At 56.7% G+C, this 139,051-nt stretch overlaps 2 protein-coding genes across 9 annotated transcripts; both read left to right on the top strand.

Annotated features, from left to right (window-relative positions):
* Nucleotides 1-45,673: 45,673 nt before the first annotated feature.
* On the top strand, nucleotides 45,674-77,574 carry ELN (elastin). 7 transcript variants are annotated; one of them, XM_045993822.1, is made up of 38 exons: nucleotides 45,674-46,005; nucleotides 51,952-52,002; nucleotides 53,122-53,151; nucleotides 53,638-53,670; nucleotides 55,798-55,827; nucleotides 57,014-57,049; nucleotides 57,405-57,497; nucleotides 57,743-57,820; nucleotides 57,906-57,974; nucleotides 58,689-58,736; nucleotides 59,595-59,666; nucleotides 59,987-60,016; nucleotides 60,544-60,615; nucleotides 61,165-61,206; nucleotides 61,586-61,645; nucleotides 61,914-61,961; nucleotides 63,941-64,030; nucleotides 64,115-64,168; nucleotides 64,707-64,868; nucleotides 64,899-64,928; nucleotides 66,183-66,236; nucleotides 66,798-66,908; nucleotides 67,155-67,214; nucleotides 67,582-67,668; nucleotides 68,515-68,571; nucleotides 69,427-69,522; nucleotides 69,616-69,675; nucleotides 70,041-70,172; nucleotides 70,861-70,899; nucleotides 72,253-72,306; nucleotides 72,404-72,463; nucleotides 72,716-72,793; nucleotides 73,409-73,447; nucleotides 73,654-73,707; nucleotides 74,094-74,138; nucleotides 74,540-74,569; nucleotides 75,128-75,178; nucleotides 76,383-77,574. In XM_045993822.1, exons 1-38 carry the CDS (start codon nucleotides 45,924-45,926, stop codon nucleotides 76,424-76,426), a joined length of 2,361 nt encoding a protein of 786 aa, XP_045849778.1. In that variant the 5' UTR covers nucleotides 45,674-45,923; the 3' UTR covers nucleotides 76,427-77,574. The 7 variants fall into 7 exon arrangements, with proteins under 7 accessions (XP_045849778.1, XP_045849777.1, XP_045849776.1 ...); XM_045993821.1 differs by having other exon boundaries at nucleotides 53,122-53,148; nucleotides 64,707-64,928; XM_045993820.1 differs by having other exon boundaries at nucleotides 64,707-64,928.
* Nucleotides 77,575-84,997: 7,423 nt separating this feature from the next.
* LIMK1 (LIM domain kinase 1) lies at nucleotides 84,998-110,218 on the top strand. 2 transcript variants are annotated; one of them, XM_045994007.1, is made up of 16 exons: nucleotides 84,998-85,204; nucleotides 86,943-87,039; nucleotides 93,537-93,675; nucleotides 93,963-94,072; nucleotides 95,164-95,370; nucleotides 99,923-100,028; nucleotides 100,126-100,292; nucleotides 101,151-101,334; nucleotides 102,102-102,188; nucleotides 102,489-102,620; nucleotides 104,008-104,067; nucleotides 104,332-104,397; nucleotides 106,810-106,966; nucleotides 108,364-108,419; nucleotides 108,644-108,801; nucleotides 108,896-110,218. In XM_045994007.1, exons 1-16 carry the CDS (start codon nucleotides 85,150-85,152, stop codon nucleotides 109,056-109,058), a joined length of 1,944 nt encoding a protein of 647 aa, XP_045849963.1. In that variant the 5' UTR covers nucleotides 84,998-85,149; the 3' UTR covers nucleotides 109,059-110,218. The 2 variants fall into 2 exon arrangements, with proteins under 2 accessions (XP_045849963.1, XP_045849965.1); XM_045994009.1 differs by lacking the exons at nucleotides 84,998-85,204; nucleotides 86,943-87,039 and adding an exon at nucleotides 90,372-90,533.
* Nucleotides 110,219-139,051: the final 28,833 nt, after the last annotated feature.

The following is a 139,051-nucleotide window of genomic DNA, read 5'->3' as shown; positions in this document are numbered from 1 at the left end:
CCCAAAGTTTCCGCCTCTTGGGCTTCCCTTGGCACCAGGCCCAGGGTTCTGGAGACTGGGGACCACCCAGGGACCTCTGGGGCTGGCCGAGGAGCTGATGGGTGTGGTTGTGACGGAGGCAGGGGTGGCTCAGGGATGGTCGGGGGAGGGAAAGGGTCATCCCACAGATATGGAACTCCCTATGGAAGCAGTCCTCTCCTGGGCCTTCTGACCCTGGTAACCCGTCTCCTCTAACCTGGTAACCCGCTTCCTCTAACCTGGTAACCCGTCTCCTCTAACCTGGGTGGGTTACCCCCACCCCCAGGACCCTCAGGCTGCCTTGGCTTTCTCCTGTCACTTGCCAGCCAACGGCATCTAAGCAACTGAGCCAGCGTCTTCCCCGGACTATTCTGGAAGATCCAGGGAGGCTCCGAGGCTCCTGAGAGTGTCAGGAAACCATCCCCCTCTTCAAAGCAGCTGATCCCCAAGAGACAGGCTGGGGGACCTGGGTGGGGTGTTGGTTCCGGACAGCCAAGCTCCTGGCTCCTCCCTATGGCAAAGTCTGGGCCTCAGGGGATCTCCATCCAGCGTGCACACACGTGTGTGCCCGCGTACTCACAGCCTCACGGACGGTCCGGAGTCTACAGCGGGAGTGAGACGCGCTCCATGACCTCAAGGCAGGTCAGGCAGCTACACTTGGGAGTCCACAGTCTCTGCCAAGGATGGGCCTGCAGCCCACCATCCACACACAGAGGCCAATATTCCTCTGTGATTGTGTGTCTTTCGGAGAACAGAGCACTGGGTGGGGATCTGGAGGCCTTGGGAGAGCCCACAGAAGTGCCCAGAGATGCATTTATGTTCCTCCAAATGACGCTGTAACAAAGCACCCCGGAGAACGAGGCAGAGTTTCACGCGTATTAAATCACGGTCCTGGGAACTGTGCGATTAATGCTCATTTATCATCGTTCCCGTGCACTAGAAACTTCAGTGTCTCAGACCGGCACCCACCCCAACCCCCACAGCTTGGGCTCAACCAGACACTCATAAATCTGTTTTGCTGTTCCCCACGAGCTGCCTGGGAAAAGGCCCCATTTTCTGCGTCTGCTCCTCTGTCCAAACTTTCAACGCCTTCGACATTTTATGGTTTCACGTTATTGACTTGGCCTCCTGGGTCCCCTGTGGTAGGCGGCTGTCAGAGAGAGCAGCGAGAGGCTTGGGGTGACCTCAGGTTCACCCCCTCGCCTGGCCAGAGCAGGGGGTACGGCCTGAAAGCCCTGCAGTTGCCTAGGGCCCGAGCTTCTGGGGGAACACAGACCCTCACCAGGCCTTCCCCTCTGTGCCCTGACTCGGGTCCTGAACCCCGCCTCGAACTGAGGTCCTGGACCCAGCTTCCTCCAGAAGCTGCCTTGCCCAAACCTGAGCTTCTGCTTCCTTCTCCTCCTTCCCTCTCCAACCCCATCTCTACCTTTTCCCAAGGGCCTCCTCCCCATCCCCAAGGGAACAGACACGAGGTCAGTGTGCCAAGAAGCAAAATGTCTGGGTGGAGGGGAGGGTGTGTAGATGTAATGCCTGGGGCCGTTCATTCCACGGCTGGACCAGGCCTCTTTGGTGCCACTGAGGACACAGAGAAAAGCCAGGCTGATTTTCAGCTGGTATGTCCTTAGGGAGGTGGTACAGGCTGTTAAATATTTTGACCAATGTCTTGAATGAATGTCTTTAACCTCAAGGAACCGAACAAGGAGGAAACAGGTAACTAGATCATTGTGACTCCAGTGGCCAGCAGTATTCAGCATGATGTGGGGGCTCAGAAGCATCATCTGTCCGGTCCAAGGCTCCTGGGGGATGGGGCAATGTCGAAGTTAATCCCTGAAAGTCCCACAAGAAACACCAGTAATTTATGGTGACAGAGGGTGTGGGGTAAGAGGGTCGGGGGCTGGTGTGCTTCCAGGCAGAAGGAACAGCATGTGCAAAACCCAGGAGAAAGAGAGAAGCATTTGATGGAGAAATGGCTTTTGGTGTTCATGGAATAAGGAGATAGGGGATGGAGGAGTCGGCTAGGGCCAGCTGTGAGCCAAGGCACCTACAAAGCTGGGATAGAAAAGTTGGTTTGCCTTGCGGGAGACAGTTCAGGCAGGGGAGTGACATGGTAAGATTTAAATATTGGCCAAACCATCCTAGGATGAGGAGAGTGGATTGGAGGACAAAGACCCCTACCTCACACCATACACAAAATGAACTCAAAAATCACAGACCTACCTGTAATTGCTAAAACCACAAAACTTCTGGAAGAAAATATAGGAGGAAAAATCCTAATTACTTTAGGTTGGCAACTATTTCTGAAATACAGTATAAAAAGCACAAATAATAAAAGAAAAAAATCAATAAACTAGACTTTGCTAAAAAAAACTTTAGCTTTTCTACTTTTCTAGCTTTTCTACACTACTAAGAAAATGATAAAGGCAATGCACAGACTGGAATGCTTGTAAAACCTATCCAACAAAGGACTTGAATCCAGAATGTCTGAAGACATTTTACAATTCAGTATTAAGAAGACAAACAACCCAACTTAAAAATGGCAAAAACTGGGACCCACAATCATGACTGGCGGAACGTAAGATGAAACAACTTAGGGAATCAATATGGCAGTTCCTTAAAATGCTAGACGTAACACGCATCACATGACCCAACCATCCCACTACTAGGTATTTCCCAAGAGAAATGAAAGCATCTATCCACAAACACAGAAATGATACGTGAATATTCAATGACCCAAATGTCCATCAATGGGTGAATGGATAAATGAATAGAAGTATAATCCTGTGGTAGGATACGGCCCGGCAACAAAAGGAATGAATTTTTGACACACGCTACAATAAGGATACATCTCAAAAGAATCATTCTGAATGGAAGGAGTCAGATCAAAAAAAGAGTATATGAAATTCTAGAAAATGCAAGCGAATCTATAGTGAGTTGTTTGGGGACATGGTGGGAGGCTGGAGGGGAGGTTTACTAAAAGACAGGAGGAAGCTTTTGGGGGTGATGAATGTGTTCATTATCTTAAATATGATGCTGATTCCATTTGTGTATATATAAATCAAAACATTAAATTATGCAGATTGATGTGCATGCTGTTAATGTCTGTCAATTGAACCTTAATAAGGCTGTAAAAAATAAACATGCAAATTACAGCAAGTGACCAGGGAGGCATGGGCAATGTTCAAGACTGTGTCAGGGAGATTAAATACATGATTATTGATTCACTCACTCACTCCCATTCCCACTCACCTTTTGCTAAATTGTAAGTCTTATAAAGGCAGAAATGAAGGCTGCCCTGCTCACCTCCGTGTTCAGCTTGTTGTAGGCACAGAGGCAGAAAAAGGTAGATTGTCTCAGGAGGAATGCAGACAGTATTTGGCCAGCCCTGAGGATGTCGGAGGTGAGGGAAGTTGAGGGACCAAAAATAACGCCTGTGTTTCTAGCCCAAGTAAATGCTGCTGGTGTGTGAGTTTGGAAAGGAGCGGAAGGTGACCTCAGACTTGTGAATGCTGAGTTTGTGGTGCCCAGTTGTGTAGAGACAGACACACTGGGGTAAAGGATTTGGGTATTACCAGTGGATCTCAATGTTTCTTTCTTTCTTTCTTTTTTTTAAAAGATTTTATTTATTTATTTGACTGAGAGAGATCACAAGTAGGCAGAGAGACAGGCAGAGAGAAAGGGGGAGGCAGGCTCCTTGCTGAGCAGAAAACCTGATGTGGGCTTGATCCCAGGACTCTGGGATCATGACCTGAACCAAAGGCAGAGGCTTAACCACTGAGCCACCGAGGCACCCCTCTTTCTTTCTTTTTTTAAAGAATTTATTTATTTTCCAGAGAGAGAAAGAGCACATGCAGGGGGAGCAGAAGGCAGAGGGAGAAGCAGACTCTCCACTGAGCAGGGATCCCAACATGGGACTCGATCCCAAGACCCTGGGATCATGACCCAAGCTGAAGGCAGACACTCAACCATCTGAGCCAACCAGGTGTCCTGATCTCAATGTTTCTTAATGGTTTAGAATGAAAACTGGAAAGTTTCAAAAGATACTCAATCCTGGGTCCCACCTTTAGACCAATAAACTCTCTGAGGATTCTGCCTGGCACTGGAATTTTCCTAAAGTTCTGAGGGGATTCTACTCTGCAGTCTGAATGGATAACTCTGACCATGGATGGTGGTTAAAGTCATGGGAGGAGACGAGCTTACCAGATGAGGATGTGGGGAATGAGACAGAAGAGGACCTGGGGCTGAACCTCAAGGAGTCCTGACTTCAAGGGATAGAAGAGGGAGAGTAGCAAGATATGGGAGTAGCTGGGGAAGGAGCAACTGGAGAAGGAACTGCAAGAGAGATAGGAAAATCAAGAATCCAAGTCACAGAACAGGGAAAGGGGTTCATGGAGTGGGAGGTTGAAACTTGTATCAGATACTGTGGCAACATGGAGCAAAAGGCATGAAGACAAGCGTCCATTATTTATCAACAAAAAGGTCATTGGTGAACCAGGAGAGAGCTATGTTGGTGGAATGTGTGTGGCAGAGTCAAACTGGAGAAGGGGATTATGGAAGACAGTGGGCGGAGAGAGTGAACTCTAAAATAGATTTACTTTGAGGTAGAGAGCTGGAAGGAGAATATGGAGTTAAGGGAAGGTCAGAGTGGAATAGGCAGGGGGAAACTTGAGCATATTCAATTGCTGGTAAAAAAGTATCAAATGGAATGGAATAGAATCTAGAAATACACCTTGCCTATATAGTCACTATATTTATGACAGAAGCACAGATGCAATTCAATGATAAAAGGAAGATTTCTCCAATAAATTCTGCTGGAACACCCAGATATAGGTATGGGGGTGGCGGGAAGAACCTTGATCCCTACCTCACACCACACACACACAAATTAGTTCAAGATATATTATAGACTTAAATATGAAAGTAAAAACAGTAAAGAAGTTGTAGGAGAATACCTTTATGATTCTGGGGCAGGCAAAAATGTATTAAACATGACATTAAAAGTGCTGATCATAAAAGAAAAAATTATATGTTGGCCTTCTTAAAATTTTAAAATTTCCATTCATCAAAAATCACCAGTAAAGGCAAAATCAATCCATGATGATGCAAAATAGATCAGGGGTTGCTGACTTATTGGAAAAGGGCATGAGGGAACTTTCTGGAATGATGGAAATGTTCTGCGTCCTGATGGAGTGAAGGTTATATGAGGGGGTTACATTTTTCCTTTTTTAATTTTAGATTATTTCTTTTATATTGAAATATATTTGATATAACATTGTGTAAATTTAAGATATACAACATGCTGATTTGATACACTTATATAGTGTAATACGATTGCCATTATTTTGATAGCTAACACCTCTATCATACCACATAATTAGCATTTCTTTTGTGGCTGGAATAATTAAATCTAGTCTGTTAGGAAGTTTGATGATTATAATACAATATTTCTGCCTGTATTCACTATACAGTCATTAAACTTCCAGGACTTGTCTACTAGCTGGAAGTTTGTAATGCATGCATTTTTCAAAACAAAGATTAAATTGTATACTTAAGTTCTGTACATTTAATTGTCCTTCAGTTATATCTTAATATAAGAAGATAGAAAAGAAGGAAAGTGAAAAGGCACGCTATAGACCAAGAGAAGATATTTATGATATATATATTTGATTAAGAACTTGTATCCAGGGGCGCCTGGGTGGCTCAGTGGTTTAAGCCTCTGCCTTCGGCTCAGGTCATTATCTCAGGGTCCTGGGATCGAGCCCCACATCAGGCTCTCTGCTCAGTGGGGAGCCTGTTTCTCTCTCTGCCTGCCTCTCTGCCTACTTGTGACCTCTCTCTCTGTCAAATAAATAAATAAAATATTTTTTAAAAAAAGAACTTGTATCCAAAATATATAAAGTATTCTCACAAATCAAAAAGGAGAAAAAGACCCTATTTCTAAAATGGGCAAAAAACTTGAACAGGCACTTCACAAAAATATCCCGGTGATTCATAAACACATGGGAAGGTGCTCAACATCATTACTTAGCCCAGAAATGCAAAGTAAAACCACAAGAAGACACCCTGCCCGCCCCCACACACCCAGAATGGCTAAAATGTAAAAGACTGACAATTCCAAGTGTTGGCAGGATGTGAAGAAATTTTGTACTTTCAGACACTACTGGAGGTAGACTTCCCATAGCAGGTGTGGGGAGTGGGGGGGGTCAGGGTTGACAAGGAGTCACTGAGTATGTTGCTGCTGCTGTCCTAGGCCTGGGTGTCCTCAGTTTCCCACAAGGCATAACTGGGGAACGGCTGCCTGAAACCACACTGTCCCCATTTGGCGGCTGCCTGAAACCACACTGTCCCCATTTGGCTTACATCCCTCCTGCCCACCCCTGTTTCTTTCCATTTCCACCCCATGGGCCCCTGGCACCTGAGGCCACAACACACTGCCCCGCACCATCTTTATCAAAACCCTGGCTCACAGGACAGAGAGCAGAGGCTCAGCCCTCCTCTGACAGTGTAGGTGGCTTTCTCTCTGGCAGCCTGGGCCTCCTCTCCACTAAGCCCATCTCCTCTCTACTGCTTGGTGCTGGAAAACCTCTCACCACCTTCTGGCCCACCTCCATCCCTCCGCTAGTCACCTGTGGTCTCGCGGGTCACTGCTGGTACCCTTCAGGAGCCCACTGCCTACAGGCTAAAACTTGAGCTGCTGGGCTCGGCGTTCAAGACCTCTGGGGCCCGCTCCATTTTTCAGCCCATTAGACCAGATGTGAACTTATGGGACCTTTCAGGCATGCCAGAGCAAGGCTACGGAAGGCCCACAGCCCTGTCCGGGGGTAAGACAGATCGGGCAAGGCTCGGACACAGTAGGGAGGGGAGGGGAAGTAGCTGCAGGGATGCCCCATCTGGCCCAAACGGTGACGCACATGGCCAGCAGCAGGTGGGGAGGGAATGGGGGGTTGCAGGAGGGGAGGGGGCAGGCCTGGCCAACCACCGGTAGGCACATCTGACTTCCCTGAGGAAGGCGGTGCCGACACGGTAGTGCCGGGCCAGGGAAGTGGGAGTTCAGCACGGACTTTTGTCCTGGTAGGGAGAGTGAGTCAGAAGCTTGGACCTGCAGACCAGGCTGTGCAGCCGGTGAAGGGAGAGGCAAAGCCTGGGCCCCTGGGAGTCATCGGCCCACTTGGTGTGGGAGGGGGACACTCAGGGCTAAAGGGCCAAGTTCCCGGCTTTGAGGGCGGGATGAGGGAGGTGTTGGGGGCGAACCTCATTCGTTAAGCAACTGCCAGGCACTGGGGACCTGCACGGTGCTGTGTAGTAGGAGGGGCTTGGACGGGAGTGGGACTGCACCTGAAGGGGCTAAAGAGGTACAGAAAGGGGTGGGGACGGGGGCAAGGAACCAAGGAGGGGTGCTGAGGCCCAGCATGGCAGATGTGGGGAGCCGTGATCTGCCCGCCCCAGGCCTGGAGGGGCCCCAGAAGGGGAGGTGTTACTGGGGTGCAGAGAGGGCTGGGACCAGGCAGTGGGACCCTCACCCCAGGAGCCAAGAGCCGAGAGACACGACTGCTAGCAGAGGTGCGACCAGGCCTGAAGAGAACCTGGGGACGATCGCCCCCACTTCCCTTTCCTCCCGCCCCCTCCCTGAGCGCCTCATATGCATTGCTCGTCTCATCATCCTTCACGTGGCGATTTTTTGGTCTATTTTATGGAGGAGGAAAGTGAAGGTCAGCAGTGGTCCCCCAGCCACTGCACAGTTAGTAAGTGGCCAAAGGAGAGGCCTGGGACCTTGACCTTAGCGCTCAGGGCAGGCTCCCTCTGTCCTCAGACAGACGACAGAGAAGGCAGCCCCGGGTGGTGGGAACCAAGCAAGGTGGCTCCCGCAGGATGGTGACTTTGGCGCGCTCCTGCCTCCGAGCCGGGGTCCTCGGCCATGTCTGGCCCCCTTCTGGTGGCTCCCCTCGAGGCCGGGCCCGGACGCCGGCCCGTTATGTGGCCGGTGCGGACAGACTGGGTGTCTCCCGTGAGCTCACAGCTGCGGCTAAGTGGCTTCCTGGCGCGGACTCAGGGGTCAGTTCATCGCCGCTCCGCTCGAGCAGTGCTGGCCTCTTCGAGGTTCCTGCCACGTACGGCTGCCGAGATCGGGTGTGTCTAGCACCAAATCTGAGACGTGGCCCCTGCTCAGTGACTCTTGGGGGAGCCCCAAGGCCCCTCGGGTCAGACGCAGTGCCAGCCAGGGGCGGGAGGTGGGTGCTCTGGGCCCTGGTGAAGGGAGCTGACAGGTCTCACCCCGCGTGTTCCTGGCGTGCCACACGTGCAGGGCCTCTCATTGTCCCGGGCGCCTGTGCTCCAGCCTCTCCTGCTCGGGACCCCCCACCCCTGGCTCCGGGACCCGGCTCCGGACAAGTCCCAGATCTCAGAATGTTTCTGCTTCTCCTTGCAGCGTGTTCCACCGATGCCCTTCAGGGACCCGCGACGGAGTGACCTTGGGTCTCAACCACTGCCCAAGGCTCTGGTCCTGGTCACCGTGGCCACCAGTGCGGGGAACGATCGCACGGGTCTGACCAGTACGGTTCCAGGACCAGAGCCACCTCCCAAGCTGAGTGATTCTGGGGAAGTCACTCTACCCTGCCCGGGGCTCAGTCTTCTTTGAGAAACGGGGAAAAGAGCTAAGTACACACGGGCACCTCCTTCGGGACCCCTACGATGTGTGGCCGTCGCGAGGCTGCTCTGCTCTTCCCCAGCTGTCCTCGGCTGGCCGCATGCTCCCCGCAGTTCTGTCAGAACGAAAGGCAAATGCAGACAAGGTGGAGATCGGGAAAGTCTCCTCGGAGCGACAACTGGAGCTCACAGTGAGGCCCGATCGGGGCGTCGCGCGTCCAAGGAGGTCGAGGCACAAGCATTCCAGACGGAGGGACCCGCGTGCGGAAGAGGGGAGGTGTGTTAGGCAAACAGACATCTTGGCTCTTAGTGGTCGGAGCAGAAGGGGCATGGAGTCAGGTGGCGGGAAGTCAGCTAGGAAAGTGGGGGCCCGAGGACCAGGGAGTCAGAGGCTGGGCGAGACTCAGTGGGCCGGGCAGATCACTCTGGAAGCCGGGAGCGGGCGGCTAGGCACGGAAGGGACCGGAAGCAGGGTCTCTCTGTGTGTGGCTGGGGACCATCTGCCTCGGGTCGCCTGGGTCCAGACCTATACCTGGGCAACTCCAGCTGCGTGGCTGGCAGAGAAGTCTGAGGGAAGAGGGAGACGCCCCTGTCTCAGCCTGGTCAGGGCCTGGGGCTGCTCGGGGGCCATGTGCAGAGGGCATCTGAGGCCCAGGGCGAGCCTGGTGGGCGGACCCTGTGGGGGATCACCCCGTGCCCCGTCCGCGTCAGTCTCCCAGCTCAGGGTGCCAATGGGCCCTCAGCCCGTTTCCCTCCACGTCTCCTCTCCGAGGCAAGGAGAGGCCAGGGCTGAGTCTTGGGGGTCGCCGGTCGGGGCTGCAAAGCTCAGGGTCCGTGCAGCGGGAAGCCGGGCCCCAGAGCCAGGGGGCGGGAGCCCCGTCCAGCGGACACTGGCTCTTTGTCTCCATCTCGGCAGGGGAAGGTGCCCGAGTGGGTGTCCAGCTTGGTTGGAGACACGCTGAGTCAGCAAGCGCCGGGCTCCCATCTGGTCCTGGAGATGCCCCCAGAGTTCCAGCGAGAGGGGGCAGGATGGCCGCAGGGATGCGGGCCCTGCCCCGGGGCCTGGGGAAGCCTGAGGAATAAACAGCTTCTCCACCCCTCGGGGGCAGAGGCCCAGCGCGTACCCAGCGACATGGAGGGGTGGTCTTGGGCCAAAGCTTAGACTCGGCGAGCCAAGGTGGCAAGGCCCATGCTGCTCCAGACAGCTCAAAGGCCTTGGTCTGTTTGCACACAGGAGGAGGCGTTCCCCAGCTCGCCGAGCCTCCAGATCTGAAATAATCCCAGCTCAGTGAGGGCTGGGGGCTGAGGAGGCCCGGGAGGAGGGTGGGGCCCAGGGACAGGGCCCGCAGAAGGTCCAGGAGCTCTGAGAGGGGCTTGTGTCCTGAGCCTGGGGATCAGCCGACGCTTGGCCCCGACTCAGCTCCCTGGTGCCTGGCTTCCTCCAAAGCCCTCCTTGTCGGGCAGCAGGCAGGGCGGGCCGGGGGCTGGGCGCGGCCGCTCATATCTTCCCCGTTACTTCATTCATTTTGCTCCCACTGATCCCTTGTTTATCTCACTGGGAATGCAGCCGCGGTGGAAGTTGGGGCCAAGGGAAAGGCCAGAGCCTGGGCCGCCTGCAGAGGAGCCCCAGCCTCGCTCGCCTGCCTGCCTCCCTCACCTGGGCCCCCCCCCCCCGGGCTGAACCGCACAGGAAGGGGCCATCTCTGAGAAGCCAACACAGAGGCCGGTGCCACCGACGGGCTGTGTGACCCTGCCGACAGCGGACGGTCTCTGGGCCTTGCTTTCTTTGTCTTAGCGGAAGGTTACTCTAAATGACCTTTGAGAACGCCCGTTGTCATGAATAAACCTACCATTTTATAAGCACCAGCCGTGTGCCCAGCCTGTCCCTGCTCTCACCCGAGGCTCACGCATTCCCAGGGATCACCGTGAGCCCATTTTAGAGAGGACGTGGGGGACAGGGGCTCGTCCCAGGTGGAGACAGGGGCGGAGACCAGGCTAGGAGAAGACCCCCCCCAACCAGGGCAGGGCCGCGGGGTAACAGTATCAGAAGTTGGGGCTGCCACGGGCAGGGACGTGTGCGCCTAGCAGGACCAGCATCTGAAAATGTCCTTTAAAAACCGGTCAGTAGGAAATGCCGGGCTCCTACGGTGCCTTTCTGTGGCGGGTTCCCTGGGGGAGCGTGGAGGGTGGGGTGCTGGCGTCCCCTGGGGGCTTGGGCTAAGTAGGTCCTAATTCCCATCCCCAAGCAGACCTGTCTGTGCTGGAAAATCACCCCCTTGGGTAGGGAGCAGGCTCTGTGGCTTTAAGCAGACGGGTCTGAATCCTTGTCCTTAGTCAGAGATCTCCAAGGACACCCCAACCCTGCCAGGAAGAGGCTGCCAGGCCCTTGGTCAGAGGCAGAAACTGAGGCCCAGAGAAGCTGATGGAGTGGCCCAGGGCACACAGCGGTGAATGGCATAGCCGGGGTCCGATCCAGCCTGTCTGACCTAGAAGCTTGCCCACTGTCTGTCCAACCCGTGGCTGCTTGGGGTCCCCAGCTGGGCTCCAAACCCGAGAGGGCAGGCATCCGGGCCTGGTACGAGGGCCAGAGCCTCTGTGGCCTCTTGCCTTCTTCTCCCCAGTGACTTGGTGTTCCCGTCTGTAAAATGGGGTGGGTGGGTCCAGCTCTGGGCTAGTGTCTGCCTGCATCCTGGAGCCTTCGGGAGGAATGAGGTCATATTTGTCTAGGGGCTGGAGCGTCTTGGAAGGAGAAAGCTCGGCAAAGACAAGGACCCATTGTCCCCCCTTCCCCGGTCCCCTGCCAGCTCCCGCCCTAGTCACCAGACAAGGCCAGCCCTGCCTGCAGGCCCCAGAGGCCACCACGTGCCAACAGGGGGTGACTCAGTGCCCCCTCCCTTCCCATTAATTGGCAGTGCCTGGAATCCCACCCCACTCCCAAAACCATGCTGGGGTGCCCCAGAAGGGAAGGCAGGAGAGGAAGGGACGGCTCTGGGGTCCCTGCCTGGGGAATGTCACAGTTGGGGCTTTATGAGTGGGCTTAGGTGATGTGTCCTGCGATAATAAGTAATAAAAACAGCAAAACGTATGTGTTTGCTTTTCAGCAGCCACGGTTTGAAGCTCTCACAAGCTTCGGTGAAGGCTCCCGCGTCCCTGAGGGGGGCACTGATGTCACTGTCCCCCTTGCACAGATGTGTGCTCGCTTCGGCAGCACATATACTAAAATTGGAACCCCTTGCACAGATGTGGAACCCTTGCCCTCGGCCACCCAGCTCATGACTGGTAGACGTAGATGGGAGAGGTGGAATTCGGATTGGAGTCTGAGTGGCTCTCGGGAATTCCGCAGAGATGCTCCGGGACGTGCCAGACCCAGGGAGACAGAGAAGGGACAGGTCCGGATCCTGGAGTTCACAGTAGACGGGGCGTCCCAACAGTGGTGTGGGTGCCTCGCCACTGAGCCCGTAGACCGGGCCTCGGTCCTTTGGGGCTGCGGAATGGAAAGTCCTTTGCTGCTAGGGACCGGGAGGGCTCCCCAGCCTCCGTCACTGCCAAAGGGGGATGAGAGATGCTCTAGCAATTTCAGCGCTTTGCAACACCTAATGGGGCCACACAGAAGCAGGGCTGTTTCTGGGCAGAAGACATCCCTCTTCCTGGCCTCCCTGCCGCTCTGAGGCCCACGGAGCCCTGTCAGCAAGGAGCCAGGCAAAGACAGATCACAGCTCAAGTTTAACGCGTCTGAAAGTAAACTCTCAATTTCCTCCCCAACCTGCTCCTCCTTGTGTCTTCCCCGTCTCAGGAAATGGCACCATCGTCCGCCCCGTTGCTGGGGCCAGAAAACTGGGAGGCATCCTTGGATCCTCTGGCTTCTCACCACCCACATGGCCCCATTGCCAAGACCCGTCAATTCTACCTCCAAAATAAATCCCAAAGCCACTTCCCTCTGGTCCCACCACCACCAGTGTGCCCAAGGCACTGCCCGCTCTCCCTGGACAACTCTGCCAGCCTCCTGTCTGTCCCCTCCAGCCCGCCGCCCCCTAGGAACCAGGGGAAGGGTTCCTTCCTATTGCGTTTGGATCCAAACTGACTCCTCTCGAGGACTGTGCGGTCCCTTGAGACCTGGCGTGACCTTGTCATCTCCCCTCCGTCTACCCCTCCTGTCCCTCCGGTCTCGGCTCGTACCTCACTTTCTCTGCCAACCCCCTAACGAGGTCTCCCCAAGTCCGTTCCCTCACAGCCCCTTTGTAGGAATTTTCCCTGACTTCTAAGTTTGTGGTTACGCTCTGTCTATCCAACCAGCTAAGACCCGTGAGAGCAGAGCCCTGCCGGCCTTGCCCACCGCCATCCCCATCCCACCACGGTCAGCGCTCGGATCTCGGGTGGGTGAGTTAGAAATTGGAACAGTAGCAGGGCCGCCCTGTTCAAGAACAGTACTCTCTCGTAATGAATGCAATCACATCACCACCCAAGGACGACTCAACGCCCAAGGCTCCCCGTTTTTCAGCTGCGGAAATGGGGGCTCAGAAGCTAGGATCAGTCCCCCGACATCTCACAACCTGAATAGGGCAGGGCCGGGTTCGGAGCCCAGGTGGGTCAGATCTGAGGTCTGACCTAAGCATTCTGCTGTCTCCGTCTCGCACTGTAATCAGCATCGTTCCTCTAGTCCCATCCAGTCTTGAGAAGTCCCCCTGGAAAGATCCGCCATTGTTCTATGGCCCCTTAAGACAGGTCACAACTGAGAATTAAACAATCCCAGTTTTCAAGATGCAAAACCACAGCCACAGGGGCGTTGGGGGGATTATTCATTTGAAAATACGTTGTTTTAGGGAACAAAACCCGTTCAGTCCTTTGCACCCAAGGGAAAATTAATAGACGGATTTCTCAGCAGTGCTGAGAATTGTTCTCTAACCACTGGGGAGAATGAAGGAGCCCTGCCTTTGGCCCCCGGAGACTTCAAGGTCAAGCAAGGACAATTCACGAACGAATGTGCTGGACGGTGTGGCCGAGGAGGCAGGGGGGAGACCCAGGTGGGACAGCCAGCCCCCACCGAAAGGAGGAGGGGCACCTAAGGCAGACACCAGAGGAGGGGCAGAGGGTCAGCGAGGCGAGAGGGGGTGGGCAGCGTCCCACACGAAGGGCTGGAGGACACCTATCCTTGTGGGAGGCAGCACGTGCCTTTGCGTGGCTGGAGCCGCCTCAGGACGAGTGGTTGGAGATGGTCCTCCCCGGGGCTGCTGGAAATGAGGCTTCAAATCCTGCAGGACAGGGAGCCCGTGAAGTCAGCAGACCGCGGGTCGACAACAGCATGTTCGCACATGAGAAGGATGGAGTGAGGGGCGATGGAGAGCTTGAAGGCAGCAGGGAGGCCTGGAACGGCTGGGGACGCGCCGTCCGGTCGCTCTCGGGTGGGACAGTGCCAAGGGCCCGACTCACACGTTCGCTCTGGGACCCCCCCTTGGCGTGGCCAGGCCCGCTGGTGAGGGGCACGGAGAGCCGGCGGCGGTGGGGGGGGGTGCGGGTGATGGGGGTGCTGCCCTCCCCGCAGGCCTGGGAATGTCGGGGCCGGCTGAGAGCCCGCCGGGGGCCGGTGAAAGGCCTACTTACCATGACAGATGGGGGCCCGTCAGCCATGCCAATTAGGCAGGATGGAGAGCCAGGGACGTGCTATAAATATCTTGGTCGCGGACCAGCCCAAGAATGTAAATGGTGGCGTTGAACAAGCGGGAGAAAATGTTCGGTTCAGACAGGATGGGGTTTCTGTGTGTTTTAAAAACACGCTCTCCCCTCCCCGAAGACCTCAGGTCGGGCAGCCATCAGGCCGGGTGCCCGGGAACCCGCTACTTGTCCAGTGGGGGGCTGGAGTGAGGGCTTGTGAAATCCCAGTCTCGGGGCAACTCCCTGGAAAAGTCAGTGCGTGCGAAGCCCAGAAAAAGCCTGAGCCCCTCTTGCAGCTTTGTCCCTGGTCAGAGGGGTCACTGGGGGAGGGAATGCGCTAACCATCCAGCTAAGGGACACACGGCCCAGACAGGTGGCGGGGGTGCCATGGGCGATCGGAGCCATCTCCCCAACACCAGGCTGCTCCCAGAGTCCTCTGTCCTCTTGCGGCATGCTGGACAGGTTGTCATGTGCTGGCATGGTGCCCGGGGAGCTTTGGGTCCCCCCCACCCAAACAACCTTTGTTAATTTCGAGCCACGTTGACCCTCCCCCTCATTCCCTTTTCATGGGGCAGCATGAGTTTGCAGGATGGCAAGCCCTTGGAGCAGCCCAGAAACCCTCCAGCCAGCCCTGGGGGTGATGTGCACGCACTGAGGTTCTGGCCGGGAGACCAGGGCTGGCAGGTGGGACCCAGTGACTACAGGTGAGCCAGGCCTGCAGAAAACCTCGGACAGCAGGAAGGGCACCTTTCTGAGGCCCTGCTCTGTGCGCCTGGGAGAAGGTGTACTGAATTGGGAAGGATGCACTGTCCCCGGGGTAGGGAGAGGCAAACCGCATACGTATGGGGCCGGGGGAGAGAGGGGACCCAGAGAGAGTCGAGTCAAGCACATTCTCGGCTCCTGGCCCAAAGCAGTCCATCTGAAGGGGCCAGGCTAAGGGGATGGGTCAGGGAGAGCATTGGGCTATTCAAGGTGATTGTGGAGGGATTGACTCATTTGGCAAATATTTGTTGAGGGCCTACTAGGTGCCAGGCGCTGTCCTCAGTTCTGTCTGGAGTCGCCAGGCACCGAGGCAGGGCTCGGGGGTCTGTCTGGCCTGCCAGAGAAGGGGGTCACACGGGCATGGAGACGGGACCAGAGCTCAGCCAAGCTCCAGGGAGAGCTACGGCCAGAACTCAAGTTCAAGGGCGGGCAGTTCTGGAGCTGGGAGGCAAGCCCATGCAGATGTTGGGAGTTGGGACTGACCAACTGGAGGGCAGTGAGGGGCAGTGCGGGGTTTGGTGGGTAAGCAGACCCTGGAAGTACAAAGTGGAGGTATGATGGGCCCTGGGCCCTTGCCTGGAACCTGTCACTCATCCTTCAGGGCCCGTGGATGGGGCTCAGAGCAGGTACAGATGCCGTGCACTGCTTGGGCTGGAGAGGGGTCCAGGCTGGGGGAAAGGGAGGGGGCAGAAGGAGCTGGAGCAGAGTCGTGGGGTAAGCAGTCTCCCACTGTGGGCCAATGGACTGGTCAGTGGGGTCTGGCAGGGCCCACAGCTGCCAAGTATGGAGTGAGGTGGCCACCCAGAGGGGCCCCGACAGATGGAGCTCTGCCTTGTGTCCCGGGATGGGCTCCATCTTCCCACTGGGTCTCCAAGGGCCTATGTGTATGAAGACATCTCAAAGCAATTCTCCAAGGGTGCACTTTTGTGGGAGATCAAGGGGGTGGCGAAGCCAAGAGAAGATACGTCTATGGAAAAAAGTCCAAGGGTATATGATTGGAAACAGGGCTCTGGTATAGAACCAGGTGTGCGAGTGTGCCTTGACATTGGGACCTCTGTGGGCATTCAAGGGCTGCCTGTGGATTCCAGACCCCTTCAACTTGACAGTAGAATGTTGGTGTATATTTCTAGGTCTTCAAAGATGATTTATACCTCTAGTCCCTGCAGCTCTGCCCCCGTGATCACGCCGGGGGGACGGCCCCTTCCCTCCACACCGCCCATCCCTGAGCCAAGAAGATTCATCTTTTTCCTCGTGATTTCTTCTATTGCTTGGAAATCTATAAACCACTTGGGAAGTTTAAGAAAAGTGAAGGACGTTAAGAAAAATTTATAAATGCTTTTCCAGAAGGTAAGAAAGACTGCAATGTTTCCTACCAGCTACTGTCGAATTTTATTACTTACTTATGTAAGTTTTAACTGTCATCTGCCTGGAGATCCTTTTAGTGCTGAATATATAACATGTTAGCTAATTTTCTCGGACCCCAAATTGCTATCCCTCCAATTCATTTTATAATTCGGTTTATAAATGCTTTACCAAGTCTTGCGGTTTTATATATAATCGGTTCTTATATAAAATTGCTGCTTTGTATTTTGTTCCAATAGTGCATATTTCTGACCTTAACCCCGTACTGTTCTTTTAGAACAGTATTGTTCTTTTAGAACATGTTTTATGGAAGGCTTTATAGCATAGTAGCTAAGACCACAGTCTTTGAAGTTGAACTTGCTGGGATATATATACAGGAGCTTTGCCACTTAATGAATGTGTGACCTTGGGCAAGCTACCTCATGCTTCCTCATCTGTAAAATGGGGTATTAGGAGTTCTGTAAGGAATGTCTCCCTCACACATTCAGAACAAACCAAGAGATAGCTACAGGAACCCATCAGACAGAGATTAAGCATTAACCTTATTACTGAGGACGGCTGTCCAATGCCACCACTGGACTCTCCTCTGGATTAGAGAGCCTAGCCATTGCAATAAGGCAAGAAAAATATATAAAAAGATAATGATTAGAAAATCAAGCCAAGGGCACCTGGGTGGCTCAGTTGGTAGAGTACCTGACTCTTGATTGCAGCTCGGGTCTTGATCTTGGGGTTGTGAGTTCAAGCCCTGTGTTGGGCTCCATGCTGGGTAGGGAGCCTACTTGAAAAAAAAAAAAAGGAAAAAATCAAGCTCAAAAGCAAAGCCTCAGTGGTATCCTCGCCCTTTATCCCTGACTTAGATACACTTGGACCCCACTCATTGGTGGCAGTGGACCCCCCAAGTCTTCCCTCTACCCAGCCAGACAGAACTTTCCCCTATAAAGTTACTACAGAGCACAGTAGAAAGGACAAGTCCTCGAGGAGGAGAAACAAGGGAGAAGAGAGAGGACAGAAATTGTTCTAGCTGCAGTCCCTTCATGTAGGAATTTGAGGTGGGGATGGTAGTGGAGAGTCCCCCAGGGGCTGTGGTCAGCGTGCCTGGGAGGCACTCAGCACAGTGCCCGACACACAGTGGACGGTAAGTGCTGTTCTTATTCTCAGCATACATAGGATCCTGTTCTGTTTCATTTCTCTTCCTGTCTTGGAGTTCTTAAAAAAACAAAAAAAAAAAAATTAACTTGTATTTTTCCAGATGAAAATAGGATCCTTTGGTGGTGGTGTAAGATCAAAGGCTCCTTCTTAACATTAGCCTGGCCCACCCCCACCATTTCAATACATGCTGCAGCAATGTGTAAATGACCCTGGGTGGGGGGATTGGGTCAGGTACAGGACTGAGGTAGGGCAGTAGGAAGAGGAAGGGTGGGAGGAGTGGGGAGGTTAGTGGGTTTGGGGAATGTGAGTCCAATGGAAGAATCAGGTCGAGAGAGTCCAAGGTGGGGGTTGTGAGCACGTGGTGGAGGAGGCTCTGAAGAGCCAGGTGGGCTCCCAGGTGCGGAGGGCCAGGTGGGCTCCCAGGTGCGGAGAGCCAGGTGAGCTCCCAGGTGGGGAGGGCCAAGTGGGCTACCAGGGGTGGGCTACCAGGGGTGAAGATGGGAGCCTGGGAAGTGAAGGTCAAAGCCAAGGGACTTGTAACCTTCTGGGAGCTGAGAACATATCCCAAGTTCAGAGTTCTGGTCCAGGGTTCAGCTCTGCCACTGGCCACTGTAGGCCTCAGAGCCCCTTTATCAAATGAAGGTCCTCTCCATGTCATGGTGCTGCACAGTTCTCCCGGATTAAGGGGCATCTCCCAGCCCCCCAACCTATTCTTTCTCTCCCCAGACATCCAGCCCTGCTTCCCCATTTCCCATTACCCACCTTGAGCCTTGATGTCTTCCTGGTCTCTGAGGGTCCTCTGGCCCTCTCTTTACCTCATTTATTCTAAAAATGGTTTGGAGGGGGACCACCATGTGCCTGGGCTCAGGAAAATCGGGAGGGGGTCACCCAGACATGGTCTCTGCTCCTGTTGGCAGGGGGACTTCCAAATTTGAGGTCAGAGAGCCAGGAAATGATAACTAACATGATCTGTGCTTCTCTGGTCCTCATGGCAGCCCAGCAGGGGACCCCAGACCAGCCCTGGGAAGGAGGGGAAGGCTTCCTGGTGGAGGTGAGTTCTGCGCCGAGCCGACAGTTGAGCAGACATTAACCAGTCACGCTGCCAGCTGCAGGGAGATGAGGCAGAGAGGACTCCAGGGAGAGGGACACACGGTACAACCACGTGGGTCCGGGATGGCTGGCACTGAGTTGGAACAAGAGAGCCCAAGGCGATGGCTGCAGGGGAGCGGAAAGTTAGTGGTGGGGTGTAGGCAAGTGACATTATAAGACTGGCATTTTTAACAGGTCAGGATGGATTAGAAGAGGCAGGAGTGGATGAGGGTAGAGTCAGAAAGCTGTTTTTGGAGATCGGATGGAAATCAGATGGCAGCTTGGAGGGGGAAGAGTGCAGGGGTAATGGGCGAGGGGTGAAATGAGGGTGGGGAGTGGTGGGTGAGGTGTGGGCATGGGTGGAGTTAGCTGGGGCGCCAATGGAGTAGAAATCCAGATGTGGCGAGATGCCCTGACGTGCGGGTGGGCCGGGCCTGGGACGGTGAGGAAGCGGGACGTGTGGAAGTGACTCGGGTTTGAGCAACAGGGACCGCTGAGCCAGAGCACTGCAGGGGGAGTCGTTTGGGGGGAAGAAGAGGCATCTGGGTTTGGACAGTGGAGACCAAGGTGTGAGAGGTGGACATCCAGGCAGAGATGACCCCGTCCATCTGGACCGAGGAGGGAAGAGTGGGGGTCCTAGAAGCCTGGTAGGACAGGGTGTGGCCGGTACGGCTGGGCTCCACAGGGTCTCCGCTGACCTGGGCGGGGACCACTTGGGCGCCTGGTGGGAATGGGAAGCCGATGACGTGGGCTGGTGAGTGAGGGAGGTGAGGAGTGGAGACAACTGTGCAAACAGCTTTCTGGAGAGTGGCCGGGACAGGGAGGCGAGAGATGAGGCGGCCAGAGGCATGAGTGGGGCTCTGGGAGGGTGCCCTTCTTTTGATGGCGAGACTTTTAAATGCCAATGATAGCTGGTGGTCAGAGGAGGAGAGGGGATGGCTGGCCAGAGGCTTGGAGAGGAGAGGTTGATGACAGTCCCATAGAACTCGTCCCAGGCTAGTTCTGAGGACGAAGGCTCTGAGTTTGGGGACAGACAGGGAGGCATGAAAGGTTTCTGCGGGAGAGCTCAGTGACAGAAGAAAGCCCAGTTGGCCCCGGGGCGCGGGTCAGAGGTCACTGGGCCAGGTCTGAGTCTGGAGTTAGGATCAAGATTCAATCTGGGGTCAGAGAGGGTTCTGTCCAGAGTGGGGAGCTGATGGTTAAAACAAGGTCAGAGCCTCACACCCCGAGCTCAGGGTGCAGGCTGAGAACGGCTGAGGTCAAAGGTAAGCTCTCCTAGGTGCTCAGATCCAGGTGTCTGACCGGGCCGGCTCCCATCCAAGAGTCCTCCACCCTTAAGGACAACACCAGCTCAGACCCCACACTTCCTCTGGGCCAGACAGGCCCCCAGCCCAGCCCACCCTCCCCACAGCTGGGCACGAGCCGAGTCGTGCCCCGCCCAGTCCAGGGTGAGAATTCCGGCCACACGTCTCTGTGATGTGGTCACGTTGGAAAAATGTTAATCAAATATTCTCCTCCGTGTTTCCTTTCTTTCCCAGGCTGGATTCCTAGAAGACAGGAATTTATGGTGTGAGAGCTCCAGCCCCCGCGAACCCACAGCCAAGGTCAACAGCACGAGGCGGGCAGCCCTGCCAAGCGAGGAGGGGAGCAGCGACTTTGGGAGCTGGTTGCACAGAAAACCAAAGTACATGCATTTAAAAAAAAAAAATCCCTTCTCTCCCTCACGTTCCCAAACCGGGGGCTTAAACAGTCCCCCAGACTGGCCCGGACAAGGCCCCTTGTCTGGGAAGAGCGAACCTTCTTGGAAACAAACTTCTGAAGCTAGCGGTGGGGGGTGGGGGAGTTCCCCAAGGGTCCGTGGAGGGCCTGAAAGGGGTCCTGTCGCTAGACCCATGGTGCCCCATCCTTCTAGCCAAACAAGGACAGCAGAGATGGACAGAGGAGCCCTGGACACTTCGCAAAGCCCCCCACCCCCCAACGTGGGAGCCTGATTTGCGCAGTGTCCCCTCTGCCTTCTGGAGGCTGGGGTCTTGATGACCGAGGCACAGTGAATGCCCAGCAGCCCAGGGGTCAGGGCTTCCTGTCACAAGCCTAGAACACTGAGTCTCTGGCAGGGGAGAATAAGCTTATCCCAGCCTCCCCGGGAGGAGAATAGGGGCCTGGAGAACACCTTGAGTCAAACCCAGTGACGTGGTGCTGGGATGAGAGCCCCCACCTTGACCATGAACTGGGCCAGGTGCAACCAAACGTCAACCGGTTATCCGTTCGTCTGACATTCTGAGCCCCATGGAGTGTCGGGCACCTGGGAAAGTAAAACAAGGCAGCCTCCTGCCCCGGAGAAGCACCTCCAAGTGGGGAGCACTGACATGGAGACAGATGGTGACCATCACTTGAGGAGCTGTGGGTCCCCCCAGGAGGGACGGAGCACCCCAGCATGCAGGGAAGGACATGGGTCAGAGAAAGTTCCTGAAGGAGGTGCCCCTAGGGGTGGCTGGAGTTCATCAGGCAGACACCCAGTGGGAGGGGGGCTTGGAGGGAACATTCCAGCTAAGTCCATGGCATGTGCAAAGGCCCAGAATGTTTATACCTTGGTAAGACTTTTCATATAAATAAATTCTCAAATCCAGAAAAACAACAAGGCTTCTGGCAAACCTCGTGTCTGGGTTTCTTGCTCAGAAAACGAAGCCCTGCTCTGCCCAGTCCAGGGACCAGCAGAGAGTGTCCGCTAACACAGCCCTCAGGTTCCCACCCTGTGTACCCCGCAAGGGGTCGACCTCTCAGTCCCCTCCTGACCCTGCCTGCTTCCTCCCCACTGTCCCCTTCCCAGGCCCAATTAATTACCACTTCACCCCGGGCTCCTGCCATGTGCCATGAGTCGAGACGGGATGGGAGATGCTCCCTGGGGGCCCAGGGTCTTGCCAGGGCCTCTGATCCCTGGGTGCCTGGAGCAGAGGGAATCGGAACCTCCAGTTTCCATGCTATTGTTAAATCTCTTTTTGGCCTTCAAGCACAGAGGATGGATGGATTGATCAATCGATTGATTTTTTTTAATTGAAGAATAATTGGCAAAAGGATATTGCATTAGTTCAGGTGTACAATGATGGGTACGTGCGTTACGGAACGGTCACCGTGGTAAGTCAGCGCTCAACGTCGTTACCCTTCTAGCAACCCTCTTCCCTGTGCCCCAGGGGCTTCACGGACCTGTTCCTTTCAGCCCAGCTTATTTATGGGTGTGGAATTGGGCTAGAGGCTACATGTTTCTTTCCTATTTTTTCCAACAGTGCTCTGTTTTTAGCTTCTGACAACCTAGTCTTATCCTCCACCGAGCTTGTGGCTTCACATGTGACCATCACGTGGCACCTCAGGGTGGGTGTAGCCATGCTTTGCACCCACGCCCCAGCGATGGACACCTGGAGAGGTGTTCCTGCCCACATCCTGCCTGCTCTGGCCAGTTCCTATCTCTACACAGCCAGACGGCCTGATGGGTGATAAGCAGTATCTATTATTGTTTTTTAATTTGCATTTCTCTTATTTTAAGTGAGTTTGAGTCACTCCTTTTGTACTCTGGTTGTTTCCATTTCCTCTTCTGCAAATCGCCAGTTCATACCCTTAGCCCATTTTTCTATAGGGGGTGCCGTCTTTCTCTCCTCACTCTGCGGGCATCCCATGTATGTACTAGGACCGCAGTCCCTCGTTGCTTCAAAGACACAAATCTCCTCTTCCTCCCATCTGTCCTTCGCTGAACCAAGATCCTGAATTCCAGCTGGATATTTTTGAGGAACTTGATAAGCTTACTCTACAATATATGGAAGAATAAAGATTTGTAAATGGCTAGCCGACTTCGAAAAATAGAACCAAGAGGGGAAGCCTTGCCCGGCCTGCTGTGAACACACACCACGAAGCCGTGGGAAGGAAGAAAAGCAATGGGGTCTGGGTTCAAGAACATCCAGATGGACGGCAGAGCCGATCAGCAAGTTCAAAGAGAGCCAAACGTGCCACGGGTCCACCGAGAAAGGTTGGAGTGGTTAGCGGGACAGAAGGAATGGGCTCACTCGATGGAGAAAAATTACCACTGGATCCCTGCCTACTGTCTCCTAAAAAGATGTCTCCAAAGGGATTAAAGTCAGACCAAAATATGAAAAGCAAATATGAAATTTGCTAGAATAAACTGTTGGAGAGTATCTTTGTCACGCAGGAGTGGAAGGACTTCTTGAAACAAAACCCCAAAGGCATACACCGTCAGGCAAATCTGGAGGGCCTGCAGCCTTATCCAGAGGAAGTGGCATTTCCTCCCGGATGCCAGCCTCGGCCCTGCCCACCTGGTGAGTCATGGGCGCTCTTGAGGCTGGCAGCCCGGCCCGCCCTTCCCGTCGGTCCCCGGGAGGGAGCAGCGTGCGACACCGGCCTTATCTCGCCCCGCCCGCAGCCCTGCAGACGTGAGGTCAGGGCTGGGATGCAAAGAGGGTGGGAAGCAGGAGACAGTGGAGGGGGCGTGGAGGGGTCAGGGAGAGGTCAGGGGTCGCTGGCCAAGTCGCCGCCACCCAGGCAATGCAGGCCCCTGGAAGGACACCAGCCAGCCACCAGGCCTGGGGGACCTGAAAGTCTCAGGTCCTCAGGAGGCGGCAAGGGTGAGGGGACAGGGACACGTGTGACATCCTTATGGAACAGAGGGTCCTCGCTTGAGATCTCCAGTGCGGGACTCTATCTGTACCCACCTACCCTGCTGCTCCTCCCAGAATCCTCTGGTTTTTCCAATGGTCCTTTGCAGCCAGACCTTCCAGCCAAGACACAGCCAGCCTGAGACGCCATTGAGAGAGCCGGCTGGGATGGGTCTGCCCTCCCCGGGGCATGTCTATACCTCACTGGTCTTTCTGGAGTGCGCTGGGTATCTGTGCCTCACCCCTTTGACCTAAGGTTGACCCTTTGACCAACCACAGGCCACCCAACACCGGCACCAGCCCTTGTCCCTAAGGCTCCCAAGTCTAGGGTGGGACGAGTGTTGCTCAACGGCAGGACAAGAGTGTGTCTGGATGCCTGGGGCCGAGCTGTGCATGTGTGCCCACGTGTATCTGTGACCGTGAATGTGCAAATGTCCAGCCACCTGTCCCCCTTGCCTGGTCCCTTGTCTATGCCAGCTGAGCCAAATGCTCTTTCCCAGAGGGTCCCCGATAACTGGGACAACTATCCTCCAGCCCGCCTTCGGGCATCCCAACCAGCGCTGGGCAACATTCTGCCAGTCAGGCCGCTAGGTGATCAATAATTCTCTGTTTGGGGGTGCACAGGGGGGCCCTGAGGGGCTTACAGCCTGGTCTGCCTCCTTTCGCCAGCTGGCAGCGATGGGAGGGGACGCCCGTCTGGGGGTCTCTGTCCAGGCTGAGTAGGGCAAGGGGTACCCACCGTGTCATCCATACCTCCCTCCACCCACCCCCAGCATTGAACCCAACAGCGCCAGAGAGAAAACATTAGTCAGGTTGTCCCAAATACACCGCTGCTTCCGTCAGAACGATCTGAAGACACACACACACATACGTACATGTATTGTAAAACACCGCGACTCGTTTTGAACAAATGTGTCCCATTTGTGAAAATTCACATTTGTGTCGGGGGCACCCCAGCAGCCTACAGAACTCAGCCAGCCCCCCCCCCACAAAAGCTGCCTGCTACCCCTTTCCAGTCCCTGCTTTCCCAGCCCAGAGAAGCCCTCTCTGGCTTCTCCCACCAGAGACGACTCTGGTTGTTTCTGAACTGGATGGAAATAGAATCTTCTAGAACACACGCTTTGATGTCTGAGATCCGGCAAAGCTCCTGCATGGAGTGGTCCACACACGGGTTTCTGACGTCCTCGTCTGAGGCGGGCACCAGCCTGCCCCTTCCTCCTTCCACCCTCACCCCAGCTGCGTCCTGGGAAGAAGAATCTAGAAGGAGATCATTCCAGAAAACAAATGCCTTGGGCCCACTGCAGCTGTGGTCCTCCCAGAGACCGTGGTGGCCTCAGGAGCATCTGCCGGGCTCCCAGACAGACGCCTTTGATGCTGGGTAACTGGGAAACAGAGACCAGAGGGAGGGGCCCCCAGCTGTGCTTGGCCCTTTCTAGAAACGGCCGGTGGGAAAGCAAGGTAGGTGCAGGTGCCGGGGACAAGCCGTCCCGTTCGGACCGGGTCAAGAGGAGCCTTCTGAGCCACGGTCCTGTCGGAGGCGGCCCTTCAGGCCTTGGGCCAGCCGAGCCGGTGTGGGTGGGGATCTCCCGGGCGCGGCAGGAGACCCAAACCGTCCGCTTTCCAAGAAGGGACACCTCTCCCTCTGCCTGCTCCCTTCTCAAGCCCTGAGTCCGTGTGGCGACACAGAGGTGGGCCAGATGCCCCGTGCAGATGTCCTTCTTCTCCTTCAAGGCCCAGATCGACTGACGTCTCCTTGGTGAAACCATCTGGACCCTCTTTCCAGACCCCTCCTGGACCCTCAAGCCCCTTTCTCAGTGTCGCTGGTGTGACGTTCTGCACATAGCGGGCAATGACCCAGGGGTCAATTCGGGATGCAGATCTGATCGTGCTGTACCCCCCACCCCTGCTATGACCCTTCCGTGGCTCCCACTGACCTCGGTGAAGACGATCGAACTCCTCCGTCTGGCATTCCGTGCCTGGCAGGACCCGGCCCCGCTGCTCTCAAGGTCCCCACTCCAAACTGAGCCTAGCCTGCTGTGTCTTGCTTCTCTGCTTTCCGAACTGTGGTCATCCCAATGACAATGCCCCCTCTCTCTCTTTGAACTAGCAAACTTCTCTTTGTCCTTGCAATCAGGGCTAGAAGGTCCTCTCCCCCAGGAAGCCTTCTCGGACTGCCAAGGCAGGGTCAGTGCCTCCTCTGGGCTCCCACAGCCCCGTGCTCACCCTGGAGGGCCCCATTCCTCCATGACAGGAGTCTCCTTGCTGGACTCGGACTGAGGCTCTGCTTGGTCCATCTCCGTACCTGGGACCCGGCACACAGTTGGTGTTTGTTGAATTAATGAGCCAATGTACCCAGTTTACGGAAGGGACGTGAGGCCTGGAAGAGCGGTAAACCAAGCTCTAATTCACGTGGAGTCTAGACACGGTCCTGTGAGTTTCTAAGAGGGCTGGTTTCCAGCCTCCTGAAAGGGGCAAGTAAGATCCCACCCTAGGTCAGGCCCCCTGCAGGAAGTGACAGGCTTGACCACCGCACCCCCCGGGAGCCGGGAAACAGGGCGGCCATGGGACCTGTCTTTGGCGATCTTTGGGGATGCTTCCTGAAAACCAGGTCACCCAGGACATCCTCCCTGCAAAGCCAGAGCTCCTGCGTAGGGCCGCTCGCCTCTGGGCCCCTCTCTGCCTCCCCGACTGGGTGGAACTGAGGGCAGGGCAGGCAGCACCAGGAGGGTGTGGTGGGAGCAGGGAGGCGTCGGGAGAGACAGGCCTGATTTATGAGGCAGGCAGAGATGGGGCCACTTGGCAAGGTGGGCCTGCACGACAGACCCTTATAGATAAGAGCCCAGAAGTATGTGAGCGATGTAAACCGCAGTGGGGGGGCACCCCAGTTTCCCTGTACCAGCCAGCGATGCCTAGACCGGGGCAGGACAGGGCAGCCATCTTGGATGGAAGGAAGCATCAGGACCTTCCCCAGCAGATGGCCTGAACCCCTCCTTCTTCCCCACTGCCGCCTCCACGCCACTGCTCAGACCTTCCCCAGGAGTCACACTTAGACTCTGTATCATCACTGAACCCTGCCCACCTCTGCATCCTCTCTCAAGGCAAACCTGCTCCAGAATTTTCCCTGACTTCAGGCTCTTCTTCCTCACTGCTCCCAGACCAGGTTAGTCTTTAGTCTCCCCTCCCTCATGGCTCTGCATAGCCCTTCTCAAGCCCAGCCTTCCCGACCTTCTGCACTTCTCGGGGTGTGCCCACACGTCTTGATGCCTTGGGGGCTTTGGCACCCATGATGACTTAGCTCTATAATCTTTCTCCGTGCTCAACTGCTGGTAAACTCCTATTCAACCTTCAAAACCCATCTCATAAGGTCCTCTCTTACAGAGTCATCACTGCCACTCAAAAGTAGAGCAATGGTGGCCCTCAGCTCCCACAGACCCCCAGCATCATCCCATGCACCAGAGTGCATCCCCATTGACAAGGCTTCTCTAGGGTAGGTGCCTCTCGTGTGCCCTCTCTGGCTCCCCAATGTCTACCTTGGGCTGTCCAGAACTCAGAATCTCCAAGGTCAAGGCCAGAGGCTCCCTCCTTTTGTGAAGAGGCCCTGCCCTGGGACTCAGAAAAGATGGGCCCTCCACCAAAAACCCCTCCCCTGCCCGCTCTCCATCAGCACCCCTCCAACCCAGTCCTGGCCCATTGGCCTCCATCCTGCACACAGTGGTCATGTGAAGGGAACCCCCGGGACCACTGAGACAGGGGAGCCTGAGGCTAGAAGCAGGGGCGGGGGTGCATAATATCCAAGCCCAACTCAAACAGTGGTCGAGCCCAAGCTAGTTGACTTCCTTAAATGGCTCTGTGTCCTGAACAGGTTGAGGACATGCCCAGTCTTCATATAGGGCACGGGACCTACCACTGGGGGCCTGGGCAGGACACAAGAACAAGGGAAAGTCACTGTGGGCAAGGTCAAGGGCTGCACCTGTTACTTGCTCTGAGCTGAAGGTACACACAGGCAGGGGTATACCAGATGTCCACATGGGGCAGGGAGGGGTGCCAGCTGCACGCCCCGGGGCGGGAAAGAGAAGCAGACTGTCAGCCGTACGCACGAGGCTGGTGTCTGCTGACTGACTGCACGCACGGCCGCTGCACGCGCGTGCCAACAGCACGGCCGCCCGCCAGTGCATGCAACCCAGATTCCCTTGGCCGTGGGCACAAGCTGGGGACCCATGTCTGCAGACAGGACTGCACTGTGCCGAGGCAGCCCCCACCCGCGCCGCTGCCCCTGCAGACAGCCACGACCCCTCCTCACTGCCCTCCCACAGGAATGCATGATTTTGGACGGAGACTGTGTCATCCAAGAAACATTCCATGTTTTCCTTGGTGCGTGCTCTGGGAACGTGGCGGGAATGCTGTCCACACTGCCGTCCACATACTTGGGCGGCTGCCAGAACGCTGGGCCGCCTGGGCCAGCCGTGTCCTCAGTCCAAAGGGGCCCCGGGCCCTGGAAGGCCACCCTCCTCCATCACCTGCCCGGAGGCCTGGTGGGAATGTCTCTGGGGTTGGGATCAGGCTCCAGTAGGGGGCATTTTGCACCTCCCACACCCAGGACTGGCTTGGCCAAGCACTGTCTTTGAGTCTGGGAGGCAGAGACAAGGACGCCAGTTTCCCTACTAGCCACGCGCATTGACTCTGGGCAAGCCATGCACCTCTGAGAGCCTCAGTTTTACCCTGCACACAATGGGCTTCCTTGGGGCTCTCCAACTCCAAAGCGTCTAGAGTTAGAAACTTTGGGTCTTGACCTGGACAGCTCATACCAACAGCATAGGAAGGGCCCCACCAGTATCCCGACGCCCACACCTCATGGCGGGGTCACAGCCTGTGTACCTGCCGGCTCCTTGCTTGCAAGAGCTTCCTCCTTCCTCCTGCTTTGAGCCCAGAAGTTAGCTACGGGGCCTGCGACGCCCCCTCTGTCCGCTCCCCAGCTTCTCCTTCCCCTTCGACCCTCTCTCATCTCACCTTGGTCCCTGGCCTCGTGCTGCAGGTGACCAATAGAGGTGGGGTTAGGAGGAGCACTGTCTGCATTCTTCCCCTCTCCTGTGGGGAACCCAGGTCTGGCCCTCCCGTGGTTCTGGAACATTCTGGGGTGAGGGGTGTGTTTCCCTGGTCCCCCAAAGTGGCTGGGGAGTCAGTGACCCAGCAGATGAGCAGCAGCCGACCCTCCCTCTGCAAGGCCTCCCACCAAGGCAGCCCGTTTTTTTGTCCCTGGGTCCAGGCGCGAGGTTGGCCGACACTGAGCCCCCAGTCCTGAACGTGCGGGCAACTGAGTCCCCAGAGCGGGCAGTACCGAGGGCCACCGGGGCCCCCCGGGTGCACCGCCAGGCTGGTCACCTGCTCCGCAGGAGTTAACAACAGAGCTTCAACTTCTTCTGCTTTCAATTTGGACGTGGTGGACAGAGCTTGAGGATTTTCATGTTTCCTTAGACATTTCTGGGCTAGGGCCCGCGGCCGGGGCTGAGGACGGATGACTTCAGGGAAAGAGGCACCAGCTGCCCCGTCTGGAAGGCCACATCAGAACAGCAGACCTGGGGTTGTCCTGGCCTGCCGCTTAACCGGGTGCAAGCGTCCAAAGTGTGGTGAAACCAAACCCCTCTTTCCACCAGCAGAACAGCTGAGGCCTACTGGGGGAAGGGGCTCGCCCAGCGCCCACAGGGCACCTGCCTCTCAGCTTTTGGCTTTCGTCCCGCCAACTTCTGAGATGACAATTCTGAAGTGGGGCGGCGGGAAGGGGCCCCTTCGGAGACCCAGGCTGCGATGGGCCCCCAGCCCCTGCCACGGGGGCACAGGTATATGTCTGTGTGGGGGGCATCAAGGCTGTGCCCTCGGAGGCCTCGCCCCTCTGACTGGCATCCTAGTTTGGAGGATTTCGAGACCATGAATCTGCCAGACGAGGACCTCTGAAGGCCCAGCGCACCTGTCCCCCAGCCCCGGGCCTCGGCTGGGACCCCTGGAGCTAAGAACAAGGCCGGAGGCGAGCAGGGCCTCAGTGAGCCTTTGGAGCCCTTGACCTGCCAAGCCTGTCCTTCCTGCCTCTCCCCCAGCCCTGTGCAGAACCCAGTGCCTGGAGCTGGTCACATCCGGCCTAGCCGTCTAAACAGGCCTGAGGCCCCAGAGCTTGCCGGGCCCAAGGGGAGCCCAAAATAACATCTGAGTCAGCGTCCATGCAGACACCCCCCGCCCCGGCCTGAGCCTACAGGGAGGGGCCGAGAGGAGGCCCAGACAGAGGACCAGGCCAGGTCGGGCGGCCACCTGCTCTGGTGGGGCCCAGCCAGAGACAGGCACAGCCCAGAGGACAATGAGAGCACTAAGGTCAAGAGAGAGGGGCTGGGGGGTGGAGACGGGAGGGGTGGCCTCAAAGGGGCTCCTGTGTAAGGGAGACACAGGGGTCTGCAGATGGTGGCCGTCCGGGGCATCGATGTCAACCACTAGGGCCCTGGGGAGTGGGCAGGAGGAAGACTTCGACACAGCCTAACGTCAAAGAAGGACCTTTCCCAGAGGCAGTAAGTCCTGAAGGATGGGTTGGATCTGGACAGGACAGGAAAGGGAGAAACACACAGATGGGAGGGAGAGGCAGGCATAGGAGCCCGGGCAAGGAGGAGAGCCCGAGTCCTTAGACTCATGCCTGAGCAAGGTGGGCACCTCCGCGGCCCACGGCAGCTGCTGGAGTCCGCCCCTCACCTCAGGATCCGCAGCGTGGCCAGGTTGTCCGTCCCATATTACCCAGGCTAGGCGCAGAGTTGGCCCCGCAGAAGGGACTCTCTGCCCAGAGCCATCCATACCCTCCTCCCCATTCCTTTGGGTGGCCCCCACCCCAGGAAACTCAGGGCTGCTGAGATACTAAGTCTGGGACAGGGCTCAGCCGGCAGCAGGGAGAGGAGCTAGGCAGCTTTCACCCAGGGCCCTGGGCTGGGGGAGAGAGCACTCCAGGCCCTGGGACCTAGGACTGTTGGAGTCAGGAGGCAGGAGGCACACGGCCGTGGCTTCTTCCCGAAGGTTGTCCTCGAGCAAGCAGGCCCAGGCAGTGCTGTGTCCCCATGTCCCCGGGTGGGTGGCTCGCACCCGTCCCCTCACATCACAGCCCCGGGCAGCTGGGAGGTCGCCGTGCCCCTCATCTCCAGGCTGGGGCGGGAGGCAGATACCTGAGTCCCCACTGGCCTGCGGCTTAATCCCCAGCTTTCCTGAGGACGGCTCTGCTGTTCTTGGCCAAGGGCCTCCCCTGAGCCTGGCACGGCCCCGGCTTGGCCCTCACCAGTGAGTGAGGGCTTGGCTGGGGCCCAGCCGGGGCAGTGGACATGATGGAAACACAGAATATGGGGCCCAGGAGGGCAGCGGAGACCCAGCTGGGCTCCAGTCAGCGGCCCCACAGCAGGTTGGGGCTCGCCTCCTGGGGCCCCTCTGGTCCAGCAGAGGCCACCGTGGCTTTCTCCCAGCTTAGCTGGTCCAGAAACAGCAGAATTTTGTGCCCCTTTATGCCTCTGAAACAAATTAAGGCTTTCCCGGAGGGAAAACCACCAGAAGATTGAGAGTGAAATCCGGGCCCTCCCTCCCGTCCTCCCTCCCACGACAGGCCTTGTCTCCACTATGTTCCCGGCTTGGCGCCGAGCTCTGGGCAGGGGGCACTGAGATGAATCTCCAGAGGAAACCCAGAGACCCCAGCTTCTTGTACTAGCCCTGAGCCAGTGATCCGCGGGGAAGCGGGGGCTACAGAGCAAGCGTGACCCCTGGCTCCTCACCCCAGGCCCCTCTGATGGGTGGGGAGGCTGAGGCTCGGAGGGTGGGAGGCTCACCCAGGGACAAACAGCTCAAAGTGGGACAGTGGGGACTTGAACCTGAAACCCGCAAGCCCAGAACCTTGGCTATTGGCTACTCTGTGAGCGGGGAAGAGAGAGAGAATGTTTGTGCCTATGTTCATATCTCCGTGTGTGTGTGTGTGTGTGTGTGTGTGTGTGTGTGTGTGTGTGTGTGTGAGACAGCTGGAGAAGGGTGGAAAATCCTGAGGCCCTCTCAGGGTGAGAAAGGCAGTGCAGCAGCAGGGCAGGACCAGCAGGCTTGCCATGGAACAGTGCCCAAGCAGTCCCCAAGGATGCTTCTAGACACCCCGGAGCCCCCCTGGTCTGTTTAAAGGGTTTTCACACCCTTCGGCTCATAGGTGTGAGCTCATAGGTCTTGCTTGCGGATCTCCTTCCTGAAAGTCACCTGCAGAGACATAGTTTAACTGGGGGGGCGTGGAACCCCAGTTAGCTGCCAAGTTCCATTCTTGAGAAGTTGTGCTGTGATCCCACCCCAAGGACCGGGGCTGGAGGAGGAAGAGGTAAGCACACGGCCGTCACGCAAAGTCCCCGACGGGCTCGTTCTCCGTACTGAATACTGGAGTCGACAAAAGCCCAAGGAACTCGGCCCACCCCAGGGTAGGTGGGCCATCATGCTCTCCATGCCCAGCGCAGGGTCTGGAACATAGCACGTGTTCTATCACTATTTGCTGATGGAAGAATCCGGGCCCCTCTGCTGAGCGGATCGGGCCAGCGCTTCCAACCCGGACCTCCGAATTAACCGCTGAATGCCCTCGAGGGCATCCTTGAAACTCTACTTTGGATTCGTCCTCATGGGGACTCAGACTAGATCAGAGACATTCAAGGCACGACCCCCCCCCCCACACACCCCCAGTGCTTCCTTCCAGGCAGATGTTTCCAAGCAACTGGATGGTTCTCATTAGCTAAACCAGGATGCTTCTTAATTTTCAGGCCACCGCCACCAGGCAGTCATCATGATTGCGGATGGAACGTATCTGCCATCCTGGGGACGGTGGGGAGACACAAGCTCCTCTAGCTTTGAATTTATGAACAAGGGGAGAGAAGTGACCTGGAAGTTTCCAGATGGTGACGTGGGTTTACAGAGGAGTGAGGAAAGATCTAGATCTTAGAGAGGAGTGGGGAATGATCTAGTAAGAAGGGTCCCTGGAGATTCCATCTGGGGACCCCCGGAACTATGTAAATGGGTGAGCTTGTCCCACACCCAATGGGAAAAGCAGTACATATGGAGAGGGGATGGGGGACCCCACTTGCTGTCTGAATCCTGACAGAAGTTGGAACAAGCTCTCATTCCAAAAACCACAGGCAGCTCAGAGTTTTTATTAATTCCAGTGCCTGGAGGAAGAGCTAGGGCCAGGGAAGGAGGCAGGGCAGCTGGTGACCCAGGAGAGAAGGAGTTTTCCCAGACGCCTGGGACACCAAGCTTGGGAGGGTGTGAAGAGGCAGGCTGAAGCCTTGGTCCTCTGAGATTTAAAATGCTCTTGGGTCAACGTTTAAAGTTAAAGGTAAAACTATAAAGCTTCTAAAAGACAACCTAGGAGAATAGCTTCGTGACCTTCAGGTAGGCAAAGATTTCCTAAATAGGATAGAAAAAAGCACTAACCACTAGAGAAAAGGTTGATAAATTTGCCTTCATCAAAATTCAAGAACTTCCGTTCACCAAAAGACCACATTAAAAGAAAGGCAAGCCACAGAGTGGGAGAAGGTCCTTCGAATACATGTAACCAACCATGGAATCGTATCAGCATCTATAAAGAACATCTAAAACTCAATAGGAAAAGAGTAAACAACCCAATTTTCAAAAATGGACAAGACTCGAACAGGCACTTCACAAACAAGGACGCTCAAATGGCCAAAATGCAAATGAGAAAGTGTTCACCATCATTACTCATCAGGGAAGTGAAAGCTAAGATCACAGTGAGATACCCTTATACACCCAACAAAATGGCTAAAATGTAAAGACTCGACAATTCTAAGTGTGGACAGGATAAAGGCCAATTGGAACTCAGACACTGCTGGTGGGAATATAAAAAGGTACAACCACTTTTTCTTCCCCTTTTTTTAGGTTTTTCTTTCTTTTTTTTTTTAGATTTCATTTTTAAGTAATCTCTATACTTTATATGAGGCTCAAACTCACAACCCTGAGATCAAGAGTCACATGCTAGCCAGACGCCCCGCACACAACCACTGTTTGGCTTTCTGGAAGTTCTAAAAAATTACCCATATAATTACCATGAAACTCAGCAATTACACTCCTAGCTCTAGAGCCATGAGAAATGAGGACATACACCCACAAAAAGACAGGAATAGCTCTAGCAACATTATTCATAATAGCAAAAAAAAAAAAAAAAGAAGAAGAAGAAGAAGAAAAGAAACAACCCAAGTGTTCATCAACATTACAACGGGTAAATAAATTGTGGTATATTCATATGACGAAACACAACCCGCAATGAAAAAGAATGCACTACGTCTACACAGAGCAAAACGGGTAAATCCGACAGACATGATATGAGCAAAGGAAACCAGACACCAAAGCACGGGCCGTGGCAATTCCATTCGTTTGTATGAGTTTCCTGGGGTTGTTATAACCAACGGGGAGTCTTCCAACAGAAGTACATTCTCTCACAGTGCTGGAGCCAGAAGGCCAAGGTCAAGCTGGTAAAAGGCTTACAACCCTCCTGAAGGCTCCAGGGAAGAACGCCTGGTCACCTCTCCCTAGCTTCTGGGGGTCGCTGGCCATCCTTGCTGCTCCTTGGCTTGTAGGCGATCCACTCTAATCTCTGCCTTGGTCTTCACATGTCTGTGTTCCTCCCTGTGTGTCCGCGCATCCCCGCGTCTTCACGTGGCCATCTCCTCCCTGCTTCTCTAGGCCCTATGTCTTCAGATGGCCTTCTTCTGAAAACACCACCGCACTAATCCAGTATGACCTCATCTAGATTATATCTGTGAAGGCTCTATTTCCAAATAAGGTCGCATTCATAGGCACCAGGGATTAGGACGTGAACATATCTTTTGGGGGACAAACTCAACCCATTGCCAAGTCCAAGAACAGGCAAAGCTGAGCGGTGATCTCCAGTGGGTACCGTCTGGAAGGGGCACAGAGTCCCCGCTGGGCTGGAAACGTTCTAGATGTGGATGAGGGGGTTGTTGGTCTGGTACGTAGACAGGTGAAAACCCTCAAGTTGCCCCCTTAAGTTTTGTGCACTTGTCGTGAGCTGTTCTCACTTGGAAATTCTCTTATGGAGGGGCGCCTGGGTGTCTCTGTCGGTTGAGCGTCTGCTTCAGCTCCGGGCATGATCCCGGGGTCCTAGAGTCGAGCCCCGCGTCAGGCTCTCTGCACAGGATACACTACTTAATGCAAACCTGGGGACTTTAAAGTCTTGGGCCCCACACAGGTGATGTCCCTGGAGGCAGAGAAAGACACAGGCAGGAACACGCAGCGACTGGCAGGAGACACAGAAACACACATGGAGAGACACAGACCGAGAGACAGAAAGGGACAGACAGCAGGAGACATCATCCATTTACTTACCCTCCTGCTCTAAGTATGAGTTCTCGTTCGGGTCACGATGGGTGCTAGGGACACAACGGGGTCGGGACATAGCCCCATCCCCCAAGAGTTCCTGGCTGTGATAAGAAATTCTAGACATCCAGAGGGAGTGGGGCCAGGCTTTAAGGCAGGTCAGCCCCCTCTTCCCCAAGGAGCTGGTGTCCCATCCCCTTCTCTCCCACCTCCCTCAAGAATCCAGAGAAGGGATGCAATGGGCCAGCCTGGAGAAAGCACGGACTGGGCAGGGGGTGGGAGCGATCCCAGTGCAAAGGGCCAACTCCAGGACAGGAGTTGGACAGGACAGGACAGGAGGTGCACTGGGCTCCTCTCAAACCCTGCGCTTCCTCCCCCCTGACTCCCGGGCCTCGCTCTGTCTGAGGACAGGGACTGCGGAGAGATGCTGGGCTTGGAATGAAGTTCAAATCCCGTCTGCGGGACCCTGGGCAACTCGCTTAACCTCTCTGGGCCTCTGTTTGCTCTTTCAAACATGGGAGGAGGGTGTTCCAAAATATAGGTCAGGTATGGTGAGGCCCACAGATTAGGAGATGATTGCCATTGAAAAGGCAGGTCTCCCCCGATCCCAGGAGAAAGGGGCATGCCTTACAGGGAGCCAGCAGGGCCGGCCAGGAGGCAGTGGGGAATGAATGAGGGCTGGAGGCTTTGCTGCGGTTGCCCTGGGAAGGAACGGGTGACGCTAGATGAGCAGGCTCAGGATTGGCTACTTTGAATAACTTGAGTGGGCTTTTGAGTGTAGAGAGTGTCCCTAACTGTCTGATGCCTGGCCAAGGGGTGATTAGGGCAGGTGGGTAAGGGCCTGAAGCAGGAGAGCCCCCTAAAGCTGGTGGTTGAGGTGCGGGCTCTGGACGGGTTCATTTTATCCATGAAAGCAGCCCCCGGAGAAGCTGTTTACCATCTGTAGGAATTAGCTAGCCCTGGGAGGGCTGGTCTTTCCAAAGCCAACAAGACCCAAGATATCAAGGCATCAAAAATACAAAATAAAAATATATATACATGATTAATACTAGGCAATAACAGCACCTTCTTCATTTATCTGGAGATTAAACCAGTTAGGGCATGGAACTCCCGCCAGGGTTCCTGATAGTTGTGCAGGAGCTGAGTACAGGCTAGACTCCAAAGCCATAGCTCACCTCCTCCAGGAAGCCTTCTTAGACTGGCACCACTTCCGCCTGACCTCCTCCTGCCGGGCCTCCCCTAATCACGCTCAGATGCCTTTTTCCTTTGTCATGAGCCCTCCCACACACGGTTCTGGGTGGCCAGAGGTCTCACCAGTCTGGGCTGGTGGGAGACGCGTGGGCAGCTCAGCCTGAATCAAAGAATTTTTTTTTAAAGACTTCATTTATTTATTTGAGAGAGCGAGAGCGAGAGGGTGAGTATGAGCGTGGGGGTGTGGGATGTGGTAGCAGAGGGAGAGGGAGAAGCAGACTCCCCGCTGAGCAGGGAGCCCAGCGCAGGGCTTGAGCCCCGGACCCTGAGATCATGACCTGAGCTGAAGGCAGAGGCTTAACCCACTGAGCCACCCAGGCGCCCACAAAGAAGATTTTTAAAAAAGTAAATGGAGGGTGCCTGAGCAGGGTGTCCCTGCTCAGCAGGGAGCCTGCTTCCCCCTCTCTCTCTGCCTGCCTCTCTGCCTACTTATGATCTCTGTCAAATAAATAAATAAAATCTTAAAAAAAAAAAAAAGAAGAAGAAGAAGAAGAAGAAGTGAATGGAAACAATCCTACTCGCCTCCTGGATACTCAGTCCATCTGGTGGCACATTGTGACTTGGAAAGATCCTTTGGAGAAAGAAATCGGAGCAGGTGAGGGGCACTGGGTCCTTATAGGGCGTCTCAAATATTGTTTCAAGTGGACACAGAGCTCCTCAAGCCCACCCCTCAAGCCCAGGCAAGAATCAGAACCGGAGGGTCTGCTTTTGGGAGTGAGGGAAGGAATCAGAGCGTCCAGAGGGTTTATGTTCCAGAATGTCCCCTCGCTGGAAAGAAGGAGGAGATGACGGTCTTGACAGAGGCAATGAGGTCAAAATGAAGTCATCGAAGGGAACTGGTGCCCTTAAAAGAAGCGGAGATGAGGACACACACATATACACGAGCGGAGACCACGAGAGGATGCAGGGAGAAGGCAGCCATCCCGTCTGCAAGCCGAGGAGGGGGTCCTTGAGAGAACCCAACCATTTAAGACGCAAGGCTGATGAGGCTACAGGCAGGACACTGAAGGCATTCGCCTCGGATTGGAAGGTTCCAGAACAATGAGACAATGAATTCCTATTGTTGGGCGCCCCCCACCCACCACCCCAATCTGTGGTCCTTTGCTGTGTCCGCCTGTGGCTGACTAGTACGCCCCCTGGAAACCTTCTTTCCGGAACCAGAAGCTGTGGTTGGAAGACACAGATGACCTTCACACAGAGGTGCTTACCCGTCCCCTGACGGGCTCACCATAGCACAAATCGCCGGTCCCACGCCAGTGTCCCGAGTCCGCCGATTTGGGGCGAGGCCCGGAATCTGCTAACAGGTCTGTTCTCCTGTGGTGTCGACGGTGCTGGGAGGGACCACACTTGGACAACCGGTGTTTTTCATGCTCATTAAACTTGGAGGACCACTGGCCCGACAGCAGGGGCCCCTGTGGGAGAGTCACCTGCAGCGATGAGCTGTCTGGCTCAGGATTTCTTAAGCAATTCGGTGCATCAGAAGCTCCTGGGAAGACCCCCTCCTTGGGTTCTACACCGGGGACTCTGGTCTGGAATGTGGCCAGGGCAGTGAGACTTAGACACCCCCGTGGCTTCTAAAGCACGGCCAGAGCGGACAAGAAGGCACGACAATCGAGTGCGCACGCGCAATCGCGTAACTCGGACCGAAGCTGTAAGACTTAAGGCTGATCGCGTGGCAAGTGGGACGTTTGCTTCTTTTCCATTCCGTCCTCTTCCCTCCGTTTTCCAATGCTGTCCCTGCCCCCAACAAACCAAGTTCACACCGATAGGTCACAGCCTGCAATTTGAAAGTTGCTGGGAGAGCGGGAAGGCTGAGCTGGAAGGGCCGACATCCTCCCAGGGGCAGTTACTGGCGGGCTTCACGCAGAGCAGGACAGCTGGGACTGTGTTTCCGGAAGCTTCCGGCCAGGCAGGCAGGCAAGCAGGCAGCCTGTGGGTGGGCCGAAGGGCAAAGGCCAGGGCCTTCCTTCAGCCTTCCTGCTTTTGCAACCACCACGCAGAATGCGTCTCCGTTTGAGAGAAGGTTCAAGCCTGGTATCACCTCCTCCGGGAAGCCTTCCTGATTACATCCCCTTTTCCCAGGATAGCAGGTGCTGATACCCTGCTGGTCCCCGCTCCCAAGCAAGGCCAATGCCCAGCCAAAGCCGGCAGCTCAGGAATGTGGAGACCAGAAGCAACGAGGGAATAGATAACCTAGGCCCAGCGGGAGCCCCTGGCCCGGCCTCACTTGCCTCCCACCCTGCATCCTGGCAGCTGCCCTGCCCGCCCTGTGGGACCCGCCTGGCGCCACAGGGATCAGGCCCGCTGAGGGTTCCGGGCATGGGTGGAGGGGGTCTGCCCAAGGCAGGGAGTGGCCAGACGTGGTGTAGGGATGGAGACCAGCAAAACCCAGGAGGAAGAGAGCTCCCCACCCAGCAGCGTTCCCAGCTCAGGCTCTTGGAAGGGCTCCTGGGCACGATGGGCTGGAGGAGGTGAGGCGATAAGGGCGTAAGAGGGAGCACGGCCACGAGCCAGGCAGAGGGAGCACGGACTGGGCAGGGGGAGCTCGGATAGCTCTGCTCACCGTTCCCAGAGCCAGCGTGGGATCACCTGGGGTGCCCAGCCCCAGGAAGAGAGGACCTTGCTTTGGGGAGCGTACCCCCCAGCTCGGTCCATCACCCTATCAGAGAGTGGGGTGACTGGCAGGGTGAAATGCCCCAGAGGCCTCCACTCTAGTCTGTAATGCTGGTGGGTGAGCTTGCGTACCCCCAAAACACTCACTCTGCTCCCCTGGGTAGCAGGATAATTAACAGAGCCATGAACACCTGTGTGGGTCCCTCCTGTATCCCGGCTCTCCCATGGCTCCCCAGGCTGCAAGCCAAACCAGGCAGAAAGCTGCCTTCTCTTTGAGTGCATGTGCAAGACGGGAAAGGTTCCCCCCCCCCGGGGAATGGGAGAGCTCCCTGTGGGTCCAGGAGATTACCGCTGGCCAGCATCCCCAGAGAGGGGGGGTCCCCAGCCTCATCACAGACCCAGGGTACACAAAGGCACGGAGGCTCCAATAAAAGTCGGCGAGGCCAGGGGCCCCCCGGGGTTTTGGTTAGGGACGGGACAGAGAGAGCTGGTGACTGGGCTGGAATGGACTGCCGCCTGCCCACGTGACAAAGCCTCCGCAGTCCAGTTACACAGATGGACATCAGATACAAAGAGAAGCTCTTTCTGGCCGTCCGAGTCTGTAGACAGGGGTCCTAACCCCTGTGTTTATACTTGGGATAATAATATCCCCAATCATAAATGGAGATGTGCTTTGTAAACTGTCAAGTGTCAAACAAATGAAAGGCGTGTTCTGGGTCCCTGGGGAGAGGGGGGCCTGCAGAGTCTGCCCGGCTAGCCATGTTCCCCCCCACCACCCCCCAGACGGCAGCAGACAGTTCGGGAGGAGATATGGAAACAGCAGGGAGCAGAACAGCACGGCCTGTCCGGGACACCTACCCCCCGGCTCGCACCGGCCAAGGACCCAGACTGACAAATGACTCAGACGCACAAACACCCAGGCCTGGGCAGAGGGGAGGCGTTGCGCGAAGGTTGCTGGATCTGGAGACGAGGAGCTGGAGAACTGGGGCATGCAGGGAGGGTGCTCGCGAGAAGGGGGCTTCCCCTGGCCCTCCCCTCTCTCCCTCTAGCCTCAGTCATCTGCTTTGGTCACCAAAACGGCGTCACAGACCCCATCTTGCATCGGCACACGGGCTGTCCACCTGGTGCTTACAGACACGAGTTTTCAATCTTAAAGGCTTAGGAAGCCCCCTGTCTCCGTGTTTCTGGGGCTTAATTACCGTTGATGTCACCGTTATTGGGTATTGCTAGGTGATCTGCCCAAGGTCATGATGACCGCCCCCACCCCCCCACCCCGGCACCCCCAAACTCCTCAGCTGGGATGTACAAAAACCGCCCTGGGATCCCAGCTGCCGCTCCTGCTCCCCCAAAACCGCCTCCAAGTACCGCCTGTTCCTCCCTCGGGTCGGTCCCGCGAGACGAAGCAGCCCAGACCCGCAGCCTCCCATCAACCGGCTTTTCACGGCAGACCCTTTACCTCCAGCGAAGTCTGACATCTGTCTGCTTGGCAAGTTCCTCTCCTTTCCTGGCCCGTGCTCAGAGAGGTCCCCAGCTGCCTCTGGGCAGGGACGAGCCACAGAAGGCCTCTCTCATTTTCCGGCCAAAGTGTTGGCTCTGGGCGCTGCCTGGTACGCCCCCACCCTACCCCCGGCCCCGCCACCCCACCCCTGCCATGGGCAGTCACCTGCTCTGGTTGGGTCACCAGCATGAGGCCTCTCCCCTGGGGCTGCCTGTCCTGGTTGTGCTCCAGGCCTCCCCCCTCCCCCACGTCTGGCCCCGACGGCCCTCAAGGACGTCCCTTCCTCCCTGCCCCTCTCCCTCACCCTCACGCTGTCCTACCTATAATCTTATTAGTGGGAGCTCCTTCTCACCAGTCCCCTCACGACCTTCCCCTGCGTTGTCCACTCCGGGGGCCACTGGCCACAAGTGTCTACTGAGCACACCAAAGGCCACCAGCCTAAATCGCAATGTGCCCAGCGGGTCGTTTTTGTTTATGTGGTTTTTTTGTTTTGTTTTGTTTTTTTTAGTGTAACTGACATGTATCACGGTATTAGCTTCAGGACCGCAACATGATAACTCGATATTGGCACATACTGCGATCGGATTAACATCCGCCACCAGATAGATACGGTGACAACCTTTTCTGTCCTGATGAGAACTTTCAAGATCCGCCCTCTTAGTAGCTTCCAAGTCCGCCGTCTGGCGTGGCTCACGGCCGTGACCGAGACATACGTGACGTCACCAGGGCTCGTCTATCTTAGAGCTGGAAGTTTGTACCTTCTGACCCCTTCCCCCATTCCCCCCCCTCTGGCAACTACCCATCCATCCCCCCAACACCGTAATCTTTGAGTTTGGTTTTTTTTTATTAATTTGGATTTCACATGGAAGTGAGATCATACCGTATTTGTCTCTCTCTGGGTGACTTAGTTCACTGGGCATAACAGGCTCAAGGTCCATCCACGTGATTGCGAATGACGGGAATTCCTTTCTTTTTTTATGGGTGAATAACACTCCATTATGACGCTTTCTTTGTCCGTTCCCCATTGGTGGCTACTTAACATGGCTTCTCCGTCTAGCAATTGTAAATCATCCTGCAATGAACACGCGGTGCGGATGTCTTTTCAAAGTAGCATTTTTGTTTCCTTCAGACCGATACCCAGAGGCGGAATTACCAGATCCTACAGTATCTGCTGCCCAGAGGCCAGTTTTAAGATTCAGCACAAAAAAAGGAATGTAGAACATCTCCATATCTTTTATATCAATTCCCTGTTCAAATGATAATATTTTAGGGGTGCCTGGGTGGCTCAGTGGGTTAAGCCTCTGTCTTCGGCTCAGGTCATGATCTCAGGGTCCTGGGATCGAGCCCCGCATCGGGCTCTCTGCTCAGCAGGGAGCCTGCTTCCTCCTCTCTCTCTGCCTGCCTCTCTGCCTACTTGTGATCTCTGTCAGATAAATAAATAAAAATGATAATATTTTAGATATAGTCAGATAAATATAGCATATGATTAAGATTCGTTTTACTGGGCGCCTGGGTGGCTCAGTGGGTTAGGCCTCTGCCTTCAGCTCGGGTCGTGATCTCAGGGTCCTGGGATCGAGTCCCGCATCTGGCTCTCTGCTCGGCGGGGAGCCTGCTTCCTCCTCTCTTTCTCTGCCTGCCTCTCTGCCTGCTTGTGATTTCTCTCTGTCAAATAAATAAATAAAATCTTTAAAAAAAAAAAAAAGATTTGGGGCGCCTGGGTGGCTCAGTGGATTAAGCCGCTGCCTTCGGCTCAGGTCATGATCTCAGGGTCCTGGGATCGAGCCCCGCATCGGGCTCTCTGCTCTGCAGGGAACCTGCTTCCTCTTCTCTCTCTGCCTACTTGTGATCTCTCTCTCTGTCAAATAAATAAATAAAATCTTTAAAAAAAAAAAAAAAGATTTGTTTTACTTACATTTTCTTTATTTTACAGAGCTATTGGAAAATGTTTAAAATCAGAGGAAGGGCAGGGTCCGGCTTTAATATCTGCCCCTGGGTCTCTCCGATGAGCCAGGGTGGGTCGGGGGAGGGAACGGGCACGTCACTCGGCCTTGCAGCTGATTCTCTCCAGAAGTGTCTACACCCGGACCCAAGCCCCCAACCAGCATTCTGTTCCTTCCGAAACCTCAGTTGGGGCCATCTGAAAAATTCACGCTCTCGCTACCAGTGTAACCGTGACTTTATTTCCTACTGGACTGTCTGAAAGGCCCTTACTCACGCGGAGGTGGAGATGACGGACAGCAGAGGGCCCCATGCACTAGGGACGGAGCCCAGCACGGGTCCCGGGTCCGACGGACAGCAGGCTCTTCCCAGTCTACCCCTAAAGCAAGTGTTTGTCTTTCTCCCCCTCTCTCTGGTTCCAGACCCCACGCAGAGAGCACATCCTGTACTCGACCAATACAAGGACCATGTGTAGGGGGGGGCAGAAACCACACCCAGACTCCGGGGGTCCGCTCACATCAGCAGCCCCTACCCCCCACCTCCCAGAAGGCACAAGTGTGCTGTCATCCTGTGTCACCCAGTGACGACACGGGAGACAGAACTGGGTCCATCCTCAAACTACCTACAGTGATGGCCAGGCCAGAGGGTCTAAGATAAAAACGCCAAGCCCAGCCACAAAGATTCCCACCAATGCCCCTCAGAGAGGGTCTGGGGACAGGGATGTCAAGGGCACAGGAATGCAGGGACAGAAGCTGAGACTAGGGACCCTTGCCAACGTGCAGCCTTCCAGGACAAGTCTGGGAGCTGGGGAGGAGCTCCACCAGCCAGAAGGGAGGCCAACCAAAAGGAAGGAGAGCGTCAGAGCCACTGAGCTGGGTCATACAGGGCCTTGAAGGCCATACCCACGAGGCTGGACTTTATCTGGAAGGCAAGGGAGGGCTTCCACACAAAGCAATAAGGCGCTCAGAGCCGTGCAGGGAGGGCAGCGCTGTCCTTTCTAAACAGATGCACCTGGAGGACTTGGGAGACGGAGACGGCCGGTCAGTGACACACCTGGATGCCCGGCAGCAAGCGGGCAGGGAGGCTCATCGGTTAGATAACGGAGAAGCCAGGCTCGCCCAGCCCACGATGCGCCCGGCAGCCATCCATGGGCGGATCCACCTTCCCGGCCTTATTTAACCTACGCAGCTATGCAGGGAGGTGGGCGTAGAGCAACTGAGGACGGCCGGGTTTCTGGAATGTACGAGGGAATGAATGATCGAATGTTGGCTAATATAACGCCCGGTCCTTAACTCTGTATTGAGGGCGCTGGGCTAAATGGCGCTGAAGCATCAGTTCAGTGGGTGGGTTCCGAACTACAGCCCCTCCCGCCGTGTGCAGACTCTAGGCTGAGCATCCCTGGAGCTGCTGCCGTGAGCTCAGGGCGCTAAGAAGAAGGGGGTCCTAAGAAGAACGGGGCCCCGGCCGTGCGGGGAGAGGTCTGGCCCCGCGGCCCCGAGTCTCTCCCTGCCAGTGCCCCCTCCACACCTCTCCTGGGTCCCCCGGGCAGCAAGAAAACTCTCCTTCTGGCTCCAGCCTCTCTCCCGGTCCTGGAATTAATAAAGACTCCGAGTAGACTGCGGTTTGCAAGTCTGAAAGCCGGTTCCTGCCCACGTCACTGCCCTGAGAGAAGTGGGGCCCACTCCTCCCCAGCACCCCCTCCGCTCCCCCTTCCCAGGAGGGGGCAGGCGCACAGACGCACCCCTACCCTGCCGGCCTCCCCTCCCCACATGCAGGCACGCCCTAGGCATTGAGCTGCCGGACCCCATCCCTGAGCAGCCCCTACCCCCACCAACAGAGACCAGCTCGGGCTCATAACCTCTATCCGCTGCCCCAAAGTCCCCCCAAAGAACACACGCTGGAAACAAGAGCTGTGCATGTCCTGGACGCCCGCTTCAAGCCTGTTCCCTTCACGTGCCCCCTCCCTCTTCCAAACCCCCGCTGCCTGAGACCAGAGGGAGAGGAAGGGATGGCCCCGGGCTCCCAGGGTGGTCCCGCAGAGAGCTGGCCTTACAGTTACACCGAACACGGGAGCAGTCCTTGCAGGCCGAGTGGTGGCCACCGCGTGACTGCTGGTACTGAGACCCAGCGAGAACGGAGCCCTTCGGGTCCGGCAGGCGCGGTGCGGGAACATATGACCACGTTTTATTTATCTCCGCAATCACCCCCTTGGCAGGGATATTTATCGGCCCCTGACGTGAGATGAAACGGAAGCTCTGTGAAGAGCTTACCCCAGTAGAAAGCGCTAGAGCTAGGATTTAATGCTACGTTCGCCGGAGCCCAATGCATGGCCTTGCCGCTAGACCTCCAGGTGGCCGCGGGGCTCCCGGCTGGAGGAGGGGTCCTGTAGCCTCCTTGATCAGAGCTGCGGTTGCGTCTCTCTCCATCTGGGGGCAGGGAAAAGCTCACAGAGCTTGTGGCCTCGACTTTTTCCCCCTCCGAGGCTCTGGTGAAGGCACGTATCCGTCTCCCTCGCCAGTCCTCTGGCTCCCGAATTTCTTCCCCCACTTTCGGGGTCTGGGGAGGCATGACCCTCTCCTATCCTGTCCGACCCCGGAAAAATCCCCAGTGTCCTCACGGTGTCTCAGGCAGGCTGGGACCTCCAGAGTCCTTCTGGAGATGCGGGTTCCCGCTGTTTCAGCCCAGGGCTGCCCCCTCCTGGCCACCAGCGGAATGTCAGGCCTGCGGGCGTCTCCTGGGCCGGGAGAGAACCAGCTGTCTGGGGACTGCCCGAGTCTGGTCTGGGCGCTGGTGGGGCTCGTCCGTGAGACGGACGGGGGCTGGGTGATAAAGGTGGCTGCCACTTCTCAGTCCAGGTGAGGTCCCCAACCCCTGGGTCCCCCATGGAGTACCTGGGATCCAGCCTGAACTTCACCAGAAACTGTGGTCTGCACAGGCCTGGTGTGGGACTGTGACCTTGATCCATGACAAATGGAATCCCTGTGGTGTGTCAGGGTATCCCACATGTCCCCCAGATGCCCCAGGGGACAACGCCAACATGGCCTCAATTCCCAGGCCATTCCCCTGGTGCAGCCCCTCTGCCTTTGCACTTAGGGACCCCGGACCTGCCCCACACTCGCTCCGCAACATCAGGCAGGAGACGGACCTTAGCCTATAAAGAATGGAGCCCTTTAGTGTGCCAGGGTCTCCCTTCCTTTCCCCGGATGCCCCACAGGGCAGCGCCAACATGATCTCACCTTCCAGGCCATTCTGCTCACAGCCCCTCAACCTCAGCAGACATTGGCCCCAGGCCCTGGACCCCAGACCTGCCCAACACCCCACCTCCTCAGCTTCGGGCAGGGACCGTCTCTGGCCAGACCTGAGGGTGTTGGGGGAGTCTGGAGGGCCGGGTGGGGGCAGAGGCGCGGGACAGCTGGCTCGTGTCCCCACGCTGGGCCCGGGGCCCAGCCGGAGGGGCGGGGGCCTGGCCACTCGGGCCTTGGCTGGGGCCGGATTTTTGGCCGGGCTGCAGGGCCCTCCCTCCTGCTTCCTCTCCCGAGGGCTGTCCTGGCAGAGGCCCCCCTCGCACTTTCTGGCGGGACCAGGGCCAACAGTGAGAGAACAGCTACAGAGGGAGAGCAGGAGAGAGATGGGGGGGACTCTGTGTGTGTGTGTGTGTGTGTGCGTGTGCACGCGTGAGTGTGTTTTAAGGAAAAAAGCTCACAGTCCAGTCCAGTCAGACCCAGCCTGGGAGGCTTGTGAGCCGGGCCTTTCGTAATTGCCCCCCTCCCCGCGGCCCCCTCCCCTAGGCCTCCCCCTTCTCCCGCCCTCCCGCCCGCCCTCTCTCCCTCCCTCCTTCCCTCTCCGCGACGAGGCAGCAATTACGCTTTGGGGATAAAACGAGGCGCAGAGAGCGGGCTGGGGCATTTCTCCCCGAGATGGCGGGTCTGAGAGCTGCAACCCTGCGGCCCGGAGTCCTCCTGCTCCTGCTGGCCATCGCCCACCCCTCGCAGCCTGGAGGTAGGCCTCACCCTGCTCCCGGGGATGCCGGCAGCCCGGGGAGCCGCCCGGCCAGGTGACCCGGCCGACAGACCAGAGGGCGCCCTTCACCCTGCCGTCCTCCAGGGGGTCCCAGGCGGGAGCCCCTCAGCCACTGGATCCTTGGAACCGCCCCTCCCGAGGGCCAGCCCGTGCTGACGAGGAACCTGTCACAAGACTCGGGATGGTCCCAACTGAGTCCTGGTTCTGCCGCCCCACAGGGCTGAGGACCCCTGCTCTGTCCGGGGTGCTGTCCCGGGGGGGGGCTCCCGAGCACGCTGGGGAGGGGCCGGTGGGGTCCCGTTGGGTCGTGGGGCACCAGCAGTTTGCACACTGTGGATCCAGTCGGCGTGCACATGTGCCCCGGGGGCGGGGGACCTGGGCTGGAGGCCAGCTCTGCCGCTGTGAGCTGTGTGACCTCAACAGGTTCCTTGACCCCCGGGGACGTCAGGACACCTGTCTGAGGAAGGTCAGAGTTCAGAGGATTACGGGGCTGTGGGTTGGAAAGCCGCTGCCGTGGTCTGTCCCTGGTGAGGAGGGGTGGGGCATCCGAGCATGTGTGTGAGTGGAGTGTGCGCGTGTGCGCACAGGAACGAGCGTGTTGCACGCGATCGCACAGGTCACGTGTGTATGTGCCCGAATGTGTCGTCAGACAGTAGCGGGGGAATGTCTGTTCACGGGCTCATCCCTGAGCAGGTGTACGTGTGCGTGCTTTGGGGCGGGAGTCGTAAGGTATGGGAAAGCGTCGTCAGCGTGCGCCCAAGCTTGCCACCCGACAGGCATGCGCACGTGGGAAACGCGCCCTCCAGGTGCGGATGGTCACTGCGCACGTGTGTGCGTGTGTGTGTGCGTGTGCGCGGCCCAGAGCACGAATGAGGATCTGGAAACCGGGGAAGGTATTCATCCCCTGGCAGAGAGAGAGGGTGGCCAGGGGCAGAGGCTAAAGTGGACCTCGGGGCAGTCCCAGACCGTCCGGCATGCTCTCTGCCGCAGGGGACAAGGGTGGCCACCGTGGGGCTGCTATGCACCTCAAGGGCCCCTGGGAGTGGCCAACCCCGGGCCCCCGAAGGTGTTCCTGGCCATGGAAAGAAAGGGGTGCAGATACCTGAGCCATTTGGTGGGGTAGCCTGGGTGGGGTCAGCTTTCTGGGGGCGTCCCCTTTGCCGTAAGAACCTTCAGTGGGGGGCCGGCATGGGGGGCCCAGCGGCAGCAGGGCCACGCCGGGGGGCTGGAGTAAGGGCCTGGGCAGCTGCACGGTTTCCGCGCGACGGCCTCGCTGAGCAGGACTGCTGGGAGCGGAGGGTTCCTGCACGGGGGTCAGCTCCCGGACCTGGAGGAGGGGCAGGGGACTCGCACACCATCCCATCAGGTGGGTCCAGGAAGGGGAGCGAGACAAACCCCAGAGGACGAGCCACCCCAGCGCCCCCCTCCAAAAGCAGCAGCTCTGGGTCTTCCTGAACCTCCTCTCCTCTCCCCCAGGCATGGCCCCTGAGCACCTGCCTCCCCAAAGCATGGCAATTAAGCCCTTCAAAAATCCCGGGAGTCGTGAATATTATCCTCTTTTGCAAATAGGGAAAAAGAGGCTGAGACGGGCCAAGGCAGCCAGGGGGTGGGGGATGAGCCCCAGCCAGTTCTCTGCCAAAAAATGAGGGGTGGGGGCCGGGTACCAGGCTGCCTCTGGGGAGGAGCACGCCCGGGGAGGAGTCTTCTAGAGTGGGCACGCCCTTGAGCAGAACGCACCCCTTCCTTGTGTCCTCGGTGACACGCTAACCTTCCCCTGTCCTTGTTTGGTTTTTTGCAAGCATAAATCTCAGCTCGGTCCCAGGTGGTAGAGCAACTGGGTCCCAGTCAGGGGTGTGGGAATCCATGACATCTGTTGGGGTTTTTGCCCAGAGCCTCCGAGAGAAGTTAGGGTTAGGTCGGGGGCGGGGGGAGTGGGAGGGGCTGTCTACCTACACACACACACACACACACACACACACACAGAGCACCGCCCAGCTCTCCTGGGGAGCCCAGCTCCCCTCACACCCGCCCCACCCTCCACCAAGAGGCTCCCATGGGTTCCCCACCTCCCAAAAACTCTACTGCCAGTGGAGGGGGCTCCCTAGGAAAGCTGGGATGGAAAGGGTTGTCTAGACCCTTTTAGGGTGGATACAAAGCAGCTTGAGGACCAGCCGCCCCCAAACCCCCATGCCATCTAAAAAGAGACAGAAAACAATTAAGTCGGGGAGAATTCCTTCCCCCGTGCCCCAGAAATGTTATCAGCCTTTTCTTTCCTGATTCCGGAACGAAGGATGATTTGGAACAGGGATTGTGGACCCCGGCTGCCGGCTGGAGTTAACTGGGGAGCTTTAAACAGCGCTGATACCAGGGTCCCACCCAAGAATTCCTGCTTTATTTGGTCTGAGGAGGACCCTGGATTGTAGAGATTTTGTAAACCCTGGCCAGGTAACTCAGATGAGCCTCCGGGGCGGATGACCTGTGGTTGGGGGGCTAATCCCGCTCTCCAAGTTTGCTGGGGCCCAAGGCTGAAAGGCAGACAGGCCCAGGGGGAGGGAGGAGACAAAGTCACCCACTAGAGGACAGATTGTTTTCGAAAAGCCCTTGGCAGCCTTTCTCCAGGCAAACAATAAACAGCTTCGTGAGGTCTTATCTGTTCCCCCGCCAGTCCCCTGGACTGGGGCTTGGCAGAGCCCCTTGCCAAGGCCTGCTGGTCCTATGCTCATTCCCAAACAGCCTTCTCCACGTCTTTGAACCTGAAGCCCAGGGCCCAGGCGGAAGGCCCTGCGTGCAACCGGGGTCCGCTGTGGGTCCCGGGCCAGGCGCCTCTTCTCACCGGCCATAAAATGAGGAGAAACATCCCTGCCCTACTTATCTCCTAGGCCCAGGGGGAGACTCCTGCCAAAGTCACATCAAATAAGGGGACTGTGGGAATGTGAATTTCTGAGACGATTCATCTTCTGATTCAGAATGTGTTTACTTGGACCAACTGACTCTTACAATTAGTGCATATTTTTATGGTTTAACTTTCCCTCTCGCTACTCACGCCATGTTTTGTCTCCTGGGTGGAGCGTGCATGGGTGATGGAGGAAGCAGATAGGACTGGGGGTCCGGGGGGTGCCCGGAAGAGACCCGGGAAATCCAGGAAGGCTTCAGAGCAGAAGCGACATTCGAGTTAGACCTTGAAAGAAAGGGCCATGAGAGGCTGTCTGTGGATGAGACATGAGCCTGGGGCTCTGGGGCTCTGGAGAGACGGAGGGGCTGCTTCTATCTCAGCAGAAAGAGGACGTCTCCGCTGGTGGAGACGGGAGGGGGTGACTTCCCCGTCACCCCGGGATGCAAGGAGGAGCACAGGGCGATGTTTGCGGAAGGAGTTTCTGCCCCGGCCAGAAGACTGTTGTGATCTTTGAGAGTCTAGGAGGCGAGAGACGAGTTCCACCATGGGCTAGCCTGCAAAACAAGCCAAACCCACATAAAACAAGACAAGCGTGCTCCAAGCCAACTGCTTTGGGCCCGCTGAGCGATGAGAACCACAAGCTCAGAGAAGGCAGGAGGGGAAGAATTTGAGATCAGTCTTGGAGGAAGGACAGGACTTGGGTCGCAGAGAGGCGCTCCTGGCGGGAGGCACGGCTCTGGCCAAGGAGGCGAGGAGGAGGATGACCAGCTGGAGCGTGGAGTCTGCCCTTCTGGAGGCCCTTGACAGACGACAGTCTTAATCTGTTCTCACCTCTCCTGCACTTGGCGAGAGGAGGGGGGGCTGGGATCCTTCGACACTGCCCCCCTTTTCCCTCAGCTCTGTGCAGAATGGGAAGCAAAACATCTCTAGCTCCCCAGGCTGGCATGGTTCAGGCGCGGAGTTTAGCAATCCCTGTTGGGATCTGAATCATGGGGGGCCGGGGGGGGCAGGGCAGGCCAGGAGGGCTGCAGAGAGAGGGACAGGTGCTAGGGAGAGAGCAGGTAGACCAGGAGCCGCCAATGGGGGTAGGGAGCAGAACCTCAACAGAGGAAGTCGGGGTTCAGCCAAGCCCAAGGTGGAGGGCCCCCCAGGCTGGTTGGGGACAGAACAGGTTGGACCCCGACCCGTAGGCAACATCCTTGACTCCCCTCAACCTCATTCACCGGCTGGTTTATTGACTATCTGCTGGGCACCTCCCCCAGGCCGTGCATTGCTTAGCAAAGCATGGACAAAGACTCACCTCCTTTTTTGGGGAGCGGTGATCACCGTATGCTACAGCAAGGGCGGGAGGTCTCTCCCTTGAACCCTTTGACAACTTGCGACAGCCTCGCAAGGCCAAGGTTATCAGTCCCCCATTGCTTACGAGGAAACTGGGGCTCTGAGGGGTTAAGTGACTTGTGCAAGGTCACGCAGATGCTTAGAAGTGGCACGGCCAGGATTAGAGGCCAGACGGGCGTGTCCCGAGCCCCTGGCTCCGAGCCCCCACACACAGCTCCTGCAGCAGCCAGCCTGCCCCGGAGCCAGAGAGCAGAGAGAGGTGGGGAGAGGGTACTGTTGTCCCCGGGTGGGGGGGGGGGAGAAAGGGGAGGAGGGTGAGAGCAGAAGCAGAGAGAGGCCCGGACTACAGTAGGGAAAGGCACGGAGGAGACAGCACTCAGAGCTGGAGGCCGGGGCCAAGGGAGGCATCAAAGGCCCAAGGCAGGCTTGTGTGCGAGGTCGGCAGCAGAGGACAGGGTCCAAGCGCTCCTTCCCAGCGGGCCCAGCCTCCGAAGGCTGCCACTCTGTGTCCGCCCAAGGCTCCGCCCTGATTGCTTGCACACTCCGGGTCTGGAAGACAGGCCCCGGGGGGCTGCAAGCCCTGGGGGGGGCCCGTGGCACCGGGCTTTGGCACGGGGTGACCATGACAGCTTGGCGTTCCCCGCCCTGCTGGGCTGTTGCTGCGGTTGATGGGGCCATGGGGCCAGCAGGCCCAGCTGCGGCAGGCCACAGAGACCAGACATCTGTCATGAGGTCTCCAGACACACCGCAGGGCTGCCCGACCCTGTCCCCCAACCCCACCCACGCCCCTGTCGGCGGGGCGGTCCCGGGGCCCCGGCCGGAGCCCTGGCAGCGCCGCTGGTCAAGGCTGGGGCCACTCTGGGGCGGGGGGTAGAGGGGGGGAAGCCAGGGCCTGGTCTGCCCTAGGATTGTCTGTTGCCATGACCACGGGGCCCAGCAGCACGGCGTTCCCCAGCGAGAGCCGTGCGGGTCCATGGGGAATGAACTCGTGATCTCGGCCGGGCAGACAGCCCCGGCCTGGCCAGTGAATTAGATTTTCCTTAGGAAACTATTCACTTTGGTCATTCATGGTGTCCCCCTCTGGGGCCCGGCAGGTCCTAAGACAGCGCTGTGTCCGACAGCCAGAACCCCACCCAGCCGTCGCTGCCCAGTGGCCGAGGACGCTGACCTCACGCCATCCTATCAGTGTGGGAATGGCTGCGTTTGTGTTCCCTGAAGCCACACTTCCTTACTGCTCGCTGTCAGAGCCCGGCCCGCCCTCCCACAGCTCGGGGCCGGGCTGGAGAGAACGGGCCACCCAGCAGAAGGTTCCCAGCCCCAGCCCCCTGCCAGGCCTTCTCCGGGGAACGGGGGGAGAAGCAGGTAACACAGTGCCCACCATCCCATTCAGAGCGGTGGCCTGGGTTTGAATCCAGACTCTGTCTCTTCCCACCTGTGTGCCGCCGGGCACCCCCCCTTGACCTCTCTGAGCCCAATTTTACATCCACTGAAACGAAGGTAGTAATCTCTGCCCTTCCGACCTCATGGGGCCATCTTGAGGAGCGTGAATGAGAAAAGGCTTTATGATCATCAGTTGCGTGGCCGACATTCTTTGCAGACACACAGCAGTCAACAGTCCTGTGCCCTCGGCTTCATTAGGGTTCCCCGTGATTTTCAGTTCTGGCTGATGGAGGGCTCTACTTACTTATTTCCAGGGGTCCCGGGGGCTGTTCCTGGTGGAGTTCCTGGAGGCGTGTTTTACCCAGGTAATGTACACAAAACTTCCACACGCCCAGGTAAGGCAGACTGTGATCTGATCCTAAGAGCTACGCTCCGTGGCAACGCAGACGGGAAGGACACGGGTGCGTCTCCCACAGCAGACCCGTGAGCCACTCTAAAAGCCGTCTGCGGGACGCTTCTACAAGGACTCGAGCATAAATTCTCTGAGAGATGACAGACAGCATTTGATTGCAAGGTTGTACGGAAGTGGGCGCCTTTATCCCGCACCACTCAAACCATGAACCCCACTCTTGAGAATCCGTTCAAAGAAAATAATTCAAAGGTAGAGAAAAAGAGAGATCCCGGACAAGGTTTATCAGAGGGTTATTTGCAAAGGCATAAACCAAAAATCCCCCCTGACTGGAAGGTGCAATTGAGTCAAATATGTCCTAATTATACACAGCTACTGAAAAATATAGCAGTGCCCTACCTGCTCAACTGGACAGCAAAGTGCTTTTCCGGCTGCTAACAATATAAAGGCAGGGACCACATGCAGCTGGAGACTGGGAACACCCCGGAAGATAAGGGGGCAGAATGGTGCAGCTCTGGCATGGGGTGGTGGGCGGCATGTTTTCTTTTAATTTAGAAAAAAAAAGCATCATGCTTTGAAGTAGACCAAAAAAATCAAAAGTAATATTTTCAATACTGAGAAAGTTTTGGGGGACACTTCCAGGGAGGGAGACCCCTGGAGGAGCAGGAGGAGGTGCCCGGAGAGGGCGTGGAAGCCCTGCCCCATCCTCCAAACCTTGCCTCTGCCGCCCCCCCCCCCGCCCCCTACCTGGCACCCTGTACCTCTTCCTTCTGGCCTTTCCTGGGTTACATCCTTTCATAATAAACAGATGATCTAGTAAGAAAAAAGAAAGAAAGAAGCATCTGAGGGTTCAGAACTGATATTGAAATGAGGGCAGCTGCCGGCTCACTCCCAGATACAAAGAGGCACCAGGCTGTTGGCCCAGTGGGGAAACGGAGACTCACAGACGTTAAGGGTTGCCCAAAGCCACGCAGCTAGGCAGTGAGGAACTTGACCGTGGATCCGTGGGCAGCTTTCTGGCAGAGACACTGACGGTTCTATCTCTCTCCCTCTCTCTCTCTCTCTCTCAACACAGGTGCTGGTCTCGGAGGTCTGGGAGGAGGAGGTAAGCTCAGAATCTGAACTTGGTTCCTCACTGATGGGGTCCGGCTGTCACTCGGGTCCACCCAGGTCCCCCGGGCTCAGAACCCCAGAAGGCCTAGACATCCCTCAGTCTGCAGACAGTGTCCAGTTGGGAGAGACTTGCCAGAACCCAATGGCCTCCCAAGTCCCTCCCCCAGCCTCTTTCCCTGGTGGCCTCCTTTCCCCTGGGTTTTGACCCTCCGCAACACCCCTGCAAGGTCTTCCGGGGCTGGGAAACGGAGTCTGAGACAGTAGAAACCGTTAAGTCCGGGCTGAGACTAGGCTTCCAGCCCACACATCCAGACCCCAGGCTCCCTGGCCAAAGGGGAGGGTCATCCCCATGAGCTCCTTCTAGGACCTGGGGAGTGAGACACCCCCCTCCCCCGCCCCCACATTGCCCCAGGGAGAGAAATAGTAGAAAAATCTCGGCCTGGGGCTCCTCATTCACTCCCCTCTCTCTGCTCTGCAGCTCTGGGGGCTGGAGTCAAACCGCCCAAGACTGGTAAGATCTGAGGCCCCAGGGGGAGGGGAGGGGAGGGCAGGGCCTCCAAAGTTGTGGACCTTCCCAGGGAGGGAAGCAACAGGCCGGAGGAGGGAGGGGGATGGTAAGCAGCAGCTATACTCCGGCTGGGGCTGGGCCCCAGGACCTCTAGGAGCAGGAGGCTGGATATCTTCCCCGGGTGGGGAGGGTCCGGGGTCTACCCTGCAAATACCCGTGGGCCCTGCTTCCTGGAGAGCCCCCTTGGCACAGGTTCTCAGAAAGAGCCCCCAATGCTGGGGGTGGGGGTCGGGGGAGGCAGGGCCCGATCTTCCAGTGACCACCAAGCCCATGAATGTCACTCTGGTGCTGACCCCGATGGTGGGCTCCAGACCCCGCCTGGATGGTCCCCTGATCCCAGATCAAGCTTTCCCCAACTTCTAGACATCTCTGACCTCCGTGACCATTGGAGCCCTTATCCCAGCCCCGGGCTGAACCCTGACCCAAGACCAAGGCCTGGGCTTAACCCCAGCCCAAACCCGGATGCGGGGCCCAGATGAGCTCCCCTCCCGACCAGGCAGGCCCCTTCCAGCTGTGTCTAGACCTTGGAGGTTTCCAGTAAGATCTGGCTCCATCTGTCCAGGCTCTGCCCATGGGGCCGGACCTGCCACTGAGGTCCCCCCCCCCCCCCCCCCCCCCCGTCAGCTCCAAAAACCACACCCCCCAGGAAAGGGGGAGGGCAGGTCCCTCCGGGAAACACTGGCGGATAAGGAGCAGGTGGAGGAAATGGTCCAGATTTATGGCCCATCGGCGTGAGATGCTGCACATGTAGGCTTGGCCAGCCCCCCACCCCACCCCCCGCTCCGCGTCTCTGAAGCCAGAGGCTCCAGGACACTTTGGACATGCGACGGCTCTTACGAAATTCCATCGTTCGATGATCCAAGTCCAGATGAGTCCACAAGACCCAGATCCCCCTTCCCTGCAAGCCCGTCTGGGTTGTGAAACTCCAGGGCTGGGCCAGGCGAGCGCGAGAGAGGAGAAGACAGCAGGAGTCCTGGGCCAGGGCTCTCCCGGGGTCTGTAGGGGTCTGCGAGGCCGGGGGCCTCGGGGCTTCACTGCTGGGTCTACCAACACCTGCACCCCATCTTCCTGGAGGGGCGAGTCGTCCTCACAGGGTCCCCGAGGGCAGGGAGGCGGCGGAGGCGAGGGCATAGGACTCTGCTTAGCCAGGAGAGCCCACTAAGGACTTTACTTCGTGGGGGTCGTGACTGCAAAGCTGGGGGGTGCAATGAGTGGATCCCACCGGCAGCAGGGGGACCCATGGTAGGTGGCGATAAAGCACCAGAGGGGAGACCGGCGCCGGGACACGTGCCCACAGAGGACAATCAGGGATGAGCTAAATGGAGGCGTTCGTGGGTGAAACGCTTAGTGTAGACACCCGAAGGAACTTCGGGCTCGGGGTGAAGGAGGAGACCATAAGGGAAGTCAGAACATCTCCTAATGGCGGCGAGGGCCCGAGATCGTCCCCTGTCAGCCTCGACACTCTGGGCCACAAAGGCCCAGCCCTGGCCACAGTGCCCACCTCCCCGCCCCTCCCGGAGCAGCTCCACACGGCCTGGCCTTGGGGGCCTCCGGGCCTGCCCAGGCAGGACGGAACGGGGCACAGACGGCGCGTGTCATGCTTGGGAACAATTAATCCCTTGACAAGTAGAGGGTGGGTGGGCTGGCAGCCGCTCCACGCGGGCGTCCGCGGGGTGCGCCTGCCTGGACTCTCGGTGGGGGCCCCGGGCAGCTGGGAGCGGCACCACCCACACCCGCCGGCCGGGCAGGACCAGAGGGAGCTGCGGGACACCCACTGGGTGCCCTGGCAGGTGGCACACACTAGGTGTATATTTCTGCTCCCCAGCCCACGGGTCCCGGGGAGGTCGGGGACCCGCTGGCCATTCCATAGGTGGGGAAACTGAGGCTCTGAGAGGGGGCGTGACCTGCTCCCCCCATACACCGAGTAGGGAGAAGCAGCCGGGTTCAAATCCAGGGCTCTGTGACTCTGGGAAGAGAGAGGTTTCCGGGGGCTGGGCCCCTGGACTCCCCCCCAGCTACAGCAAGCTCCTCACCTCTCTTCTCCTTTCTCACCTCTCTTCTCCTTTCCAGGGGCTGGACTCCTGGGGGCGTTTGGGCCAGGTGAGTCCCCGGGGAGGAGGGAGAGCAGAGATGGGACTGGTCATGCGGGAGGTGACCCCGGGATCAGACAGCTGGCAGGGGAGCATGGGAAAAGGGCAGAGCAGAGGGGTGGCCTGCCCACCCCACCAGCCCCAGCTTCTTCCCACTTCCTGTTGGGTCCCCGGCTTCTCTGCCCGGCCCTTCTGTGGGCAGGAAAGGCCCGAGCCTGTTGCCTGCCCTCTTGGAGCTCAGGAAATGGGCTTGGCTTGAAAGGAGCCCCAGGCAGCACGGAGGAAGGGCAGGGCCTTCGGTGTTAAGGAAACACAGACCCGGCTGGGCACATGCCGCACCTGCCTGATAGGGAGAGGGGCCGCGCTTAGAGACCCACCTTTCAGAGGGGCCGGCTGAGTTCCAGACCGGTCCGCTCAGACAAGGGAGAGATGGGATAGGAAGGGGGACCACACCCAGGGAAAGCCAGGGAGACCCTCTGGGGCTCAGCCGTTCCCCCGTGCCTGGGGTCTGTCCCCAGAGAAGTCTGCCCCTGGGCTCCGGACTGGAGCTCGCAGGAAAAGATTCTCACAGAATTGGAAACAAACCTGACTCGGTGGTGATCTCCAACCTGATTGCCCATCGGTCCTGGCCAAAGCCGTGGAATGTCTCCTGGAGGGGGAGAAGGAGCAATTGGGCCCAGATGTGGGAAGGAGAGAGCCAAAGGGACCCATTCGGCTTCTCATAAACATTTTAGCATCCGTCTGCAAGAGAGGAGGCTCCTGGACCGCGGGGCAGGCTGGACAGACATACAGATGGTGGGAGATGGAAGGGGCTTCCAGATAGAGGGGAGGAGGAGCGAGCTGAGCCAGGGGACCCCTACGAGGAAGCAGCCCAGGCCTGGGGGGAGGGGTGTTGATGGTAAGACCCCTGCTGGGCACCCCCTTTTGCTGACAGGCCTGGGGAAGCAAGGTTTGTCCTGGGGGTGTGAAGGACATGGGTCAGTGCTCTCACGCCTACATGGCGACTCGTGGCGTGTCCCTATTTTATCAGGATCAGACCCTCAGTCCACCTGCTGGAGTCCAGCTTGGCTGTGGGCACCGCACACGGTCCTGCTCGGTTCCTAATCCCCCTCCCCAAGACCCTTCCCAGGCCCAAGAATGACGCCCACACGCCAACCTCTCCTCTCCTCACTGGCTTGGTCTCCTTCTCCCCACAGGTGCTGGTGGGCTTGCAGGCGCTGGCCTGGGGGCAGGTTAGTGTGAACATCCAGGCAGCATGCCCGTCAAGCGGCCAGAGGCCAAGCCCAGGGCATCTGTTCGGTGGGGAGGGCAGCTGGGGTTCAGGGATGGTGCGCCGGCCCTGTCCTGGGCGCCAGCGTGGGCGTGATGTTGGAGCAGCTGCTCAGGGTCTGAGCAGGCCACGGCTGGGTCCGGGGCGAGAGCTGCAGAGAAGCCCCAGGGGCCATCTCACTGCTCTCCATCCCCAAACCTGGCCCTGGGAGCAGGGATAGCTGCTTGGCATGGAAGCCACCTGAAAGGTGCCTCCAGGGAGGGACAGGTCCTGGCGGGGCTGGGGCTCAGAGCCTCACCTGGTCCTCTGCTCCGCAGGGCTCGGGGCCTTTCCCGCAGGCACCTTCCCGGGGGCTCTGGTGCCCGGCGGAGCGGCGGGAGCTGCTGCGGCCTATAAGGCAGCCAAGGCTGGTGAGTGTTACCCCTGGGGACAGGCCGTAAGCCCGCTGGCCTCTGTGAGCTCCCAGTTTTGCCGAGACCCTTTCCTGGGAGGCAGGTGGGCGGGCAGAATTCTCAGCCCCAATCCACCGGGCCTCGGGGAGGCCACCAGCCGGGGCCAGACCTTCGTATGGGGCCTTCAGCTGGCGGCTCAGGGCCCTCCTGCCTCCCGCTGTTCCTTGTGTGACCCCTGGCCTCTCCCACTCCCCGTTCTGCAGGGGCTGGTCTGGGCGGTGTCGGCGGCCTTGGTGGTGTTGGTGGCGTGGGTGGTGTCGGCGGCTTAGGAGTGTCTACAGGTACGGCGGGGAGAGCGGGGGTTGCCCAGGGGAAGGCCACAGGCCCAGGCGGACCCCACTCTGATGCATCCGCATCCCATGCCAGGTGCGGTGGTGCCTGGGGCTGGAGCCGGGGTCGGAGTCGGAGCCGGCGCGAAGCCCGGGAAAGTGCCTGGTCAGTGTGCAGTCCCCGGGGAGGCTGGAGGGGGCTGGGTGGGGAGGGGAGAGGTCCCGCCTCTGCACCAGACCAACGGGAAGGGAGAGGTCAGACAGCAGCAGGCAGGGAAGCCAGCCAGGCCCCATGCATGGTAACCGGGCAGAAATGCCGGAAAGGGGCCCCGGCCTATCTTCCGGGCCCTTCTTCCAGATCTTGGACCAGAAAGGGACCTCAGAGGCTCACTCTGTGGCAGGCGCTCAAGCGCCAGATGAACGCAGGGTGGGGGACAGGCAGGGCAGAAAGGGGGAAAGGCAGGGATGTGGCCATCCGGGCAGAGCTGGGCTGAGCCCAGGCCACGCTGACCCCCCCCCCCCCAATCTGGCGCTTGCTCCCTGCACCCAAGCCCTTGAGGAAGTGACTTCAGGTTGAACAAAAGGCTGCCTGAGTCCACACAGCAGGGAGGGAACATCTGGAAGCCGTTAGCCCAGAGGTGGGCCGAGCCAGCCATGTAAACAGGCTCCAGGAGACAAGATAAATCCAAATCCACACAAGAACGAAGGGCTTGCAGATGACTTCCGGAACTCGCGGGAGACCTGGGCCGCTGCACTTGGGTCTCTGGCAACATCCCCTGGGCCCTGGGGCGGCGGGGGTCTGGGAGCCCTGGAGCCGCTCTGGAGAGACGGTCCCAGGAGGACCGCTGCTCACAGCTCAGACCTCCTCTCTCGGCCACAGGTGTGGGGCTGCCCGGCGTCTACCCAGGCGGAGTGCTCCCAGGCACAGGTGAGGGCCAGAAGAAGGAGCGGACCCTAGGGCAAAGAGAGAAGCCCCCGGCGGCCTCCTGGGTGGCCCGTGACCTCCCCAGCCCAGCCCTGACCGGCTCTGTCCCCCTAAGCATCAAAGCTCAGACCAACAGACAGAAGATGACCAGAGACATCTTTCCCCACAGAGGCTAGCCAGCTTCACCCCTGTCCCCAGCCCTGATCCTAGGCCCAAACCCAGACCTTGTCACAGCCCAAGAAGGTCCCCCTCCCCCCGCCCTGCCCAGGGACACGGCAAGTCCCAGGGTAGCCTGCTCTTTCCTAAAAGCTCTGAGTCACCAGGGGGCCCGCCCAGCACATCCGCCCTGCAGGAGACCCCCTCTGAGCTGCCCTCTCGCCCTCCTTCCCCTGCCAGGGCCTGGCCACCCCACCCGGCATGTGACCTCCTGAATTCCCCCAAAAGCCCAGATTCGGCCCACTCTGTGGGATTTGCTGACAGAGTGTCTGTCCCCACCCCCCACCCCACTGTCCCTCTGGCTGAGGTGGCCCAGCCCCGGGGAGACAGGAGTGGGGGGGAAGTACCGATTGTTCTGCCTTCTCCAGGGACCGTGGGCAGGGGGCTGCAAATTACCTCCAGTTTAGCGAGAAGGCCAACGGAGGCACGGGCTCGAGTGGCTAGGACGTGGGATTAAAACTCAGGGCTTCTGACCTTGGGTCAGACAGGGACCCACGGCCACACGGCCCCCCACCCCCACCCTGTGAGCCGTGCCCCTGGCTGATGGTCAGATCGGAAGCTCAGCTCTGTGACACGGGGCCAGTTGGGGGCCCACAAGGCCTGTCTTCTCACACGTCACTGCCAGTTCCCCCCTTTGCCCCACAGGAGCTCGGTTCCCGGGTGTAGGGGTGCTCCCTGGGGTTCCCACTGGAACTGGAGTCAAGGCCAAGGCCCCAGGTACATGGCCAGCGGGCTGGGAGCCCAGGGCGGGAATCTCAGCCTCCTTCAGGCCCCTGTGGCCCCGGGTAGGGGTGGGGATGGGGACTCAGGGCTCAGGGCCCTCCAGGTGTGTGCTTCTGGAGCTCCAGCCCGGGTGTAGCCGGCCGAGATGGGCAGCACCCCTCTCAGAAACCACCAGGTGTAGGCCGGGAGGTCCAGGCAGATGGGGCCATGCTCCGGTCGGCCTGTCCCCCACGGCTGCCTGGCACCATTTATGGGTCCCTTGTCGCCCTGGGCCCGTGGGGGCGGGGCTGAGCTGATGGCTCCTGTCCTTGCAGGTGGAGGCGGAGCTTTTGCTGGAATCCCAGGTGAGGCAGAGTGGGGTGTCCCCCCACCCCCTCCCACCTCGGGGGGGGGGGTGGGCAGGCCAATGGAGTAGCCAGCCAGGCAGGGAGGGGCCCTTGCCCTGGGAAGGGCTGGGCACCCGACATCCCAGCAAGGCCTCCCGGCTTCCCTCATGCCTACCGCCCCAGCCCTTGGACTGGCTTCAGCACAATGTGGCCTCGATCACAGGCCGCTTCCCCAACCCCAACCCCTCCGTCTGTGGCGCAGCCAAATGAGCCCAGAAATCCCACCCGTCCGTGCCAAATGCCGTGAGAGCTGCAGGCCCGGACGGTGGCCGAGCCCCAGGGCAGGGGAGAGAGTCCTGCAGTGTCCCGGAGGAAGTGACCTGGGGTACTGAGGAGGGCCAGGCTGACCAGTGACAAAGAGGCAGGAAGACAGGCTGGGTTCTGGAGCTCCCTCCGAGTGGAACGTGGAGCGTGAGGCCGACGGGCCCCGCGGGGCTGCTGGCCCCCTCGGCCGGGACCTGAGCTCACTCTCCTTGTTCCCACAGGAGTCGGACCCTTTGGAGGCCAGCAGCCTGGCGTCCCACTGGGGTACCCCATCAAGGCACCCAAGCTGCCAGGTGAGTCAGAAGGAGGACTCGGGACACACCACTCCCCGGGCCTCCCTGCTGAGAATCCAGCGTGTGGGGAACATCTTTGTCGCCCACCGGTGTCTCTGTGAGGCGGTGGGGAAGGGGGCGGGTAGGACACCTGAGTATGGACGCCCACGTCCGGTCGCCAGCAAGCGAGGCCGTCCTATAGGAGCCGGCCTCCTCGCAAGCCCAGGTGCAGAGAGCCGTAGCCCCCGTAGGAAACCACAGGTGTTGATGGAAAGACCCCTCTGAGGTCAGCCCCCTGTCCCCTCCACCAGTTCCCATCTATTGGGGGCTGATAAGAAAGAGACTCGGATTCTAGGGCCTGGATTTGTAGGGAGAGGGGCGTGCCCTCAGCCCCTGGAGCAGGGGTGCCCTCTCCCTCCTCCACCCAGGGCCTCTGCCCTCCTGAGAGCCTCTGAGAGCAGTTCGGGAAGGTTCTCAGGCCTCAGTACCTGGGAGGCAGGGCTGCCTACCCAGAATAGGGCCGTCTCTTGCCAAGGAGCAACCCCTAAGGCCACCCTGCCCTCTCTTCAGGTGGCTATGGACTGCCCTACAGCACTGGGAAACTGCCCTTTGGTGAGTGAGAACCCCCTGAAGGGATGGACTTTTCTAGCTCTTTCCAGCGTCAGGGGCCTGGCAACGGGAGCATCCAGCCAGGGATGGTTTGGAGGCTGGAAAGGGAATCCCATAGAACTTGGACTCAGACAGCCTGGTTCTCGACCCTGGCCCTCACGTTTAGTCCCAGGCCTTGGGCAAACCAGTTTCTTCGTCTGTAAAATGGGAACAAGTACCCCACACCCATTTGTATTTCTTTTCACGCTGGCTGGGAGTGAAAGGGTAGAGACTCTGGGCAGCCTGACCCCTGAAGGGCAGGGCCGGGGGGCCGGGGGGCTGGGGGGTGGACAGCTGCAGTGAGGTGGGCACAGAGGCCTCCTGAGCTTCTTCTATTTCACAGGCTACGGGCCTGGAGGTGTGGCTGGTGCTGCAGGCAAGGCTGGGTACCCGACGGGGACAGGTAAGGACACCCTCAGCCAACTCTCAGCCCAAGGGGCCCCAATCTCTCAGGCTCCAGAGCCCCGGGGCCCGGCCAGGATCTCTCCAGGATGCAGGCCAGCCCACCCTGCATCCAGAGCCCAATCTGAGCCTGGAGGACGGTCTGGGGCGAGGGCAGCTCCCTGAGCTCTGTTGCTAAGAAGCCTCTCACCCAGCGCCTTTTGCGGAAGGGTTGGCCCTGGAAGTGCATGAACACAGTTTTCAGCGCCCCTCTCCTTCCCCTGCCCTAGGAGTTGGCACCCAGGCTGCAGCGGCAGCAGCTAAAGCAGCAAAGTTCGGTGAGTGAGTGCACCTGCCAGCCCCGCCCCCAGCCCCCAGTCTCTCCATCCCTATTATCACTGAGAGCCTGCCCTGCGGAGGACTGCCCAAGGCAGCTCCTTCCCACCCCCATTTATCTAATGTTTTCAAGACCACCCACTCCTCCATCTGTCCATCTACTCATTATTTCTTCCATCCTTCTCTCCAACCATCCCTATCCATCCCTCATCCATCTGCCCATTCATCCATCCATCCATCCATCCATCTGCCCATCCATCATCCATCCATCCATCTGCCCATCCATCATCCATCCATCCATCCATCCATCTGCCCATCCATCATCCATCCATCCATCTGCCCATCCATCATCCATCCATCCATCTGCCCATCCATCATCCATCCATCCATCCATCTGCCCATCCATCATCCATCCATCCATCTGCCCATCCATCATCCATCCATCCATCTGCCCATCCATCATCCATCCATCCATCTATTCCTCCCTCCATCTCTTCATCCATCCATCCATCCATCCATCTGCCCATCCATCTACCCTCCATTCCTCCCTCACAGCTCCATGCCTCCCTCCTTCCTTCCATCCCTCCATCCTTCATCTATCCTTCCATCCACCCATCAACCCCTCCCTCCTTCCATCCTTCCATCCCACATCTATCCTTTCCTCCCTCCTTCCATCCATCTCTCCTCCATGAATCCCTCCTTCTTTCCATCCATCAATTCCTCCTTCCTTCTATCCACCCATTCTTCTATTCCTCCCTCCATCTCTTCATCCGTCCCTTCATCCACCCATCCCCCACTCCTTCCACCCATCCCTCCATCTATCCATTCCTCCTGCCAGCCCTTCATCCATCCACTCATCTACCCATCTCTCCATTTCTCCATTCATCCATGCAACCATCCATCCAACCATCCATCCATCCATCCATCCATCCATCCATCCAACCATCCATCCATCCATCTATTTCAGAAACCAGGGTCAAATAAGAGCCCTGCTGGAACCTGCAGTCACGGTGGTAGGAGTTGAGAAAAGGGAGACATTATTTCTACATGGGAGAAATCAAGACGGTTTCTCAGAGAAGATGACATTTGATTCTGGAGTTTGCCATGTGGTTAAAATAGGAAGGAAAAGTCCAGGCCGAGGGGATGGGTACTATGGCTGTTAGAAGGATAATTCTAGGTGGCACCTACATGAGTATTTAAACCATGTAATTGTTCAGTATCAATGTCATGTGTACCACAAAACTTCCATCCTGCTCCTCAAGCCCACGATCCCTTGGCCTGCAGATGTGGCGTGGCCTTCCCCATGCCTGTGTGGTGGGCAGAGCGAGCATCCGTGCCCCCCCCCCAGCTCGTCCCCCAGTTCAGAATCACATTACTGGGGCTGAGATCCTTGCCTTCACCTCCAGTCCCAGGGGAGCCCCTCCTGTACCCTGATGGGACAAAGGACATCTCCCCACCAGCCCAAGGCGGCAAGAGTGAAGGGAGAGCAGCAAGCTGGAGGCCCGCTCCATGCAGGCCCCGCAGGCCTTCCCTCTAGGCCCCCAAGGCTGGAGGGAAGGCTGGAATGTGGGAGCAGGAGAGTGGGGCGACAAGGGGCTGCCAGAGCCGGGCAGCCAGGCGCTTGGATTACACACTTGGCCGGGTGTTCGGAACACAGGGAGGGGAAGCCTTGAACATTCCTACAGGGGCCCCTCTGGCCCGGGGAGCGGCCGCTTGTGGTTTCTCAGTATGTGGCAGTGATTAGAATGGGATTTGTCTGAAAACATACAAGTCCCTTAATGAGCGTGTTGAAATGGACACTTTGGGGGTGAGTCAAGGAACAGTGGGGTGGGGGCCTCCTCAAGCAGGCCCAGCCGGAGATGCCTGGGCTGCATTCCCAGAGGAGATTGTGCTGGTTAAAATCCCAGCATCCAAGCTGCCTTCCTGCACGGCCTCCGGAAGGGCCCTGGGAGCCACATGTTCACAGTCCCCTTCCCACCAGGTGCCGGAGGAGCCGGGGTTCTCCCTGGTGTTGGAGGCGGCGGCATTCCCGGTGGGCCCGGTGCAATTCCTGGGATCGGAGGCATCGCAGGTGGGCATCTGTCCAGCTGGGGCTGGGGGCGTTCTGGAGAGGGCCCCAGGGAAAGGGCCTCACCCTCTGTGCCTGTGTCTCCAGGGGTGGGAACTCCAGCTGCTGCAGCCAAGGCCGCCGCGAAAGCAGCTAAGTACGGTGAGTGCCGCGTGAGGTAGCCAGCCCGGACCCCGGTGCCCTCAGCCCCCCAACCACAGGGGCCTTGGACAGCCCAGTCCTACAAGGCTGGGTGGACTTGGCCTTCGTCCATCTCTGGCAGCATCTATCCCCTATCTCCCCAAACATGCAATGTTTCTACCTCCCTGCCTTTGCCCATGCTGGCCACTCTTTCTGGAAGGCCATTGTTCTCCACAGATTGGCCCAGCTGGGGGGTGGGGATGTCCCATGAAGCACCTGGCTTCTCCTCTCCCACCCTAACCCCACCGCCGCTGCACCCACTGCCTGGGGGCCCAGCGGAGAGACTGGACTTTGCTTTAGACCTAGATGGTGGTCTTCCCATCCACAGATCCAAACCCTCAGAGCTCCGGGCAGGTTCCAGCAGGCCTCCCTGCCTCTCGGATGGGTGGGATCCTGCCCTGGGACCTGCCACTCCCACAGCTCCCAGACCTGTGCCCTTGGAGGCCCTCTGAGGTTCCCACAGGTTCCAGACCAGGAGAATAACCCTTTCCTTCCACAGGAGCTGCTGGAGGCGTGGTGCCTGGTGGGCCAGGCTTTGGCCAAGTAGGCGTCCCAGGAGTTGGAGTCCCAGGTGTTGGGGTCCCTGGTGTTGGAGTCCCTGGTGTTGGAGTCCCAGGTGTTGGAGTCCCAGGTGTTGGAGTCCCAGGTGTTGGAGTCCCAGGTGTTGGGCTCCCTGGTGTTGGAGTCCCAGGTGTTGGAGTCCCAGGTGTGGGTGTGCCAGGTGAGCTGGGCTGCGCGTGTGCATGCGTGGACACACACATGTAAGAGAGAACTATTGAAACCATTGATATGACTTTTGGATTGCCCCTAATACCTCACCCAGCTATCCTCTTCTCTTCACACCCTCAGCCATGCCTCGTCTTCTCTTCCTTGGGCTATAACGATCTCCTGATTAGCCTCCGCCAATGTCGAGTTTTCTAATTCATCTTTTGGCTGTCAGTGTGTGTTCCCAGCTCTTAGCTGAATAGGTGCTCAGTAATGGTGGGTGGATGGATGGATGGATGGATGGATGGATGGATGATGGAGAGATGGAAGGATGGATGGATAGATGGATGATGGCAAGATGGATGGATGGATGATGGTGAGATGGATGGATGATGGATGGATCATGGTGAGATGGATGGATGGATGGATGGATGGATGGATGGATGAATGAATGGATGATGGCGAGATGGATGGATGGATGGATGATGGCGAGATGGATGGATGGATGGATGGATGGATGATGGCGAGATGGATGGATGGATGGATGGATGGATGATGGCGAGATGGATGGATGGATGGATGAATGAATGGATGATGGTGAGATGGATGGATGGATGAATGGATGGATGGATGATGGCGAGATGGATGGATGGATGGATGGATGAATGGATGATGGTGAGATGGATGGATGGATGGATAACGGCAAGATGGATGGATGAATGGATGATGGTGAGATGGACAACTGAGTATGTCTGTGAATGGCCATGTAGATGAGTAGACAAGCTGATGGACGAGGGAATGTATAAATGAAGAGACAACTAGAAGGAGAGACATGGAAAGATGAATGCAGAGATGGAAAGGCAGGTAGGGCACTAGATAAGTGGTGAGAATGACGGACGGGTAGATGGATGCGTGGGTGGAGGGATGGATGATGGATGGATAAGCCCATGGGTGGATGAGTAAATGATGAGATGGGTGTGCAGAAGGTAAATGCAAAATGAACCACTGGATATCTAGATGAATGGACAGGTAGGCAGAGGAGTGGTGAAGTGGATAGGTGAGTGGGTGCATGGATGGACAGAGACTTACGTTGGTTGAGTGGGTAGATCGAGGTCCAAGGATAGACAAAGGGACAGATCAAATGGGTAGATCAATGGGTGGATGAATGGATGGTTAAGTAGGCAGATGGACAGATGAGTAGAGGGGGATATGCAGTGGTGAATGGACAGGTGGGCCCTCGTGTCATTCGTGTCCCCCTTGGTCTCTCCAGGGGCTGTGTCACCAGCTGCAGCCGCCAAAGCAGCTGCCAAAGCAGCCAAATACGGTGAGTCCGGTCCTGATAGCTCTGCCCCGTCCTGTTCCGGCCAGAGAAGGGTAGTGACTTGCTCAGGGTCACAGCAAGTCACCAGAAAGTCACTGGCTGAGCTGGGACCTGGAACTGTTGGGCCCCCATGCAATGTCTCCTCCAGTTGTCTCCTACCATGAGGCCACGGGGCTGAGTGATGGGAGAGTCCCAGTCCGGCATTCCCAATGGAGACAGCGTCGCTGATCCTCCCAGCCCTAATCAGGGCCGTCTCAGAGGAGCCTAAGCCTGCTTAGGGATATGGGACCTGCCCACAGTCTCTCCAAGGCCAAGGATGGGGCCCTTCCCCAAGTGCTCAGAGAAGAGAGGGGTTGGAGAGCGCTGGGGAGCAGGGGAGGGATGTCAGTAAAGACTCCCTTTAGGGGCGCATGCATTCTATGGTTTCTGGTCCTTCACGAACCAGACTTGGGAGAGACCTGCCTCCTCTTTTCCAGCTGACCGGCATCCCCTCACCCTCCACCCTGATCCCTCCCCAGCCCCTCTTACTGAGATGCCTTTCCACCTGATTCTCTTCCCCTGCAGGGGCCAGAGCCGGAGTGGGAGTCGGAGGCATTCCCACTTTCGGGGTTGGTGCTGGGGGCTTTCCTGGTATAGGAGTTGGAGTCGGAGGGGTTCCTGGAGCCGCGCTTACCCGTAAGCCTGAATTCCACATGGGGACACTGGGAGAAGGCTTTTCTTCTGTAGAGCTATGGGGGGAAGGGTGCAGGGGAGCACAGGCTGGGGTTCAGAGCGCTCAGGGAGGAGCTGGGGTGGGGGGCGCAGCGAGGGGCTCCAGCACCTTTGGGTAAAAGCGCTGTAAGCACAGCCCTCCCCTCCCCAGAGATCCAGGGGGGGTTTCTGAAGGGCTTTCTCTCTCTCTCTCTCTCTCTGCCCCCACAGCTGCAGCTCAAGCAGCAGCAGCTGCCCAGGCAGCCGCCGCGGCCAAGGCAGCCAAGTATGGTGAGTGCCCCAGCCCTGCCTGTCCCCACGCCAAGGCCAGTGACCTCTGCTCCTCCCCAGTCCTGCACCCCCAGGGGGCCCATACCCCAAACTCAGAGCCCTCCCCCAGCGTGAGGACGGAGCCACCTTGCATTCAGGCCTTTGCCTCCCTCTCTGTCCAGGTCAAGGTCGGGGGTCCCTGGCCCCATCTTCCAAAGTCACTCTGAACCCTTCGCCCAGCACTATGACTGCTGAGGCCCTGCTCATCACCCCCAGCCCCAACCAGCAAGTCCTTGCCGCCCTTCTGTTCCCCACACCACCTCCGCCCTTCGCTCTCCCAAGAAGCCCGCGATTCTAGGGACAGAGCTGATGCCCCTCTTTCCTCCAGGTGCTGGAGGCGCTGGAGCCTTGGGAGGTCTGGTGCCGGGGATCGGAGACGGAGTGGCAGGTGTCCCAGGCACGGGAGGGGTGCCAGGTGAGCGGCATCCCCAACCCCGAGATGGGTTTGGCGTGTGTCATGGAAGGATCCCTGGCGTTGGCCAGGTCAAGTGCATCCTTTTGCAGACTTGACAAGAGATGGGGAGGAGGGCGGGCAAATTCCCCTGCTTGGAACGAAGACCGTCCAAGGGATCCTAGCTTGCTGGGGAGGCTGGGGAAGCCAGCCATCATCCAGCTCGGCGGTGAAGCCCCTTTACTCCAGTGGCCTCTCTGGTCCCAGGCCAGGTGGGAGGGCCTGCCCGGGCCACCCTTTGGCTCTCCTGGGTTCATTCTCCCCCACCAGCCAGAGGCCAAAGAAAGAGATAAAGTCACACGGAGATTAAGTTACAGACTTCCTCGTTTGTCCCCACCCGATGTATCTTCAGCATGCCTTCTTTCTGGGAGAAAAATGTTCCTTTTGAGGTTCCCCACCACCACCAAAAACAAGTCGTTTCCTCCAGTTTGGGATACAAGCAGTGTTAGGATTTTTTTTTTTTTTTTAATGAACACCACCTTTCACAGAAAGCTGCACAAGACTTCTAGAGGCTTAGGAGAGGGTCTGGGCTTTTTCCCATCAGCGCTGGGCTCCCTTCTGCCATAGCCAGAGCCCGAACGTCATAGTGCCCAGCTTGGCTAGGGGGCCAGCTTCAGGGCAGGCCTGGCCGCTGGACCGGCTGTCTTTGCTTCCCTGTCTGTCTACAGTTGAAGGAGACAGCGTGGGGAGGGTCTTCTAGGGGAGGGGACACTTCCCTACAGGGGATCTTTCCAGAATAAGGGATGGGGAAGGCGATGTAGAGCGGGGTGTTGGGGACTGCCACCTGATCCCTACTCTTTGTCTCTCTAGGAGCAGGGACCCCAGCCGCGGCAGCTGCCAAAGCTGCCGCCAAAGCCGCCCAGTTTGGTAAGTGTCCCCCCAAACTCCCCATTCTGCTCCCAGCCCCCATTCTGGAGCATTGCCCCCAGCTCCAGCCCAGCTCTTGCTGGGGCCTGCCCACCTCTGGACCTCAGGCTGGGCTCACCGGACTCCCAGCATCCTAGAGTACTTCTTGCCCCCTGACGAAGCTCTCTCCGTCTTTTGCTGCCTCCAAAGCCCACCCTGGCAGCCCCAGGCACCCACACTTTCCCGAATATGGCAAACCACAGCAACCCCACTTTACGGATTCCCACCATACGGCCACCCCTGGGCCAGGAAGTCGGGGGGAGGTCCCTATGCCTTGGCCTTAGGGACCTGCAGACATCAAGGTTCTGATCACAAAGTCTAGCACTGTCTAGACCAGAGAACACCTTGACTTCCGTTCTGCTGACCCCCAAACTCACGTATGGCAGATGACCCCTTTTTTGGCCAAGCTACTCTGTGCAGAGGCAATCCTTAAACCCACTCTCTGGGGTGGGTACCACCAGTCCCATTTTACAGATGTGCAAACTGAGAGTCTGGGAGCTTGAGTCATGTCCCCACATTTGCTCGACTCAATGGCAGCTAAGCTGAGCTTTGAACACGGGTCTCCCCTTACTGTGTAACAGCCTTCGCCACCCTCAGAAGCCCCAGAGGGGTCCTTGTCCCCCAGAGCTTAAGAGCTCCCGGTCCTGTATATGCCTCCTTGCAGGGATGAGGCAGCCGAGGCCCCCGGAGGGAAAGTAATGTGGCCGTCACACAGCAAGCCTGCGTCCGGCCTGGGACAAGAGCCTGCAGCTCTTTCCGTCGGTTTCCGTCCTTGGTCATGACCTGGTTCAGAATGAGCTCTTCTTACTCTTGCAGGGCTGGGCCCCGGGGTCGGCGTGGGTCCTGGTGTGGGTCCCGGCGTCGGTCCCGGCGTCGGTCCCGGCATTGGCATCGGCCCCGGCGGTGTTGCAGGTGAGCTGCCTGAGTGAGCAGGCCTGAGGGGCGTCCAAATCCTCCCTGGGTGCCGTCCCTGACCCTGAACTCCCTCCCTCCCTCTCCCTGCAGGAGCAGGGACCCCCGCTGCAGCCAAAGCCGCTGCTAAGGCAGCCGCCAAAGCCCAGTACCGTGAGTACCGGGGCGCCCTCCCCACCCTCCATGATACGCAGCCTCATTGGGTCCCAGAGCAGCCACCAGAGGGCTCGGAAGCACAGATCGGGCATGAGGGAGACCTGGGTTCAAGTCCTGGGTCCCACACTAGCCAGGGGACCTCCGAGTTCCCTTCCTGTCCTCCAGTGTGACACGTGGGGTGTCCACAGCCACCGTGTAGCCCAGAATGCCAGCCTGGGAGGGGCTGGAGCTGGCAGTCCATGGGCATTTTAGGAAGACCATTCTTGGTGGCGCTGTAGAGGGCAGGTTCAGTGGCAGGACCCCCCCGCCCCTGCCATGCTCCTGCCTGCTGTGTCCTCCCCACCACTGCCCATGTCCCCCAGGGGCTGCAGCCGGACTTCCTGCCGGTGTTCCTGGATTCGGAGTTGGTGCCGGCGTTCCCGGATTCGGAGTTGGTGCCGGTGTTCCTGGATTCGGAGTTGGTGCTGGTGTTCCTGGGTTTGGAGCTGGTGCAGGTGAGGGGCCTTTTGGGCCTGGGCAGAAACTGCCCCCCTGAGCTCAGAGGAGGAGGACCCCTCTTCCTGCCGGCACATCCCGAGCAGCCTCACTCGGGATCTTGTAATGAATCCCCCATTAGGTTCTCCCGAGCCATCAGAGATGACCGGGTAACAGACGAGTGGCAGGCTGAGCAAATGGGGCCCCGGGCTGCTAGATTTCAGAGTTTCTGCCCACTCAGTTAGATGAGTGACAAGGGTACCAAACTGAAAAGTAACCCATTACCCCGGAAAGGAGGGTGGAGATCCGTGGGTCAGTGGGCCTGAGGGGGCCGGTGTGGCTGCCCTCCAGCAGCACGCTATGGTAAGGGGGCCACTAGGACCTCCAGGTCTTCACCTCCTGCCTGCTCCGCATCCAGCCTCAGGCAGATCACACTGTGCCTGGAGGAGAAGGAAGGGGCAGACAGAAGGAAGAGGCATGGTTCAGCCTTTAATCAGCCCCAGACCAGGCTGGCCGCGGCACGGTTAGATACCGGAGCTCTCTACCTGGCAGGGTGAGCTCCTGGCTGGGGTGCCACGGTTTCAGAGCCTTGAGAGGAGCGAGGAAGGCTGAGGAAGTCAGGGAGGGCTCCCTGGAGGAGGCAGAATGCCCAGGCACAGATCTCGGCTGCTGACCGGCCCCCTTTTCCTTTTTTCTCTTTTCCCCCAGTCCCTGGGACCCTGGCTGCAGCTAAAGCAGCCAAATATGGTGAGTGCACTCCCCAACGGCCCCCTGTGGTTGGTCTGCTTGCTGCCCCATCTCCCCTCCATGGGGCTGCGGTCCAGTGCCCAGAGCCCACAGCACAGAGCTAGGGGGGTCAGGGTGGGGAAAGGCGGTTTCTAGGACACATTAATGATGGTTTACCAGACCTGGTTCCTGCCCACTAAATGCCTATCATGCCTCCAGCTCTGGGACAACTCAAAATGCCCCTCACGTTTCCAACACCCACGGTGGCAGCTCCTTGAGGAGGACCACGGTCCCTAAGGCCCTCCTGGCCCCTGACAGTTTCATGGGACCCAAGGCCAGGGCCCAGGGCCCAGGCCTGCCTCCCCAGCAGAGCCGGGACACCTCGCCTAGGCCCTCAGCCTCCCGCCCGCCTTGCTGTCAGCACAACAGCAAGCCTCTCGCAGCTGGAACCTTCAGCAGCGAGCCCGGAGGACGTGGCAAGCCCCGCCTGGACAGCCAGACCCACGCTGTCTGTGGCCCCAGCATTCCTGGCCTCCGAGGAGCCAGACCAGGGTCCCTGCCAAGGAACCTCCAACCAGCCCTGGCCAGCCCACTTGGGGCCAGTTTCCACCTCGGAAAATCCCGGCTTCCTCAGCCCCCACCCCCCACGGGCCTGGTGACCCACAGGCCCCTCTTCTGTTCCCGGCCAGCGGCTGGCCTGTCTGAGTCTAACAGACGTTGCCAGGGAAACAAAGCAGTTGAGGGCACGGGCTCCCAAGCCACGTGTTGCCGGTGGAAACTCAAGGACATTGTTTAACCTCTGGTGTGCCTCAATTTTCTCATCTGCAAAACGGGGATGCTAGGGGTCCCTACCTTCCCTGCTGCAATGGATGAGAACCATGAACGTTGCATCAGGTGTCGCGGTGACCACACCCGGCAGCTCGGCCCTGGGCAGTGGTTCACAACTCAGAGTGTGTGCACTGGGGCGGGGGGTGTCTCTTTGCTCCCCCAGATGCCCGAAGCATGAGCAGGGTAAGGATCTTCGGCTCTGGGGCTCAGAGAGGTCACAGCTAGGAAAGGAGAAAGCAGAATTCGAACGCAGGGCTGTCGGAACCTGAGACTAGCTTCGCCCTGGGCAGCTCGTGGCTGCCAGTGGCTCCCAGCACTAACTGGCCGGGAAGGAGAAGAAATGGGCAGGCCCAGGCTCGGGGGGGGGGGGGGGGCTTGCCCAATTGGGCAGGACAGAGCTTGGGACTCAGACCCAGGTGTCTGTCCTATGCCCCTTCCCACTGGGTCACATGGCTTTCGCCACCTGTCTGCTTGCCTAGCATCCCTGGGCCAGGGAGCCCCCGTCCTAAAGAAGTTGGGATACGGACTTTCCTTTTCTCTCCGCAGGAGCTGGAGGGGCCGGGGCTCTCGGAGGAGCAGGTGTCCCAGGCGGTGTGGCAGGTGAGTTGAAAGCCCAGGACAGGCTGGGCAGGGAGGAAGACTGACCAGTGGAGAGTCCCCTTCCCCCCCCAACCCTGAGCTCCTTCTGTGTCCCCAGGAGTCGGACCTGCAGCCTCAGCCGCTGCTGCCAAAGCTGCCGCCAAAGCCGCCCAGTATGGTAAGCACTGGTTGGGGGTGGGCGCAGCCGCCCAGCCCCCTCCGGCTTGGTTGGGGAGGGGGGCTTCTGACCGTGCCAGGGGCCCTCAGGGGCGTCATCTCCCCAGAGCCCAGGCGACTCCCTGGCCCCACCACTAAGCCCTGCGAGGCCCTGGGAGCTCAGGTTCTACCTGGATCCCGGGAGGAGCCCCCCACCATCTGCAGACAGACCTGCCATTCCCGCCCCTAGTTTAACACACAGCTCTCTCCACAGGCCTCGGGGGAGCTGGAGCCCTGGGAGCCGGGGGGCTCGGAGTCGGAGGAGCCATCCCAGGGGTCGGGGGCTTTGGAGGTGAGGAACTGCTGTGGAATCAGAGGGTGCAGGGGGCACACGTGTGTGTGTGTGTGTGTGTGTGTGTGAGAGAGAGAGAGAGAGAGAGAGAGTGAGAGAGAGACTGAGATTTCTTCCTACCTGCCACACCGGCCCCAGCCTTTGAAGGACCTTCAGCAGGCGCCCGCTGGGGCCACCTCGTGCAGCTGGGCGCCCCCTCCTGTCCGTCTCCTGCCTCAGCCCACCCACCCGCTTTAAGTGGGAGTTCATCGGGATGCTGGTGGCTGTGCCCATTTTCCGGAGGAGAACAGCAAAGCCGGGAAGGAAATGTGTTTCCCCGAAGTCTCTGCCACCACGGGAGTTGGGGGGGGAGGGGCTCGTGTTGACATGTCACTCTTTCATGGGTTGTCATCGTGTCCCCCCTGCCTAAATTGGCCCAAATCTCGTCCCCGTGCTCCAGACTGGACACGGGGGAAGAACTCACTAAAGTGTGCACTGGGCTGGGGGGTGACGGGTAGATGAGGGAAGGCGGCAGGTGGACGGTGGCAGGTGACAAGTGGGTGAGCAGGCCAGGAGGGGACATGGCTCTGGGAGGGGGGAGCAGTTCCTGAGCCCTCTGGCCCCATGTCTCCCCAGGTGTGTCCCCAGCCGCAGCTGCTAAAGCAGCCAAATATGGTGAGTTTCCTCCTCAGCCTCCCTCTGCCCAGGCAGCTGCTTCTGCCGTACCCCCGTTGCCCCGTCCGTGCCCCAGGTCCCACTCAGTCCTGCTCCCAGGAGCCCTGAAGGCCTGTCCAGGATGTCCCTGACCCCAGAACCAGAGGGGGATGCTCAGGGCCCCTTCAGCTGTGCCTCGTCCGAACCCCCGTCCACCCTCGTCTCAGGTGCCGCTGGCCTTGGAGGTGTCCTGGGAGCCACCAGGCCATTCCAAGTTGGAGGTAGGGGCCATCTCTCTTTGAGGACCTCTGCTCTGCCGGGGTCTAGAGGAGGCCCGTCTGGCTAGCAGAGGGGGCTCCTGGAACCGTAGCCAGCACAAGGACACGAGTGAGAGGGTGGAAGGGAGAGTCGAGGAAAGGGACCATTCTGCCCCAGGAAAGGGGCAGCAGACCTCAGGCCAGCGGGCACACGGTGGGCGACAGACACCTGGCTGATGAACTGGGGATATGGGCGCCCCCCCCCACCAGGATGCCAGGCAGACACAAGGCTTGTAAGGAAAGCTGATCTGCCAACAAGGGGCACGTGGCAGGGAAGAGGTGGTCCTGGGCAGGAGGCCAGGGGAGGGAAGCAGGGCCTGCCCCACGCCAACCCCGAACTCCTCCCACAGGAGTCGCAGCAAGACCCGGCTTCGGACTGTCCCCTATTTACCCAGGTACACCAGGGCTCCCTGTCCCTGCCCCAGCCCCGGCCTGGCCTGGTGCTGCAACCCCGTCCTCCCCAACCCCTGCTTCATCTGAGATCAGAGTCAGGCCCCCGGGGGGGGTAGACCGATGACCTCCCTTACAGAAGCTGGGCCTCCCCTCCTTCCCCTCCCCCTCCCCTGCAAAGCCAGGGATCATCAGCTTTGCCAAAGCTCCACGTTCCAGATGCGGCAGACTGAGACTCAGGGCCAGGGGCTTGCCCAAGGCCATGCAATGAGTGAGGCCGAGCCCAGGGCTCCTGACACCCAGGCCCAGAACTTGGCTGCCCCCAGGGTGGGGAGGGGAGCCCCAGGGAGGCTCGGCAGGCTCCCCAGAAGCAGACTCACTCACAGCCCCTCTCCTTGTCCCGCAGGTGGCGGAGCTGGGGGCCTGGGCATTGGTGGTGAGTCAGGGCACTGAGCTATTTTCATGGGGGGATGGGAGGGGTTGGGGGCTACCGTGGCAGCTGTGACCTTGGCCATGGCCTGGGGCTGGCTCTCTGATGCCAAGGAAATTCAGCCATGGGATAGAGGGTTGGGGGCAAGGATCCCATTCCTGAGGCTCCCAGCCTGGCATGTGATGGGACACCAGGAAACAGAGACCTGGGCCGGCCAGGTCTCTGGTGTAACTAGAGAGCCTGAGGCCCCACAGAAAAGGAAAGGAAATGCGTAAGGTGATCAGGGAGGCCAAAGCCTCAGGCACCTTAGGTGGAGCAGTTTGCATGGCCGGAGGTCTGGCTGGGGGGCGGGGGGCGCCCTCCTAGCTGCTCAGACCTCCATGGGCAGGATACCCTCCACAAGGAGCACAGCATTGTTCCAGCTGGGTGAGACCGAAGGCCAGGCTGGGGGAAGGAAGGTGTTCAGAACCTTTTGTGATGGCTGGAGGCCTGGTATATGGTGGGGGTTCGGGGAGACACAGCAAAGCCCGGCCCCCTTCTCAACCCCCACCCTTACCTCCACAGGCAAACCTCCCAAGCCCTATGGAGGGGCCCTGGGAGCCCTGGGATACCAAGGTGAGTAGAGACCCAGCTCCTGGGAGAGGGCAGTGCAGGGAGGGGACCAGACAGAGGCAGAGGGCTGGGGTCCATCGGCCTGGGAGAGGGGCGGGACATTTGGACTAGGCCTAGCAAGGAGGGAGTGGGGAGGTCGGGGGGAGCCAGACGCCTCATCCCCATCCTTGTGTCTACCTCTGACACAGACACCCAGAGCTACTAGCGGGCCTGGGACCCTCCTGGCTCGCCCTAAGCCAGCCCTGGCAGTTTCTCCCTCTCGGCGGCTCACCCCACCCCCACCAGGAGGAGCCAAGGGAAAGAGAAGGGAAGAACAGAAGAGAGAGGGTTCATGGGACAACAGACGCCTATAGCCAGGGAATTTGAGGGGTGGGTGGGGACCCAAGGTGCCCCCAGCCAGGTGGTGTGGACAGAAGCCACCCCCGGGCCCAGACAGAGCCCTGCCCTCGCTCAAAGATGCAGACGTACCTCTGGGGGTGTGCAGGTAATGGTCACCACCCACCAAGGAGCCTCCCAACAGTGCTCAAAGCAGCCCAAAGAGGCCCAGCTCCCTCCTGGTCTGCTCAGGCTGCAGACTCCCTTCCAACCGCACCCGCTCCCCACGCCGCAATGGAGCAGCTGGGGCCAGGGCGGGGAGAGGCAGAGGCAAGGGCAGCCTGACCCTCTCCGGGGTACCCACCTCTCCGTTGGGCACAACTTGTTGCCTATGGCCCCATCCCACTGGTTTCCAGACCCCCGGGAGTAGCTTCACCCGGAGAAGCCTGTCTGGGCCCCACTGGGCAGCTCACTGCCACCAGGTGGCGGTAAGGAGCTGCGTTGGGTTCCATCAGGGCCAGAAGGACTCCAGGCCGTACAGTGGTGCCCTGACGCCTTAGAACAAGGCTTGCCAATCAGTGTGCTTGCTGAAGCCTTCCCAAACGCAGTGGACTCAGAATATAGAGACCTTGTCCGGGCCAGGCCCCTTCCCCTCCCTGAGCCTTGATTCCCACCATCCCATGGACCCTACCCCTGCCCGGTAGGAATTAGGGCAGTGCCATGGCTCAGAGTTTGGCAGGAGGTTGTGGCCAGGCTTCTCATGGCTTTGGAGCCTTTGTTCCCCACCGCGCTGATGTGGGTCCAAGAAGAGTCTAGAGCGGGTCTTTGCGGGCAGGGGCTTGAGCAGGCCCTGGGAGGGGTCAGACCGTCACGGGTGCCTCCTTCCGCCCAGCTGGGGCCTGCCTGGGGAAATCCTGTGGCCGGAAGAGAAAGTGAGCGTCCCAGGACCCCTGACTCACGACCTCATCAACGTTGGTGCTACTGCTTGGTGGAGAATGTAAACCCCTTATGACCCCTTCCCCCATCGCCCCTCCCCAGTCCCCACCCCGGGAGGGGATAGGCCAGGCTGGGTGGCTAAGTGGGACCCAGGAGGCCCCCCCGACTTCAGAGGCCAGGGGTGGGTGGGCTTAGCCCCCTGCCCCCACCCCCTTCCCACCCAGGAGCTCCCCCTCCACACACTCTCCATCTCCAGGGGAACTTGGTGCTACGTGCTGGTGCTCTCATCTTCCTGGGGGGAGGGAGGAGGGAAGGGCAGCCCCTTGGGGACCCCCTCCCCGGGGCTCCTCTGAAGATGGTGCGGACACTCCCTGGGCAGTCCCACCTTCCCCCCTGCCCATCGGAAACCCCCACCCCCCACCCCGGCTGCAGTCCAGTTGGTACCCAAGCACCTAAAGGCTCAAGCTGGATTCGGTCATACCACCCTCAGCCCCCAGCCCCTGACTTACTCCCCAAGTCTGGGACACCTGCGGATGGGAAGACCCCCCCAACATTGGGAACAGCCCTCTTGCTCTTGTGGAATTCATCCAGCCATCTGTCCATCCGTCCATCCGTCCTTGTCCCCAGCTGACCGCCCAGCACCGCTAGCTGGCTGGGGGCCCCCACCATCAGCCTGTCTAACCAGTCCGGACGGCCTGTGCCCCTCCTCCACCCCTCCCCACACACCCCTACGATGGGGCCTGAGTACCCAGGGTGCGAGGAGCATGCCAGCTGGGGCGGCAGGAATCTCCTCCCCGACCTGGGTCCCCCCCATGCAGTACTGTATCCCCCGTCCCTCCCTCGAACCCTTGTTTTGGGAGCATTTCCCACCCGTGCCCCGCCCGTCTCTTTGTGTCTCGCTGTGATAGATCAATAAATATTTTATTTTTTGTCCTGGATTATTTGGGGATGATTTCTGATTGTTGATGTTCTCCTGGTTTTATTTTCGTGGTTAATTGGAAAAAAAATTTTTTTTTTCTTCTGATCTGGGGAGCTATATTCCCCAGTAGAAGATTAATTTTAATCACTTTGGTATAACTCTGGGTGAAATATATATATTTTTTTTCTTTGAAATACGAAAAGAGAATTAACTGCTTGAGAAAAGACTAATAAATGAAAACCTTCGGAAGGAAACTGTTGTGGTCTATTTTGTCCTCTCTCATCTGCCCCAGGGCGGGAATGGGAACTTCTACGTCTATTCTTCAAGGTGTATTGGGTGGAGGGGGCGGGTAGATATTTACCAAAATCACCTGCCCTCGGATTCCAGCCCCTGCTGTATCAACCCTTCCCCCAAGTTCTGCTCGCCCTTTAACAAGGAAAGATCCCCATGTGGGTCTCCTAGCCAGCCACGCCTTCCCCAGGCCTAGCCCCTGGGGCCTGGACCTTGAGCACAGAGCCTGGCAGGTGGCCTCCAGATGCTGCAGGCAGAGCTGAAGGGGTAGAGGACCAGACCAAACCCTTGGCCTTGGTGCACAGCCCTGTGGAGAGCAGAGAAATGGCCCCACTGAAGCGAAGCGGAAGACCTCCCTGTGAGACATCCCCGGGAAGGAAGCACTGTTCACCCACATGGCCCCGCTTTGGTTCTTGCTAAAAGATGACTAATGAGATACTGCAGGTGGCCCTGGGAGCCTCGGAGGTCCCCATTCCCAAGGCCCCTCCCCTCCCCTCGGGGCCAGAAATCCACGGGGCCTCAGCCCAGGCCCACCTGGAGCCCACGACTCCCCTTTATTTATTTTTTAAGATCTTATTTATTTATTTGACAGGGATCACAAGTAGGCAGAGAGGCAGGCAGAGAGAGTGGGGGAAGCAGGCTCCCTGCTGAGCAGAGAGCCCAATGCCGGGCTGATCCCGGGACCCTGGGATCATGACCTGAGCCGAAGGCAGAGGCTCTAACCCACTGAGCCACCTAGGCACCCCCACGATTCCCCTTCAGACCACGCACTGGGTGCCAGATTCTAGAATCCCCTCCCCCAACCACCAATTCCACTTCCAGGGCCCACATGTTCTCACGCCTGCATCCAACCGACCTCCGGAGAGCCAACCCCATGGACCCACGGGAGCCCCCCTAACGCAGCAGGACACAGAGGGAGCTGTTTGTTGGGAGTGTGGGTGTCTGTGCGTTTGCCTGCAAAGATCCGCGATGCCAGGAGGGGCTGGGATGGAAAGAGAAGCGGGTGGGCTGATGCTCTGGAAGCAAATCCCAGAGCACAGCGGAGTGAAAAAAGCAATTTCTCCCGGGGCTCCCCCTTTAGCCTCCTCTCCACTTAGCAGCCAAAACAAATCCTTTCAAAACCCAAGTCAAGTCAAGTCAAAGCATCAGGGCCGGAGCCAGAGGCCTTCCTGAAACCTCAGAGCCCCCGCCTGAGTTGGACCAGCTGTTCTGAGCACGCCTCCCGCTCCCCAGCCCTCTGCCAGGCCCGGCCCTCTCGCTTTGCCTGGCAGGGAGGAGGCCTCCCCACTGCGGGTCAGCATCTGCTCTCTCCCCCTGCCTGGAGCGCTCCTCCCTCTGCCTAGCAACATGCCTGGCTCCCTCACTGCCTCCAGCGACTCCAACGTCACCTTCTAGGCCTCCCTGTCTCCGATGGCAAACTGTCCCTCCTCCCTCACCTGTCCCGCCTGCTTTCTCTCCAGAGCGCCCACCACCACGTGACACGGGACAGTTCCCCTCTTTGTTCCTCACCTGACTCCCCATCCCAGACTGTGAATTCCCCTGAGGCTTAAACACCGTCTGAAGAACAAAAATCCTTAAACGCCTCGGCTTTCCTCGGTTATACGCTCTGGTAGAAAGACGGTCAGTGAATGTGTTGGGCTGATGAGAGCCTCAAAGATATCCAGCTCCCGAGCCCTGTGAGTATGACTGTGTCCGTCTGCTCAGGGGGCCACAGCCAAGCACCCCACACTGGGGAGGCTTCAACAACAGAGATTTATTTTCTCCCAGTTCTGGACATCAGAAGTCCAAGATCAAGGTGTGGACAGGCTTGGTTTCTTCAGAGACTCCCCACCTCGGCCTGTTCCCCCTCTGTCTCCCCACGGTGGCCTCCGATCTGTATCTGTTCCTAATCTCCTCGGTTCTTCTAAGTCAGGCTGGACCAGAGCCCATTCTGATGACCTCATTTTAACCTAATTGCCTCGTTAAAGGCTCTCTCCCCAAACGCAGTCGCGATCGGAGGTACTGCGGGGAGGACTTCAACGTGTGAAATCTGGTACCTTACGTGGGAAAGCAGGCTTCGCAGGTGTGATTCAGCGAAGGCTCGTGGGATGCGGGAGATTTTCCCGGGGGGCCCTGAATGCCACCGCAAGTATCCTCATAACCGTCAGGACAGACTGTATGCCAACAAATTGGGACAGCCCAGAAGAAACGGATACACTCCAAGAAACACTGAATCGTGAAGAAACAGAAATCTGAAAAGATGACTAACAAGGAGATTGAATCAATAACCAAAAATTCTCCCAACCAAAAAAAAAAAAAAAAAAAAAAAATCTCCCAACAAAGAAAAGCCCAGGACCAGATGGCTTCTCTGGTAATTTTTTTTTTTTAAAGATTTTATTTACTTATTTTTGCAAGAGAGAATGAGTGCACAAGAAGGGGGAGCGGCAGAGGCAGAGGGAGAAGCAGACTCTCCGCTGAGCAGGGAGCCTGATGAGGGGCTCCATCCCAGGACTCTGGGATCATGACCCAAGCTGAAGGCAGACCATGATCCTGGCACCCGCCCCCCACCACCACTATGAGATCCAGGAGCAGCAGGTCCTATCCGGCCCCAGTAAACAGCCCTGCTGGCCTCAGACCTGACTACAGTCCCTAAAACAGCCCCAACTTGGCTCCAGCCCCACTGTACCATGGCCTGGAAGCAGGCCTGCCCACCCAAGGACCAGCCAGCATCACAACGGAAGCACATTCAGGGACCCAGCAGAAGCCACGCCCCACCCACTTGGCGCCGGGTCAGCCAACTGCAGACCCCACTGTGGGCCCAAAAGATGAGCCCAGCTCCAGCCCCACTATAACACGATCCCCGAGACAGGCCCATAAATCCGGGGAACAGGCAGGGAAAGGTCTTGAGCTATTCAAATGAGTCTGCAAAGCCTGTAAATCAAATCTTAAAAAAAAAAAAAAAAAAAAAAATGAGTCTGCAAAGCCTGGAAGGCGCGTCTGCTCCTTCAGGGCCCGGACACCCACGCGAGGCTCCACACATCACCAAGAATCGGGTAAACACGATGGTGCCAAAAGGATCTACTGAAGCTCCAGTGACCAGCTCTGAAGACGTGTAGAGCCATGAGCGTCCCGGCAGAGAATGCCAAGTAATCGTCTCCGAGAAGCCCGAGGAACGGTGAGAGGACACGGATACGCAACTCAACAAAATCAGGAATAGAACACGTGAACAGAATTCAAAGCCTAGCAAACAGGGGCGCCCCGGGGAGGGGGGACGCAGTCGGCGAAGCCTCCGACTCTTGATTTCAGCCCAGGTCACGATCTTGGGGTCCTGGGATCGAGCCCCACGTCGGGCTCCACACTGGGCGTGGAGCCTGTTTAAGATTCTCTCTCTCTTCTCCTCTCCCCTGGTCACGTGCCCGTGCGAGCTAGCATGCTCTCTCGCTCTCTCTCAAAAACAAAAAATGGGGGGTTAAGATGGGGGTACCTGGGTGGTTCTCTTGGTTGGGTGTCCGGCTCTTGATCTCGGCTCAGGTCGTGACCTCAGCGTCATGAGTTCGGGTCCCGCACTGGAGCTCTGTGCTGGGCGTGGAGCCTATTTAAAAGAAAAAATGATTAAGATGGTAAATTTATATTATGTGCTTTTAACTGTAGTTTCAAAAAGGAGAAGCTTAGGGGCACCTGGGTGGCTCAGAGGACTGGGCCTCTGCCTTCGGCTCAGGTCATGGTCTCGGGGTCGTGGGATCGAGCCCCGCATCAGGCTCTCTGCTCAGCGGGGAGTCTGCTTCCTCCCCTCTCTCTGCCTGCCTCTCTGCCTGCTTGTGATCTCTGTCTGTCAAATAAATAAATAAAGTCTTTTTTTAAAAATCTGGATTAAAAAAATAAATAAATAGACCTTGGGGGCGCCTGGGTGGCTCACTCAGTCAAGCATCTGCCTTCGGCTCAGGTCATGATCCCAGAGTCCCAGGATTGAGCCCCACAGGGGGCTCCCTCCTCAGCAGAGAGTCAGCTTCTCCCTCTGCCTTTCCTCCTCCCTCACTCCTGCTCTCTCTGTCTCTCTCTCTCTCTCAAATAAATAAATAAACTTAAAAAAATGTTTTTAAAAATTAGAAAGAAATAAAAGCCAGGGAAGAAGATAGGGAGTGACGGAGAATGTTAAGTTATTGCGATGGGTGGGGACACCTGACCTCCAGTCAAAGAGCCAGTGATGAGCACATGCTTGGGAAGTTGGAACAGCAGAAGAGGCTCACGATGGTTAACAAAAGTGAAAAAAGAGAGAAGAAATAAAAGCAAAGAACTAGCCAGGGGCTAAGTCCTGTAAAGATCGAAGTAGGGCTTTGGGTTTAAAAGCATGAAAATGTCACGTTTTGACCCATGTGTTCAGAAGCTCCGAAGGGTATTAGGAGGACATGACCTGGGATTACTGCCCGGTGCACTCGGCTAGACCAGGGAGGCGGGAGAAGTAGTAGAATTCTGGATATATGCTCTACAGAAAGGCAGTAGAATGTGCCCACGGATCAGACACAAGGGGCAGAGGCAGAGAATGAGAGAGGTCAAGGCCACCGGCAAGTTTGGGCCTGAACCACGAGAGGATGGTATGTCGTTGACAGAAATGAGGAACCACTGCGAACAGCAGCCCCAGGCACCCATTAAGAGCTCTGGCCTGGACACAGTAAGCGTGACGTGCCCAAGTGCCATCAAAGTGGAGGCGCCAAGGAGACATTTGGGTGCTCGGGTCTTGCAGTTCAAAGATGGGCCAAGCGAGTCACCAAGCGAGGTGGCTGGGTGAGGTCACCCAGAGTGGGCGAGAAGGGGGCAGACTGTGTCTGACCACAGGGATCCTGTGATGCCAGCTCTTTTTGTCCCGACGCTAGGACAGCTCAGGCTCAGGCCCCTGCCCTGGGTGACAGTCTTGGGCTCATCCTGTGACAGTGTCCTTAGCCCCACGGAGCTTCTTGCTTGTCACTAGCTTGTGCTTCGCCAGGCACCAACTTAGCAAGTTCGGACAAATCCTAATCAGTGACCTGGAGTAAACAAGCCTTTCCCCCAGGGCTCCTGACCCCTCCTCTAGAAAATTTTTATCGTGAACCCCATCAGTAAAATATTTTCTTTTTTTTAAGATTTTATTTATTTATTTGACACAGAGAGAGAGATCACAAGTAGGCAGAGGCAGGCGGATGGCGGGGTGGGGGGAGCTGAGCAGAGATCCCGATGTGGGGCTCGATCCCAGGACCCTGAGACGAAGGCAGAGGCTTAACCCACTGAGCCACCCAGCTGCCCCCCATCAGTAAAATATTTCTGAGCAAACATCATATATATATGGCAAACAGACACCTAAAACTTAATGGATCCAAGCCGGGGCTCTCAATTTGCTCCCCACCCCACACACAGGTACTCAGTCTCACTTGTAAGTCACAGACATACTCAACCACACTAATAAAACACAGTCATCCCATAAACGCGAAAAGCAGAGTTCACAAAGAGTCCTCCAAAGATGAAAAACAGTACTCGAAAGATAATATTATTTAAAAATACAAAATTCCTTTTTTTGTCTGGGTGGCTCAGTTGGTTGGGCAGCTGCCTTCGGCTCGGGTCATGATCCCAGCGTCCTGGGATCGAGTCCCGCGTCGGGCTCCTTGCTCTGCGGGGAGCCTGCTTCTCCCTCTGCCACTCTGTCTGCCTGTGCTCGCTCTTTCTCTCTCTCTCTCTGACAAATAAATAATCTTTAAAAAAAAAAAAAAAGACATAATACCTTATCTGAGCGACTGAATATGTCCGATCTGATGATCCAGTCCCTGGTTCTGCCGGGAACGGGGGCTGACAAGCAGTTCCTACCAGGGACGGACGCTCCGTCTTTTTTGTTCATCTTACAGGATCAGCATTGTCTTCCATCTCGGCTTTCTTTTCAGGAATCTTTGGCAGCCACAGGTCCGTTCTGTGAACGTTAGTTTTGTTAAAACTTGACAATATCGCCCAGCTAAGTTGGCACAGGCTCAGGGTCCCCCGGGGTCCACTCTGTGCCCCCCTCCAGGCTGCACGATGGCCTGCTCGGGAAGCCATCTGACCAAGAGACAGAGCAAGGGCACCAACACCTGTATACATGCTAAGTATTTTTTTTAATATTTTATTTATTTATTTGACAGAGAGAGAGATCACAAGTAGGCAGAGAGGCAGGCAGAGAGCGAGGGAGAAACAGGCTCCCTGCTGAGCAGAGAGCCCGATGTGGGGCTCGATCCCAGGACCCTGAGATCATGACCTGAGCCCAAGGCAGAGGCTTAAACCACTGAGCCACCCAGGCGCCCCAACATGCTAAGTATTTTTAAAGCCCAGCTTCTTTCTTATCAGAAATTAAAATTCTAATATTTTCTTCCCTCCCCCAGGTAACTGTTTTTTGCACCCAGGGCTGAGGGCCCCTGCCTTGCCGGCTGCTGGCCCTGGCTAGAGGAGCCTGCGCACTTGTGATCGTGTAGAACCCAAGCGGGGGCAGATCTACATGCCCCTTGTTCACGGGGCGCCCCTGGGCATGGTGCTCAGCCTCTCCGCTCACCACTTCACAATGGGATGAAGGGGGGGTCTAACACGGAGAAAGGGTCACCCCTCCCCGGGTCCAGCATTCTAGGATTCTCCACTTCCAGGCAGAATGGTTCATCTCTTCAGTGCTAGACCGGGGACCCATGCTTTGGGGACAGCGCAATTCCTCTGGCCTTTCCAAAGCTGTGCCTCCTCCTGCACCCTGGGCAGGGCTGCAGCTCCAAGTCTCCAGCACCGGGGAGAGCAGACCCCTGAGCACATCTGTCACAGCCCCTCAAGGGTCCACTCCTCCCCAGAGCGTCCTCCTTTAGCTCCCTGCCTAGCCGGTGAGGGCCTGAGACGTGGGCCACGGCCTTCCCCCCGCCGGGGCCTGACCTCACTGCAGGGGTCAGAGAGGGAGTGGACGTGAGAGGCGCCCCTCCTCAAGGCGGCCACCACGGTCCTTCCTCAGGGTCCACACCGCCTCCTCCAGCGCCGGTCTGGGCTCTTGGTCACCAGCTGGCTTAGGTCACAGGGGCCCCCCGCGGGGAAACTGAGGCCCCCCGCCCGGGCCTCCGCATCCTCCTAGGCTGCCGCGCCGGGGCTCACTCCCCCTCCGCTGCCGCAGTTTCGCGCTTACGAGGCCCCGCCCCGCGGCGCCCAGCGGGGACTTGGCGCTCGGGCGAAGATGAATGAAAGGGCGGGGCGGGGCGCCGCCGGGGGCGCGGGGCGGGGCCGCGCAGGGCAGTTGGGCCGCTCGCCCGCGCCCCGCCCCGCCCCCGTGCCGCAGCTCCAGGCCCCGCCCCGGCCCGCCCCTCCGCCCGGTCCCCAGGCCGCCGCGGCGCGGAGCCGGTGCCGAGCCGGTGTCCGAGAGGCGGCGGCGGCGCCGGGAGCCCCGAGCCCACCCCGGCCCGGCCCGCGCTCTCCGCCTCCGGCTCCCGGGCCGGCGGCTGCGGCTGCGGGCTAGCTCGCGGGGCCCGGGCCGCCCCCAGCCCCAGCCCGCCGGGCCCCGCCCCCCGCCGAGTGCATGAGGTTGACGCTACTTTGTTGCACCTGGAGGGAAGAACGTATGGGAGAGGAAGGTGCGCGGGGCGCGGGGCGCGGGCCGGGAGGGGCGCCCACCGGGGCCGGGCGGGCGAGGGCGTCGCGCCGGGGCAGCCGGGGCCCGGGGGGTGGGGGGAGCGGCCGCACGGGAGGGGGCCGGGCCCGGCGGCCGCAGAGGCCGGGTCTGCCGCGAGGCCGCGCCCCTGCCTTCTCCGGGATGAGCTCGCCCTTCCCGAGCCCTCCGGCCCCTCCCTGACACGCTCCCACCCGGTTTCCCCCCGCTCGGCCCGGGCTGCGCCCCTCCTCCCTTTCATCCCCGCCTGCCCCCTCCCCCGACCGAAGACCAGCCGGGAGGAGTCCCAGGCGCTGCCGGGCCGGCCCCGGCCTCCCTCCGCGTGCTCTGCCCACCCGGGTGCTCTCACTGGGGCCGCCCCTTATCCTGTCTCTAAGCCGGCGGGGAAGAAAGGGGCTGGGAAAGCCGCAGCCCTGGGTCCGAGCCGCCCGCCCAGCTCCTTGACCTTGAGCCGGGGATGGGGGCTACGTGCCAGGCCTCAGTTTCCCCGTCTTTACGATTGGGGGCTGGGTACTTGGTCCCCGGTACTGGTGGTTGGGGCCGGGTTGAGAAGCCTCCTCCAGGAACCGTCGGCGGTAGCCTGGGGGCCTCCACCCCCTCTCCCTGCACCAAACCCAGTCAGTGCCTGCCATCCGTCTTGGCTGGGAAGATGACTCTCCTCCTAGTCTCCTCTTCAGCCCCTTTCTCCTTCCTGGGGCCCAAGGATTGGCTTGCAGGACAGTTAGGGTATGAAGACCTCCGAGACTCCCTCCCTGGTGTCCCCTTCCCGGGGTTTCCCCAGCAGCCATCACAGAGGCTCACCTGGTCCAATCCAGGTCCCATTGATGCCAACTCCTCCAGCCCTGCCCTTCCCTAGGGCTCCTGCCAGCTGTCCCCAGGCCCTTGAAGGCCTACTTGGAGCAAGAGCCCTTCTCACTGTCACCCCTCCCTACCTTTTGGTCCCTGCATCCTCACGGAGGGCCAGGCTGTGGCCTGGGAGCCTGACGGTATGACCAGGCCTGCCCCCTTCAGGACTCAGTCTCCCCATCTGTACAATGGGGACGAGTAGGTTTGGGGGGTCCTCCAGGGCCCACCCAGCTCCAAGGATACCAGGCCCTAGAATGACTAAGCACGCCTAATGGCCGGCTTGAAGAGGCACCAGGCGTCCCCAAAGCAGGTGTCTGCGAGTGCCCGGCTGTAAAGCCCCAGGCCCTCAGAGGCCAAGGCATCGCTGAAAGTCAGATGAGGCCAGCACTTCTGGGCTGCCTTTCTCCTCTTATAGGGGCTTCAGCTCTGGAGTACACCATCCCAGCCCTGTCCAGTCCCTGCCCTTTTGAAGCTTCCTCTTCCTGGAGAGCCAGGGGAGCTGTGACGGGAATGCCACCGCTGCCTTATCTCTAAATGCTGCCTCTGGCTTTCTCCGGTTTGACCTTGCTAAACAGGAGTCCCGGCAGGAGAACGCTGTTGCTGGAGAGTGGACATCCCATCCTCCTCTTCAGTTGACAAATAGGGAAACTGAGGCCCACAGAGGACTAGCAAGTTAGCCAAGGTCTCAGCGAGACTCTCAGACCCACGTCCTTTCTCCTTCTGCTAGGCACAGTATCCGGGTGCTTGGTGTATGTGCAGGAGAAGGTGCCGGGTCCCCGTGGGGTGGGCCGGGCAGGCCAGACCAGCACCAGACCGCACCTCCCGAGAGGGACTACTGACTGCCCGTGTCCTTGCAGGAAGTGAGCTGCCCGTGTGTGCGAGCTGCGGCCAGAGGATCTATGACGGCCAGTACCTCCAGGCCTTGAGTGCTGACTGGCACGCAGACTGCTTCAGGTAGGCCAGGCTGGCCGGGGTGGGGGTGCCCCGAACAAGGCCTGCCAGCGACCAGAGGCCGACTCAGCGGTCTGGAAGACCTGGCTAGTCCCTCTGGTGCCAGCTCCGGCTGTGACTCCCCGCAAGTCTGTGGCCTCAGTTTCCCCACCTGTAAAATGAGGCATGGGGACTAGAAGGTCCCCAGGGGCCTTTCTGTTTTGTCATCCTAGATCTCTTAGGAGAGGAGAAGGGAGACCTGCATTTCCCCCCGTATTCTGAGGCCTTCTGGCACCTAGGCAGGAGGAGGCCATGGAGGGCAGTGTGCCCCTGCCTACGGGGTGTTCACACTCCAGAGAAGCAGGGAGGATACAACCCAGGCCCCAGGCTAGTTGTGAACAGTCACAGCCCAATAAGGCCAGCCCCTTTGTCCAGGAAGCAGCTCCAAGCGTTAGAGAGCAAGGTCAGGGCTGTGGCCAAGCACCGGGGACCCAAACATGGCCCAGCCACCCAGCAGGACCATCCCGAGAGGCAGGTGCAGGGGACAGCCTTAGGGTTAGCCATAGGGCCAGAACTGGGGTCTCGGAGACTTGAGACATCCTGCGTGGGGGGTGTGGCAGGAAGCAATTCCAGGCAGTGGGCCTGGCCGGCGGCAGGGATGGAGGGTGGCAGGACAGGGCCAGTCGCTGAAGAGCAGAGTTGGGGTGGGAAGGCATCGGCCGCCCGCTACAGGGGTTTATTTCCGCCGGCAGGAACCTCTGACAAGTTTTGTCTATTTGTTTTTTCTTTAAGAACAACGTCCAACATTTTCTGCAACTTAGCAAGGGCCTGGCATCCTTCTAAGGACTTTGTCTAATCAGATACTGTGTTGTCTCTGTTACTGGGGACACAGACGTTAATTCTCTTGACCAGTCACACAGCCAGCGATGATTCTGGCTGATGAGGCCAGAGGAGAGGCAGGCACGGGGCCCAGGGCTCCCGATCAGGGGTTCACAAAGGGGTCTTCGGGGACAAAGAGGGCTCTGGATAGCCGGAGAAAGCCACACGCACAGAGACAGAAATGGGAAGAGCTCATCTGGTTGGAAAAGAGTGAGCGGGGGAGGAAGGTTGGATCAGCCTGTATCAGGACCCCAAGGCCAAGATAAGGCCCTTCCAAGGGCACTAGGGCGTCAGCCGAGGGTTTGCAGAAAGCAGGGGAGGGATGTGGGCGGAAGTGCTAGTGAAAAATGCCATCCCAGTGGGCAGATGGCAGTGACTTGGCAGGGTGGGGACTGTCACAGTAGTTCAGGGATCTGAGCTCATAAGGCCTGACCTAGGACAGTGACAACAAATGGAGAGAGGGGACAGTTACCGCTAGCGATCGTATTAGCCACTGTTTATCGGGCGTTTTTGACGTTACCCTTGACCCTGAACACCCCAGGTTTGACCTGCGCCGGTCTACTTCTATGCAGATTTCTGTACCGTATGATACCATAGATATCTTTTCTCTGTGATTTTCTTAGTAACGTTCTCTCTAGCTTGCTTTGCTGTAAGAATACGGTGGGTGCTGCCTATGACATACAAACCACGGGTTAATTGACTGTTGATGTGACGGGGAAGGCTTCCGGGCACCAGCAGGCCGGGGGTAGTGAAGTTTGGGGGAGTTGAAAGTTACCCATGGGTTTGTGGCTGTGCGGGCATTGGTGCCCCTAACTCTGGCATCGTTCGAGGGCCAGCTGGATGGCGTGAAGCCCTCACCATCCCCCTGTGAGGTACCGTGACTTGTGCATTTACACGCGACCGTGGGCTAGAGCGAGGGCTAGAGCCTGTGTCGGCCTCGCCCCAAGTCACTGCAGAGGTGAAGAGGTGAGGGGTGCGTGTGCGGGCCCTGGAGAATAGCAGGGGAGCATCTGAAGCCACCTCGGCTTTTGCCCTGGGCGTTGGGGAGCATGGCGCTCCTTTGGCTCCCTGGGAGCCATGGCAGCGGGCTGATGCCAAACTGGGCCCAGCCACGTCGAGTTGAGATGTGGCAGGCCGCCCCGGGTGGCAGGGCCCGGCCCAGAGCTGGTTGAGGTGCTTTGGGACCCCTCAGAGGCGGGAAGGCTGGAGAGGCAGCTCCTGCGGGGCCAGGATGCCGAGATGGTGGGTGGGATTCAGGAGGGGGACGAGGAATCCGGAGGAACTTTGGGGACCCCTGTCCTGAGGTCGGGGAGGGAGGTGGAATTTGGGGAGACACAGGGGAGGGCCGGGAATGCAGCCGTGGAAGCCACAACTGGGAAGCCGAGTGGGGGGCAGGGGACAGGATCTAGCTTTGGAGGGTTCCCTGCCCTGTGACCAGGAGGAGTCGGGCCCATGCCAGGGAGGAGGAAGAAGGATGTGCCGCCGTCCCTGGTGTGGTGGGGGTGCAGGCTCCCACCACGAAAGCGGCCCCACAGGCAGTAAGAGCCACGGCATCGGCATTCTGGCCTCCACACCCGCTCCTGGCCCAGTGGTCTGCGCTTCTCCCAACGGCCCCCAGATCTGAGCCAGGCCAATGGTGTCCTCACTGCCGTGACAGTTAGGAAGCACTGTCCGAGAGGAGTCACTGCGTGCCCAAGTCCCAAGGCCACCCGGCAGCTGGGCTCTGGACTCTACTTGCTTTGTCCCCAGGAGCCTCTCGGGGCCGTGACGTGGGGCTCCCACCGGTTCCCGGGCCCTCGAGTTCCTTGCCATGGGAGCGTTGCAAAGGCACAAAGCCTGCCTCCTCAGAGGAGCCAAGCACGGGGGCCACTGTCACCACAGGGCCCACTCCTTTCTCCGTTCTAGCTGTCCCACCTCCTGTGGGCCCACCTCCCAGGAGGTCACGGCCGGACGGAGTGGTCCAAGCATTGCTCAGGTCCAGCTGCTGACCGGAAAGGGTGCGTCTCAGAAGCCAGCAGCCCTCCGGCCCTGGGGCCCCGTCGTAGCTCTGGTGACATCTCAGAGGCCGGGTGGCCTGGGCCCCGGGCGAGTAGGGGTGAGCACGCAGCGGGCACACGGTTCATAGCCCGGGCCAGCGTGCGGTCTCCCCCTCTCCGGGGGACCTTTCAGGCAAGGAGGACAGACCATCCATGGAAGTCAGTCTCTGTCCCCTTGGGAGCCACATCGGAAGTAGCAGCTCTTTGGGGCTTGTCCCTGTCCCCAGGGAGTCCCGAGCCTGGCTGAGGGGCCTGGAGGGCGCTGTCCCAGGTGCACAGGGCTGAGGGCGGAGTGTGGGGCCCCCCTTCCCTGCCTGCACCAGCAGAAGGCCCCCCAACGGCTTCCTGTTGTGGGCCCTGTGGGCCCGGACCAAGTCCTCCTCAGCCTCCTCAGCCACAGCCCTGCAGCCTCCTCCCCCGTAGCCCTGCAGCCTCCTCCCCCGTGTGGCCGCTCTGGCCCCACCCTCTGACCCTCTGCGGCCTCCAATCCTGAGGGCCTGGAGTAGGATGGGGAAGCAGCTGGCCGGGCCCACCCCCCCAAGCTGCACCCCTGCTGCAAGGGATGCTGGCCCTGAGAAGAAGCCGCTTCCTCAGAGGAGCCAAGTAAGTGCAAATCCCCCTGCCCAACCCAACCCAGACCTCAGGCAGGCCGCCTGGTGTGAGGGCCCCCTGGGGCCAGAGGCCACCCCATGGGGCAGACCTACCTGGGAGCGGGCAGCTCCGGGGACAGGAGAACTGAAACTCCTTGGTCACTGTTGGCCGCCTGTTGGGGGAGGCAGGCGGGCGGCTGCTAAGCCTTCTTCTGGCCCTTTGATCCGGTCTCCCTGTGAAGCTGGTCCTCTGGCCGTTCTTTCTTTACCCCTGGTGTCCGGGGATGTGGCCCTGGCTGGAGGGCATCCCTGGGAGGGATGGACCTGTGCCTTCTCTACACACCTTCGGTGCCTGGTGCTCCCCCCTTGACATCCGTGCTGGAAGCAGCAGCAGGGGTGGGGTGCCCTTAGAGCCCCCCCGCTTCCTGCTCTGGCTGGTGGCCAGATACTGGCCTGAGAGGTGAAGGGATGGACAGGGCCAGGGGCTCCTCTGTGCCTTCCACATGCAGAGGTCCACTGAGGCCCTGAGTGCCCGCCCCAAGCTGCTCCCCTGTCCGAGGTGGAGCCCCTGCTCCGGGTTCAGTGTTCTGCAGGAAGCACTTCCGTTCCCTCTGGGTCCAGCGTTTGTGGACTTCTGGCATGGGACCTCAGAGAGTCCTCGGGGTGATAGAGAGTGGGGGTGCCGGCCACGGCTGTTGATGGAGGCTGCATGGGGGGGGGGGGGCGCTCCAACCAGGTGACTGAGTGGGCTTCAAGGAAGTGGTGCCCAGGGAGCCCAATGGGCTCCCCCCCCCCCCCCCCCCCCCCCCCCCCGTCCTTGGGGGAGTCAGTGCCCCGGCTTCCAGGGCTACTACAGTGAGGAATGTTTGTGCGGGGAGGGGGGGGTGTAGGAGTTGGCCGGCTGCACAGGAGCATTCTCCTCCCCTAGAGGAAGGCCGCTCCCCTGAGCCCCCACCAGCCCACCCACCCAGAGGCAGGCGGGGCCCTGCTTCCTGCAGCCCGGCAGTGAGGGGGAGACTTCTGTGGTGACATTGCTGGGACGCGCCGAGTGTCTAGCCGGTGGAAGGGCAAAGTGAATCACTCGCGGATGGCACAGGCGCGCGGGCGGTGGGGGAGCCTCGCCAAGGTCACGGTGCGGTGCGCGCCCGCCTCTTCGCGGAGCTGGCTCCTCCGCTGCGCACCTTCCCGCCAGGCTGGGGTCCCTGCGGGCGTGCACTGGGGATCCCCCTCCTCCAGGGCGGCCTCCTTCCAGGCCTCGAGCCTTCCCTGCCCCTTCGCCCACCCGCGGTGAGATGCGCGCCCCCTAAGGGCGCCCGGGGGGCCGGGGCCGGGTGTGCGGGGGCAGGAAGGGCTGGGGATGACGTCATGGCTCCCGGCCAGCGTTGCTTCCGCTGCCTCCTCTCGCGTCCCAGGGCGGTCTCCGGAGGCCTTCCCTCCCCCACTCCCACCTTTCCTAGGGGGAGCTCATTGGACCCCCCCTTCCTGGGTGCACCCCCACCCGGGTGCATCTGAACCCAGGCGCTTTGTGCCTTTCTCCTCCCCAACACCCTGCCCCGGGCTGTGGTCCCCCAGCCCCTCCCCTCAGGCTCCCAGACAATGGGGAACTGGCTGGATCTTCTTAAAGGGACAGTGTCCCACCAGCACTCTGGGTTGCCGCCCTCTCCCCCTCTCTGTCTGCCATTGCTAAAGAGCATCAGTGAGTGAGGTCGCGCCATCAGAGGGCTGGCTGCAGAGGCTGATGGTTCCCTGCCCGCCTGGGGTCCTGGCGGTCTCACTCAGGTCCCCATCTTTCCTGCCCTCCTCTCTCCTGGATTGTTTCCTTACTGGGAGTGAGCTCTGAGCCTGTACCCCGTCCCTGCATGACCTTGGCACATGACCCAGCATGTTCAGAGGGCAGTGGAGGAGCTGGGCAGATTCTCTGCTCACGCAGACTCTGGCCCAGACGTACCTGTGCAGCCAGGACCCTCCGTCAGGGTCTCCAAAACTCAGCATGGCTCCTGGGACATCGTGCATTTCTGCAGTTGCTTGTCCTGACTTAGCTGAGCTCCTGGTCCCCATCCAATTCAATTGGGTGGAAGGAAGCCAGGCATGTAGGTCCAGCTTCTGGCCTATGGGATAACACAGGGAAGGAGCCTCATTTCTCCCCAGGTCCTTTAAGGAGCCCCAGCTGGGCCTGTCCTGTAGCCCCTCCCGGCAGGGCAGGAGGTCCCAGCCTTGATGACTGCACATCTGGGTGTCATACCTACAGTGTAACTGCTCCCCTGAGGGCAGGGGCGGGCGCTGGGGTCCTGGTTGAGCAGGGGTGAGCCGGCCCAGGCTGAGCCCCCTTCTTGGGACCACAGCATCCAAGTGCTAGATGAGGTCTAGGAATCAGGGAGCTCCTCCGTCTTCAGTGATGCTGGCTGGGGTCTGCCAAGCTACATTCTTGCCTTATATCATAGTGGAACAGGGAGGAGCTTTGTTTGGGGTTGTGGCACCCACCCCATGACCTTCGGCTGTCTCGAGCCTCCAGAATTCATCTGCCTCATGGTGGCCAGTGTGGATTAAGTACATTGAGCCCAGACAGTGGGCAGGTGCCGGCTTTTGGTAGTTCTCCACAGCTCCCCCCTGGTCACGGCCATCTGCATCAGCCCCACCCGAGTCCCGGGTGCCCAGGTTCTATATTCCCCGCTCCACCAGACTGGTGAGCAAGAGCAAGTCGTTTCCCTTCCCTGGGCCTCCTCCTTTGCATGACAAGGGACAGGAGCTCAGAGGTGAAGAGCACTTCTCACCCTGGGGCTGGCAGGTTGGCCAGGTGATCTGGTGCTCTGGAGGCAGAACGGCTGTGGGTGGTTGTGCAAGCTGTGCACTGCACAGAGGCTTCCAGCTGAAGCCATCCCAGACTCCACCTGCTGAGCCCTGGGCCCCAGCACACGCTGCTTCTGCCCAAGGAAGGTGCCCCTTTTTCTCATTCTTACAGGGGCACCTGCTGTTGGGGAAAGGGGCCAGACTGAGTCCCTGTGCCTCTTCCCCCCAGGTGTTGTGAGTGCAGTGCCCCCCTTTCACACCAGTACTATGAGAAGGATGGGCAGCTCTTCTGCAAGAGAGACTACTGGGCCCGCTACGGAGAGTCCTGCCACGGGTGCTCAGAGCACATCACCAAGGGACTGGTCATGGTAAGCGCCCCACCCCGCTCACACCATGCACCTGGTGCCAGCATGTCTGTGTCCTCACGGGTGCCCCTAGCCCAGCGCTCTCTGGTTCTCCTTTTCGCTGGCTCAGACTCTGCCCCCCACCTCCCAGCCCTCTCAGCCCCTTGGTCTGTCTGTGCGTCTTTGGAACCAGCATTCTAGAGTCGGCCAGCCAGGCCCCCAAAGTTGGCTTGGGGCTGCCCTTCCGAGGGGAGGATCCAGAGGGGCGGAAGGAGCCGCTGAGCTGGGTTGTCTCTGCCACCCCCTGCCAGGTGGCCGGGGAGCTGAAATATCACCCCGAGTGCTTCATCTGCCTCACGTGTGGGACCTTCATCGGCGACGGGGACACCTACACGCTCGTGGAGCACTCCAAGCTGTACTGGTGAGTGCCCAGGCCCCCTCCGAGCCCGGGGTGCCCACCCCGTTCCGAGCCTCCCACACCAGCGTCTTTTCCCTCCCCACGTGGGGCAGGTGTGAGGACAAGTTCGGTGTAGAAGTCACCGAGAGGACGCAGGAGTCACAGCGAGGGCGTCCCCCGCCCCCCAGACACCCGCTGTCCCGCGTCACGGGGGCGCAGTTCTGGGGGCGCAGTTCTGGTACGCACCCCACAAGCTTGGCCCAGTCCGTGACTGGCCCCGAGTTCAGGGGTTTTGATCAAGGCTGCAGATCCCCCTGTATGAGGACCGGCCAGTGGAAGTGAGGCAAAGAGCAGAGTCGGGGGGGCTCCCCAAATGCGGAGTTTCCGTGCATCCCCCCCACCTCAGAATCAGGACATATTGACACCCCGACCTGCCTTGACATCACCAGAGTTTTTATTGGGGTCTCATTACGTGGGCACCCATTGGTTGAGTCATTGGGCACGTGATGGAGCTTTACTCTTCCGCCGCCCACCCTCGCTGCCGCCGCCAAGGTCGGGCTGGGTCACAGGTCCCCCCTGCCCCCCACCATCTAGTCACATGGTTGGTTCTTTCCTGGTGACTGCCCCCCACCCTGAGTCATCTGTTAACACAAGATCAGGTATGGGCTGAGGGACACTCCTCTTCCAAAGACTCAGAGCCTCTTTCCCAGGAACCAGGACAGAGACCAGACAAATTCTTTGTTCGACGGTGCTGATGAAGCTGGATTCCCTGGGCAGCATGGCTTAGTCCCAAATGGGCTTTTAATGATTTCCTCCTGAACTGGATTTATCCCTCGGCCTTTTCCTGGCCAGCTCACAAGCATGACAGCAGTAGATGAGCCCAGAATGACTGAGGGGGCAGGGGCTGGGCTGGACATGCTCAGGACAAGTTCCTGCTCTGGGCCTATTGGGCAGCTACGACCCTCCGGCCCCTCCTGCCCTGGGGAGCCGTAAAGGGAGGTGGGGAGGAGAGAAGAGCCTGGGGCAGGGAGTTGGGGGCAGCGGTGATGCTGATAGCCGTCCTCACATCCTTTCCTTCCCCCTCCTTGGGTCCCTGCCATCCGTGGCCCTCGCAGTGGGCGCTGCTACTACCAGACCGTGGTGACCCCCGTCATCGAGCAGATCCTGCCCGACTCCCCCGGCTCCCGCCTGCCCCACACAGTTACCCTAGTATCCATCCCAGCCTCGGCTCATGGCAAACGTGGACTCTCAGTCTCCATCGACCCCCCACATGGCCCGCCGGGCTGCAGCACGGAGCACTCCCACACCGTCCGCGTCCAGGGGTGAGTCTGGCTGTGCCGGTGGGTGCTCTGGGTGGAGGGGGGCGGGTTCTAGGGCAAGCATTGGGACACACATAGAACCCAGCTCTGACAACCTGGTATACCACATCCCTGGTCCACTCATTCCTTTAAAAACCATGACCAGCGTTAGATAAAATATGTAAAACTTCTTTAGTCCGTGTGTCACCCAACAAGAACGGGGAGTGACCAAGTCAAGGATAGTTGATGCAGGGAGCCCAGGACAGACAGCAGAATGGCGGAAGACAGCCATGCCCTGAGGCCCAGTTGAAATTGAGGCAACTTAAGCTTCAGTTTTTAAGTCCTTTCACGCTGGGCCTCTGGAAGCCCTGACCGACTCCAGGAAGCCAGTCCCATTAGAGAACTCCTCCTCCATCAGGCTGAGATCCCAGAGGGCCCCCCAGGTAAGGATGAATGAGAGACAGACCACACCTTCCATCAGTCCCCCACTCCCAGAACCGAAAGATAAACTGATTGGAGCCCAAATGGAAAGGGAGGGGGAAATCTCCTCCCAGAATTCATGAACTTGGGCTTGCAAACCAAATTCATAGGCCTGGATGGCTCAGAAACTCCCGAGTCCCAACGGTACAAGTTTCAAGTGCTTCCCCGCTGGCAGTGTTCCCAGTCCCTGAAAGAATCAGATGCAGGTCCCTTCACTGAGTTTACTAGCAAAGGGTCTCAAGGAAGATGAGCAGTTCGGTGAAAAATCACTGAACGCATACGGAGATGGGGCGCTGTGAGCAAGAGTCAGCTGAAACAACAGGAAGGAGAACCAGACGTACAGAACCTCCAGGGACGGGAACGATCAGAAGCAGTACAAAATCATTACGTTCCGCGTGCTGTAATCACTAAGAGACGTTTGGAAGAAATGAGTAAAGAGCAAATAAATTCCAAGTAAATGGAAAAGAACCAAATAGAACCCCTAGGAACGAAATAACAGAAAACTCAATGCAAGGGTTTAACGGTGGGGTAGGGCTTTAAGCTACTGAAGGAAGAGACAGAGACCAAAAGGATGAAAGCTGTGAAAGAGAGGTTAGGACCCGTGGAGGACAGAGGTTAGGACATGGGGAGGCCATTTGGCGTTCCGGGAGAAGCACAAGAAGGTGGGAGGGAGGTGGTGTTTGAAGATACAGTGGCTGGAGCACCTGGGTGGCTCAGTGGGTTAAAGCCTCTGCCTTCAGCTCGGGTCATGATCTCAGGGTCCTGGGATCGAGCCCCACGTCAGGCTCTCTGCTCGGCGGGGGAGCCTGCTTCCTCCTCTCTCTCTGCCTTCCTCTGCCTACTTGTGATCTCTCTCTGTCAAATAAATAAAATCTTAAAAAAAAAAATGAAGATACAGTGGCTGAGCACATCCTAGAACTGTACCAATCCACAGACCTCCAGCCATGGGTCACCCCATCCAGTGGAACTACTACGCCAGAGCTGGAAGAGAAGGTCCTTAAAAGTGGCCACAGAGCCTGGGTGGCTCAGTCGGTTGAGCCTGAGCCAGTCGGTCTGACTCTGGATTTCCACTCAGGTCATGATTTCAGGGTCGTGAGACGGAGCCCCATGGCGGGCTCCGTGCTAAATGTGGAGGCTTCCTGGAATTCTCTCCCTCCCTCTCCCCCTGCTAGCAGGCACCCTCTCTCTCAAAAAAAAAACATAAAAATAAAAAATGTCGCCATAGAAAACAGACATCTTCAAAGAGGGGCAGTGGATTTCTCAACAGAAACCGTGGAAGCTGGAAAGAAGCAGAATGATGTGTTCAGCAGTGCCCTGAGCCAAAAATAACCATCAGCCTAAGATTCTGTCCTTGGTGAAAGTACTCTTCAAGAAGGGGGGAGAAAAAAACGTGTTCAGGCCAACAGGATGCGGGGAACCAAGACCAGCGATGAGCAGGTCGTCCCCAACCAGGGTTCTAAAGGATGTGGAAAAGGTGTGAAACGCAAGAAGGCAGGTGAAGGAGACGGCAGTTGCCAGCTGTGTGATGCCGAGCAGCCCCCTGCCCTCTCTGGGCTTTGTACAGAGAAGCAGTTGGACACCTTGGAGCCTTCTAAGATGTCTCCTGGGTGTTGATGGACTCCTTGAGAAGTAACTAGTGGGCCTGGGAGCCAAGTGCCAGCTTCTGCGGGATCCAGCGGCACCACCGTGAGGCATGGGTCAGGAGAGGGGAGGCGCCAGGGGCAGGATGCGGCCGGTCTTGACCTTGCCTCTGCCCCCCTCCCCCTGCGCCCCCTGAACACCAGCCAGGCCAGCAGCTGCCTCGTCTACAGCAGCGGGCAGACAGACTGGTGAGAGAGCCGGGGGAACTCCCAGACCAGCTGGTCCCTGGAAGCCAGGCAGGATTTTAGAAACAGAAAGCCAAGGAACAGCACTCCTCCTGCCTCCCTCTCTCCGGGAGCCTCCGCCAGCCAGCAGCTGCTTTCCCGGCAGTTTCGGCCCAGACCACCACGCCCCTCGGAGGAGCCGCCCTGCCTGCCCAGAGGCTGCTGACCGGATTTACTTGTTTGTTTTAAACCAGCCCCCGTGGACCACTTCGCTTTTTGTCGATCACAGCATCGGAAGGAAAGTTTCCTTCATGTATGCCCCAGCCTCCTGCCGCCGTAGCAGGAGACAGAGGGGAGGCAGGGAGGCTGAGGGATATACTTCGAAGACTGCGCCCACGAGAAGTTTGTATGGATGACATAGACTCACTTCCGAGTTTTTATCTGGAAATTTTCAAATTTACAGGATGTTCACCAATGTAACTTTTGGAGGGGGCCACATTGAGGGCATGTGTTTCCTTCTACATATGTGTATGTGTATGCTGCAATGATTTATATTTACACGTACACATATGTACACGTTACTGTTGTTTACTAAGTCGCTTGAGATTCCCTTCCAAGCGCCATTGGCCTTCTGCCCCCACCAGACACCTGACATTGTTCTACGAACAAGGGCGCTCTCCTGCCCAATTACCGATCGTGTCTCATTGCACTGTTACGACGCTGAAGAAATCGAGCACCAACGTGATACTTCAACCCGCTGGACAGTCCACGTTCACATTTTGCCAGTTTTCTCAATGCCACCCTTAGAGCCATTTCCCTCCACCCAGCCTCCAGCCCAAGACCATTCATGGCCCTGAACCCGCGTGTCCCCTTCCGTCTCTGAATGTGTGACAGTCCTCAGCTTTTCGTCGTCCCCCACGAGCTGGACATTTACAAAGAGGATGGGCCAGCGGTTAAGCAGAACGCCCTCCGCACCCCTTCGTCAGACTCGGTTTATGGGTTTTGACCTGATGCAGCGTCGTGATGCCGTGTCCTTCTTGTGGCCACCGACCAGACCCACGAAGTCAATAAAGCCCGCCATTGATTACTCGGTCAGAAGCACAGTCCTCCGTCCGCTGTCCAGGATATTTTTTTTCCCTTTGAAACATAATCAATAAGTCATTTGTGAGATTTGAGTCTGTAAACCTCCTGCCCCCAGCAGCCTTTCCCCAGATGGTCTGGGACCCATGCAGGATTCTTGGCTGTCTCGCTTACTCCTGCGATGGCTGCACTGTGGTGGTCCCCAAGTCTGTTCTTCCTCTCGCACGAGTGACCTGGCTTCCCAGAGTAAGAGAGAGCTTCTCCCCGAGTGAGACTATATTCTTGATGACGGAGAATTTTTATGAACCTTTTTCTTTCTTTTTCTTTCTTTTTTTTTTTTGTGAGAGCGAGCACACACGCAGGCATACAGACACACACGCACGCATACAGAGACACCCACACACACGAGCAGGGGGCAAGGGACAAGGGGGAGGGAAAATCCTGAGCGGGCTCCACGCTCAGCACAGACCCAATGCAAGACTCGACCTCATGACCCTGAGATGATCCGTGACCCACGCGGAAACTGAGTTGGACACTTAACCAACTGCTCCACCCAGCCGCCCCCTTATGAACCTTTTTCCTAAAGTCCCCCGTCTCCTTTCTGTCCCACTCCCTACCCCTCCCCCATCTCAGGGCAGAGACAAAGTGAACATCCCTTAAAAAAGCTTGCGTGAAGACAAAATGAAAACAAGGTAGCCAAGGGGTTCAGAGAAGCAGATAAATTTGGCAAACTGGCCGTTCCACGGGTCCAAGCGTGGGTGCCGTCCTGCCTCTAGGCTGCGGCTGTGGCTCAGGGTGGGCTCCTGGCCCCTCCCTCTGAGTCTGCAGGAGGAGAAACCTCTGCTTCAGCTTGAGGGGCTTGTTTGGGACTCAGGAAGCCAATGGCTCCAGACCCGCAGGGGACTCCTCCTGGGGCCTCGTCTGCCTGAAACGCACCAGGCAGTTGGAAGGATCGGTCTGAGCCTCCAGGATTGGAGCAGCAAATCCCACTTTCCTCCACTTTCACAGCCACAGCCGACATCCGTCGTCAGTGACAGAATTCTTCCCCACCCAACCAGAACTGCTGATCTAGACCGCTGCCATCGGTCAGGCACGCCACAGAGAAATTCACTTCCTCCTCCCCGGTCTGATCCCCTTGGCCTTGGTTTCCCGTCAGGGCTCCGGGGGGGACAGGCAGGCAGGGGTCTGACCACTCCTCTCTCTACCCACAGGGTAGACCCAGGCTGCATGAGCCCAGACGTAAAGAATTCCATCCACGTCGGAGACCGGATCCTGGAAATCAATGGCACACCCATCCGGAATGTGCCCCTGGATGAGGTGGGGGTCCCGGGTCCCGTGAGCAGGGTCGGGGTGCCTTCATGCCCGTCTCCTCCCCTGCCTTGGACTCACCCATCTGCACACCCGCTCTCCCCAGATTGACCTGCTGATCCAGGAAACCAGCCGCCTGCTGCAGTTAACCCTCGAGCACGACCCCCACGACACACTGGGCCATGGGCCGGGGCCTGAGCCCAGCCCCCTGAGCTCCCCAATTCACACTCCCAGTGGGGAGGTGGGCAGCTCCCCACGGCAGAAGCCTGTCCTGTGAGTCAGCCCCGTGCCTTGTAACGGGACGCCGGGCCTCGGAGGTGGGGCCTGGTCCCTGCTCTTGAGGCTCCCCTAGTCCGGCAGCCGAGTCAGCCTTACAGAGCGCTCTTGGGGGGACCAGCACCCTGGCTTCAGGGAGCAGCAGACAGGACGATGGGAGCATCGAATGTCTTTGGGGAGGGGTGGGCCCCCTGAAGGGTGTGTTCCACAGATTGCGCTGGTTCCCTGTGCACCAGGGGGCTTGAGCCCAGAGATGGCTCACGGGCCATTGCAGGAGCCCAGGCAAGAGGTGCCAGGAGCCCCAAACTCTCTTGAAGGGAGGGGGAGCACGAGGAAGAAACCCAAAGGCAGTCTGGGTCCTCACAGCACTCACCGTGAGGCCTGTTCAGGACTCCGGACAAAGATTTGGCGGGGGGGGGACACCTTCTGGGAAAATCACATTTACTCTGAGACATGGTAGTGTCAAAGGCCTGTGGTTCCTGCTTGTCTGTGTTTGTCTGGAGCCCTAGCTGGCCTGTAGAGCTGCTCACACGGCGGGGCTCCAGCACCCGCCCAGGCTGGCTGGCTCCACACCCCAGGGCCTGGCACCCAAATGCTGGGAGACGAATTCCCTGACCTCGGGTCCCCAGGCAGAGAAGGCCAAGGGCAGACGGTGCTGCTGCGGAGGACAGGACCCTGGGTGCTGGCGTCAGGATGGGGCGAGGGCCGAACGACCGCCCAGGGGAGCCCCCTGTGCCACGCTGTCCCGCGCTGGGGTGGGGGTGCCGACTGCATGCACTGGCGTGGGAGGGGTCGGGGCAGAGACCTGGTGCCCGCCTGCCCCAGGGACACTGAGCCCCGCATGCGCTTCCCCAGGAGGAGCTACAGCATCGACAGGTCTCCCGGAGCCGGCTCCCTGGGCTCCCCGGCCTCTCAGCGCAAGGACCTGGGGCGCTCTGAGTCCCTGCGCGTGGTCTGCCGGCCGCACCGCATCTTCCGGCCGTCGGACCTCATCCACGGGGAGGTGCTGGGCAAGGGCTGCTTCGGCCAGGCCATCAAGGTACGGGGCGCGCCTGTGCAGGGATGGGGGGCCGTCCCGGTGAGACCTGTCCATCCTCCTGCCTCCCTCCACTGCCTCCAGGAACACACAGTGGAAGGGGCCCCCAGCTTCCAGACCCCCTGGCCCATACTCTCATCCGGCCGGGCTTCCCTGAGCTGGTTAGCAGGAGGGGACCCACTTCAGGGAGACCCCTAACTTTATGTGGAGGATGTGGTTGGAAGGTGGGGAGTGGGATCCAGAAGGGTCCCTCCCCGGGGCCCTGCACTGAGCCTGAGGCCAACCCCTCAAGGGCCGTACACTGCTTACGCCATCCCACGCTCCCTCAGTAGAGACCCAAGCCCTTCCTGGCTCTGATGTCCCCTTGCTGTGACTGGGCTGGAAGGTTCAGGATCATACAGAAGGTGCCCTGTGCCTGGTCCCCATCCCAGGGGACGGGAGTTCCTGATAGAGCCGCCAGTCGACCTCCCAGCAAAGCAGGGGAAAGAGGGCTGGGCTCAGGGTCGCGCGGTGCTGGACCCGAACCCCAGCCACCCGCTTTCCCTCCTGCTGGGTGACCTCGCGCTATCGGGAAGCCTCATCCGTGAGGCGGTCGATAAGTCCCACCCCTCGGGGGTTGGGGACATCCCCCGAAATGCCCGTGAAGAGCTTCAAGCCGGGTGTGCCCGTCTCCCCTGCAGTTTTGGGGAGCAGCTGGACCTCCTGCAAGGCGGGCAGAGAGCAGAGCCTCTGTCGGTGCTGAGTCTCCGTGCCTCGGTGTCCCCGCACAGGTGACTCACCGGGAGACGGGCGAGGTGATGGTGATGAAGGAGCTGATCCGGTTCGACGAAGAGACCCAGAGGACGTTCCTCAAGGAGGTCGGCAAGTGGACCCGCCCCCACCTTCCCCAGGCTTCTCTGTTGAGGGGGCGGCACGGGGTTCCGGGAGGATGGGACGCTTGAGCCACACGCTGGAAGAAGACAGAGTGTCTTGCTGGGAGAGCGAGGCAGGCAAGGGCATCGCTGGGGGGTGGGCGGGGCCCTCGCAGACCTCATGGGGGCCGGCGGGTGTGACGGGGCCAGACGGTGGGGACTCTACCGGCGGGGGCCTCTGGCAGGGCAGCGGGAGGAGAGGGATGGGGGCAGAGCCCCAGGCCTAGCCTGTCTGCCCCCCGCCAGGTGAAGGTCATGAGATGCCTGGAGCACCCCAACGTGCTCAAGTTCATCGGGGTGCTCTATAAGGACAAGAGGCTCAACTTCATCACCGAGTACATCAAGGGGGGCACCCTCCGGGGCATCATCAAGAGCATGGTGAGCATCGAGATCCCGCCCGCTGCCCGCCCCACCCCCGCCACCAGCACCGTGGGCCCTGGGCAGGCGGCTGCTCTCTGGCGCCCCCCCCAGCCCCTTCAGCGGGGTTCGCCTCCAGCTTCGGAGCCCTGATTCTGAATCAGACGGGGAGACGGGGAGCCGCCCCCTCCCACCTAAAGCGGACGTCCTGAGCGGGCAGCAGCTCCTCCAAGCGGACACACAGGCTGTTTCGGGGTGGCCGTCCTGTGGACCCCCGGCCTGACCCCGCCCAGGCCCAGGGCAGCTGGACCCAGCCTTACCTGTCCGGGCTGGGGGGTGGAACCCCTCAGGAGAGGCACCTTTGTGCTGTCCCCATAGGGGGCTTTTTTACTATTTACTATGTTCTGCGAAATTCGGAACTTTGTTTAAGGGCCTAGAGAAAAACTGCAAATCCAAACTGAGGACGGATTTGGGGAGGAGCTGGTAGCACCCCGGTGCTCGCGGATGGTGCCCCGTTTCGGTGCACCCCCCCAAGACCGAGCGGTCCTGCTCCCCTCCCACTCCCCAGGTGCCTCCCTCCCTCAGGCTGGGTCCCTGCAGGCCCCTAACAGGTGCACCTTCCCGGAAAGGGTGCTGTGGTCAAGTTCAGTTTGGAAATGCCGAGCTGGACCCTCTGGGGCTTCCTCACTGCACGCCCGTCTTTGATATGCTCCGGTGTGTCACCCCCCAACTCGAGGTCCCCGGCGGGGGGCAGGGGGGAGGACCAAGCATTTCCCCGGAGGATCTGAGCCCAGAACCCTGCTCGCTGGTGCCCTGTAGGCATTTTCATTGGGCGCGTCAGTCTCTGCCCGTACAGGAAAGCAGGTTCGGATTTTCTAAAAACCTCAAAGAACAGGATTGTGTTGAAGATAGAGATGGTGTTTTTAGTTTTTTTTTCCTCCAATGAGCTGGGGCAGGAGTCATAGAGGAGTATCCCCCCCGCTTTGTGTTTGAAATCCCATAGTGGAGAATGATGTGGGTTTTTTTGTTGTTTGTTTTGTTTTTTAAAGATTTTTATTTTTGTATTTGACAGAGAGAGATCACAAGTAGGCAGAGAGTCAGGCAGAGAGGCGGAAACAGGCTCCCCGCTGAGCAGAGAGCCCCATGCGGGGCTCGATTCCAGGACCCCGAGATCATGACCTGAGCCGAAGGCAGAGGCTCAACCCACTGAGCCACCTAGGCGCCCCGAGAATGATGTTTTGAGTTATCCAGACACACCCCTGCGATGCGGACAGACGTGGGTGCTAGAGTGGGGAGGGGGTTGGTCACTGGACTCGCCGGGACGCTCGCTGCCCTGACTGATCTCTCTCACCCGACTGTTCTGCCGCTGTGGCCCCGTTGGTCCATCCTGGCCCTTCTCCCCCACCAGGACAGCCAGTACCCGTGGAGTCAGAGGGTGAGCTTTGCCAAGGACATCGCTTCAGGGATGGTGAGTAGGCTCGGGGGGTTGTGGGCTGGCTGAGCTGACCCCTCTTGTACCAAGGTTCTGTCCCACTAACCTAACACTTTACTGGAAAGTCAGAGACGGAAGCGATCAGAAAGCTCTGAGAGCAAGCAGAGGGGATCAGCTGGGGGCGGGGGAGGAGCACCCCTCCCTCATCCGAGTGGGGTGAGCCTCTGGGGAGCCAGGGCCAGGCTGGGCTGGGCTCCCTGGGCACAGCGGCCCCCTGACCTCCGTGCCCCCTGCCCCCAGGCCTACCTTCACTCTATGAATATCATCCACCGGGACCTCAACTCCCACAACTGCCTGGTCCGAGAGGTGAGCAGCCTGGGCCCGGGGAGGGAGACCCCGCCCCGCACACTGCTGGCCTCATGGGGCCCTGCAGGGATGGGGATCCTGGCTTGAGGCTGCCAGACCCGGCGTGGCCATCTGCTTGGACTGTGGCTCCCGGTTGTGGGGAGGCTCTGATAAACGGATAAAGGAGAAAGTGATGGGTAACCCGTGACGGCTCGTGAGCGCGGCTTTTGCCAAAACAGCCCACGGCACAGCAGCCAGGCCTGCAGCACAGCACGGGGCCAGGCCTGCAGCACGCCGCACTAACAGCCAAGGGTCTGGAGGGCGGATCTGCAGGGAGGCCTGGGCGTGTGGGCGGGCGTGGTCAAGGCCGGCTTCCGAGAGGCTCTGGGGGCACACAACTGAAGTTGGGAAGTGGGGATCGCAGAGGGGCAGGGAGCCCGGGGTCTGAAGGGTGGGGATGGAGGGGCCCATAGACAGTGGGGGGGTGACCGACCATGCCCAGCTGGAGATGGGGCTCACTCGTATCCTGGGGCTGCCATCCCAAAGAACCACAGCCTAGATGTGGCCGAAACGCACTCGCGGGGTTCGGGAAGCGAAAAGTCCCAAACCCAGGTGCTGACAAGGTTGGCTCCTCCTGGAGACTCGGGGGAGGATCTGTCCCGTGCCTCTCTCCGGCTCCGGAGGCTGCTGGCACTCCTTGGCGCTCCTTGGCCGGCAGCCACATCATTCCACCCTCTGCCGGAGACTTCCCACTGTGTGTCCTCTTCTTACGAAGACAGCAGGCCCTGGATTTAGGGACCCCTCCCCCCGATCTAGTATAATCTCATCTGAACTGATAGCGTCTGCAGAAGCCCCAAACACAGTCGCTCTGAGGTTCTAAGTGGACATAAATTTGGAGAAGGAAACTCTTCGTCCCACTACAGACAGGTTGAGATCCAGCCTCGGAGGAGGCAGTTTCTCCAGGCAAGCGTTTGCCGAATGAACTCAGCACAAGAAGGGTTTCAGGCCGGGCAGTATGACGTTCAGGAAGCAGTGAGTTGGTCGCTGTAGAGTCCCTGCGGTTTAGGGGCAGGGGCGGGTGTCCCAGCCCACTGAGAATTTCCCGGAGGCTCTAAAAGCAGCAGAAAGTGGGCGGTGAGCGCCGAGGTGGGCGGGGCTGGACCTCGGGGCTCACACTGCCCCTGCTGGTGATGAGCGTCACTGCAGGGCTGAGCCCCTGTGGGGTGCAGGGCCTGGAGAGGGTGACCTGTCACAGACGCCACCCACAGCAGGGGGCATCCCTTGAGGATCTGATGCGAGTTGTGAGCCCCCCAGCCACCATCCCCAGAATCCATCTCTGCACAAAGCAGAACTTCTGCCCACCATCTGGGGCCTCTGAGAATCCACTGGTCAGCCTTGGCTGGTTTCCCTGGAGCTGTTTCCCATTGCGGGTCTGGGCGGCTGCTGTATCATTAGTCCCTGGGGGGGCCCCTCAAAAGTGGAGGTCTGCACAGAGGGATGGGGCTGGAAGCAGCCCTTGAACGATCCTGGCGGACCCTGCCGGTGCTCAGCCCCTCCCTGGCCTGCTGTCTTGGTACAGCGTCCTCTAGGCAGCGCTCTGTATTGCTGTCACTCCCAGAGGCGACACAGAGTCCTTCTCTTAAGAGTTAGCCTGGTCCTAAGCCCCTCCTGGCCGGGGCCCTGTGGCCTCCCCCACTGGGCCCGCTCCTCAGCGTCCGGGCACCATGGCCAATCCTGGTGCTGGCACGGAGGGTCCGTTAGAGGACCTCCCCGGCCCCCTGACTTGTCACCGGTGCCCTGGGGTGCTCCCCTGCCCTTCGGGGGGCCCCTTCCTGATTTTCCATCCTTTTTTTTTTTTTAAGATTTTATTTGTTTGACAGAGAGATCACAAGCAGGCAGAGAGAAAGGGGGAAGTAGGCTCCCCACTGAGCAGGGAGCCCGATGTGGGGCTCAGTCCCAGGACTCTGGGATCATGACCCGAGCCGAAGGCAGACGCCCAGTGACTGCGCCACGCAGGCGCCCCCTGATTTTCCATCGTGAGGGGCAGACACAGCAGTCAGCATCTCCACTCCGCAGGGTTCCAGGCCTACGGGGCTCCTGCAGACCGGAAATACTGGAGCTGACCAGCTGGCTGGCCTTGGGCAGCTTTCTTAACCTCTCTTGGGCCTGAGTAATAGCGCGTGTGAAGTGAGCGTGAAAATAACCTCCCCAGATTGCTGGAGGGAGGAGTAAGAGACAAAGCTGTCCCGCCCCGCAGAGGACCTGGGTCTTGAAGGGGAGCCTCCACCTTCCTCACACAGCCGGGCAGCCCTGGCGCCCTGACGGGGCGGGCGCAGGACTCCCAGGCCCCCGGGAGTGGTCCCGACCGGGCACGGGGTGGGCTGGTGGTCCGGGAGCCTGTCCCAGCGTGGCCCTGCCTCCTCGTCACCCCAGAACAAGAACGTGGTGGTAGCCGACTTCGGGCTGGCCCGGCTCATGGTGGAGGAGAAGACACAGCCCGCCGACCTGCGAAGCCTCAAGAAGCCGGACCGCAAGAAGCGATACACGGTGGTGGGTAACCCGTACTGGATGGCGCCCGAGATGATCAACGGTGAGTCTGCGGCCCCCCAGCCCCCGGCCTCCGCCTCCTCCCCTTGGCTCCCTCCTCGGCTCCCGTGACTCGTTCCCTGTCCCGCTGTAACAGATCGCCCCCGCGCGTGGCTTGGAAACCAAGTTACCATCTAGTCCGTGGAGTGGGGAGTCAGCGTCGGTCTCAGGTGTCAGCTGGGCCAGGTCCCTTCTGGAAGCTCAAGGGGAGAACCCCTTTCCTTTCTGGCCTCTACAGGCCGCCTCTGTCCCTTGGCCCGAGAGGCCCCTTCTCTGACCTCTGTGTCCGTCGTCAGGTCTCCTTCGTGCCTGCGTCCCTCTTAAGGATCTTTGTGGTTGTACCGTCCTCTGTCCATGTCCAGATCCTGAACTTAATCAAACCAGCTCGTCCCATGCAAGGCGACATGTCCACGGGGCCCAGGGAGCAGGTGGCGGGCCTCTCTCCTGCTCCATATCTTTTTGGTCAGGCCTGTCACCCAGTGCCCCACGTGTGGCTACACGGTGTGCTATAAAGCCCCCCCCCAGGCAGGTGCACACATGGGGTCAGGGCGGCCAGGGACGGGGCCTCTCGGGGCCAGCACCGCCCACATCCCGGCCCACTGACAATCTGCAAGACGGGGCTCGCTCCCTACTTTTAAGGAGGGGGGTCTGTGAGCATCCGCTGAGGAGCTGAGGCTTGTAAACTAGTGAGAATCGGACACGTGGGAGCAGCCGTACGTGTCGTTAACGTCGCACGGTAGACATTCGTACTCCCCACATCACAGCTGAAGAACCCAAGCCTCAGAGAGCCCGTCCCTGGGGCTGCCATCAACAGACTTCCACCAGCTGGGCGGCTTAAAACAACAGAAGTGCATTCTCTCCTAGTTCTGGAAGGCCAACATCGGAAATCCAGGAGAGCCGTGCGCCCTCCAGGGAGCTGAGGGGAGAACCCTCTCCTGGCTCTCGGGGGCTGTCTCGGGCTCGTGGCCCCTGCCGCCTCTCCTTTCTCCTCCTCCTCAGTCTTAGGACCCTCATAACGGTGCTTAGAGCCCACCCAGATAATCCAGGATTCTCTCGTCTCCAGATCCTTAACAATCATATGGTCAAAGACCTTTTTTCTAATAGAGCAGGGGTCACCCATCCTGGGGGTGTGACATGGATATATTTCAAGGCCACCACATGGTCCATGACTTGCCTAAAGTCACAGCTGGTCAGTGGTCAAGCTGGGTCTGGACCTCCCTGCCCAGGGCTCTCATCCTCATCCCCCAAGGGTTTGCTCAGACCTAGTGGAGTTAGGAGTGGGGGGTAAAGGGGCAGAGCCCAAGCTCTGGTCCCGTGGACGCTGCTAGCGTCTGCCTCCTGGCCCCGGCCGCCTGGTCCCTGAGCCAGCCTCGCCTGCTGACAGCCGGTCTCTCCACCCAGGCCGCAGCTACGACGAGAAGGTGGACGTGTTTTCCTTTGGAATCGTCCTGTGCGAGGTAGGTTCCGGGGGCGGGCGGCAGTTGGCATCAGGCTTGGTGGCTCCAGTCCACCCCTGACACTCCCAGGCTGCGGGCTGGAAGTCTGCAGGGGCCGCCCACAGCAGCCTGCACCCCTGGGGGGCGTGTGGTGGTCTGGCACCTGCTCTGAGCCCCCCCCCTCCCAAGGACCCCCCCCAAGCCCTCCACCACCCTGGGTAACTGCTGGGCCTTGCACGGGACAGATCATTGGGCGGGTGAGTGCGGACCCCGACTACCTGCCCCGCACCATGGACTTCGGTCTCAATGTGCGAGGCTTCCTGGACCGTTACTGCCCCCCGAACTGCCCGCCGAGCTTCTTCCCCATCACCGTGCGCTGCTGTGATCTGGACCCTGAGAAGAGGTCAGTGTAGCCCGGGCTCCCCCAGGAGCAGCCCTCGGGGCGGGCCCCGTCCCCCACGGAGCAGAACCCACCACCCCATCCACCTGCCCCCCAGGCCCTCCTTCGGGAAGCTGGAGCAGTGGCTGGAGACCCTCCGCATGCACTTGGCCGGCCACCTGCCGCTGGGCCCGCAGCTGGAGCAGCTGGACAAGGGCTTCTGGGAGACCTACCGGCGCGGCGAGAGCGGACTGCCTGCACACCCTGAGGTCCCCGACTGAGCCCGGCCCACCCAGCCGTCCCCATCCCCACCGCCGGCACCGTGCTCCTCTGTGGGTCGTGGCGGGGTGTGGAGCCCCCAGCTGGGCGGCAGGCACCCAGACTCCTCCCCGGCACCGGGCCCTGCCTTGCCTTCTCCTCCCCTGCAGGCCGTGGCCCCGGAGCTGGCCTGGCTGCACGCGCACACACAGCCACCTCGCCCTGCCTTACCTCCGCCGTGGTGGGGCCGCCCCCTCTCGCTTCTCCTTGCATGAGCTGGAGGGCCCGCGTGAGTCCTGCCCCATCCCGCACCTTTCCGCCCGCCCCAGCCGTCCTGCGCACCCCCACCCGTCTGCAGCGCCTCTGAGGCTGGACTGGTAGACGCCTCCGACCGCCCGGTACTGGCTGGGTAGGCAGGGGAGGGCGCGGAGTGAGGGAGGGGCCGCGCTGCTGGGGTGCGTCGCCCCCCGGGGGGTGTCTCGTAGCCGGAGGTATCGACAATTACCCAAACCCCCAAATGCGGAGAGGTCTGCCCCTGCAGGATGGAAACCCCCCGTAGCTCAGCCGCAGGCCTCTCTTGGCTTGGGGTCTCTTCGTTTCTTTCTTGAAGCCACTTTAGTGAGAAGCAGGTACCAGGCCTCAGGGTGAAGGGAGGGTCCGCTGGGGGACAGGGGAGTCGGGGCTCTGGGTCAGAGCTGCCGGGCGGAGCCACAGAGAGACGCTGGGCAGAGCGGACGAGGCAGGTGTCCACCAGCATCCCTGCCCCCGCAGTTCATCTCAGTACCCCCCACCCCCCCGGCTTCTCTCCAGGTGTCCCCCTCCCCCGCCGTGGCCCTCTGTCCTCTGGGTTCTTTCTGTGTAATCTATTTTTTAAGAAGAATTTGTATTATTTTTTCATACGGCCGTAGCAGCTGCTGTCGGGGGGCTTGGGGTTTTATTTTTCTGGCGGGCGGGGGTGGGGGGGCCATTTTGTCACTTCGCCTCAGTTGAGCATTCTAGGAAGTATTAAAACTGTGAAGCCTTCTCAGTGCACTTTGAACCTGGAAAACAATCCAAACAGGCCCATGGCACTACGAGGCCAGGAGGGGGGGACACGTCCCCTCCATCCGGGAACCGTGACGTCTAAGGAACACACATCCAGACTCAGAACAATAAAATAAATTCCATACTCCCCACGCAGGTTCCCCGTCGCCATGTGTGTCTGGGGCCCCGAGGAGCCAGGAACGAGAGTGGCGTTTTGTGACTAGAAGCCCCGTGGGAAGACCAGAGAGCAGGGCAGGTGGGGACAGGTGGCAGAGCAGGAGTGGGGGGCGGGAGCGGCCCGGCCACTCGAGTGGAAAGTTCTCCAAAGCTGGGTTTGGGAGCGGGGAGGACGAGATACCAGGGAATGTATTGCTTTCATGGATTAAGAAATGTTCTTTCTACAACTTTAAGGGGTCCCGTCAGGAAAGCACACCAGCTCTTTCACATATAGAGGCTTTCGATAGAAGGCGTCGTTCACACAGCGGCTGAAAGACCGTGGCAGGGTAAAAAGTGGTTACTGGCATGACCCAGAGATGGGGGACTTGGGGAAGCCGCTGCCGTGGCCCTGGCAGGGGCATTTAGGAAAAGAAGGGGTTGCTTTAGCTGTCTGCTGTTGGTGTATCAAATCACCCCTTAAACTCAGCGGCTTAAAAGAATTTGGGAGCAGCTTGGGTGGGTGGTTTAGGCCTGGGGTCTCTGCTGAGGTTGTGCTCGCATACCGTCTGGGCTGCAGCCCTCTGAGGACGTGATGGGAGCTGGAGGGTCCCCACCCAAGGACCCTTGTGGCTTCCTGATGTGGCGGCAAGCTGATGCTGGCTGCTGACCCGAGGCCTCGGTGCCTGTCAGGGCCTCTCCACAGGGCTCCTCGAGCATCCCGAGAGAGCCGAGCAGAAGCGTCACTGCCCTTTATGACCCGGTTGCAGAAGTCATAGCGTCATGCGTCCACCATATTCCGCTAGTCACGTGGGCCACCCTGATTCCGTGTGGGAGTGGACTACACAAGGCCACCAATACCCTACCAGAAGGGATCAGTGGGGGTCTTCTTGGAAGCTGGCTAGGACCTTGGAGGGAGGAGCCCTGGGAGACCAGTGCTTGGATTTTTAAAGTTCTTTTTTTGAGGGGCACCGGGGTGGCTCAGTCGGTTAAGCGTCTGCCTTCGGCTCAGGTTACAATCCCAGAATCCTGGGATCCCGCTGGCACAGCAGGCTCCGTCCTCAGCAGGGAGTCTGCTTCTCCCTCTGTCCCTGCCCCCTACTTGTGTGCACGTGGGCTCGCTCGCTCTCCCTCAAAGAGAGAGAGCAGGGGAGGGGCAGGGGGAGGGAGAATCTTAAGCAGGCTCCACACTCGGCGTGGACTTTAATGCGGGGCTCGATCTCACAACCCTGAGATCATGACCTGAGCCGAAATCAGCAGTCAGAGGCTTAACCGACTGAGCCACCCGGGCGCCCCTGCAGTGCTTGGATCTTTGATGTGTGCTGGGGGGAAAGGCTGGATTCGAAGCAGTTGCTGCTGGAACTTCTAAGAAGGTGGGTGCAAAACCGGTCATTCCAGGGGCCAAAATCTGCCGAGGCTGACGAGTACGGGAGAGCACAAGAAAGACCCTTCCCTTGTTTCACTTCCAGGTCTCCCCCAGCTGGCCCCTATTAGCAGGTGGCCCTTAACAGGAAGCCAGCTGCCAGGGAAGCCTGGGAAATGTAGTTTTGAACTACATTTCAGTCCAGCAATAGCATCACAGAGAATGGAGTGGGTCTGGGGCTGAGACAGAGTAACCAGCACAGTCCACCCTTTGGCTGGTTGACACCCTACACATCTTTCTACCGTACCGGATTTCCATACGGCTCTAAAACTTCGTGCTTCCCCCCCATCTGGGAGTGAGGATCCTTTGTGCACAGACACATTGTTCTCTTCCTAAAAGGGAGGGACAAGCAGCACGCCGGAGTCACCCTATCCACCCCTCGGATTCCCCTGGAGTGCTGTGTAACTTAAATCACAAAGTTCACCATCCTCATCAATACGTTTACAGAAGAGAAGGGGAGGGAGGGGCAGTTCGCTCATGGACCTGCAAGCAACGAAGGAAATATCCAGGGCTGCTGTGGTCCTCACTAACAAAACCGGTTCTGATGTCATAATTGATTTTTTAACACTTAGATACAGTTCACACGCAAGTCAACTACTTACCATGGAAAAAAGTACTTTCCAGTGTCTCCACAGAGCTGTGCGACCATCACCGCAGTTTGATTTTAGAACATTTTCATCACTGTCTTGATAGTGTCCTTTGATGCACAGAGGTGTTAAATACTGATGAGGTGGACGGATGGCTTAAAAGACGCAATCAAAAGTCATCAAAGAAGAAACAGCAAATGTGACTGCTCACTTATTTACCAAATGAACTGAATTTGTAGTTCAGGACGCTCAACAAAACTTCAGGCCCAGAAGGGGTGATGGGCGAATTTAAGGGAGGAAAGGCACCAATCCCACACAAGTTCTTCCAGAAAACAGAAGAGAAGGGAGCACTCTTGAATTCATCTTAGGAGCTCAGAATTACCCTGACGCCAAAATCAGATACAGTATAGGAAGAGAACAATTTCACACCAATATCAGGAGTAGAAAAAGCAAAAATCTTCGGCAAAGTATCAGCAAATAGAATCTAGAAACATCTAAAAACAATATACTCCAACTTCACGCTCCCAGCTTCATGCTGGGAATATACTAGCAGTCCAGTATTCAAACAACGCTTGGAAAAAATGCAGCCAGACACCACTTCACACTCACCAGGATGGCCATAACCTTTTAAAAGAAAGAAAATGAGTGTGGGAGAGGATGTGGAGAGATTGGAACCCATGCTAATGTGAATATAAAACAACACAGCTGGGGCTTCTGGGTGGCTCAGTTGTTGAGCGTCTGCCTTGGGCTCAGGTCATGGTCTCAGGGTCCAAAATCTGGTAACAACCCAACTTCCCTTTCACAAGAAAACGGGCAGACTGTCAAGGGTGCGTGCAGGAACGGGTATATCTCAAAAGCACTGTGGTGAGTGAAAGAAGCCAGTCTCGAGAGAGCACAAACAGAATGACTTCTTTTTATACGACTTTCTAGAGAAGACGAAGGGGATGGAAATCAGTGGGGGCCAGGGATGAAGGTGAAGCAAGGATTTGACTGCAACAGGCAGCAGGAGGAAGTTTTTTGAGGATGATTGCACGGTTTTGCTTCCTAATTGTGGGGGTGGTTACATGAATCTAGATGTGTTAAAAACACAGAGCTGGAGGCACCTGCCTGGCTCATTCGGTAGAGCATGTGATTCTTAATCTCAGGGTCTTGAGTTCGAGCCCCATGTTAGGGGTAGTTTATTAAAAAAAAGGTGGGGGGGGCGCCTGGGTGGCTCAGTGGGTTAAAGCCTCTGCTTTCGGCTCAGGTCATGATCCCAGGGTCCTGGGATCGAGCCCCACGTCGGGCTCTCTGCTCCGTGGAGAGCCTGCTTCTCCCTCTGCCTGCCTCTCTGCCTAGTTGTGATTTCTCTCTGTCGAATAAATAAAATATTAAAAAAAAAATTTTAAAAAAAGAAAGAAACTACAGGGGCACCTGGGTGGCTCAGTGGGTTAAGCCTCTGCCTTCGGCTCAGGTCATGATCTCAGGGTCGTGGGACTGAGCCCCACATCGGGCTCTCTGCTGTGCGGGGAGCCTGCTTTCCTTCCTCTCTCTGCCTGCCTCTCTGCCTACTTGTGATCTCTGTCAAATAAATAAATAAAATCTTAAAAAAAAAAACTACAATGAGCTGTAAGCAGAGAAAGAAACCAATTTTACTCTACATGAAGTTTTTAAATAATCGTTTTTAAAAATCTAACCAGAGCAGATGGCAAGTCAGGAGAAAATATTTGCAAACTGTGACAAAGAATTCTAGAATATATAAAGCATTCCTACCAAAAAAGAGAGACTGTCAGGTTGGATTTTTTTTTTTTTAATTTATATGTTGTTCACAAGACACACACTTGAAATATAATGATACAGTAGGTTAAAAGTAAAAGGATGGAAAAAGATATACCATCCAAACATTCATTTTTTTTTAAAGATTTTATTTATTTATTTGACAGAGAGATCACAACTAGGCAGAGAGGCAGGCAGAGAGAGAGGAGAAAGCAGGCTCCCCGCGGAGCAGAGAGCCCGATGCGGGTCTCGATCCCAAGACCCTGAGATCATGACCTGAGCCGAAGGCAGCGGCTTAACCCACTGAGCCACCCAGGCGCCCCCAAACATTAATTTTTTTAACATTAATTTTTTTAAGCTGGCTTGGCCATATTTATTTATTTTTTTTAATATTTTATTTATTTGACAGAGAGAAATCACAACTAGGCAGAGAGGCAGGCAGAGAGAGAGGAGGAAGCAGGCTCCCTGGAGCAGAGAGTCCGATGCGAGGCTCAATCCCAGGACTCCGGGATCATGACCTGAGCCGAAGGCAGAGGCTTTAACCCACTGAGCCACCCAGGCGCCCCTTTATTTTTATTTTTTTTAAGATTTTATTTATTTATTTGACAGACACAGATCACAAGTAGGCAGAGAGGCAGGCAGATTGAGAAGGGGAAGCAGGCTCCCTGCTGAGCAGAGAGCCCTATGCAGGGCTCGATCCCAGGACCCTGAGATCATGACCTGAGCCGAAGGCAGAGGCTTTAACCCACTGAGCCCCCCAGGCGCCCCTGGCTTGGTCATATTTAGATTGGATTCCTTTGATCAATATCAAAGTAGTCTAAAGAACTGTGAAAAAGAAAAAAAACTGAAAATGATTAAGGATAAAGAGCATTTGCATACTAATAAAACAGCCGACTAACCACCAGGTTTTAACCCCAGGCCCCTACCGGCGCCTGGGAGGCACAGTCGGTTAAGCAACCGACTGTTGGTTTGGGCTCAAGTTGTGACCTCAGGGTCGTGAGATCAAGCCCCACAACCAGCTCCGCACCCCAACACGGGCACTGGGTTCTGCTTCCCCACATCAGGCTCCACACTGAGCACAGAGTCTGCTTGCGGCTTCTCTCTCCCTCTCCCTCTGTGCCCCTCCTTCAAATAAATAAATCTTAGGAAAAAAATGTGTATACACCTAAAAACGTTGTTTTGAAATACATGAAATGAAAACTAGAACGGAAAGGAAAAATCGACATCACATCCTCTTTCCAGCCGTGTGAAGCAGTACCTTTGAGGGGGTCCTGCCGCCTAGTCAAGGCCTCAGCGGAGAGATGCAGAGCCAGAACTTTCTAGATCAGCCACTCCTGAATTCCAGGCCCTGACAAACTGGGAGAGAGGTATGTTTATTATTATTCTGAGCCACTAAACTCTAGAGTCATTTGTTACACAGCAGCAGAGAGCCGCCAGAGCCCGCCCAGGACCCGTCTGGTTGTTTGGCTGTGACTTGAGCTGAGAACTTAAAGCCCCAAGCTAATCCTTTTCTTCCTGGTTTTCCTTACCCGTTTGTTTCCACAGCACATTAGGTTATCTAACTGCGTTATCGAATTCATTGGGTAATTAGATTATCTCGTCTCTTTGCTGGTCTCTCTCGGTCAGCAGATACCAGAATCCTACTTAAATTGGCAAGAGGCTCTGAGTCCAAGGTCGAAAATCTAACCAAGTCCATTTCACAGTCCAACGTGTGAAGGTCTGTTTCTCTTTCCTGCGGGCTTCTAACTTCTGACAACGGGAAGCACCAAAGGGACCCTGGAAAAAGGACAGAGGAGAAGGGACTTCCGTCTGGCCTTCCAGAGTTGTCTGTATTTCTCCAATAACGGCAACCCCCTGGCTTCTGCAGGATGCACAGCCCAAGCTGCCCAGGGCGCTCTCTTCAGTGGTCCAGCGCCAGCTGCAGGACCCACCACCTCCACCGTAGTCTGGGCACCCATCAAGGGCATCCTTTCCGTAGGGTTCGGAACACCACTCAGAGCTCTTAGCCCTGGTAAATTACAAGTTTTGGTTTCCCTTATCGTCGCTGGCCCCTGATGGCTACAGTACTGGGTACCAGCAGACAGGACTAAAGTATATGCTGGATAAATTAATGAATAAAATGATGTGTAACTGAGGGGCACCTGGGTGGCTCAGTGGGTTAAGCCTCTGCCTTCAGCTCAGGTCATGATCCCAGCTTCCTGGGGTCGAGCCCCGCATCAGGCTCTCTGCTCAACAGGGAGCCTGCTTCCTCCTCTCTCTCTGCCTACTTGTGATCTCTCTCTCTGTGTCAAATAAGTAAATAAAATCTTTTTAAAAATAAATAATAATGTATAATTGAAGTTACAAGATTTGGAGGACTCTCAGCTGCCATCTTGCCTTCAGGCTGGAGAGCTGAATTACTCATTCAGTAATTACGTCATTCAACATTCACACTCTGCCTTCCTTAACCTCTTGGCTACTCCATCAAACAAACCACCAACCCCCTTCTGCTTCCACTTCTTAGGACTGTACATGGAAATGAGGCTCAGACTTCACCGCCCTCTGTGTGAATAAGAAATTGAACAGATTTGGGGGCGCCTGGGTGGCTCAGTGGGTTAAAGCCTCTGCCTTCGGCTCGGGTCATGATCTCAGGGTCCTGGGATCGAGCCCCACATGGGGCTCTCTGCTCCACGGGGAGCCTACTTCCTCCTCTCTCTCTGCCTGCCTCTCTGCCTAGTTGTGATTTCTCTCTGTCAAATAAATTTAAAAAATAAAAAATTCAACAGATTTGGAGTTTTATTAAATTTTTGCAGGTAAGGCAAGGATAAAAGTGCCAATGACCCTGTCCTGACTTAAAAAAAAGAATCTTAATTATTTATATTTCTTAAATACACCAAAAGTACAGACATCAAATTAACCATCATTACAAGGGCAACAGGTTATTAAATAACTAGAACGCCAGCTTCTGGGGGTTACTGGTTAGAGTTCACAGAATACAGCAAAAAACCCTGAAGTCTAGGGGTGCCTGGGTGGCTCAGTGGGTTAAAGCCTCTGCCTTCGGTTCAGGTCATGATCTCAGGGTCCTGGGATCGAGCCCCCGTGTCGGGTTCTCTGCTCTGCAGGGAGCCTCCTTCCCTCCCACCCCCCCACCCGCCTGCCTCTCTGCCTACTTGTGATCTCTGCCTGTCAAATAAATAAAATCTTTTTTTTTATTTTTTTACAGATTTTATTTATTTGACAGACAGAGATCACAAGTAGGCAGAGAGGCAGGCAGAGAGAGAGGTGGAAGCAGGCTCCCTGCTAAGCAGAGAGCCCAATGCCGGGGGCTTGATCCCAAGACCCCGAGACCAGACCTGAGCCAAAGGCAGAGGCTTTAACCCACTGAGCCACCCAGGCGCCCCAATAAATAAAATCTTTTTAAAAAAAAACAAAAAAAACAGGGCGCCTGGGTGGCTCAGTGGGTTAAGCCGCTGCCTTCGGCTCAGGTCATGATCTCCGGGTCCTGGGATCGAGTCCCGCATCGGGCTCTCTGCTCAGCAGGGAGCCTGCTTCCCTCTCTCTCTCTCTCTCTCTCTGCCTGCCTCTCTATCTACTTGTGATCTCTCTCTGTCAAATAAATAAATAAAATCTTAAAAAAAAACAAAAAACAAAAAACAAAACAAAAAAACAACCCTGAAGTCTCCATGTCTTAAAAGACTCATCTGAGGGGTGCCTGTCGTCAAGCATCTGCCTTCGGCTCAGGTCATGATCCCAGGAACCTGGGATCGAGCCCCACATCAGGCTCCCAAATCTGCGGGAAGCCCGCTTCTCCCTCTCCCATTCCCCCTGCTTGTGTTCCCTCTCCCGCCGTGTCTCTGTCAAATAAATAAATAAAATCTTTAAAAAATAAAAAAGACTCATGCGAACAAATTCCACTTCTAGAAGAGGATTATACATTCGCGTACTCTCACCGGCAGGCAGTAGTGCAGAAACATACTTCTGTGAATGCTCTCAATTTACCGCTCTATCAGAAACCACTTCATAATACTCAGTGTCTGAGTTTGTGCTGCTGAAGGACAACGGCACATATTTTATACTAAGATTTTGTTTCAGGATTTACTTATTTTGAAGATTTGATTCATTCGACAGAGAGAGAGAGAGAATGAGCAGGGTGGGGAGCAGAGGGAGAGAGAGAAGCAGGCTCCCCGCTGAGCAGGGAGCCCGATGCGGGGCTCCATCCTGGGACTCCAGGATTCATGACCTGAGCCGAAGCCAGTCACTTAACCAACTAAGCCACCCAGCAGCCCTGAAGTCTTTTTTTTTTTTTTTAAATATTTATTTGAGAGAGAGAGACAGAGGTAGAGAACACAAGCAGGGGAGGGGCAGAGGGAGAAGGAGAAGCAGATCCCTCACTCAGTGCAGAGCCCGACGTGGGGCTCAATCCCAGGACCCTGATATCATGACCTGAGCCAAAGCCAGACTAAGCCACTCAGGTGCCCCCGAAGACAATCTCTTAAACAGACAAAACTCACTATTTTTCAAATAGTGTAGTATACTGTTTCTGTGGTTCACATGCACATATTAACTTTCACAGGAAACAGGAGAAGTGGGTCGCTTACATTCAGAATTATAAAATAAAGGCAAAGCTAATAGCCTTTCAGCAGGATCCTGAGTATACAATTGCCAGGGTCAGAAATACTATTTAGAGGTTAATTACGTGCACTGAACTATGAAACAAAATACATGCACTGTGTCGTTTTCCAGATAGCACCCGACCTTCGGTAATCAGAAATAAGGATTTCCCTTAAATAAAAATCACTGGAGGGTGTGCCTGGGTGGCTCAGTGGGTTAAGCCTCTGCCTTCCGCTCAGTCATGATCTCAGGGCCCTGGGATCGAGCCCTGCATTGGGCTCCCTGCTCACGGGGAGCCTGCTTCCCCCTCTCTCTGCCTACCTCTCTGCCTGCCTCTCTGCCTGCTTGTGATTTCTCTGTCGAGTAGATAAATAAAATCTTTAAAAAAAAAAAAAAAAGGGACGCCTGGGTGGCTCGGTCAGTTCGACCACTGCCTTCGGCTCAGGTCAAGGTCCCGGGGTCCTGGAATCAAGTCCCGAGTCAGGATCCTTGCTCGGCAGGGAGCCTGCTTCTCCCTCTGCCTCTGCCTGCTTGTGCTATTTCTCTCTCTCTCTCTCTCTCTCTCTCTCTCTCTCTCTGACAAATAAAAGAAAAGAAAAACCACTGGGCAGGGCATTTGGTGGTTAATTTAAGTCAATCGGTCTTCCCCAACTGTGGCACCGCATTATTAAAAGCATGAAGGACCTGGGATCTTTGCTGGAATCGATTGAGAAGTCCAAGAATGCACGAGTCTCCTTTTAAAAAGAAGGCTTTGGGGCCGCCTGGGTGGCTCAGTAGGTTAAAGCCTCTGCCTTCGGCTCAGGTCATGATCTCAGGGTCCTGGGATCGAGCCCCGCATCGGGCTCTCTGCTCCGCAGGGAGCCTGCTTCCTCCTCTCTCTCTCTCTCTGCCTGCCTCTCTGCCTACTTGTGATCTCTCTCTCTGGCAAATAAATAAATAAAAAATCTAAAAAAAAAAAATAAGAAGGCTTCGTGGCCACGATTACTTCAAAACGCCACTGCATTCAGATAATCTGACATATCATGCTTTAGCAATTACGGAAGTGTGATTTCTGACACACGGCGATTTTATAAGTTAGGCAAATCTAAAATGCAAAAAGATGGGAACAACTGTTCCTCTGTTGAAGCTTAGAGCGCGGCAAAGTGTAAGTAATGGTTTTCAAGGAACATAATCAGCCTGTGGTACAGCATTCCACGTCGGAGAGACTTTTTGGAAGTACAAATCTAAAGAGGGCAATTCCTTCTCCAAATGACAAAATTTTGCCAAATGCATATGATCCTTGTTTTCGGCTCTTTGTAATACAGTAAAACTAGGTTGCAGTTGTTGGAATCCTGTACCTTCAATGATCATTTCGACTACAAAAATTACCGTTTAAGGGGCGCCTGGGTGGCTCAGTGGATTAAGCCGCTGCCTTCGGCTCAGGTCATGATCTCAGGGTCCTGGGATCGAGCCCCGCATCGGGCTCTCTGCTCCGCGGGGAGCCTGCTTCCTCCTCTCTCTCTGCCTGCCTCTCTGCCTATTTGTGATCTCTCTCTCCATCAAATAAATAAAGAAAAAAAGAAAAGAAAAGAAAAATTACCGTTTAAGCGTGAAATCAAATCACTGTCTTTCCAGCAGTTTATCGCAGAGCTGGTTGTTTTATACAAATTACTATGGTTTTTAAATTTATGCAATTTCCTTCTTTCAGATTTCATTGCACCTTGTTAACTGCTGCGCTTACAGAGCCCGGCAGTTACGTAGCTATAAAATGTGCTGTTTCCTGCCCAGGTTGGCCCCAAACCACTCATGAAGGCTTCAAACTTTAAGAAGTTCAAATATACCAATAACAAATTAACTTTTTCAAATCTTGGTAAGACTTTCATAAATAGGGGAACCCTCCAAATATAGATGATCACGTATGTAATTTTTGTTTTGAACCAACATAATCTATTCCAATTCAGGTATTATTGGCCTGGGCGCCTGGGTGGCTCAGTGGGTTAAGCGACTGTCTCCAGCTCAGGTCATGATCCTGGAGTCCCGGGATTGAGTCCCACTTCGGGCTCCCTCGTCAGCAGGAACTCTGCTTCTCCCTCTGACCTTCTCCCCTCTAATGCTTTCTCTCTCTCTCTCTCTCATTCTCTTTCTCACATAAATAAAATCTTTTTTAAAAAACTATACTTATTAAAGTTTTTCAGTACTCTATCAGGTTAAAGCAGTTCCCTTCTATTTATTATTTCCTGGGAGTTCATAGCATGAATAGATTTCGAAAAGTGTGGGACATTTCTTGTTTCATGTATTGAGGTGCTCAGGTGGTGTTTCTTTTTTAAAAATTTGGTTTTGGGGCGCCTGGGTGGCTCAGTGGGTTAAAGCCTCTGCCTTCCACTCAGGTCATGATCCCAGGGTCCTGGGATCAAGGGCTCTCTGCTCAGCAGGGAGCCTGCTTCCTCTTCTCTCTCTGCCTGCCTCTCTGCCTTCTTGTGATCTCTATCAAATAAATAAAATCTTTTTTTTTAAATTTAGTTTTTAATTTTACTTGTAAGCAATCCCTACTCCTAACGTGGGGCTCGAACTCACAACCCCAAGACCAAGGTCGCTTGCTCCACCGACTGAGCCAGTCAGGGCCCCCTGGTGTTTTTTTAAACTGATGATGTGATGAATTAGATTAGTATTTTTTCAATGTTAAAAGCCTTGCATTCTTAAAAAAAGAAAAAAAACTTGCATTCTTGGAACAGCCCAGTTTTGCTCTAACATATTCATTTTTAAGCATGCATTTGAATTCTGTTGCTGGAGATTTTTTTACTATGCCCATAATTCAGAAGAAGATGGTCCCTTGCCTTTGTCCTGTGGTCCTCGCTTTGTTTTGCATTGAGCTTATACTGACCTCATAGAATCCGTGTGTACTGTCCCTTTTCCTTTTATCTTTCTATTTCCTGGAAGCATTTGTATTACACATCTGTGTAATACCTCCAACGTTTAACAGAAGTCATCCCTAAAGCTGTTGTGTTGTCATTTTCGGAAGACTTAAAATACCATTCAAGGACAAGGCAGTGAGGGGCGCCTGGGTGGCTCAGTGGGTTAAAGCCTCTGCCTTCATCTCCCGTCATGATCCCAGCGTCCTGGGATCGAGCCCCACATCGGGCTCCCTGCTCCGCAGGGAGCCTGCTTCCTCCTCTCTCTCTGCCTAGTTGTGATTTCTCTCTGTCAAATAAATAAAATATTTAAAAAAAAAAAAAAGAACAAGGCAGTGAACTAGAAACAATTCCTCCCTTTAAAGGTATTTTCATCTCCCACTGAATAGCACAGATTGCGGGGGGCGTGGCACGGGGGACCTGGGTGGCTCGGTCAGTTACGCACCTGACTCTTGGTTTCAGCTCAGGTCATGATCCCCAGGTCCTAGGATTAAGCCCACATGGGGCTCAATGCTCAGTGTGGAGCCTGCTTCAAATTATCTCTCCCTCTCCTTCTCCCTATGCCCCTCTCCCTGCTCATACACACACTCTCTGTGTCCAAATAAATAAAAATCTAAAAGAAAAAAAAAAAAAAAAGGAAAGGAAGGGAAGGGAAGGAAGGGACCATTGGGTAGAGTCAACAGCTCTGGTGGAATGGGCCCAGAGGACCACAGCCCAGTAAAGGAGGAACGCTTAACCCAGATTCCGCAGAGGAAATAACCTAAAAGAAACCTAAAACGAGTGTGGATGCATGAGGGAGGCGATCCCACAGAGAGAGCGGCAAAGACGGAGACACGAGAGAACAGGACTCATCCTCCGAAGCAGGGCTCATTCTGTCCGGTGGAAGAGCGGAGACGAGACAGACGTCTGCATCCTAAGACACTTGGCGAGCCTGGATACGGAACCGAGCGTGCCGAGAGCCATGAGGAGCCCTGAACTGAAGGGTTTTAAGCAGGATGATGACATGAGCAAATACGCCAGATACTAAAACCACTCTGCCTATGAAGTAGGGATTGTGTTGGAAACTGGCAACGAGTGAAACTTGAGGCAGGGAGATCAGGTAGGAGACTCTGATGATAATCCATGAGAACCGCCGAGGTGACCTAAGCCAAGATGGTGGCAGGAGGCCGCAGGATAAAGAGAAATGTACCCGGCCTTCTTTTAACTTATCGTTGCTGCGTTAACCTAGTCAAATATAACATATAATTTATCCTTAAAGGTGCATCCTGAATTAAAACACACATGGGGCGCCTGGCTGCCTCAGTGAGAAGAGCACATGACTTGATCTTGGGGTTGTGAGTTCGAGCCCCACATTGGGTGTAAAGATCACTAAAGAAAAACATAAAGACAAAAAAAATGCAATGAAATACCAAATAAATACATAAAATCTTTTAAAAAAAACCTCTTAGGGCGCCTGGGTGGCTTAGTCAATTAAGCGTCTGTCTTGCAGTTCTGAAAAACCAAAATCAGTATCTCTTTTTTGATACTCTCTGCGTGATGAGTGACACTCCCACTTCCTTTCATTCTTTTTTTTTTTTAATATTTTTATTTATTTGACAGAGAGAAATCACAACTAGGCAGAGAGGCAGGCAGAGAGAGAGGAGGAAGCAGGCTCCCTGCGGAGCAGAGAGCCCAATGCGGGGCTCGATCCCAAGACCCTGGGATCATGACCTGAGCCGAAGGCAGAGGCTTTAACCCACTGAGCCACCCAGGCACCCCCCTTTCATTCTTTAAACACGTGTTCCTTTAGTTCTTTGAACATATCTGTCAAGCCGACTTAAAATCTTTGTCTACTAAGTCCAGCATCTGGGCCCCCTCCGACGGTTCCTGGCTTTTCTCCTGGGTTCAGGCTACTCTCCTGTTTCTCTGCGCATCACGCACACCAGAGTCCATGTATCAGCCCCGCCGTGTGTTAGCTGTGTGACCTAGAGCAAGTTACTTTACCTCTCTGAGCCTCGTTCTTCCCAAATGCGAGATAGAAAGTCCTCTGTGGGGTGGATTCAATGAGATCTGTCTCGGGGCGCCTGGGTGGCTCAGTCAGTTGAGCGTGTGACTCTGGATTATATGCTGGAGCCTTCCATATTCCCCTGTGGCTATCCTGTGCCCTAGATCTCCTTCTCAAAAGTCTGGTGAGTCACTTGCTTGCCCCAAATGGCGTTGAAGCCTTAGGCAGCCATGACATCGGCCTTCCCCCATTTGCTTGCCACTAATTGATATTATTTTCAACACTGCCTCTCACCATGAGTGGTTTCTGCAGAGTTCCAAAATCAGGTCAGCCCCTCCAGCGGAAGTGAGGCTGCCAGTTTTCATGGCCACCGTGTCCTGGCCTTTGGGGGCGGGGGTGGGGGCTGGGAAACAGGAGTCACCTGGAGATTAAAAGTCACCGATGCCACCGTTGTTAATGAGACTCTTGAGGTTTTTGTCGAATGAATGCCTTCCAAATTGCTGTCTGCCTTTACCTTCCTGGGTCCTGAAATGATTGTTTTTGATAATTTTGCCAGTTTTTCCCATTGCTTTTTTTTTTTTTTTTAAAGCTTGATTTTATTTTTTTTTTAATATTTTATTTATTTGACAGAGAGAAATCACAACTAGGCAGAGAGGCAGGCAGAGAGAGAGGAGGAAGCAGGCTCCCTGTGGAGCAGAGAGCCCGATGTGGGGCTCGATCCCAGGACCCTGGGATCATGACCTGAGCTGAAGGCAGAGGCTTTAACCCACTGAGCCACCCAGGTGCCCCCCATTGCTTTTTTGAGCCAAGACCTTGACCAGGATTCTTGCCTGGGTCCCTTGCCCTCCTTGTCCGTCATTCCTTTCTTACAATACTCCAAACAGGAGTTTCCTCTTCCTCAAGTACAGTTAACAATTCTTTCAGAAAGGATCTGTGAGAGAGAGAATCTTTTTTTACACATTTTGTTCTGCATATTTCTACTGCGGAAATCTACATGCGCCATCTTTCACCGTGTTCAGGATTCACAGTGTTTCCTCGTTTCTTGAGAAATCAGGACCCAACCGTCGCAGAAAACTCTTAGTCATTCAGTGTCCAGATGTTACTCTGCCTCGTTCTGTGAATCGTACTCTTTCTGGAAATTCTATTAGATGCTGAATATTCTGACCCCGTTGTCTGCGTCTCCTAACTTCGTTTTCCTATTTCTTTCATCATTTCAGCCCTCTACACTCCTTGAAATCTTATCACAGCTCACGCATCCATGTCGAATGGGGGGGGGGGCGTTTATGGTGTTTGTTTCCTTAGGGTTTGGGTTTCCTATTTTATGTCTATAATCATAATCAACATATTGAATTTTATGCTCCCTTTCCTGTTGTTGCATAATCTCAAGATGGGGGGGAGGGGGCTCTGATTGTCCTAATTGCTGTGCCTCTGAGTCTCACAGGTGGAAAATTATCCCCTCAAGGCACTGACATTTTTTTAATTTTTTATTTAAAATCAATTAATTAACATAGAGTGTATTATTAGTTTCAGAGGTAGAGGTCAGTGATTGGCCAGCTGCATACAACACCCAGAGCTTATCACATCACGTGACCTCCTCAAGGCCCATCCCTCCACCCACCTCCCCTCTGGCAACCTTCAGTTTGTTTCCTAGAGCTAAGAGTCTCTTACAATTTTCTCCCTCTCTGTTTTCGTATTATTTTGACGCCCACCCAACTGAACCACCCAGGCGCTCCTACAATTTCCATTTTAAATGGGTCCAGGTTGCCACAGCCAAAAAAAAACGTACTTATGTACATGTGTGTTTATGTATGTGATGCATGTATCTGTCTGTACACACACACACACACACACACACACACACAAATGGGCATCCTGTACTTTTTTTCCTAGCAACCCTAGTGCAGGGTCTCCTCTCTGGGCTCTCCTGGTTATTGACCTTCACGGACACCTAAGGCAATTATCAACATTACCAACTCATTGGCTTTTCATCTACCGTGTTTAGTCCCCTCTTGGTTCCTAGACTCCTGGGATTTCTCTGTCCTGGGAGCTCAGCTGTGCATTTAAAATAAAATTTTCAAAATTTTATGAAACCTTTCAAAGAGTTTCGCTAGCAGAGTTCCCTGGTTATCTAAGCCTGCCAAATCACAGACATATGGGTAGGATTTTCGGGAGAACAAGCTTCGTAGCCCCTCTTGGCCTGCCAAAATTCTGATACAGCCTGCTAGGGAATATGCCAAAATCGGGGTGGGGGGGAGCTGGAGCCAGAAATAGGGTGGAGGGTGGGGATCGTTCCTGTGTAATTTGAAAGCAGCACACATGATTCCGGGTTCGATTCCCAGCGTCTTAGATTCTTGTATCCCCAACGCCCAGTGCAGTTTACTGGCCCACAGAGATACCGGATGAGCGTGTGTTGAATGAATGAATGCCCCACACTTGGGCCGACACCTTGCAGCCAGCATAAGGCCCATGGTGCAGGTCTGATCTGAACCACCATCAAACCAGGTAGTACCTGACTGCCCAGCACATAGTAACTGCTCAGTAAAAGGCCATTTTCCCTTCCCCTAAACCAGGAAGAAGCAGCTCCCCACGGCCCCATGGGCTGGGCAGGCTCAGGCCAGACGAATCCCAGGGTGTGGACAGCCTGCATTCCAGCCTTGGTCCAAGGCTCTGACCATCTTGACGGAGCTCAAGTGGGAATCGTGTGGGTTGGCCTAGATTCCATTCTGTGGATTTGGACCAGCAAGTGCCTGATGAATGGGTCAGTCTGCCTGGAGGACAGGAGGCCCAGGCGGTGCCCCAGGAACCTCTATTAGGCCCCGCCTGTTTATCTGTTGAGGGTGAGGCACAGACTGAGGAGGATTCGGAACACCAGGAATGGCAGTCAGAAGGCCACGGCCTCTTCGGCCCCTTAAAGGCCTGGCTGTCCTTCTCCACGCCCTCCCGCCTCCCCCATCCTGTCCCCAGCCGCCCAGACTCTTTCCAGATCAGCAGACTCTCTCAAGGCTCTTCCTCTGGGAGGGCCGCCCTCCCCTGGGCCTCAGGCTCACGCTCCAAGTCTCCTGCCTGGACACTGACTTCCCCTTCCTGACCTCCTCGGTGATTCCGCCTCTGGAGTGTCCTCCCCGCCCATCCGTGGCCCACACGGACACGAGGACACATGGACTCCACCCTCCCCTTCCTGAATCTGCTTAGTCACCGAGTCTCCTGGCTGAAGGCTGCCTCGGGATGCCTCTACCGTCAGGCCTCCCCATCACCACCTGAGGTCGGCCCCAGCAGGGTCGGCCCCAGCACACCCGCCCCTGGACTGTCACACCTCCTCACTCCCCCAGGGATAGTAGCCCCAGAACCCGACCACAGCTTCAATCTGGCTTTGTCTGCTTCCAACAGGGTTTTGCTTTTTTCTTTTTTTTTAAGATTTTATTCATTTATTTGACACAGAGAGAGATCACAAGTAGGCAGAGAGGCAGGCAGAGAGAGAGAGAGAGAGAGAGGGAAGCAGGCTCCCTGCTGAGCAGAGAGCCCCATGCAGGGCTCAATCCCAGGACCCTGAGATCATGACCTGGGCTGAAGGCAGAGGCTTAACCCACTGAGCCACCCAGGCGCCCCTTGCTTCTGCTTTTAAATGAGCCGCTACAAACTAGACAATTCTCATACAAAGAAAGAATCCCAGATGCTCTTGATAAGTTCTCTGGACCCACGTGCATTCTGCCCCCTTGGAGGGATGATCGGCGCTCCCCAAGGGGCAGCTCTTCCTTACAAAGGGGACTCCTATCTCCCCTGATGGTCCCAGACCCCACCCAGGCTGCCTGGCCCCTCGAGGCACCTGAGACCAAGGCTCCCTTCTCCAGTCCATCAGCACCCTCACTGCTCCCACTGACTGCCCCGCCATGCCATGGCTTCCAGGCCCCTGCAGACAAAATCAGCCTCCTTACCCTGGCACTCAAGGCCCTTCCTCTTCCGCCCAGGCCCCCTCTCTGGCCTCACCCCAGTACTTCTGAAACCTTCCCAGATCCCAGAAATCCCAAGCCCTCCCTGCTATCCCCGAGCCATTCTGATTATCAACTGGGCTTTTGGTTCTCCTTAGTTTACAATTGACTGTACACCACAGGGAATACACTCAGGGCACTCAGGCTGGCTCAGGCTCCCTGCTCAGAGGGGAGCCCGCCGTTCCTCCTGCTATCCTGCCAAATAAATAAATAAACTCTTTAAAACACACACAAAGGGCGCCTGGGTGACTCAGTGGGTTAAGCCGCTGCCTTCCGCTCAGGTCATGATCTCAGGGTCCTGGGATCAAGTCCCGCATCCGGCTCTCTGCTCAGCAGCGAGCCTGCTTCCCTCTCTCTCTGCCTGCCTCTCTGTCTGCTTGTGATCTCTGTCAAGTAAATGGATAAAATCTTTAAACACACACACACACACACACACACAAACAAAAAACCATAACTCTGGGGCACCTGGCCGGCTCAGTCGGTAGAGCATGTGACTGCTGATCTTGGCGTTGTGAGTTTGAGCCCCATGCTGGGTGTGGAGATTACTTTAAAAAAATAAAATAAAATCTTGGGGCGCCTGGGTGGTTCAGTGAGTTAAAGCCTCTGCCTTCGGCTCAGGTCACAGTCTTGGGGTCCTGAGATCGAGCCCTGCAATGGGCTCTCTGCTCAGCAGGAAGCCTGCTTCCTCCCCTCTCTCTCTCTGCCTGCCTCTCTGCCTATTTGTGGTCTCTGTCTGTCAAATAAATAAAATCTTTTAAATAAATAAATAAAATAAAATCTTTTTTTTTAAAAGATTTTATTTATTTATTTGACAGAGAGAGATCACAAGTAGACAGAGAGGCAGGCAGAGAGAGAGAGAGGGAAGCAGGCTCCCTGCTGAGCAGAGATCCCGATGCGGGGCTCGATCCCAGGAACCTGGGATCATGACCTGAGCCGAAGGCAGCGGCTTAACCCACTGAGCCACCCAGGCGCCCCATAAAATAAAATCTTAAAAAAACAAAACTACAATCCCATTACCAGACTCGAGAGAATTAACAGTAACTCCCAGTATTATCTGGTATCTAGTCCTATCTGGTATAAAGTTTCCCCAGTTGTCTCAGAAAAGTATTTTATAACTGTTTTGTCTTGTTGGTCACATAAGGAACCAGTCAAAGCTCTGGGGCTACTTTGCCTGCTGGGTCTTTCCATTCTCTGTTACTCTGAAACATGGCCCCCACCAATCCTTTTCTCCCTTTTTCTAAAGATTTTATTTATTTATTTGCCAGGCAGAGAGAAAGAGAGAGAGAGAGCACAAGCAGGGGGAGGAAATAGGCTCCCCGCTAGGCAAGAAGCCCGGTGCAGGGCTCCATCCCAGGACCCTGGGATCATGACCTGAACCGAAGGCAGACACTTAACTACTGAGCAACTCAGGCACCCCCCAGTATTCTTGATTCCTATTCCATCTCTGTTGGAATACCTCCAGTGACGGGGATCTCACCACCTTACATGGCAGGACCTCCCCTGTCAGACAGCTGTGGTCACTGTCCAGTCGTAAGACCCTCTTGTATCTTTCGGCTATTACCCAAGTCTGGTCTTCTCGGCATACCTCTCTGCAGCCAGGGGAGCTTCCCCTCTCCCGGCTGAAAGTCCCCCTGTCTTCCTCCTTTACACAGAGGACGCGGTCTCCAGACCTCTCACTGGGAACTGGGCACTGGGAACGAGCAGCGTTTTATTTCTCTACCTCTAACACTGCACGGCTCACGGCTGATACGGCTCTCTGCCCAGAAGCACGCACTTGCCTTGACTTGGCCTTCATTTAGTCCAGCTTTTGTGGTTTCTAGCAATGGAAACCAACTCAGACTGGCTTCAGAAAAATGGAGCAAAGCACAAATCAAATCCAGGGGCTTACCAAGCCGTTCCCGCTGAGCAACCCCAGCAAGGGAGGGTTTGCCTCCCTGCAAACGGGCACCGGTCACGAGGAATGCGACTGACTGACCTGCTGGCTCACATGCACGCCGTCCGGACCGGTCGCTGCCCCAGGTAGCTGGGTACCATGCCTGCCCAGGCATGGATGCTCTGTCCTCGCTGATGGGGGGCAGGATGGGCACGGGCATGAGAAACCACAGTGCTGGCAGAGCAGAGCCCATGGACGTCTGCTGACCTTACCTTAACGACGGGTGGCATTTGCCTTCCCGCCTCCCAGAACGACTTTCCAGGTGCGTGCAAATTCCACATGAGCTCAGTCTAGAGCCACGTGTCGTGCAATGCTACCAGCTTTTTAGAAAATTCATTTCTTCAGCAAGCATGAGAGGCCCACCCATTTGCCTGCACATTGGGGGGTGGATGGGATAGAAATGAACCCCATGGGGCCCTTAGTCTGGACGACCCACAGCACCGTCGGGGAGGCGAACGTGCCAAGAGACCGTGATGAGGAATCAGGGCTGAGAGGGGCTCCCTGGAGGAGGCAGCATGTGCAGGCAGACTAGAAAAGGGGTAGGTGGGTGTCTGGTGGGCACGTGGGAGCAACAGGGACAGAGAGGGAGGAGCATTATGGGAAGCGGGAATGGCATGGACAAAGGCACAGAGGTGAGCAAGGACTTGAGAGTGTCCGGCGCCAGAGGAGGACTTAGTGTGGGGGACAGGCTGAGGAGGGGGCTGCTTGGATGGTCCTTGGAAGGACCCTATGGTGACTTCCAGCCAGCACCGGGACACCTGTGGCCCCAGGATCGCCAAGCTCCCTGGCTTCTACAACACAACTGACCATCCAGCACCTGGGCCAGGGGACTCGGGAAGCCCAGTGTCTCCCCACCAGGCCACTGAGGTCTCCGGGGAGGGCTTCCAGTTAGCAAGAATCGCACCTCAGATAAACCTCTTGGGCGGCCACAAGGTCACTGCATGGAGCTCCGGGGAGGGGCTCCACCCCGACCTTGTCCCTCGTGGCCCCTTGCCTGACTTGCTGCTTCAGTCGCTCTCCCCATGGAACCTCACCGTTGTCCCGTACCCCTCAGGACCCCGCCCCTCAACAGCCTGCCACCTCTCCCTTCCCTCTGGCCTCCACTCTGTGCTAGAAAAACAAATTTAGGATAAAAACCACCTTTGGCGGTGGGAGTGGGGCAGCTTCTGCACCAGCCTGCCCAATTCTGCGTGTACCACCCCTCCGCTCGCTCTTCTCTGAGCCAGTCCCAAGAGGAACAGAAGCAAAATTCATCCCCACGCCCCTGGATATGGAAACGGTCCACCTTTCAGGTAATCGTCCAACCCCTACTTGCTAAAGAGCGGACGATGCTCCCTGCACGGCCTTTTCCACTCGGTTCTGCATCGGGCCAGCGCTGCGCGGCTGTTGGAGGGACTCAGCGAGAGCATCGGTGTCCTTCCCTGGCCTGGTGCCCAGAAACGTGCTGCCCTTGAATCGAAATCTTCCTTGATCGGACAGTCAGAATATTCTTGGAAAGGCGAAGTTGGCACTTGATTTCCAAGCTGAGGGCTTCTGCGGGGCTCCCCCTCTCCTACCTGCCTCCCCTGGGTCCTTGCCTTCCCCGGAAGCTGGGTCTCCCTGACGCCTTGCTAAGGGTAGGCCAGAAGAGGTGGGAGCTTCCCAGCCCGAAACACCTGCACTGAGCCATGTCACTTCTGTGCAGGGAGGTGGTAGGAACAGAGGCTACTGTCTGTGATGCCCGTGATGCCCGCGCTGCCCGGGGACCCGGTTCTAGCTCCTGCCCTTTGCCTTTGACCTCGAAGCTTTGTGGGGGGGGGCAGGTAGGGTTTACAGTAGTACTGTGGTCCATTCTTCTGTCAGGGGCTCATAGACCCCCATGAAGCCTCCTTTAGTCTCCCTTTTACTGCCCCGCAGTCTTGTCCGCAGATGGCCGTGGTTTGCCCAGGCATAAGTGCCTTCCTGCACCCAGAGAGCCTGCAGAGAATGGACAAGATCAGCCCCGGCCTCCAGGCACTTGCTGTCTGTGGGCAGGTCAAAAGAAATCCCGAGGTGAGGTGCTTCTTGAAGGAAGGGTGTTCCTGGCGTTGAGGGACAGCAGTTGCCCTGGGGACGGGGAACTGGGCGGCCTGGAACCGAGGGTGTGGGGGAGATGAACCTCGCTGTCTACTCAGGGATGAGGTGTAAATCTTGTCCATTGTGCACATAAAATGTCCTGCCATAAATGTTTCATGCACTTGAACATGTACAGCTCTCCACACACACTTACGTATCAGAAGAGTATGCGTGTCAGGAGAGTTTGGGGAGTACAGAAATTTGAGATCGGTTTTGAAAGAGAATGGGGGACAGACACCGGGTGGCTCCATCGGTTGAGCGTCTGACTTCAGCTCAGGTCATAACCCCAGGGTCCTGGGATGGAGCCCACATCCGGCTCCGTGCTCAGCGGCAAGTCTGCTTCTCCCGGTCCCTCTGCTGCTCCCCCTGCTTGTGCTCTCTCTCAACAAAATTATCTTTTTTTTTTTTTTTTTTTAAGATTTTATTTATTTATTTCAGAGAGAATGAGTGAGAGAGAGCATGAGCGAGGAGAAGGTCAGAGGGAGAAGCAGACTCCCCGTGGAGCTGGGAGCCCGATGCGGGACTCCACCCTGGAAGTCCGGGATCATGACCTGAGCCAAAGGCAGTTGCTCAACCAACTGAGCCACCCAGGCGCCCCCCAAAATAAATCTTTTAAAAAACTAAAATAAGAATGAAAATGTGCCCATCAAGAAAGTCGGGGAAGGGGGTGGTTGTGACAACGGGACAACTGGGAACAGCACAGGCGCAGACACCAAGGCCGGGCAAAGCAGGATGTGTCCACGGGATCCTGAGCCCTGTGAGGCTGTCACTGAGGCCCTCTGGGGAGCTCAAGCCCTGCCAGGGGAGGAGCCCTCCAGGGAAAGCCTGAGGGTCAAAAGGGCTGAGGATAGAAGGGGTGGGGGGTGGTGAAGAAAGAAAGCCAAGGCTTCAAGGGACAAAAGGGTCCCCATTGGGGTCCTGACTGTCAATAAAGAAAACCGCCCTCAACAGATAAACAGGTGGGGCCTAATACAGACCCCTGGGGCACCCCCTCGGGCCTGTCCTCCAGGCAGAAGGGCCCATTCATCAGGCACTTGCTGGTCCAAATCCACAGAATGGAATCCAGGCCAACCCACACGATTCCCACTTGAGCTCCCACTTGAGCTCCGTCAAGATGGTCAGAGCCCTGGACCAGGGCTGGAATGCAGGCTGTCCACACCCGCGGATTCGCCCGGCCTGAGCCTGCCCAGCCCGTGGGCTATGGCCCAATACAGGACTATGCTGCCCAATACAGGAGCCGATCGATCGCTACCTGTCACTACTTAGACTTCAGTGTCCTTTAATGAAAATTAAATGAAAATTAAAAATCAGTTCCACGGCCACAGTAGCCGGACACGGCCACAAGTGCTAGGCAGCTCAGTGAAGACCCCCTCAGGTGTTTCTGATTTTGCATACCAAAGCGACCTGGAATTTTTCTCATCACCGACTCCTTGACATGGTCAACGAGACAGAAACTATTTCAAATGCAGAGCTGCGAAGGCACAAAAGAAAGAGAAATCCCCAGATGCCGGAACAAGAGGGCCCTGTCCCCAGCAGCTGACAGCTAATGAGCTTGTCCTGCTTCTGCCTGTGCTGAGGAAAGGGTGAGTGGCAGGGGCTTGGCCATAGAGCCCAGGTGGGGACAGGAGACAGCCCTGGGACACACCCAAGGCCAGAGGGGGTTCTGAGACCTCTGAGAAGTGAACAGGGGACCTTGAGAAAATGTGCCCATCTACAGGGAGGTGACTAGCACGCTTTGTCTGTTTCAGCCTGAGAATCCAAAACTCCCAGGCTAGCATCATGTGGTTTGAGATGTCAATGTACCAGACTCAGACGGTCCAGAACGTTCCAGGCCAAACACTGACACAAATACGGAGCCTAGTCTGGTGATACTCCCGGGGTATAAGCGAGAGGGGAAAGCTTGGAAGCCATGCTCCATTCTATCCAGGCCACAACAGATTTTATTGGAGGCAACGATCATTAAGAACCAGTTACCCTACGGGTGAGCTCACACTAAGAAATGTCAAATCCCAGGGCGCCTGAGTGGCTCAGTGGGTTAAAGCCTCTGCCTTAGGCTCAAGTCATGATCTCAGGGTCCTGGGATTGAGCCCCGCACTGGGCTCCCTGCTCAGAGGAGGACCTGCTTCTCCCTCTCCCTCTGCCTGTCACTCGGCCCATTTGTGATCTCTCTCTGCCAAATAAGTAAATAAAATCTTTTAAAAAAAAGAAAAGAAATGTCAAATCCCTGTGGGGACAGCTCCCTGGGACTGAAACTCAGAGCGTGCGTGCGCGTGCGCGCACACACACACACACACACACACACACACACACAGAAGATGAGGGGCACCTGGGCGGCTCAGTGTTAATTAAAGCCTCTGCCTTCAGCTCAGATTATGATCCCAGGGTCCTGAGATCAAGCCCCGCATCAGGCTCCCTGCTCAGCGGGGAGCCTGCTTCCCGCTCAGCGGGGAGCCTGCTTCCCGCTCTGTCTCTCTGCCTGCCTCTCTGCCTACTTGTGTCTGTGTCTGTCAAATAAATAAATAAAATCCTTAAGGAAAAATAGCTAAATTCAAAACTAGCAAGTTGGGAGACATGTTTGCAGAACAGATTTTCTATGCCCGGAATGCACAGAGAGCTAAAATGAGGGGAAGTTAGAAGGCATCAAAGCGAGCATAACAGAAGTGAACACAGGTCTAGGAGGATCCTCCAAGGAGAAAAGAAGAACAGGGGAAGGGCAAGGTTTAAAATAACAAAGTCTACATTTTCAAAACTGACAAAAGGTACTAGTTTGAAGATTCAAGAAGCGCAAACCCTACCCATGCTTAGAAATGTGAGTCTTCATTTAGAAACCATCACAGTCAATGCGCAGAACAAAAGTAAAAACAGAAAAAAAGAAGTTTAAAGCTACCAGAGGGGGGAAAAATTCTGATTATCTGACTATAATGATAAGGGAGTAGAAGGCAAGAGAAGGACAGCTGACACCCTAAAACCACCCCCAGCCCTCCGACTCCCTGCACCTCAGACTCCTGGATGCGGGAGATATGAGACATTCCTCCAGGAAACTCCCGACTGTCTTTTTCTAGGTCATTTGAGAGAGAGAGACAGAGACAGAGAGATACCGCACACAGGCCGAGAGGCAAAGGGAGAGGGAGAAGCTGACTCCCTGTTTAGGTGGGGCTCAATTCCAGGACCTGGAGATCAGGACCTGAGCAGAGGACCTGAGCAGAGGACCTGAGCAAGGCGGGACCATCTTGAGCCACCCAGCCGCCCCTCCAGGCTGTCTTAATGTTAATGCTTTGCCACAGGGAAAAACAACTTTAGCTTGACAATAGCAAGGCCTCCAGTGGCCTGAGGGTCTCCTTTAGCAGATGAAAGCCCTTGGGGGCACCTCCCTTTTTCCTTACCTCCCCCAACTCCCAAGGGTATAAGCTGCCCTTCCTCACAACCCCAGCGCTGCTCTTTCCTCCCCAAGGATCTTGACTCTGTGCCTTAAATAAAATGAGCTTTTTGCACCACAGACAACTCTAGAGTTCTTTCTCGGCCATTGGCATGGGACCTCACCAACATTCCAAAACTACGTCAGGAAGACGGACAGCAGAGGGGCGCCTTCCGCCTGGCTCAGACAGAGGAGTGGGCACGATCTCAGGGTCATGAGTTTGAGCTAACTTAAAACGTAAAGAGTTCGAGGGCCCTTATCTTGTTTGGGATTAACGTTAGGCTTTGTTGAATCAAAAATGCATCCTGGGTGGCTCAGTGGGTTAAGCCTCTGCCTTTGGCTCAGGTCATGATCCCGGGGTCCTAGGATCGAGTCCCGCATCGGGTTCTCTGCTCAGCAGGGAGCCTGCTTCCCCCTCTCTCTCTGCCTGCCTCTCTGCCTACTTGTGATCTCTGTAAATAAGTAGATAAAAATCTTTTAAAAACTGCGTGCTGGGTACTGCATGACAACTTCTATAAGAAAGGTTGGGAGAAGGAATAAAAGATATTGGCCAGTTTAATACAAGGACATAAATAAATACATCAGTAATCACAATAAATGGAAATGGACTAACTTGCCAATTCTCGCGTATAATGATTATGTGCTATTAGTAAGATGTAACCATCAGCTCCTTGCAAGAGTAGCTGCAAGATTCCGCTACTTAAAATATAAAGATTCAGAAATATAAATAAAATATAAAGATGTTATATAAATAAAAATATAAAGATTCAGAAAAGCTAAATGGAAGGAGATGAGGGGAAAAACAGGCAAGGCAAAAGAAAGCTGGTATGCAGGTGTGCCTCACTCATTAGTATGGACATATTCAAGCCGACTTTTAGGCAAAAACAGAGCAAAACAAAATACTAGTAAGAAGAAGGAGGGTCAGGATTTGCTGTTAAAAGGATCAGATGACCAAGATGATAAAAGGACTTAAACTTGGATGCCCAGGAGCGTCTGGGTGGCTCAGTGGGTTAAAGCCTCTGCCTTCCCCTCAGGTTGTGATCCCAGAGTTCTGGGATCCAGCCCTGCATCGGGCTCTCTGCTCAGTGGGGAGCCTGCCTCCCCCCTCTTTCTCTGCCTGTCTCTGCCTACCTGTGATCCCTGTCAAATAAATAAATAAAATCTAAAACAAAACAAAACAAAATAAAAAAACTTGGATGCCCATAACAACAGTCTCCAAATACACAGTGCGAAAACTTACAGACTTAACAAAAATAAATTTGACAAATCCACAATCACAGGGAAAGACATTAAAATAACCCCCACGAGCTGAGAGCTAGGACAAGCAGACAAAAATCAGTGCTGACGAAGATTGAAAGGACCTTCACAGGGGTGCCTGGCTGGTTCAGCAGGAAGAGCATGGGATCCTTGATCTCAGGATCTTAGGTTTGAGCCTGATGTTGAGTGTATAGATTACTTAAAAAATAAAATAAAAAATCTTGGGGCACCTGGGTGGCTCAGTAAGTTAAGCCTCTACCTTCGGCTCAGGTCACGATCTCCGTGTCTTAGGACAGAGCCTGGACACGGGGCATGCAGGGGGGGATGGTCTGCATTCAGCAGGGAGTCTGCTGCTCCCTTTCACCCTCCCTCTGCCCCTCCTGCTGCTCGTGCTCTCAATTTCCCTCCCTCTCTCTCTAATAAATGAAAGATTTTAAAAATAAAAAATCTGAAAAAAAAAAAAAAGAAAGAAACTAACCTTATAGAGCTCCAAATGGGATAATTAAAGAATACATATGGACCCTTTGCAAAACCTGACCACATGCTAAGTCAGAAACAAGTCTTAATAAATACCCCAAAATTACCATCATGTGTATCATATTCTCTGGTTACATTACAATATAGGGAAAAATCATTGAGACAAAACATAAGCAAATCCCCAGGCATTCAAAACTTGAAAATACACTCCTCGGTATTTACTAGTCAAAGGAGAAAGGAAAACACCATATAACAAAACTGGGAAGATATGGCTACCAGAATACTTAGGGGAAAATTTATAACCTTAAATACGTATGTTAGAAATAAAGACCAAAAGTCAGTGAGCTGGGCAGTCAACTCAGGAAGTGGGGCGGGGGGGGGGGGGGGGGGGCAACAAAACAAAAATCCCATAAAACAATAAAAGAAACAATAAAATCCAGAACAAAGAGCAGTCTCAAACGCAAAACTGGTCCTTTTAAAACCCTAATAAATCCTCAGGCGAAAGACATAAAAAGAGACAGTACGGAAATAAAAACTATGGGGAGGAAACAGGATGTTGTACTATGAACCAATTCAGGATGGTAAATTTTAAATCTTACATGGAATAGGTAATATGTCTTTTTTTTAATTTAAATTCATTAAGCCAACTTATAGTACATCATTAGTTTCAGATGGAATAGGCAATATGCCTTAAAAATGTAACTTACCGGGGTTCCTGGGTGGCTCAGTGGGTTAAGCCTCTGCCTTCAGCTCAGGTCATGATCTTAGCGTCCTGGGATCGAGTCCCGCATCAGGGTCTCGGCTCAGCAGGGAGCCTGCTTCCCCCTCTCTCTCTGCCTGCCTCTCTGCCTACTTGTGATAGAGATCTGTCAAATAAATAAATAAAATCTTAAAAAAAAAACAAACAATGATAAAAGAAATTAATGGCAACATAAATAAACAGAAAGGCATACCATGTTCACAGATCTCAAGACTTAAAATTGAGCTGGCAAGATTTCCCAAATCAATCTGCAGGCTGAATGCAATGCCTACTGGACTCCTAGCTGACTTCTCTCAAGAGAATGATGCATTGATCTGAAAATTCATGTGGGAACTCAAGACCCCAAATAGCCAAAACAATCTTAAAAAAAAAAAAAAAGGAACAGAACTAGACGACTCACACTTCTTTAAAACTCACAGCAAAACAACAGGGATCAAGACAGTGACGTTGCTAGTATAAGGCTAGACTCATAGACCAAGAAAACAGACTTGAGAGTCCACAAATAAACTCACATATTTACAGTCAAATTACTTTTTTTAGGGGAGGTGCCTGGGCAGCTCAGTCGGTTACACGTCTGCCTTTGGCTCAGGTCATGATCTCAGGGTCCTGGGATTGAGCCCCAGGACGAGCTCCTTGCTCTGTGGAGAGCCTGCTTCCCCCTCTCCCTCTGCCTGCTGCTCTACCTGCTTGTGATCTCGATCTCTCTCTCTGGTGGATAAATAAATAAAATCTTAAAAACAACAACAACAACTGAAACCATAAAACTCCAGAAAAAAACATAGGCGTAAATCTTTGTGACCGGATTAGGCGGTGGTTTCTTAGACACGGCATTTAAAGCAGTTTAATAAAACAGACATCAATTGGACAGGATTAAAATTTAAAATTTTTATGCTTCAGGTTGACACCATTTAAAAAAAAGTTAAAAACAAAACAAAACAAAACAACCACCCATAGACTGGGAGAGTAATTCTGCAAACCCTATGTCTGGCAAGGGTCTTGTATCTAGACTCCCATCCAAGTACTAACCAGGCCCGACCCTGCTTAGCTTCCGAGATCAGACGAGATCGGGCGCGTTCAGGGTGGTATGGCCGTAGACTTGTATCTAGACTATATAAAATACTCTCACAATTCAATAATAATAAGATAAACAACAATTTAAAAATGGGCAAAGGACCTGAAAACACATTTCTCCAAATAAGATCTATAAACAGCCAATAAGCACGTGCAAAGATGTTGGCAGCCATCAGGGAATGCGCGTCGAAACCCCGACGAGATACCACTTCGGATCCATGAGATGGTTATAATCAAAAACACAGTTAACAGCCAGTGTCGGAGAGGCTGGGGAGACACAGGAATCCTTACACGCTGCCGGTGGGAACGTAAAATGGCACAGCCACTTAGGAAAACAGTCTGGAAATTCCTCAAAAAGTTAAACACCGAATTCCCTAAGGGTCCAGCATTTCCACCTCTAGGTGCCTACCCACGAGAAGGGAAAATGTGTCCACACAAAGACGTGTACAAAACGCTCATGGCAGCATTGTTCCTAAGTGGCCAAAAATGGAAACAACCCCAATGTGCATCAGCTGAGGAACGGAGAAATTAAACGGGGTCTACTTAGACAATGAGATTTTATTTGGCAATAAAAAGAACGAGACACTGATAACACGCCACAGGCTGGAGGAACCCTGAGA

The sequence above is a fragment of the Meles meles genome, chromosome 21, assembly GCF_922984935.1.
Source record: "Meles meles chromosome 21, mMelMel3.1 paternal haplotype, whole genome shotgun sequence".
In the NCBI taxonomy this organism is placed as follows: Eukaryota; Metazoa; Chordata; class Mammalia; order Carnivora; family Mustelidae; genus Meles; species Meles meles.
Note: the sequence above shows the minus strand (reverse complement) of the source record. Positions and strands in the feature narration are given on the sequence as shown.

What these genes read in the sequence shown, in the direction of transcription:
- ELN (XM_045993820.1), top strand. Translation starts at nt 45,924, where the DNA reads ATGGCGGGTCTGAGAGCTGCAACCCTGCGGCCCGGAGTCCTCCTGCTC. An exon ending in CCTGGGGGCGTTTGGGCCAG is followed by an intron (nt 55,828 to 57,013) that starts GTGAGTCCCCGG and finishes TTCTCCCCACAG; the next exon opens with GTGCTGGTGGGCTTGCAGGC. An exon ending in CGCGAAAGCAGCTAAGTACG is followed by an intron (nt 64,169 to 64,706) that starts GTGAGTGCCGCG and finishes TTCCTTCCACAG; the next exon opens with GAGCTGCTGGAGGCGTGGTG.
- LIMK1 (XM_045994007.1), top strand. Translation starts at nt 85,150, where the DNA reads ATGAGGTTGACGCTACTTTGTTGCACCTGGAGGGAAGAACGTATGGGA. An exon ending in AGAACGTATGGGAGAGGAAG is followed by an intron (nt 85,205 to 86,942) that starts GTGCGCGGGGCG and finishes GTGTCCTTGCAG; the next exon opens with GAAGTGAGCTGCCCGTGTGT. An exon ending in TGGCACGCAGACTGCTTCAG is followed by an intron (nt 87,040 to 93,536) that starts GTAGGCCAGGCT and finishes TCTTCCCCCCAG; the next exon opens with GTGTTGTGAGTGCAGTGCCC.